At 43.5% G+C, this 130,431-nt stretch overlaps 2 protein-coding genes across 7 annotated transcripts in view; both read right to left on the bottom strand.

The window, feature by feature from the left end:
- Positions 1 to 4,478, bottom strand: part of NKX3-2 (NK3 homeobox 2) — a 4,548-nt gene extending 70 nt beyond the window's left edge. Inside the window, exons 1-2 of one of the 2 annotated variants that reach the window (XM_019477992.2) lie at positions 1,847 to 4,478; positions 1 to 1,349 (exon numbers count right to left, since the gene is read on the bottom strand). The exon at positions 1 to 1,349 is cut by the window's left edge and continues 70 nt beyond it. In XM_019477992.2, the coding sequence (XP_019333537.2) occupies positions 871 to 1,349; positions 1,847 to 2,258 (891 nt within the window). In that variant the 5' untranslated portion in view covers positions 2,259 to 4,478 and the 3' untranslated portion in view covers positions 1 to 870. Of the gene's footprint in view, positions 1,353 to 1,846 lie in introns of both variants that reach the window. The other variant, XM_019477989.2, reaches the window with a different exon arrangement.
- A 52,528-nt stretch (positions 4,479 to 57,006) lies between these two features.
- On the bottom strand, positions 57,007 to 116,524 carry BOD1L1 (biorientation of chromosomes in cell division 1 like 1). 5 transcript variants are annotated; one of them, XM_059721584.1, is made up of 27 exons: positions 116,030 to 116,524; positions 115,616 to 115,740; positions 113,867 to 114,057; positions 111,009 to 111,620; positions 110,160 to 110,309; positions 107,588 to 107,757; positions 106,392 to 106,515; positions 105,927 to 106,071; positions 104,226 to 104,292; positions 96,824 to 103,025; positions 91,698 to 91,750; positions 90,714 to 90,783; positions 86,160 to 86,203; positions 82,635 to 82,719; positions 78,862 to 78,932; positions 78,272 to 78,341; positions 76,101 to 76,177; positions 75,519 to 75,603; positions 72,774 to 72,847; positions 67,747 to 67,819; positions 67,630 to 67,664; positions 64,686 to 64,725; positions 63,318 to 63,352; positions 63,121 to 63,205; positions 62,520 to 62,676; positions 59,492 to 59,635; positions 57,007 to 58,374 (listed from the first exon to the last, which is right to left on the bottom strand). In XM_059721584.1, exons 1-27 carry the CDS (start codon positions 116,231 to 116,233, stop codon positions 58,266 to 58,268), a joined length of 9,297 nt encoding a protein of 3,098 aa, XP_059577567.1. In that variant the 5' UTR covers positions 116,234 to 116,524; the 3' UTR covers positions 57,007 to 58,265. The 5 variants fall into 5 exon arrangements, 3 of the variants coding, with proteins under 3 accessions (XP_059577567.1, XP_059577566.1, XP_019333229.2); XM_059721583.1 differs by having other exon boundaries at positions 91,683 to 91,750; XM_019477684.2 differs by having other exon boundaries at positions 91,674 to 91,750.
- Positions 116,525 to 130,431: the final 13,907 nt, after the last annotated feature.

A 130,431-nucleotide genomic window follows, 5' to 3' on the forward strand; every position in this document is an offset into this window, starting at 1 on the left:
TCATCTGCAGTAAATAACCGGGTCGAGTGCACAGTGCCATCGAGAGAGAGAGAGAGGAAAGCCACGAGTTACCTAGAAAGAAAGAGGCTCTTGTGACACGACTGAGCTGGGACACCAACACAGCCCGCGAGGAGAGGTTTGCTGAGGAAAAGGCACTGAATGGTACTAAAAAACCCCAAAAACAAAAACAAAAAAACTCCCCGTGACATCGATTTTGTTTTTTTGTTTTGTTTTGTTTTTTAGAAAAAGCCTGACTAGAAATATTCACATTGAATAGAAAAACAACGACTTTAATACAACTGGAAAGTGCGAAAAGTTCTTACCTCCTCCCTCCCCCCCTCTCCAAACAAGGACAGATCTGCGGAGGGGGGAAAAAAACACGTCTGGCTTTTCGGTCTGGGGTCGAGGTGTCGGCCCCCCGCGCCCCTCGGCCGCATGGAGCGGGGCCCCGCGGGGCCGGGAGCCGCCAAGGAGCCGGCCGTACATTCAGCACCATACAAGGCCCGCGCGGCTCGCGACGAGGCGGAAGAGGAGCAGGGAAGAAAATGTCAGCTCCCAGCCGCGGCGGGAGTCCGTGCTCGGCCCTGCCCGCCCGGGGCTCCGGCACTCCGGCCCCGCAGCCGCAGCCACCGCCACGCGAGGCGGGAACTCGCCGGTCCACGCATCGTCTGGGCAACACGGATCCCGCGGGCGGCGTGGCCAGTCCTCGGCTTGGGGGAGGGGGGTGGCTTGCAAACTCGGCAGGAGGGCGCGGGAGAAGGGAGACAAACAACCCGCCCCAATAATAATAATAATAATAATAATAATAAAAATAGTCGTAATAAAATAATCATAATAAATACTGTCCGAGGCGCGTAGTCCGAGAGCGGGTCACTGGGTGCCGGCCGCGGCCGCGCAGGTGGAGAGCGCCCAGCCGGGCAGGCAGTAGTAAGGGTAGTAGTAGGAGGGCTGCAGCGAGAGCAGCGAGGGCGGCCGCAGCACCTCCCCCGGGTGATACTGTCTCTGATCGTCCCGCACCAGCACCTTCACCGCCACTTTCTTGGCGGCGGGGGCCGAGGCCAGCAGGTCTGCGGCCATCTGGCGCCGCTTGGTCTTGTAGCGCCGGTTCTGGAACCAGATCTTCACCTGCGTCTCGGTGAGCTTGAGCGAGGCGGCCAGGTCGGCCCGCTCCGGGCCCGACAGGTAGCGCTGGTGGTTGAAGCGCCGCTCCAGCTCGAAGACCTGCGCGTGGGAGAAGGCGGCGCGGGAGCGCTTCTTCCGCGGCTTGGGGGCCGCCGCCTCCTCCTCCCCGGCCGACAGCAGCTTCTCGCACTTGCCGCCGCCGTCCTCCTCCTCGCGCGGGCTGCGATCTGCTGGGGAGAGCCAGAGCAGCCGCGTCACGGCCCGCGGCACTCCCCGGCCCGCACCCCCGGGGCGGCTCGGGAGGAAAGGACCCCTCGGCCGGGGAAGGTCCCCTGCCCGCAAAGCCGGCCCGGGGCAGCGCGCTGGGCGGTCCCCGCAGGGGACGGCTCTGGGCTCCGAGGCCCCCATCGTCGCTCGCCAGTTGCCTTGAGAGAGCCGGGGCTGTCCCCGTCCCCCAGGCACCCGCCCCGCCGCCGGGCCGCCTCCTCCCGCCCGGGAGCAGGGAGCCGGGCGGGCGGCTCCGTGTCACTCGCGCTCGCTCTCTCTCGCCTTTGCCCAGCGCGGACGGACCTCCCTGCACGGCTCCTTCCCGCGGGATGCCCGCAAGCGCCGCCCCGGGAGCGGGCTGTGCCTCCCCCCGCAGGCCTCTCCTCCCCACCCGGGCTCCCGGCGGGTCCCCAGCGGCCCTCGGGGCGGGCTTCCCGCGGGTCTGCCGCCGCCGTACCTGCCACGCCGGCCGACATCTCGCTGTCACTGAGGCCCGGGGGCTCCTCCTCCCGCTCCGGGGGCGCGGCGTCGGGCGCGGGCCGGCCCCGGCGCGGAGCCTCCCTGGGCCGGGCGCTGCCGCCGGGCGGCCCCCGCTGCGCGCCCTCGTCTTCCTCCGAGCGCCGCTCGCCCTCGTGGTCGTCGCTGAGCGCCTCGTCCGAGTCCCAGCCCGCCGGGCCCCGCCGCCGCGCCTCGTCCGCCGCCGCCAGCCCCGCGCCGCCGAAGAGCCGCCAGCAGCCCGCGGGCGCCGCGCCCCCTGCCGGCGGCAGCCGCCCGCCCGCGCGCCCTGCGCGCTCCTCCTTCTTGTTGAGGATGGCCTGGATGGAGAAGGGCGTCGGGGCGCTGCCGCCGCCGCCGCCGCGCACAGCCATGGGCCCCGGCGGCGGGGGGCCGCGCCGCAGGGCGGGGACAGTCACTGCAGCCCGAGCGCCGGCCCCGCACGTCCGGCTCCTTCAGCTGGGGGAGCTCATCGTCCGCCTAGGCGGCGGCGGCGGCAGCCCCGGCCCCGTCTCCCGCGCTCCGAGCAGCTGCAGGGACTCGGCTGTGCTGCTCGCACGCAGCGCTCCCATAGGAGCCGGCCCTGCCCGGCGGCAGCTGCAGCAGCTGGATCCCCGGCGGCGCGGGCGCGGGCGCGGGCGCGGAGCGGGACCCTCCCCGGCGCTGTCTGTTTCTTTCCTCTTCCCTTCTCCTCCTTTTTCTCCCAGCCCCGGTGTCATTCCTCACCTATGAGTGACAGCCCCTGGCCGGCGCCTTCCCATTGGGCAGGACCTGGCGCAGGGAGGCCGCTGATTGGCTCCGCGCAGCTGGCAGATGTTGCTCTTGAGACCGAGTGGGGCAAGTTGCAGGGAGTGGGAGGCGGGCGGGTTAACCCCCTCCGGCCCGGCCCGACCGGGCCCGCCGCTGCCCCGCGCCGCTCCCCTGGCTGGCGGGTGCCTCGTGGCCCGGCCCCCAGCGGCTCCTCCGGCTTTTCCTTTGCAGACTTAAACAGCGCTTCCAGCCCCGCTCCGCGGATCGCTCCTAGAGTCACTCGCGTGTGTGTTGTGGTTTGGGGAAAAGTGACTCATCCCTTCATGACAAAAAACAACCCCCAGAGCCGAGCGCGGGGCACGAGCGCTGGCTGGGAGTTTGCGGGGCGGGGGGGTTGCCTAAAGGAAGAGCCCAAAGCTCTCGCGCCGGCTGTGAGCAGGGTCCCACGGAAGGGAGACGCATTAGACAAAGCTGGGCCGAGGCTCGGAAGCGGGGACATTTCCCAGCTGCCTTATTTTCACAAGAGTCTTTAGAAAGGGCCCGACCCATCGCCTGGCTCAGGACGGGGTCAGACGTCGCCCGGGTCCGAGGCGGCGCTGGCGGGCCCGGGCCCCGCACGGTGTTGCCGTGGGCGCCGTCTCGGGTCGGGTCTTTCCCGGCCCTGCCCGTGTCCGCATGGTCCGACGGGATTCCCAGAGCCCGTTTCTGGCCCTTCAGGGCGGGTCTTGTTCCCAGCCCGCCGCGGCGCTGAACGGAAGCACCCGGGGAGACATGCCGGAGGCGATTGCACCCCCGTGCATGTGCGAGCAGTGCTTCTTACAGGGTCTTCTTCTCGTTTCCCTTCAGCCACGGCAGAACCCCCCCGACGGGCGTTTGCGGCTTCAAAGCTAAAAACGAGCCCTCGGTCCCTGACTGTCACCCTGGGCTCTGAAGGCGGGAGGAGCCGGGCAGGTTCCCTCGGGCTTGCCCCTTGCTTCTCCCGGGCGCCGGGCCCGGCCGGGAGAGCCCCGCAGCCCCCGCCCTTTGCCAGGGTCCCGCGGAGCCCCGCAGGGCAGAGCGGAGCCCTGACGGCCTCTTCAGCCCTGCTCGTGGGGCTCCTTTGCCGCCCCGACGGGAAGAGGAGCCCCGAGGGGAGGAGAGGAGAGCTGCCCAGCGGAGCAGCCCGTGCCAATGCCAAGAGCTGGGCTCATTTTTCCTCGTGCTTCGCGTGTCCCACTAGCTGCTAGGCGATGGCTGCCCCTGTGCGGGGGCGGGCGCGGGTGAGACGGGCACCTCGGGGGACCTGCGGCGGGCGCCCCCGGGCACAGAGCCGTGCGTGTGGGAGGCGCTCGGGGCTCTCCAGGTGGCCGGGCCAGGCCGAGCCCGCGAGGCTCCGCTCCCCGGCCGAGCCCGGGCACTCGCACATGCTTGCGGTGAGTTTCCAATAGCTGCGCCTCTGCTGGCTTGGCCGCCCCCACGGAGCCCCCTGCGGCCGGGGCCACGGCGGTGCCCTCTTCCAGGAGAGAAAAACAATCCTCTGGCGGAGGAAATGCCTGCGGAGGAGGCCGGGCAGCGAGAGGGGTGAGGAGCACGCAGTGCCGGGGGTGCGGGCCGGGCGGGCTGGGTGGTCCGAGCGGGGCCAGGCGCGGAGCTGGAAGAGCTGGTGCCCGTCGGGCCCGGCGCGGGGCATCCCCGGCTGCACAGGGCCTCGCTCGTAGCCCGGAGCCGGGCCGGCTCCCGGCGTCGTCTGCCAAAGCCCCGTGTGCAGCAGGGCGGCGTCCCCGCAGCCGGCCCCACGCGGCGCTGCCGCCGCGCTCCGTGCAGCGCTCGCCTCCCGCCGGCCGCGCGGCGCAGGGCCGGGCCGGGCCGGGCAGGGCCGGGCCGCGCGGCTCTCCTCCGCCGCGCGCTGCCTTTCCCTCGCAGAGATCAATTGCTTCCTCTGCCTCCCCCCGCCTCTGACACCAGCTGCTCGCGCCGGCCCCGGGTGCTCCCAAGCCCGCGCTCTCCGACAGCCCCGGGGGAGCGCGGCAGCACGAGCTGGAAGGAGGGGAAGGCAATAAAGAGAGATTTACAGGGCGCGGCGGCGGAGAGGTCAGGGGCTAGAGTACGGATGCCCGGGAAGTGGCCGTTTCCCCAGCTCCCCAATCCATCAGCGAGCCCCCTCTCCCCCCATTTCACCACGGCAAACGAGTGCTTCGTTCCCCTCCAGGTGGCTTGCAGATAAAAACCCATCCATCAGCCGTGCTTCTAGCCCAGGTTTTGTTCAGCTTTGGGATAGCCGCGATTCTCGATTCCTTTTCACACTCCCCCCCACCCCTTAGGTATTTTTTAAATTCATTTTTATGATTATTCCCCGCGGCAAGGCACACTTTTAAGCCAAACCTGCGCGATCCCTTCTTTAAAGCTCGCGCCAAGAGCTAGGCGAGACGGGCTTTGCAATTTTGCGGCGCTGGGAGCACGCGGGCGGGAGCGACAGACGGGCCCCGGGCCCCACCTAGAGGCACGTCGGGGGCACTGCCTCGCTCCCTCCTGGCTGGGGTGCTGCTCTTGAAACAGCTCCTCTGAAAACCATCTTGAGCCCGAGCATTAATTTAAACACGACTGTAGTTCAGGAAGACGACAGCAATGGACAGCGAAGTCTGAGCACTAGCTGAGGTAGTGTTAGCGCTTTTGAAATCGGTTTTGAACGGTGGTAGACAGTTGGGGTATTGAATTTAGTGCCTGGCAGACTGGAGGTAACAAGTGTAGGACTCAAAGTGCTGTAGGGACAAACTATTGGTGTTCAAATTCGAGGTAGGCCAGGGGCCTGGGAAAGAGCATTTTTTTTCCCAGTTAGTTCTTTTATTCCATTAATCTTAAAGGCTTTTAAACAGCTTCCTTCTGGGTCCTTATTTCAGGTGACTAGACCCTGTCTTATGCTGTGGTTCACCCTACTGGGGCAGGGGAAGAAAACAAGCAGTCTCAGAATAGGCAAGCTACCCTCTGTTTTGGGCGAAAGGACAGGAGGAGATGCAGGATGGCACCGGGCAAAGTATATAACTCTCCAACCGCAATGCAAGTAATGCAAAAAGTATCTGGCTAAATGTTAGCATGTTAGGATGAATGAGCCATCTGGGTAAAGTGTGGGGTTGCCCAATTTACATGCATGCATTTGAGGAGCTCTCAGTCACCTCTATTGGGAAGTGCACCTATTGCCGAATAGGGAAAATATCAACAACAGAGCAGCAGGGCTTGGAGCCAGACAGTTGGCTTGTGAATATTCTAGGCTCCACAAAGATACTCATCTGCCAACCAGGGACCTATGTGTGTATTCACCGCTGTGCCCCACTCCTGTTCTGCATTGCTTTCTTTTATATAGCAGATACTGTGATACTTATATCTAAGGGAATGTCTCATTATATGTTTGTACAGCACCTAATGCTGACAAAACAGCTTTTGGCTTCAGTGGAGGTAGGGTGGGGTCCTTCATATTAAGAGAGGTGTTTGTGTAGCTTTTTAAAATGGGACTGAAACTTTTTTTTTCCTTTTTAAACTTAAAAGAATCCTTGTATGTTGGAAAACCCATCAGGCATCAGCATGAGAAGATGTACCTGAAAATGACCTGCCTGTTTTCATTGTGTAAGCTGAGTGAAATGTAACACATAAAAAAGAAACATATATTAGATTTTTAATATTCTATTGAAAAACAATACGATGCTATGGGTATCACAGGGAAAATTACTTTATTTATAAGTGGCGCTAGATCATCCGTTCTGTGGGAATAGGGTCCTCTGTGTAGGGTAATAAAAACCATTGTAGAGTTTCTAGGCATTGCTCCCTTGGGGAACAGAATTTCCCTACCTGGGGTTCCCTAACTTTAGTTTTTTTCCTAAGATCTGTGCAGTTTTCAGGAGTGCCACAAGTCAGGCCGTTCTTTGGGTTTTACTCCAACTTCTGTACTATTGCTCTGTCCCCCTGAAGTGCTTTCCCAGTTCCTGCCGAAGCATAACTGCAACTGAAATGTGCTGCCAACTGCTTTCCCTCTAGTTGAGGCTCTGTTGGTAGCACTTTCAAAGTGTGGAGAGGGACTCAAGTAATGTGCTCTCAGGAAATAGTCATTTTGGTAAGATTTCTGCTGGACATTAACTGTCCTCCAAAACTTTGACCCTGATTGGCCCATGGTACAAATAATCCCTATATAAGGCTTTTTCATCCCCTGTGATAAGGGATGATTTCACCCATGGTTCTCATCTGGGCTATGCTTCTGTAAGGTTCTGCAACATGTGCAATTTAAAGGATTTTGGACACAGTGCTAAGTTTTCAAGAAAGCAGCTGTCAACTTCTTCTGAATATTACTTGACTACTCTAAAAAAACCCATTTGATTAAGTGAGCTTGGGCTCATGGAAGCTTGTGCTGTATGCTTCTGTATACATACATACTTTGGTTAGTCTACAAGGTGGAAATCAACCAACTACTATCTGCATTCTACTTTTTGAAAATCATGTTTTTAATTGAAAATTAGGCAAAAAGGCATGGGGATTGTAGTATGTGCATTTTAGGGAATTTGCACCAAAGTTTTCTTGCTTGTATTTGAGTTGGTCTACTCATGTAAATAAAGACCTCAATATTGGGGTTCCAATATTATTTTTACAAAACCTAGGACTGTATGTTACTGCCATTGATGTTAACATTAAAGAGTTTATTTACCTCAGCCAGGCCCCTTACAGAAAGATTCGTATGCGTCTTAGAAAAAATTTAAATGAAGCAAGTATTTTATTTTATTATTAAGCCTAGAAAATACATAAGTATGATATTGAAATTAGAAGTTTAAACTTATCAACTGCTGAAAATACACCCACTAAATTAATGTTGGAAGGTTTTAATAGCACAAGAGTGATCTGGTTCTCTTCTCATTTCCCTTATATGGGGAAAAAGCCCATGTTCCTTTAAGACTGGGAGACTCAAATACAAACATTCCTATAGAAGTTTACAACCATACTGAAAGAAATGCCTGAATCTTGCTGTTTGTGTGCAGGGTGACACTCTTTGGCCTGTTTAAATGCTCAAAGCCACTGCTGCTGGAAAATAAAATAAAACTCATTTTTGTAACCTCATCTTTGGAGTAAAAAGTGGAGTCGTGGCATTCAAAACATTAAGAAAAATAAAAACTTACAGTGTCAGTGCTTTTCAAATGGCATCACAGTAAATCTCCCTTAATACCCCTCCTACTGCAAGTCCTTAAAGAGAGGCAGACAAAGAAAAAAATATCTGAATAACTCAGAAAAAATAGAGATGAACATTTATTTCTATAATGCAGTCAGTGCCAGAAGAATGCGACTGGGTATGTACACACATAGGGTCCTATTCTGCAACCCATGCTCAAGGAAAACTCTTATTTCAAGTCAGTCTGTTCCTTGTGTTTCCTGACTTATTGCTCGATTCCTCAATGCTGGACTGAATTAATTTATCTTCTGATATACTTGCCTATTATACTTGGGCACTGCAGGTGCAGACAGAACAATTTTTGCCTGATCTGGCCATAGAAAGCAGTTTATAGCCATAACCAAACAAAAGTGCATGGGTGCAGGCAGCTTAAAAAATGGTTAGTTGTGTGAAAATCTGACCCCTCATGGTACGAGTTATCAGATGAAGACATTTCAAAACGTAATGTCTTCTGTAACTTGTGTATGCAAAGCTCCCAGCCTGTGCCTGTTTCTGGAATGGGAGGGGGGTAAGGGAGCAGAGGGAGTTCAGACAGGTTTTTTCAGCCCCCACCCCCAAAGGGTGGGGCAGGTGTATTAGAGTGCACCCCGAGGTGGGAGGGCTCCAATCCACCCACCGCACCCTTCAGCACTAGATGGGGAGCCCCAAGAATGAGCTCCTTCAGCTGTCTTTCTCCCCCTCTCAGTCTGAAAATAGCCACCACTGGCAGAGAGCCTGGCCATTGCTATGGGAACCTTGCTGCAGGCTCTCAGCCCACAACTAGATTCCCCTTCTCCCTGAAACTAACAGTGAACTTCTGTTTGGTCTGGGATAATGTAACTCAAAACGCTTTTCAGAAATCATCTGGAGTTACAGTTGGGAGCTGCACTTCTGTCTGCACCATACTTATACATGTTTTAGATATTTGGCTATAATTGCTAGTAAGAACAGTAAAGTACATTTTATGCAAAGGCTCAGGAACACCCAATAAATACGAATTAAGCTTTATAGACTTTATGTGAATAACATGTTACAATACTTAGTTCCTATACTTAACTTTTCATCCATAAGTCTGCAGCTGCTTTAAAGAATGGGTTAGTATAATGATTTCCACTTTATTGTTAGAGAAACCATGACACAAACAGGCTAAACAACTTGTACCCAAGTCACACATCAAGCAGATTGGTGTACCAAGGCCAGGCTGGCTTTCAGTGATGGGTCTGCTCATTAAATATGTCTCTCTCACATAATTTATTAGAACATTCCATTTTTAAGTAGACAGAACTCTTTGGGAAGAGGTGGTGTTTTTTATTAGACCAATTAAAATAGGTGCAATTTTGTTTCTATTTGCAAGGTTTTGGGCCTAAATGCCCTTCTTCAGGCAAAGGAGAATTCAGAGATTGAAAAATTTATCCCAGGCAGAAATGAAACTTCATCTTGCACAGGGTAACTGAGAGATGGTAGAGTTCCCCTGGGTGCAAAAGTCCATTTGTAAAAAGCTGCTCTGTGAGTGTGCAAATTTAGCTAAGACAAAGCTGAAGCAGGCTGATTAGCTGAAGGTATCAGATGACAAGCAGGGTGTTGAATTTAGTTTCTTCCTTGTTCAGTTGTGAAGTTTTCATTTCAAAATGGCTAATGACCATATCTTCCATGTTTCAGGGATATATTTCCATGTTTTAATTCTTAATGCATACACAGTATGTTAAAGGGAATAAATCAGTCACCTGCAAGGGTCCTATGCTATCCAAAATATTCATAGTAGAGCCTCATCCTCCAGTCTTTAATTGAGTATTAGGTAGTAGTATCTTTCACCTGTAACAGTGGTGGTTGGGTTAGCTATGTCACTGGGAGTTTAGTAGGGTGAACATATGTTCCAGTTTGGCCAGGACAATCTTGGATTTTAGAGGCCGTCCCAACATCCTGGCTGGTTGGTGAAAATAAAAGCAGAAGACCCAGATTGGTGCCACCCTGCCCACACTGCCTGGCCCAGCTGCTCCTCAACAGTGGCTAGAGGCAGGGGGCAGGCTGGGCTGGGCATTGTTCCTCTTGCCTGGGGCAGGGCGGGGGCAGAGGGGGAGAGTGCTTAGGCTGCTCATATTTGTGCATGCATGCATGCATGAGTGTGTGTGTGTGTGTGTGTGGTGCCCTGGGTGAACTTGTATTTTGGTGCCCTCCTGAGCAGTGGGTGGAGGCAGTGGGAGTGGGCTGGGTTGAACACCACTGCTCTTACCTGGGATGGGGATTGGCCAGGGTGGGGGGGCACAGTGTCTTCAATTTTCTTAAAAATAATATGGTCACCCTAGAGTTTAATCCCATGGGATAATGACTTAACTGGTCCTTACTTTATTTTACTCCATATATAACAAGTGTCATAATACTGGACTGGTATTCCACTATGGTGCCTAAGGTTAGCTGCTACAAAGTTCAGTGTTATGGTGCCTAAAACTTCCATGCTGGGCTTGAAGAGCAATGCATTGGATTTAGTTAATGAGGAAATGTGTCTGTCTGACCAATAAAGTAAGGTACTACACTGCGCACAACATAGGCTCCTATATGGCTACCATCTTCATCACCTCTGTGGGAAATCAGTTCTTGGAGTCCTGAGAGACATGGGACAGGGAAACCTCAGGGACCTGATGTGGGGCACTGGGGAAGATCTGGAGGGCCCAGTAAGGGCTGGTCATGCCTCTTACCTCTCAGCAGGAACTTTGGCAGCAGCGGGGGAGCAGCAAAAGCAGCAGACATGCTTTAGATTGTGTGCTTGCTGCACATAGTTGAACACACCGCAGCTTCTGGTATAACCGGAAGCTCAGCACTGGCTGGTGGAAAAAGGCTGGTGCAGCAGGGACAGCCAGCAGCAGGAACAGGGCTGCAGGGTTACTATGAGCCCAGCATCCTGTGGGCAGTCCCTGCGCTGGAGGGAGAGCACACTTGAAACCGGGGCACTCGGAGGAGTACCCGGCAGAAGGTGCCCAGAGTTTTGGACAGGTGACGGGGACTCACCATGACCAGGAGTGGACAAGAGATGGACTGAAGGTAGAGGATTGGAGCTCAAATCTAAGTTAAGGGACCAGAAGGTCCAAGCGTTTTATGTTTTTAATTGTTGCTTCTTTATCAATTTGGCCGGACTATTTGACAATGGGGAAAGCCCTGTCTGGGGTGGATTTACTTATTGTCTAAATGTGAGTTAAGGACCGTGTAAGAATTGGCAGAAGGGCCAAAGTAAACCTGACAGAGAGTCAAGCCCTGAGACTCTAAAACCTTACTTGGATATTTTGACAACCCTGACTAGTGTCAGGTGTACGGAATGTATTTCTTTTACTTTCTCTTGTTTTACAATCAGTTTTTCACTTTGGAAACACCTGGTTGGTGTATGGATGGGGTGAAGGGGAGACAGGAGCCCTGTGAGAGAAATCCATGGACCCACTAGAGTAGCACCAGTGACATTGGGAGCCTTCTACTTATCCAATAAGATCAAGACATGGCAGGAAAGAAGAGAAGAGTGGCTTGCAGATGTGGGTACATGTTCTGGCCAAGCTGTCTTCACGTAAGACCAAGTACTAAAGAGCTCTGGCTCGTGCCCCTGATAGTATCGAATGCACTTGCAGCGTTGGATACAACCTTCAATTGGAGAGGAGTAATTGGAGCTGTTGGAGTGTCATGCCATATTGCCCGGCAATGTCAACAGATGGAGTATCAGCACTTCATGGCCATTCATATTAAAAAGGTGCTGAAAAGTCAAGTTATCTGAACTGGAAACATTTTTACAGCAGTTACTACTTGGAGCCAATGTTTGGGTTTTATAGTTTGTCTAATTTACTAGGTTCTATATATGTAGTGGCTGTTTATTTCCTTTAACTACACATCTTTTTGTTTGACCCATGAGATAGTAAGCATTTATTCAATCTTCACAAATTAATTGGTGTCTCTCCTCTACTCAGATCATGTGCCAGAGTTACTGTAACTGTCTTCGAATATTAACAACCACAAGGCAAGTTGTCTACAGAGATTATGGATATTGTTCATCTCTTTCTTTTAAAAAGAGACAGAAAAAAAAAGATTTTAAGTATGCAAATGATGCATGACTACACATCCAAACAGTCACTTCTTACAACAACGTCTATTCTTGTATTCTTTCCTAAATTACCTGTATTTGTTACCCTCATTGAATTTTGTTTTACTCTGTATGATAAAGAAGCCTACTCATGGCTGGTCACTGTGGCAGGCCAGTAGCGGGTGCTCCTGCATTGAGCCACCCACCTCACTGCGCCCAACCACCTTCCAGGCTCTGAGTGCCTCCCTGGGGGTGCCTCACATCTGGCTGACCCCCTTCCTGGAGCACACCCACTAGCCTGGGGTAAAAACTGCCACCACCCAGGGCTGGGCTTGATTCTGGCTCTGTGCACCCTGGGAAACACAGGCCTAGTAGCCCCAGAGGGTACTTGACTCACTTCAAGCACTTGGGGGTGTTTCTCTCAGTCAGAAGCACAAGTAATGGTCTCCCTTAGTCAGCCAAACCAAGGGGACCCCAAGGCATAATCTAGACCCACACCCAGTAAGTTTCCCATGCTAGGTACAAAGGAGAACTTTATTGGTTACAAGGGGTAGGGTTAGAATAGGGTACAGGGTAGAGCAATATCAGAGAAATCCCATAGAGCAAACTGGCATGGCTGGTAGCCTTTGATCATGCCTCTGAGTTACTGCAAGCTGTATATCTAGTTAGATCTCAGGTAGCTTACTCACAAGTATCATCCAGAGGCAGGTGGAGATTCCCCTCTGTCTGGTTCCTTGATCATAAGTTTTGAGAGAGACAGCATGTTTCAGATGGTTCAGCTCTTCTCTCTCTCTGAGTCTTCCTCATAGCTGCTGCCTCCTCCTCCTGGGCAGTCTTTAACTTATATAGCCCTTATGACTTCATTTACCTGGTCCAACGGAGGCCAGCACCTGTTGGCTGTCAGCCAACCAATTTGAAATGCATTACTAGTTGCTGGGCAGACTGGTAGTTTCTAGCAGACTAGTGGTTTCTAGGGTCACACTCAACCCACCCTGCTGCATGAACAGCCTTAGGTGAGCCATCAGGCTTGCCTACTTACACTCTGGGCAATCCCACGCAGTCCTTCTAGTGCCTCATGCACCCACTCTATGTGGCAATGGTCCTTACACCTAACACTAGGTTGACTAGCCACTAGACCCTCTCCAGGCAACTGGCTCTTACTAATGCTTTTTTTGGCTGGCTCATGTGCAGCTCTTCAGGCCCACCTCAGCTGATCCTACTCTGCATGCCCTGATGCAGTCCTTCAGACTTGCTTCAGCAAGCCCCATTCTACACCTGTTACACATAGCCCTTCAGGCCCACCTTGGTGAACCCTACTCTGTGCAGGCCTCTCTACATATTCCTGCTCCCCTTCCTGGGGCCACTCTCTACCCCTCACTGGGGCCAACTCTATGCCCCCTTCTTGGGACTTGGGGTCTTATAACTTCAGGGGCTCAGGTTCCTCTCCGTAGGCAGGCCTGGCCCCATTGTTTGTTCTATAACCACTGAGTAGTGTGGCTGGGGTTATAAGGCACCCCTACCTGCCTTTCACTGGGGAGGCAACTGGCCTGGTATTTCTGGGGAGCTGCTCCGCCATAGGCAGCCCCACCAAGCCATCCTTCCCCAGCAGGGTGCAGTTTCAAGTCATACCCAGGGCCAGGAGCCTCCTGCCATCCCCGTAGCTCCTGCCCTTACCTGTAAGGTGTTCCTGTGCAGCTGCTCTGCCAGGTAGTGCCTTTCTAGCTGCCAGCAGCAGACTACTGGCTCGGGCCTGAGCTAACATGGAGTCTGCTCAGCCCTCCCCTCCAATCAGCTGGCTCTCCTGTGGTCATGTGATCCCCTCATCAGGCCTGGCCTGCATCTGCAAGATGTCTTACTGCCTGCTCTGGCCCTTAAGGTGACAGGCACCAAAGGTGCTCTGTCACACCCTGGATTTAAAGTTTTTTGGATAAGGGTACTCTTCTATTATTTTTTTTATGGTGACCAGTGGAGCCCATACTTAACTGGGTTCTCTGGTCACAACTGAAATAAAAATAATAATGATCTATGTAATTTTTAACCTGGAGGAGGATTCTCTTGGCCACTTTGAGGCAGGCCACATTCACTTCACTTACTTTGCCAGACCCTCTGTCCACTGACCAAATTGCATTACTCATTTCCTTGGTCTACTTGTGCTCTGCTGGCACTAAGCTTGCTCTCTGCACAGCTCCTGGCTCTACAGGCCTTAATCACCTTAAGGCACTAAATTGTGGCCCTCTTGGACTTAATTATGCCTTAAGGGCTCTAATCATGGTCTCCATTGTCCCCCATAGCTGCACCCTTGCCTCCAACTCTGTCTGGCTTTGTGGGCATTGACCAGTCTCTGCCCCCTCTGCTTGCTGTCCACCCTCTAGGCCCCTGCCCTTCCAAGGCGCAAACACAAAGTCCTACTTAGGCACACCCTCCCTATGATTTCCACACCATCCATACAGCCACAATCCAGTTCTCCTGTTACTTATACACAAAATACAAACATAAACCATCAGTCTCTAATATGACTGATGTCTCTACATGCTGCAAGCCACTCCGGTGGCCACATGCTCCAGTCTCTACATGCTGCAAGCCACTCTCTAAGCTTTCAGCTTCCCTGAAGCTACTCCTGCAGGTAGGAGATCCTCACCATCAAGGGATCAGAGCCTGACTGGGTTGAGCTTTTATCTCCGTGAGCACCTCCCCTTTCAGGTATCTCCCTTGAGCTAAGTGAGCTGCCTGATTCTCTCTGCTGCAGCTTGCACAGATGAGCTGCCTATTCAGTTGCTGGCCTAAGCTCAGCCTCCCCCCATCAAAATGCAGCTCTCAACTGTTACTCTCCCATCTTAAAGTAACAAGGGCCTTGGCGCCTTGTTATACTAGGCATACGCTAAAAAAGAGAGGTCTTGACTCTTCAGGACAATTGGACCATTCTAATAATGCTGGAATGACTAGTCATACAGGTGGACACAAGGTTTGCTATGGTTGCCTGGGAAAAAATAAGCTCTCGATGTCTGTCCTGGAAGACTCAAGCAAAAAAAAAACTCACAGCAAGATACATGTATGTGGTTAGGACAGAAGACGACAGAGGAACCTAACTAGATTAACAGTTCATCTGAAGTAGTTCCAGATGGGAGTTTTATGACTTTCTGAGTTATGGATTTTTGTGGTACAGATTAGGGAAGTGGGAAATGCTGTGTGCCAGTTGAATGGCCTTGTTTTCATAAAGCTGATTTAAAAAATAACTATTTTTCTGTTTCAGTCTCAATTTGAGATTTGACTTTTGGTCTAAAACAGTGACATTTTATATTGTGGTATGTAGATAGCTGGTCTTCTGCCAGTAAGTACTGCAACCAACTATCCTTTCATATTTCTGGAGGGTTCTTGAAGTAACTATATTTCTTTCATACAGTATCCACTTTCTACAACATACTTGTTTCAAAGGAATGCCTTTTGAGAAAAAATAAGCAGTAGGATGCGTTAACACAATCCCAGTGATCTTCTGCCATTGATATGCTCCATTATCAGAGGATATGAATCTTGGCAAAATAGAAGTTTTATCCTTAACAGCTCCAAGCCATTGACTGCAATGTGGTCTTCCTTTGGATACAGAACAAACTTTTGCCTGGCCTCACCTCTTGTACTATCTTTATGATTACCTCAATGAAAACAACCTGTGTATATGGTTACATTCATTCAGAGTAGATAATACTCCATACATACTAGTTGACTGACTATATCAATACCAGTTTTTTACACATTTTCGCATGTTATTATAGAAAAGTGTGGTAGAATCTAGTAGCATAACTAGAGGTGGGAGATTGGGGCACTAGCTCATGGTGTTGACCTAGAGGGTCCCCTCCACCTTGTTCTGGCCCAACCCCCTGCTGTGTGCTCTCTCTTGTTTGTGCTGCTTTTCTTGCCACTAAATTCACAGCTTGCAGCAGTTGGGAATCAGTGGCTGGGGTCAAGCTTGCAAGTTTCCTGTTGCTGCCCCAGCCCTTTCTACTCCCTCCTTCCCTCTTGCCTCTGATTTTGCTGCTTGTGGCAGTTGGTGGTGATAGGAAATGACAACAAGGATAAAGGGTGGCAGTTGCTGTAGGGTGAGTGAGAGCAAGAAAGCAGCCCTTGGTACAGAGCAGGGAGGGTTCGAGAAGATGGCTTGGGTGTTACAGAGAAACAATTCAAGGGGAAAAGGAGCAGAGTAGAAAAGGGGGGTTGCTAGCTTAGGGTACAAACTGTACTAGTTACACTACTGATGCTATGTGGTATAAAATGAATCATTTAAGCATTACTAGCATGTGGTGTAGAGACAGTTGAACTAAGCTTAGTTATTGCAAGCTTCATTGTATTACTGGTTTCTTTTACTACTGTTTCAAACATATTGTTCGTGACACGATTTTTAGTTTAGTTGTTACAGTGATATTATAATGTACTACTTTTTCAGTATTTTAATGGCTGAAACTAGTAACTAGACACAGAAAAGCCTAAATGCTATGACATATTTGTGCATGGAATAGTAAATGCACTAAATATTCAAGAGTATTAAAGAGCCTTCTCCTGTTTTAGAATCATAAACAAAGCTATTTATATGAGATTTTTCCCCTAACTGTTGGCCTTGACAACTATCTCTAGATTCCAGTAATCAAGCAGGGTATTTTATCACCAATTGGAAAGGTTCATCAGATTAAATTATGTCTTGCAGTTGTGCTTATATAACCCTATTGTTTATATATTATGCCCTCATTGAAATCATGTATCTTCATTAGTCTTCTGTTAAAGTGAGTGAGTGCTTGCAGGATCTGAGTCCTAATTTGTGCTGAAATTATAAACCAATTCAATTTCACATATCTGTCTGCCTATTCATTTACAGCTTCCTAATGCATAATATCTGAGTGACTTCATCTGAGTTCTTGAAACTTCCAAGTGACCTTAGTATGAACTGAATCAGACATTTACTGTGATTCTATGTGCAAATGGACAGTTAGATGCATTGTACTGAATTGTATATAGTAATTATAGTTGTTAAAATTCTGGAGATATTTAAGTATACTATTAATAATTATGATATAATATTTCTAATGTTAAATCAATATAATAATATGTTCTGTTTTTGAAGAGTGGATAATAGATTGTTCTGAATGCACTGATATAATAACAGTAGTACTGCATATTTATTAGCTTATAGAACGGTGATAAAGCACAAAATGACATAAAAAAGCTTTTTAAAAATATTTTTTCCTTGCATTTAATTTAACTTTAAAATGGGATGAATAATGGGAAAAATTCTGTTTCACCTGTGACTTTTTCTGCATGTCAGATAGTTTTCATTATGGGCATGTCACATCTCTGTGGCAGCTGGAAGCATACCAGGTCTTCACTTTAAACTTGGAATTAGGATTGTCTGCTTGAGAGGTATAGTTTTGAAGAGTTCTTCCTAAACTGAAAAATAATACCTAATTAAAAATTTAAACTCAAACCATCTGCAACAGAGCCTTGACTTGAACTTTACGATTTTCCTGGAGAAATAAATACACTATTGTTTTTCAAACTCCTTACCAAACAAACAATAACCGGAGAAAACAGCAACAACTACAAACCAAGAAATAATGGGGTCCTTGAAGGGAGGTTTACGCTGTCTGACAGAGAGGCTTTTACAAAGAAAATGAGATGGTAAAGTTAGACAGAATTTTCACTGTTTTCTTGGTTCCCTTCAAAGCAGACAGTCTATGAAGTGGCATGTAGTAAGTAGTAAATTGTCCCTAGGAAGAAGATTGAATTTATCCATGTAAAATTGAAAAGTAACTTAAAGGCTACTGGAGCACACTGTGCCATAACACCCTTTTACTAAATGTTGCATTAACAGGAATATAGAGTTGAGACACAGAGACAGCATGGATGGAATACCTTGTTTTAACTAACAGACTTCCTTATAGATGTGTATCTTCTTTTGCAAAATGGCTGATTTTATCAGAGTGCATAGTAATGAAGTGAGTTGGATTTAAGGCTTTGAATGTCTCGGCTGTACTCATTTTTTCCTCTATGGGTTCTGCCCAGATCTAACATCCACTTCTACTTCCTTAGGATTTTTGGAATCAACCAGTAGGTCAACTAGTTGCCATTTCCTAACATATGAGGAAGATGCGTGGTTTTAAAGATGGAGGCCTGTTTATAGAACTACCATGTTTTACATAATGCTTTTTAGAAATTGTGTCAAGATTCAAATCATCCTTTGATAGGTGGTGAGAAAATACTTTTAGTTGGGAAAGGAAGAGTCCTATCAGTTGTGAAGCAGATAGATGGTTCTGTTAGGACTTGTCCATAAATCTAGGTCACGACATAAGGAGAAAGCATTTATCACCATTATTGCAGAAAATGACATACTTCTCAAATAGAGAGAAATGAATATGGCTCCTCCAGCAAACAGATACATATTTAGTAAATTATCTAGCAATTTTTGCTTGTAAGGCTGAAACGATCAGAGCTAAACATCCTTTACTGTTTATATGACCAATAAACTTTATCACTATATTTGTTTTTTACTGTATTAATTGTGAACCTATGCACCACATTTGTATAGATTCATGATCTGATTTAGCACTATATTTGTATTTGATTATGTTAAGGAATAATGTTTTTATAATGGTTGGCTCTATTTTATTATTATATTTGCATTTCTGTTATTTTTGTTTAAATTTATATTATGGTTGTATATCTGTTATGTTGTTTTTGGGAGCATGGCTTTCAGCCAGAATCCTTAATAGATAAAGGATTGAATTGAAATCTAGGTCAGGATAGGAACCTGCATATTTCCAGAGGACTCATAAGACTAGTAATCTTAGGAATCTATCATAAATGTCTTACTGCGTACAAATGTCTTCCTGCATTTGGTGAGTTGCCTTTTCAAAAAGAGTTGACCTTGAGCCCCATGATTAAGCTATCTTGTAAACCTACTAGATTGTCATCTGCTTTCACTGACTTTACCATGATATGTCTTTGTAATTAGTGTCTCAAACTAAAGTTATACTAAGACATCACCTATACGTTTCCTCAGGGGTGCTAGGAGGGTTTCTGTTATTTTCTTAGGACTGATTGTAATTTAATAGATTGCATTGACATTGGGGCTGGAAGGGACCTTGCAAGATTCATAGATTCATAGATGTTAGGGTCGGAAGGGACCTCAATAGATCATCAAGTCCGACCCCCTGCATAAGCAGGAAAGAGTGCTGGGTCTAAATGACCCCAGCTAGATACTCGTCTAACCTCCTCTTGAAGACCCCCAGGGTAGGGGAGAGCACCACCTCCCTTGGGAGCCCGTTCCAGACCTTGGCCACTCGAACTGTGAAGAAGTTCTTCCTAATGTCCAGTCTAAATCTGCTCTCTGCTAGCTTGTGGCCATTGTTTCTTGTAACCCCCGGGGGCGCTTTGGTGAATAAATCCTCACCAATTCCCTTCTGTGCCCCCGTGATGAACTTATAGGCAGCCACAAGGTCGCCTCTCAACCTTCTCTTGTGGAGGCTGAAAAGGTCCAGTTTCTCTAGTCTCTCCTCGTAGGGCTTGGTCTGCAGGCCCTTGACCATACGAGTTGCCCTTCGCTGTACCCTCTCCAGGTTATCCGCATCCTTCTTGAAGTGTGGCGCCCAGAATTGCATGCAGTACTCCAACTGCGGTCTGACCAACGCCCTATAGAGGGGAAGTATCACCTCCCTGGACCTATTTGTCATGCATCTGCTGATGCACGATAAAGTGCCATTGGCTTTTCTGATGGCTTCGTCACACTGCCGGCTCATGTTCAACTTGGAGTCCACTAGGACTCCAAGATCCCTTTCCACCTCTGTGCCACCCAGCAGGTCATTCCCTAGGCTGTAGGTGTGCTGGACATTTTTCCTCCCTAGGTGCAGCACTTTGCATTTCTCCTTGTTGAACTAGATCATCTGGTCCAGCCCCCTGCCCAAAGGGCAGGAAGTCAACTGGGGTCAGATGACCCTAGCAAGATAATCATTCAAATGCATCTTGAACGTGTCCAGAGTAGGTGCTTGCACCACTTCTGGGGAGAGTCTGTTCCAGACTCTGGAGACTCGGGCGGTAAAGAGGTTTTCCTTATGTCTAGTCTAAAATGGTCTTCCAGCAGTTTGTGACCATTGGACCTTGTGTTCCCTTGGGGTGTCCTGGTAAACAGATATTCTCCCAGATCCTAATGTACACCTCTAATATACTTATAGGTTGCCACCAAGTTCCCCCTGAGCTTACACTTTTCCAATCTGAAGAGTCCCATGCCTCTTAGCGTCTCCTCATAAGGCCTGCTCTCTTGACCTCTGACTGTGTGCGTAGCTCTCCTCTAGACCCTCTCGAGCTTCTCCACATCCTTTTAAAAGTGTGGAGCCCAGTACTGGATGCAGTACTCCAGCTGTGGCGTCACCAAGGCTGAGTAAAGTGGAAGGATGACATCTTGGGTCTTGCTTGAGACGCATCAGTAGATACACATCAGGATTTTATTTGCTGTTCCAGCTGTGGCATTGCATTGGTGGCTTATATTCATCTTGTGGTCAATCACAATCCCCAAGTCTCTTTTGGTCCTGGTGCTAGTGAGTGGAGCACTACCGAGCCTATCGGTATGATATGGGTGCTTTCTCCTGAGGTGGAGCACCTTGTATTTCTCTATGGGGAACGTCATCAGGTTTTGATCCTCCCACCTTGCAAGCCTATCCAGGTTGGCCTGAATCCCCAACCTATCCTCCAGTGTAACCAGGCTTCCCCATACTTTGGTGTCATCTGCAAACTTAGCCAGTCCACTTCTGACACCCAAATCCAGATCATTAATAAATATATTAAAGAGTACTGGTCTGAGTACTGAACCCTGAGGGACGCCACTGGTCACCATACAGCATCCTGAGTCGGTTCCATTGACTATCAATCTCTGGGTCTGACTACGGAGCCAATTTCCCAGCCATCGGAAGATAAGATTGTTGAGGCTGCAGTTCGCCAATTTTGCCATGAAGACATAACGGGAGACCAAATCAAAGGCTTTTTTGAAATCCAGGTAAATGACATCAACTTCCCCCCCATCCAAGTGGCATGCCACCTGGTCATAGAAGGAGATGAGATTGGTCAGGCACAACCTACCTGTAACAAAGCTGCATTGGCTGTCTCTCAGAAAGGCGCCTTCTGTCAGCCTGTTGTTGATGGATTCTTTGATAATTTTTTCCAAGATCTTCCCAGGGATTGAGGTCAAACTGATAGGCCGGTAGTTCCCTGGATCTTCCTTCCTTTCTTGAAGATAGGCACCACATTGGCCCTTTTTCAGTCTTCAGAAACCTCTCCTGAGAGCCAACAGTTCTTAGATATCTGTGCCAATGGTTGAGCTATGATGTCTGCCAACTCTTCTATCAATCTTGGGTGCTTTCCATCAGGGGCCACTGACTTATGGGTGTCCAGCCTCTCAAGGCTTAGAAAGTCCTCACTAAATGTTGGCTTATGGTTACCTGTACCCTCGTAGTCCTTTGTCCTGCCAGCCAGGTTGATCCTTTTGGGCTGGTGAGAAACCGATGAAAAGTAATCAATGAGGAGATTAGTTTTTTCCTGGATCTCAGTTATCAGCTGCCCCATTTGATTCAGCGGGGGTCCAGTGTTGCTCTTGTTTTTCTTTCGACTTCCTACGTATCTGAAGAAGGACTTTTTATTGGCCTTGATTCCCATAGCTAGCTTGAGCTCGGTTTCGGCCTTGGCTTTTCTGGTCTGCTCCCTACAGGTGTGGGCCAGTGATGCATAATCCTCCTTAGAGGTATTTCCTGCCTTCCAACCCCTATAGGCTTCTCTTTTAAGATTAAGGAAGTCCATGAGCTCTCTATTTAGCCAAGTGGGTTTCCTGGCCCTTTTATTACCTTTCCTGTGGGCCAAAATGGACTTCCCTTGTGCTTTTAGGATTGTGTTCTTAAGGAGCGGCCACTCATCCTGGACTCCCTTCCCTGTCAGATCATGGTCTTTCAGGGCCTCAACAACTAACCTCCTGAGCTTGTGAAAGTCAGCTTTCCTAAAGTCAAGAATTTGTGGATTGCTAACTGATTTGCCAGTTTTGCAATGGATTAGGAAGGTGATCAACTCGTGATCACTGTCACTGAGCTTCCCTTCAATCCTCAGGTTGCTCACTAGATCATCCCCTTTGGCCAGACCAGATCTAGCAGCACCTCACCTCGTGTCAGCCCATGAACTTCGTGAGTCAGTCAGAGATCATCAATGCAGTTGAGGAAGCTACGTGACTGATCAGATTTGGCTGAATGCTCCTCCCATGAGATGTCAGGGTGGTTGAAATCACCCATGACAACCATGCACTGAGAGTGTGCAGCTTCTGTTAGTTCCCTAGAGAATTCATGGTCAAGCTCTTCCTCCTGGTTAGGAGGTCTGTACTAGACTCCTACAGTAATATCCCCTTCACCACATTCTCCCCGTATTCTAACCTAGAGGGTTTCAAGTCACCCTCCTTGAGTGCCAATGTCAGCTAGTAGGGAAGCGTACTGCTGCTTGACAGAAAGCTACACACCCACTTTGTTTATTCTCCATGTTCCTGGCATTAGTGTACAGGCAGCTGAGCCTGCCATTGGAAGCCCTAGGCTTCTTTGTACACTTAGGAGAGTCTCGTCCATGGGCTGGGTAGAAGTAAGTTTGATTGTATTTCCTGACCTGCTGATTATGTTCTTATCTCTTCCTGGGCTTGTTCCAATGGTTGTTCGCTTGTCCCTCAGTGATCTTAGTTCAAAGCTCTGTTGAGCAGGTCAGCCAATTCAGTTGAAAAAATCTTTGCCATTGGGATGAGGTGGATGGAGGCCATCTCTTCCCAGCAGACAATTCCTTCTTCTTTGCTTCCTAACTGATAGATTAGGCTGCAATGGACAGTGGCTCAGGATAGATCACAAATCCATTGTGCTTTGTGTGTATTGGGAGTCTGAGAGGAGTTTCCAGTTACATCAAAATCAGGTATGAGAACTAGGGGTTAATAATCTTTAATAAGATCTTTAATAAGATAATCAATGTGGCTTTTTTCCATCGTAGTCTTTTTTACCATCTTTATTCTCAGGGCCTGAGGAAAGTAGGCATACAGAAGGTTTAGTTTACTTCTGAAACAAATGGACCACAGACTACTTTTGGGTACTTAATCCTTATACAGTACCTTTCTTGGATGCAATTCAGTTCCTCAGTTGGCTTGCAGTGTGGCTTGTGCAATGAAAGACTAGCTGCCCTTGGTTCTGAGTGTGTTTTGCAGGAGAAGCTGTCCCTAATATTTTTCTTGGTTAGAACCCTGAGGGCTTATGCTTTGGACTTAAGGCTACTTCTCCAAGCAACGCTGATGGTTTTTTGCCATCTGAGTGTTTATATACACACTATATTTCTGAAGAATCACCTGTTAAAGAGAGGAGTGAGCTTGATGATCCATAGATGGAGACCAGTTATATAGCATCTATCCACTCTGGGCCATATCCTCATTCAGGTGGCACGTGTGCATCCAGACATATTCTCCACCTACACGGAGTCTGGTATCTGAACTGATGACCAGCTTCTTCATTAACTTTGCTGGCTGTTTAATAATATTAACCAAAAACTGCTAATACTTCATCTTGATCAACATCTTTACGTACTGACGTGCAGCAATTGCTGGCAGCAAGCAAAGCAAGAAGTATGTGCGGTATCCACACATGAGAGCAATTAGCTTAGCAGTTGAGTCAGATTTTATCTTAGGAGAAATATGCTAATGTTTGGAATAATACACTATCTTCTTCAGTCCCTCTTCTGAAATAAAGATTGTCTAGGATGATAACTTAAAGGCTGGATTTTTGTGAGGATTGTAATTGGCCCTTTAACTTGTTTGCTCAAAGCCATGTGTCCAGAGGCTTTTAGAGACTGCTGTTAGTCCCTGTGTAAAATGATGAAAGGTTGCCTAGAGACAATGGTAGACAATGTATCCCTTTCACTTAAAAGAAGGTATGTTATTGCCTTTGGTAGAAGTTAGAAGTTAGTTAAGTGTCCAGAAAATGAGTATTCTCTGTTGAAAATGCTTCTTATAATAGAAGCTAAAGTATCTCTGCACTGATATTCTCTTATCCAAAGCCTCAGTGACTTTTATATTTCCACACAACTCAAAATGCTCAGGAATAAAATATTTGGAAGGATATGAATTTAGTTTTCAATTCTTTAAGTGGAACCATGAACCTATATAAATTGCTTCAATGGCTAATTACCCTACCTATTAAAATTTGCACCTTATTCCTAATCTAATTTTGTCTGGCTTTAACTTCCAGCCTGCTCAAATAAGGAAACCCTATTATCAAAATTCTAGTCTACACTTTCTAGTCCACCTCTGTAGATGAGCTAGGCGAGAGGCTCTGTCACAAAAGGTTTTAACTATGCACTGCTCATTTAGAAGCTGATTGTGAGTAATATCCTTCATCAATCACTGGGCTAAACCCCTAAGAGAAAGAAACAGTGGCATGGAAGTATGGCTTCCATGGAGAGGCAGAGAGAAAGAGGGAGAGGCAGCGTGAGTAAGAGAGACTATGTCGCCTGGGAGACAGAAAGGACAGTCTATAGACATATGTTCTGCTTATCTCCTTCAGGAAAATATTTATCTTTTTGGGACCTCTTGTGGGACTTCTGTAGGCTGGGAGGGCAGAAGAGGTCTGTAGCTCAAGGAAGTGCCTTTGAATGACTTTACCATGTTGCTAGGTCTGGGGTGAGTGGGACTGACTGCGCAAGCTGCGTGTATCTATGTGTGCAATTAACATGTAGCCAGGGCTGTCCCTAGGGGGGAGCAAATCAGAGTGACCACCCCAGGCCCCACGGTTTGGGGGGCCCTGTGGAGCCAGGTGAAACAGCGGTGACAACTACTTGGTCTGCTCCGCAGTAACGCATACATGTAGATGCACCCACTGAGTAGTAAGCCAGAGCCATTGGTGGGGCAAATGACTCCTTGGTATCAAAAGAATTGCAGGAGCACCTTTCATCATAGCTGAAGCCCTGCAGGTAAAACAGCTGGTGGGAAACAGGATCCTTTGAGGCCTTCTTAACAATCTCAGTGGCTGTGTATACATGATATGCTGACTTCATAGTTGTTACTGCATAGTCATTTAGTACTTGTATAACCAAGTACTAAATGACTGTGTAGTAACCAGCATTTCTGCACAGCAGCACAGTAGCTCATTACCACCGTGCAGTAGCATCACATCATGGTTCATACCCGGCGACACTGCTGCGCAGTAGTAACAAGCCACTGCACATCTTGTGTAGATGCGGCCCCTATGGACCTTTCTTTTAGGCTGACTGAGAGTAGGAATTTCTTCTTCTGACCTTCTACAGGGGTAATGTATCTCTCAGTGAGATTCAGAAGCTCTACTGATTTCTTTATGCTTGCTTTGCAAGTTGTGGGGATAGAGGGTGGAACTGTGACAAATTCAGCCCTACTTCCATGCCATTCATTCTGACTTGGTTTCAGTAAAGAGAACTTCCAGGTGACTAGCTCAGTTGTCTTGGTAGACTCTCACCTATATACCAGATATTTCTTATGCCTTGAGGGTTCTTCAGTAGCCTACCCAATTGTCTCAACATGGACCTGTGTCTGGGTCATGAACGACGCATGCCCCCGGTGGCTGGGGGGGCACAGCAGTGGCGGGAGCGCAGCAGTGTGGCAGCAATAAACGGTGATCTCCCACAGAGGTCAGGGTGGTGAGCTCTGACCAGGGGTCAGCGACCACCTGCAGATGCCTCCGACAGTGTCAACAGTGGCCAGTGACAATTGCTGACTGCCTGCAGAAGCCACCAGAGGTGTCAGCGGCGGGGAGGCGTGGCTAGTGGTGACTGCCCGCAGGCACTGCTGACACTGTCAGTGTCACCTTTTTGTAGGGGGTGCACCGCCACGCTCAGGGGGTGCATGTGCACCCCCTGCACATCACCAGTGGCCTGGGTTTTACTGTAGCCTGTTTTACAGTATGAGAGTGGACCTCATGCCAACTTCCATGTGGCTTTCATGTGGCATTATCACCTGTCTCAGCATGTTCTTCACCTATGTGCCATCTGGGAGCTGGGTTTTGCTACAGCCTGCTAACTATCTCAGCCTAGAACTCATCCGCAGTCTGTTGGGGATCTGGTTTCTGTGTGGCATGATCAACAGTCTTCGTATAGACCTAGCCTACACACTAGCTGGGAGCACAATATCTGTGACCTGTTGTCCTTGGCTATGGATGGACATTACACATAAACTGGTTTAAGTGATCAGAAGCTGATTTAAACCTGTAACAGAACAGATGTTCAATGCACATAAACCAGTTTGAAAAAGGCTGAAACTGGGTTGAGATAAACCTGGTTGAATATAGTATCAGATTTACCTGATTTGGGTCAAACCAGTTTATGCAATGTCTATCCCAGACCCCGTGCTGGTTTAAGTTAAAAAGGACTCCCCCAGCATTCTGGCATGCTCTCTGGACAGGGTGGGACTCTCTGCTCCATGGCAGAGCTGGCCCTTCCCCTCTGCTCCCTTGCTAGGGCTCTGGCAGAGACTGCAGGTGTGTGCCTGGCTTCTCTCTGCTAAGCAGGGATTATTCCCTCCCACCCCTCTGCTTGCACAGACACCTCTCAGCATTAGCTAGCAGACCACAGGCTGGATACAGTCCATACTGTGGGAGACAACAAAGGCAGGCAGGCTTTTTGAAGCTAATCAACAGGTAGTTGGTAATGTCTTTCTTTGGAAAAGCTGTTTAAGAAGAGCTTGAACTAATGGAGAGAGGCTTTGTATTCTTAATCAGTTGATAAAAACTGAGTTGCGGTGATAAAGATTCCCTGCTGGGCTGCTCGGGAGGGAGGGAGGGAGGGGAACCCCTCTCTAATGAAAGCATCACGCCGGGGCCTGGCCATGCCCCCACTTAGCTTGGCACTGTAAAAGGGATGGAAGGGCTGCTCTAGCACCCCTTGGTTTCTAGTCTGAGCCACTGCAAGCATGTGCCTGTGTTTCCTTAGTCCAGAGGGGCTCTCTGAATGGTTACAAACCAGTTTAGCCTAGCTCGGTTAGACTAATCTGCAAAGATTAAATCAATTCAGGCTTAGGCTTTTTGAATGTCTGTCCCTATCCCTTATCTTCCATTTCTAAGTGGGAAAGTAAAGAAACATGTTGCCCTTCAAACCCTTTCAGAAAGAAAAAATATTTTTGAGTTTAGCAGTTTTCAGAAATAAAACCTCCAGGCCAATGAAGAAACTACAATATTTAGTTTAAGATAGTTCTAGAAACCATAGTAATGCTCTGTGGGAGACCTGGAGTCTGCCATGTATGCTAACTGGAGGTTGAAAATCCTGTGTGGCAGTATTATGTCCAGACTCAAAGCAAAGATCTGGCGTATCTCCAGTCAGATACTGAGAAAGCTAGCATGGTGGGCCTGAAAACAGGTGACTACTCTGTGGTGTTTGATAATACTAATTCTATTATTATAGCTAAGGTAGCCCAGCACTGCCAATTGCCTTCCTTTCTTTAGCTTATATTTTTGCCATACTCTTAACAGTTTGAGATGAAATTGTTCATGATAGGTGTCTTCCTCTCACTCATTCTTTTCGTTTCTTTTCCTTTGGGACATTTCAGCCAGAACAATCCAATGGTTTCTGAAAAACAGGCTAAGGAAAATATTTTTTGTGGATGATCCTGGTGACCTTTTCTTTATACAGCTATAGGGCCAAATCCTATTTCATTTTATGCATCTAAGTGGCATATATACAGCTACAGAATTGCAAGGTTTGGCACTTGCATGCAGTATGGGATTTTATTTCCACCAAAATAGATTACCCTATGCCCATGCCTACCAAAAGTAGAGCAGGGATGATATCCCTCCCACATTTTATCCCAGCAACCCAATGGTTACATCATGACCCTAAGGAGCAGACAGCCCAGGTTCTAGGGCCACTGTCACTGTGGGGTGGGGGTTAAGCTTCCTGGAAAATCATTCCAACCACAGAGCCATTATCGAGTCCTCCTTCTGAGGCTGACCCACTGCACCTGGCATACACTATTGATTGAATAAACAGAATTGTGAAGGTTTCTGCCCAATTAGGAGGATAGTTCCAGGGTATAAACCAGTACGTGTTCTCTTCCAGGGCAGTATCTATCCCAGTGACTCACATACCCTCTGACTTATTTAGCTTTTCTTGGCCCTTCATATCAATCTCTTGCCCATTAGACCAGCTTCAAAGGAAGAACTGGAAAGCACTGTACATAATAGCTAGCCAGTAGCCTGGTAGTTAGAGCATTTTACTGGACAAGAAGGATCCTGTTCCCTCAGCAAGACACTTAACCACTAAGCTGTTGGGTTAAAAGGTGGGAGGACCCTCTTCCTATGGCATCTAAGATCTACTAGATTTTTTTTGCATCAGTAGTTTCAGGATTTACCCTGCCTTATACCTGTACCTGGGTAATTCTGTTTTGTTGCCAAGCTGGATCACAGTGCTGGCAATGCTTAATTGGAAACCATGTGTAAGTGCTAAAAAGTGTAGCTGTTCAGCTGCTTCTGTTCTATTTAGGCATGGTAAATGAATTTGGACTTGGCCAAAAGCATTGCTGGGATAACACTTTGAACTAGGAACTTGAAATTAGGCAGATAAATAGTCTTTGTGTCAACTAGGTCTAAGCCCTCTTACCATATTCCAAAAGCACAATAAACGCATTATTCCTTGTGCAATACTTCTCCCAAGCCCCCATATATACACCTATAGGCACATAATATATAGGTATGTATTTTTGTTTATGTGTGTGTGTATTGTTTCTGCTACTTGGAAGAAACAAATTGCCATCTAGTGGTCACTGAAAAACTGATGTTTAGAAAAACTGATGTTTAGTTTTGCACCAACCACCAATATAGAAAATATTTTAATGAAATATATTTGTTTTACACATAGAATATAAATAAATAGTAAGTAGTGCAACTGCAAACTATATGCAAATAAAGAAGATGATATATATAACAATGCATATTCTTCATTTTCATAACATGGACCAGATCCGATTATAATTTGTCTCATGGATTCCAAGACTTCACAAAGGTCCCCTCCCTTTCCTTGCATGATATGGAAGTAGTAAATATAGCAATTGATTATATGGAAAAATTATACTAGATGTGTCCATAGGATTTTTAATGTTCTATGTCCAGTTCAATTCAGCATCTGGAAGCAAGGGGGAGAACCAACAGCCAGGTCAGGTGGCTTTCTACATATCAGAAAAAAGTTCTCCCCAGACATCTGGTGATACAATTCAGGATGGGGGAGATTTATTGGAGCTGCTGAAGTTAGGATCAGGAGAGTGGTGTTTGTCAGCTCCTAGGCTATAGATATTGATGGTTATCAGAGTAATGGGGGCAGCATGTAAAGACGGAGAAGACTTTGCAAGTAGCAGGAGGTAGACCAGGATTCAGTAGATGAGGGACAAAGGCAGGTTGAGTTATATTTCATGCAGTTTCATGTATTCTGGAAAGCTAAGAGGAGGAGCCAGAGGTGCATGTGATTCCCCCCCCCCCCCCCCCAGGGGGTTTTGGAGAAGGAAGATGCAAGTGGGGAAGGTAGAAACAAGGGCTGGGAGAAGCAGCTTTTGCCCAGGAACTTAGTGCATGTCATCAGTTCCACAGTATCTGTTCATCTGCTTACTTTTACCTGCAATAAGTGAGAGCTAACCTGTGGTAATTCAGCTTCATTTCATTCAGAGCTGAGTTGCCCAGGCTTAGCTTTCCCTAACTATCAGTTATGAGTGAGCTGGCATTAGTTATTTAGTGGTAAGTACCTGGGCCCTTTTAACTTGCTGTGGTTTGCTTGTTTGCTTTATCTGTAAATATCCCTAGTGACTGAAAGTAAGGCCTTTGACATATTAGCTTATCAGCTATGTTAAGGGATATGAATAAATCATACCTCTTTGATGAAATAGTGGTCTTGCTGAAGTCAGCAGTTCTCCCATTAACTTCAGTATGGCCAGGAAGTTCACTTCAGGTGCGTCTACATGTGCCCCCCCCCCCCCCCCCCCCCCCCCCCATGGTGCAGTTAGTATGTCTTTAGGAAGTAGTAAATAACGGCACAGTAACAGCCATTACTGCTCTGTCCTGGCAGTGCATGATTATTTTTAGCAGCTACGTCACTGTGGTGACATGCTAAAGCAAGGTAGCTCATAGCCATGGTGACGTAGTATTGTCGTCAAGGTTTGTGCCTGCCAATGTTACTTCACTGTAGTGATGAGCTACATCACCATAGTGTGTTGCTATGGCAATGCAGAGTCACATGTAGATGCTTCCAGTATGAATCAAATGGGCTATTAACAATTAACACATAGGCTATTAGCAATTGTGTCATGTAACTTTTACATTGTTTTAACACATAAAGGGCTCAACCAGGATGCCCAGTTTGCTAGGTGTTCCAAAAACTAAAATAAATGACATTTTTCACCCGCAAAATCTTGCTATTTAAACATGCATTATATTCTGACAGTGTATCATCCTCCACCAACTTGTGAATTTGGTGGGGAATTTGGTTGTGGCAAGATTATGTTTGAATCCAACATCCATGAGAAAAAAGGAATGCTGGCAATCAATTTTACTCTTTTTCTTTCCCTACTGTATAAGTTTGGATTACATATGCACAAGGGATTTTCCGTCAGCATTTTTATGGTTGAGAACTAATATGAAGAAGTGAATAAATACTTGAGAAAAAGATTCTATTCTTTTTGTAGTTGAATTGGCAAAAGAGAGAATCAAAGTTAAGAATGCCATTTGAGAAAGGAGTAGAGAGAGAATAAGAGAACACACTGGACTGGAATCTATTAACCTTAGAATAGGGTATTCTTTATAAAAGCATACATCTAACACAGGGGACATGTCTATATGTGCAGTTAATGTGCCTGAATTTTTTGTGCAGAAAATTCAGGTTCATTAAAATACTCCCCAGAGCATGTCTACACATGCACCCCCATCAGGAACAAACTGAGCCTGACAAGAGCAGGCCTGCTTCTGCCCTGCTCTCCCCACCTGCAGCAGCCAGGGGGAACTCCAGGCTCCCTGGGCTGGCAGGAGACATGGGAGTTTAGACCCAGGCTCTGGAGGTGGGTAAGCTGTCCCAGCTAGGTGGGCAGTTCTGTCCTAGCTGGGGGGTGGGGTGGAAAGGGGAGAGGGAGGAGGTGAAATCAGGCTGGCTCCAAGTTGAAGTGAACTGTCCTGGCTTGGTGGGTAAGTGCCTCCCAGCCACTTAGAGATCAGGCCTGGTCCTGATCTCCAAGTGGCTGGCAGGCAGCATCCCACCAAGCCCAGATAGCTCTCACAGCCCTCCGTGGTCCCCTACTACCTAGGCTGATTGGGAGCAATTTGCTCCTGGTCAGTGTCTACACATGCGGTACGGTGCATTACTTAATGTGCTGTTTTTCTAGTACCTACAAATACTAGGAAATGGTGGATTAGACTAATAAACAGCACAGTAATTGCTTGCACATGTAGACAGTGACACTTTACTGCACATTAATCTAATGCACAGTAAGGTATCTTGTGTAGATGTACCCATTGTTTCTCTAACTGGGGTACATGTATATCTCGGGTTATGCAGTAGACTTCTGGAGGAAGGAATAGGAAAGCAGAAGAAAGAAAAAGAAAAATATATATAAAAGAAAAGAAAGAAAAATGATATATGAAGAACAACTCTATAATACCTTTTTGACAAAAGGTGTGGTTGTAATGTCATAAATTAGTACTATTTTATTATTTATAGCACAGAATCATTAAGGAACACAGAGACAGAACAAACCTAAAAGGGGATATGCAACTCAGAAAAGTTCGAGAACCAGTGAATATTTTTAAATGAATGATCTAATTACCAGGGATCCTGGTTTTCAATTCCCCATGGAAAAACATGGAAAAATTCAGATTTTCTCGTTTAAGGGAGAAAAATGTGGGAACCCATGGTTTCTGCCCTTGCAGGCTGGCAGATTTCCAACCTGTAAGGGACTGTTTGGGGCTGTGGGGAGCAGGAGGAAGGTGATCACAGGCAGGAGGGGCCACATGCATGTGCATGCACACACATGCACATGGCAACCAGGCAGCAAGATGCAGAGAAGCTCCCATAGCTCCCCACAGGTAAGTCTATAGGTGGAGGGGCACAGGTGATGTGGGAGACAGGGGGCATAGGTGACATCGGGGTGTGGGGGGGCATAAGGGGTAGGGGTGGGGGGCATAGGTGACGTCAGAGGGGCATGGGTCAGGCACGTGCCACCCCAGATTTTTGTGCACACAGTGGGCATGGGGCTGCAGCCTATCTGGACCAGTGTGGGCAGGAGACCCTTCTGTAGCCCAGTGGGCAGGACCCAGTGCAAGAGGGAAGAGCAGGGCAGCGAGACTCATTGCCACCACCACTACTGGGACCCCTGTGCCAGCCACACCACCAGTGGCACAAGGAGTAACAGACTAGGGGGTGAACTGCCCTCATATCCTCCTACCACTAGCTACTCTCATGCCAGGTTGCTGCTCTAACCTGCTGCAATGGCTCAGCCTTGACCACCACTTCCGCTAGTCTTAGGCCACAGCTCTACCCCAGAGGGGACATGGGGTGGGGGCCAGCGCAAGTGGTTTGAGGGGAGGTGGTGGCAGTCAGGCCAGGGGGGTGAAGTGATCTGAGGCTCAGTATGCGAGTGGCTGGCAGTAGGAGGAGGTGTGGGCAGCATGCCTCCTCCCTGGGTTCGTTACTCCTCACACTGCTGGCTGGTGCAGGGGTCCTGGCGGCAGTGACAATGAGTCTTGCCACCCCGCTTCAGTGAATCTGTGATTTTTAAACAGAAAACCAGGATCCCTGCTAATTACCCAAGGAGATCAACCTAATAAACTATGGGCACATCTACATGTTGCCCAACAGTGATATAGCAATTTGCTATGTCACCATACAGTGTGCTACAGTGATGTGGTGATTATGTGGGCCTACACATGATCGGCAGCTACATTGCCTTAGCAGTGTTCTCCCTTGTTTTAGTGTGCTGCTATGGTGATGTAGTGGTGAAATCTAACCATGCACTGCACGCACAGTGCAGTATGGGCGGTTACTGCACCATGCTTTAGTACTTCCAAGAGGAAGTACTAAAGCACAGCGCTGTAGCAATGTTCCTGTACAGAGACGTGTAGACACACCCCATGAGAAAGAGCTCTGTAAGCTGACACTGAAAACCCTAAGGTAAAATTCCAAGAGAAATGTGCCTTACTTTTCCCTTAGAAAGGGAACGCACAAAGGGCGATTGGGTCCTGCCACCCTCTACGCGATGTCTACAATGCACAGTGGGAAACACTGAGGGAAATAAAAAATTACTAATTGAGGTGTTTGTGATAAGACAACAGATCAGTGATTGTATTTTTTGTCCCCCTCAACAGGTTTAGGCTCTGTTTATTTTAACTGGATTTTTGTGGATCTTCAACCCTTCTGAAAGGCTACTTTTACTTGGGTACCTAACTATGGATGGAGATACCCCGTTTTCGGTCACCTTTCTCAAACTCCTAGAATTAGTGTTTACTGGATGGATGCTCATTTTGAATACATTAGCATTCAGAGTCTGGTGTTCATTTTGTTTCTTCTTTCATTCTCTCTTTTTGTTATCATTTGAATTCTCAGCTTACAAGTACAGCTGGGCCTATTTTCAACCTCCAAATCCAAACATCTTTGTGTACTGGGCAATACCAGGGAAATCATTTTATTCACCTCTGAGACCTTCTAAATTGTTGAATAATTTCACAAAGGAAATGTTAGAATTTGTCTGTTTAGGTTTTATACCACAGACATCACAGTAGTAATCTGAATAGTTAGATGATTTGTTATCCTGGACATCTGAGAATAAAAGGGACCAAGCTCTAGAAAATATACTATAGATGACTTAATGTGTCTTTCATAACTCTAACCATAAAAGGACATAATCCCATTAATGTTGTAATGTAGAATGACAGACGTTAAATTTCTTACTGAACCTAGACAGTACATTTTATAGGGAAGGAAATGTCTGTACAGTGTCCAGCCTCAAGGGGCTTTGATCCATGATTGGAGTTCATAGCCACTGTTCTAAAGAAAAGAATAATAAATATTCTATTCCTTCCTTTCTGTTTTCCTCTTTTTCTTTTTGGTAGTGATTTCCATTAAAAATATGAGAATGGAGGCTGAAAGGGACCTTGCAAGATCATCAGGTACAGCCCCTGGCCCAAGGCGCTGGAAGTCACCTGGGGTCAAATGATCCCAGCAAGATAGGCATCCAAATGTTCCTTGGAAGTGTCCAGAGTAGATGCTTGCACCACCTCTGGAGGGAGTCTATTCCAGGCTCTAGGGACTTGGACAGTAAAGAAGTTTTTCCTTATGTCCAGTCTAAAACGATGAAGTTTGTGACCGTTGGACCTAGTCTTCCCTTTGGGTACCCTGGTAAACAGACATTCTCCCAGTTGCTGATGCACACTCCTTATGCACATCCCTGAGCCTGTTTTTCCAGGCTGAAGAGCCTCATGGCTCTCAGCTTCTCCTCATAAGGCCTGCACTCTTGTCCTCTGATCATGCATGTGGCTCTCCTCTGGACGCTTTCAAGCTTTTCCACATCCTTTCTGAATTGCGGAGCCCAGAACTGGATCCAGTATTCCAGCTGTGGACTCATCAAGGCTGTGTAAAGTGGGAGGATGACTTCCCAGGTCTTGCTTGAGATGCATTGGAAGATGCAAGCCAGAGTTTTATTTGCTTTGCAGGCTGCAGCATTGCATTGGTGGCTCATGTTTGTCTTGTGGTCAATCATGACCCCCAAGTCTCTTTCAGCTGTGGTCCTAATGAGTGTAGCACTGACGAGCCTGTAAGTCTGATGCGGGTTTTTTCTCCCAAGATGGAGCACCTTGCATTTCTCTGTGTTGAATGATATCAGGTTTTGATTTGCCCACCTTGTGAGCATGTCGAGGTCGGCCTGGATCGCCAGCCTATTCTCTAGTGTGACCACACTTCCCCATAGTTTGGTGTCATCAGTGAACTTAGCCAGTTTGCTTCTGAGGCCAGAGTCCAGATAATTTATAAATACATTAAAGAGCACAGGTCCGAGAATGGAGCCCTGGGTGATGTCACTGGTCACCACGCACCATTCAGTTCCATCAACTATCATTCTCTGTGTCCGACCACAAAGCCAGTTCCCCAGCCATCAGACCATAAGGTTGTTGAGGCTGTGGTTCCCCAATTTTACCATGAGGACATCATGGGACACCAGGTCAAAGGCTTTTTTGAAGTCCAAATATATGATATCCACCTCTTTTCCTTTGTTCAGGTGATGTGTTACCTGGTCATAGAAGGAAATGAGATTGGTCAGGCAAAATCTACCCACAAAGAAACCGTGTTGGTTATTTCTCAGACTGTTACCTTCTGTTAGCCTGTTGGTAATGGTTTCTTGGATGATTTTTTCCAAGATCCTTCCAGGGATTGAGGTCACACTGATTGGCCTGTAGTTTCTTGAAGATAGGCACCACATTGGCTCTCTTCCAATTTTCAGGTACCTCACCTGTGTGCCACGAGTTTTTGAATATCCTCGACAATGGCCGCACTATGATGTTAGCCAGTTCCTTTAGCATTCTTGGGTGCATTCCATCTGGGCCAGCTGATTTGTGAATGTCCAGCCTCTCAAGGTGTTCCCTCACAAGATTTATGCCAATGATGGGCGTATGCTCACCCTTACTCTGGTAATCCTGCATCTTGTCAGGCAGGGTGATCCCCTTGGGCTGGTGGAAGACCGAGGCAAAGTAGTTGTAGAGGAGATTGGCTTTTTCCTGGGTGTTATTTATCAGCTGCCCCATTTGGTTTAGCAAGGGTCCAATGTTGCCTTTGTTGGGTTTTTTCCCCAACTTCCCACATATCTGAAGAAGGACTTCTTGCTGTCCTTGATTCCTGTAGCCAGTTGAGTTCAGTTTCAGCCTTGGCTTTCCTAGTTCATCCCTACAGGTGCAGGCCAGTGCTGAATACTCCTCCTTAGTGGTGTTTCCAGATTTCCACACTTTATAAGCTTCTCTTTTTAGGTACAGTGGGTCCATGACTTCCCTATTGAGCCAAGGGGGTTGCCCAGCCCTTTTGCTTTGATGTTCTAGTTTTTTTGTTTATTGGAAAAATAGTTGTAAAAATAAAGCTAAAAAAGAAATGATCAACAGGAAACTAGATAAAATTCTGTTATATTAGGGTAGCAACAGATGTTGCCTTCCATTGCTTTTGTGCCAGAGGTGTCTTTCACAGGATGTGATACATCCTGGCACAGTTGATCTCCTTCTTTTGGTGATGTCTATTTCTACCCTTAATTTTAGTCTCAAATTTGATGGTGCATTGCAAAACACTACTCAGTCAGCAACACTATTCCATTAGCAAATAGAGAAATACTCATTTTGATTTAAAATATATTTCCTGCTTAGCGCATGAAAAAAAAAAATGATTTCCAGAACATCTGTACTAGATTCCATCGTGACTCATGGTAGGTCACATTCCACTGACATCCCATGGAGCAATGTGACACCCAGCTCATTGCCCCCTTGTGGGTGGTGGTTTAGCCTAGGCCTAGGCCAGAACTTGTCTCCACTGCCTGAGAGCCAAGCTGGCGCTGGCCCCAGGCTGTCACTGACAAACATCAGCGAAACCTCATTCCCAGGCCTGCCCATGTCCTCCTTCTGGGTAGCATAGATCTATCCACACCAAAAACGTTGCTTATTGCTGAATTTATCTTATTGCATACTGTCATGGGTGCAGGTGAGCAAGTACTGTATGTGGGTCTGCTGCTATTTTGCCTCTGCTCACAGTTAACCTGTCTTAAGAACTGATTCATTTGCACTGATTTCTGGCAATGGGCAAGTTCCCTAATGGAAGTGAAGAAATGTACTTAAACACGCCCAAAATGTACATCACCACACCTATGCATACTAATATGTAGCATTACTGCTTTCCAACTTGTCTGGGGAAACTGAATGCATGTATAAAAAGTAGATTGTGAGAAGCACTTACACTGCCTGTGCTCAATGCAGGATGCAGGACCAGAAACCCATGAGTCCATCTCACAGACACAGAGCTCCAGAAATCTTGGATGCTTTCAATAGCTCTGGAACGGGCTCCCAAGGGAGGTGGTGCTCTCCGCTACCCTGGGGGTCTTCAAGAGGAGGTTAGATAGGCATCTGGCTGGGGTCATCTGAACCCAGAACTCTTCCCTGCCTATGCAGGGGGGTGGACTTGATGATCTATTGAGGTCCCTTCCGACCCTATGAATCTATTCTATGAGTCCCTTCCGACCCTATGAACATCTATGAATCTATTCTTAGAGTAACCTCCTGCCCCCCATTTAAAACAAAAACCCCTTTGGGATAGAGTGTCTATGATGTTCCCTTTAGGAAACACCTCATATTCTTCAATGGGAAGAGAGGAACACCTCTTTCCCTGCCTTCCCAATCTGCAAAAGAAGCAGTCATTTGATTTTCTCTTCTAAACCCAGTAGATTCCCTAAAATCTATACAGAATTTTGGAAGCCAAGAAATAAACAGGGTCACCCTCTTGAAGCCTTAGTGAGTGGAGGCAGTCAGGTTGTCCCATTTACTGGGTCACGCCTCAGAAAGGACAATTTAGGATCACCAGATATTTGGTACTTTTTCAATATGCAATCAGTTCTTTTTAATTCCCTAATTAGTTGGTGCCCTAACATCACCAGCCAATTGGAGAAATTGTCTGTCTGCAGGACAGACAGTGGAGACACAACCTGCAGGGCCTGGACATTACACTGTTTACCAAGAAAGTGTTGGAAGGTTTTAAAAGGCATTGGTTGTTTGCACCAGGATAAAAATACTCCCATTGTGGTTTTTTTTTAAAGTGACTTCTTGGATAGTGCGGTGAACTTGGAGGGTAAGGGGGTTAAGTTAATCAAACAGTCCTTCGGGGTGGGGGGGTAGTGAGCAGCCAGGTGTAGAGTGTCACAACCAAATTAAGTAGTGTCCATGTCACAAACAAGTAATAACCATTTAAAACAGTTTTTTTTGTACTAGGTTAACTAAGGGTTAACAATAATGATAGTAACCGCTTTTGTCTGCGCATGTCAAAAAGAAATTTATTGCTGCGCCACTAACAGAGATAAAAACTTTTGCCTTCTTTGCTTTATATAAATCATTATAATTGGTCAAAGAAAACGAGGAATAACCCTGTAAAAATAACACCCTAGCAAAGACCACTAGATAATTGGCGATTCTAATTAGATTTATGACGTGGCGAAAAACAATTGGCTATCATACAAACAAAACCCGCTTACATTTTTTGCAAAGTTGAAGACAACTCTGCCCACACCTTGGAGTAAATCTGACAAATTGATCAGTTGTCAGCGTCTTCCTGCCGCGACCTCCCTGGCGTACCCTTGCCCCGCATGCCCGATAAGCCGACCGCTGGCCCGTATATATATATCTGCAAAATAACTAAACGACGATCTCTAAGCTGTAACTAAGTATCTCTGACCTCCGTCTTACACCACCTTGACGTGAGTAAACAATCTTGCTTTGCAACCGATAAGCGTCCGCCTAATTAATTCCACTCCAAGCGTCACAAGTACCCGCCTGACGGCCTTCTACAGCCCCAAACCCTTATCTGCCCGGGTGGGAGTCAGGGAGAGCTGCTGGACGGCTGCCCTGGGTCCCGACATGGCGTCACGAACAGGATCAAGGGGAAATATGATAAAATAAAAATTAATTAATAACTGCCCCTGGTATAGTGGGGGGCACCACATAAATAACGCAGATAAATTATGGGCCCTCATCGCTTATCACCAAGTGAGCGGAGCGGAGACAGGGTGCGTCAGTGACTACTTCTCGCTGAGAAAAAAAAAAAGAGTTGGAAAGGAGTGGGCAAGCTCTGAGTGGGACAAAAAAAAAAATGATTAACATAGTGTCACTCCTACTGCGTAAAAATACAAACTTAAAAACCCAGTTAGCTACAGTCAGCAAAGCTGCTGCGGAGATGACAGCGTGCCAAAACCCTCCGTTACCATCAAAAAATAACACCAAAAAAAATATGAGCTGCCCAAAAAACCTAAAAAAGAAGGGCGGAGCCACAGAAGAACAGGTGGAACTCCACCCAGCTACCCCGCCCCCTAAGATGACGTTGCTCCCAATGGCCCCACCTCCGTCCCACAGGGAGGGGGCAACAAACAAAAATCCGATCCTCCCATCAGACACAATAACAACTACAGCTACCGCTCATCCTATAACAATAACCAAACAAATAACCAACCCAGAGGGTACAACCACCACCACCACCCTTAATGTCATCAAAACATACATAAGGATTTATAAAAAAAAAAATACCATCAACCTTCGCCTTCTCCTCAACCTGCTCGTTACTCAGTCAACAAAAAATCTTTTAAGTCAACTTCCACGACTACAAGCCCTTATAAAGTCAACAACCACAAACTCAGCCGTTGCCCTAAGCTATCTTACTACATATCCAGTCAAACATCAAAAGCCAAGACATTCCCAATTCAACTTACAAAAAAAATCAAAACTACCACCCCAAAAGACACCAGAGGAAAGAGCCATGTTTAGGTTCCTCCTTAACCACTTCACGCTTACCAAACAACGGCTACACGTCCTAGGAGATGCGGAACAACAACAACTAACACATATACTAAGCTACCAATCTCAACCGATCCCGCCAACCGGTCCGAGCCCCGGAGACATCCATGCCTAACAGCGCACTCCGGATAACACCACAGCCTGCCCCAACAAACAACTACTTGAAGGGGGCATCTATAAACTAGCGCTTCAAAAGCCCCAACCATAAAAGCCGAAGCTCACACCTAAACACCACACCATCGTCAACCACATCCACAAATACACAAAAAAATCATCTACAAACCCGAACAATATCCTGGCTCCTACTCTGTGCTCCTAAAAGACAGTCAAACCTGGTCGCTCATCATAGCTCATTACAACTGGCTAACTCGCCGCCATGCTGTTCACCAAGTATAGCCACCCTTTTTTTGTTTGTTTGTCTGTTCGTCTGTTTTGTCCCCTTACAGGCCCAACGAAGACAAAACAACAATCTATAACTGCCTAATCACAAAAATCACCAAGCACCAACCTGCAACACACCCGGGTCGATGCCACAATGGCTGCCTGCTCATATGTCACAAACAAAATCGTTGCTCTATTCCTGCAGTTACCAACAGATTTCTCGGCGAACAGAGCTGACTTCAAAACCTCCAACTCGGTCCTAAACCTTCTGTCATTATAAGCCAAAAACACAACTAACGATTCATTTTATGGTTTTCTTTTCCTATTAATAATCTTATACATATTTGTTTTGTTTTGTTTTAAAGCCTATTCAAAACTTTACACAATAAAGCCAAGTCATAATGTTTTAAATAAAAAGCTCTAAATTATTAAAAAAACCCAACATTGATAATCTAAAGGTTTGGGGGATATCACAAAAAGGTCGACTATAGACAAAAGCATTAAATAAAAAAAAAAAATTTGCCTTTTTAATTTAATTTCTTAACTAAAACACAAAAAACACAAAAAACAAATATAAAGGCTTATTATATATCATAGATAGAGGACAAAAAATATCAAATCATTAAAAAAAACCCAAATAATAATACATAACAAGGTTAATACATTTCAACAGTCTTAAACACAAAAATAAAAAAAATTACAAAAAAAAAAATTACAAAAAACGCCAAACCGACTCTCAGATATAGGCCAAGGTTAGCTATCAAACCTCTTCCGTTAGTTTAAATAAAACACGTGATCATAGTTCCTCAACTTATTAATACCCTTCATTATGCTTTTGTTATCAATTACTATGTTTGTGTGTTTTGGTTATTAAATTTTACAATATCTCAAAACAAAGTTAACCACGCTTTTTGCTTTTATATACACCCGCTTACCAAACACTAACAATAATAAACAAAATGGTCTATACATAAACATAATATTACTTACTGTGCCATAAACAAAGAGACATGTCACAACCAAATTAAGTAGTGCCCATGTCACAAACAAGTAATAACCATTTAAAACAGTTTTTTCTGCACTAGGTTAACTAAGGGTTAACAATAATGATAGTAACTGCTTTTGTCTGCGCATGTCAAAAAGAAATTTATTGCTGCGCCACTAACAGAGATAAAAACTTTTGCCTTCTTTGCTTTATATAAATCATTATAATTGGTCAAAGAAAATGAGGAATAACCCTGTAAAAATAACAACCTAGCAAAGACCGCTAGATAATTGGCGATTCTAATTAGATTTATGACGTGGCGAAAAACAATTGGCTATCAAACAAACAAAACCCGCTTACATTTTTCGCAAAGTTGAAGACAACTCTGCCCACACCTTGGAGTAAATCTGACAAATTGATCAGTTGTCAGCGTCTTCCTGCCGCAACCTCCCTGGCGTACCCTTGCCCCGCATGCCCAATAAGCCGACCGCTGGCCCGTATATATATATCTACAAAATAACTAAACGACGATCTCTAAGCTATAACTAACTAAATATCTCTGACCTCTGTCTTACACCACCTTAACATAAATAAACAATCTTGCTTTACAACCGATAAGCGTCTGCCTAATTAATTCCACTCCACGCGTCACAAATACCCGCCTAACGGCCTTCTAAGACCCCGGACCCTTATCTGCCCGGGTGGGAGTCAGGGAGAGCTGCTGGCCGGCTGCCCTGGGTCCCGACATAGAGCAGGGGCATGGTGAGCGGTGGAGTGGCGGCCATGCAGCATCTGTATGACCCTGCTCTCACCTTGCCCTGGCCCTGTTCCTGTGAGCCAGTGGCAGGCGGTGGCAGCGCTCTAACCCCACCTGCCTCCACGTGCACCCTGGGACCTTTCAAAGTACTCCCAGGGTAGTACCCCCGGTTGACAACCCCTGAACTAGATAGTTCAGTGTGGGGGGGGATATGGTCGAGGGGGGGCTAGTGCTGGATTATGACATGCTAAGGCCCTAAGCTATGTCCAGTATAAGAGGCTCCATACAATAAAAATAATCCATGAAATCCACAAAAATGTATTTTCATAAAATTTTAAGATGAATTATTGTTATTTCAGCACAAATTTATGAACTCAATATGAATAATAAGTGTGGAGCCATATATATGTATATATTTTTCATATTACAGTGAAAATGTCAGGGTTTTTTTTTTTCCTTATTTAGAGGTCCCTCATATTGCGAGGACCTAAGCTGTAGTTTAAGTAGTTTAAGCCTAAATCTGGCACTGGGTTGGGGGAGGCACTGAACTTCAAGGCTGGGGGGGGCAGACAAATGCTTCATGAGCCTAAGGCACCACGTGGGTCATAGACACTTGAATTTTACAGCCTGAGTGGGCCATAGGGCATTGTTAGACTCATGGGGTGTCAGCTGAAAGCCCCTGGTCAAGTCAAGGTTCTGGAGGTGAGCTGAACAGCTGAGTCCAAGTGAAGCAGGAGCAGGTGGGTGACCATAATGTCCCCACCAGCCAGTTGGGGTGGCTTGGCTGTTTGGCTCTAATCAGGAGCCTTTGGCAGCTCATGAAGCTTGCAGGGCATGTTGGGATGTGTGCAAGAGCCCCCTTACCTGCTGGGCTTGGGTTGTGCTGGCGGGCTCAGAGCCTCCCCCACAACTGCTCACGTGTATTCTTCTTCCTCCTGACTTAACCTTGGGTGCTTAGAGTAAAGCTAAAAAATTAGAGGACTTCTGCTGCGAGCTTCTTGAATGCCTGCACTTAGCCTTAGATTTGAGTTCATATGTTTCCAGGTGGCAGTCTCCGAGACAGATGCGTTGTTGGGTGAAGTTACTTTACACTTCTAATTTAGACTGGACTCTTTTCATTCATCTCTTTTGAGTGATTGCTGCTAGTCACTTACCTGCAGTAGGATCTCTATGGATGAATGCTGGAAGAAGAAAGGGAGGTTAATCATTTGAGATTGTTCTTTGAGATGTTTTTGTTTACACTGATCCTGTGAACTACCTTCCACACCCTGACCTTGACTTTTTGTATTAGTGAAAGAGGTGAGTGACAACTAGGGTTCCTCCATTCTTTATACCCTCACTATTAAGAGCATGATGGTAGGTAAGGTACATTACTGACTACAACATTTTGGGGCTGTGTGCACAGAGTGCACTCAGTGACAGTGGAATCTGTATGGCGAACAAAGGCATCTTGAAGTCCTCCAGTTACTATCAATGATCGTTTTTTCCAGATGCTGGTGCTTTTTCAAAGCTCTTTACAAGAGCCAGTGTGAAATATGACTGCTAAACTCCCCAAGCCAGTAACCTCCGGCTTAATTGCGAAAGAAAGTATAATTTTTCACTTGACTGAGCCTGAATATGAAAATAATCTACTTCTGCCCTCTGGGAGGATTCTCATCTACATCCCAGGCAGTGTTGACTTCCTGTCTACTGGAGGCTTCTAGCTCTCTGGAGCAGACCTGCTAAGGTCAGGTTCAGTTGGACTATCAGGGCTGTAGAGAAAATCCCTTTAAAGGATTCCCTTTAAAGGCTAAGTCTCTTCCAAACAATGCCAGGTGAATCACAAATCTCTTTGCCAGGTAGACTTACATCCTGACTGGCAGAACACCCAGTGCTTAGTATAACCTATATCTAGGCTTTTCACTGATGAACAGGAGTGGGTCTTGAAGGCATAAAAATAGAGGATTTAGATATGGATGGGGGATGTCTCTGTATTTCAATATACTGAAGTGTGATACCATGTTATGTGGTAAGATGCTAGGCTAAAGCATGCACAGCAAACAGCAAAAGGTAGTGCATGTAATAGGCCAAATATGGAAGTGAGTGGGGCTACTAGAGAACAGAGCATGAAGGAATAGTGCTTCCAAACACTTTATTTGGGCCCTGGCAATTGTGGTGAGTCATTGGTGTCTAGATATCCCTCAGATATCCTCTCTTTTGCTTTCTCTTTAGATCTTTGCTTCTCTTGTCCAAAGCTGGCTATGATTCAGGAAGGGGACTGGCTCTTCACCATGGAGTGCTTCCAGGAATGCAAGATCCTAATTTTACTTTGATTAAAGTCTTCAATAAAGAGCGTTTCCTAAATATACAAAATTGAGGACAGAATAGAGTTCTAAAGTTCACGATCAGTTGAAAGAAGTTTTATCACCAGTTTAATGGATTCTTTTAAAAGATGGCCTTATGTTACTTTTTTACTTAGCCTAAAATCCTGGCAGAATAGAGTTAAATAAGCAATCTGTTACTGAGCAATGCTCAGCTTTTGTTTATATTAAGAGAGTAGAGTGAGGCTATCATTGTCTCAAAAGAAAATTGCATTCCAAATCTTTGCTTGCTTTGGGCGTTGAACCAGGACCAAGCGTTTAATTTTAAGAATTTTAAGTTTATACACTGGAGATGGTGATCAATCAGAGGCAGGCAATTTTTTTGCCCACAGGCCACATAGGCAGTTCTGGGGATCTGTGGCAGGCTGGTCAGCACCTCTTCCCTCCCCCACCCCTCACAATAGCCTGGAGCCCACATGCCACTGCCAACAGCACACAGCCTCCAGCCTGCTCTTGCCCCAGCTCTGCAGTACTGGCAGGGACCCACATGCACAGATACAACCTGGCCTGTCCTGGACTCGGCCCTACAGAGCAGACCAGCTCCAGACCAGCCAGAAGCTGTGCGCACAGTCCCAACCCACCCCACATCTGCTCCGGACTCAGCCCGGTGGAGCGGATGAGCTCTGGACCTGTGTGCGCGGCCCCTACCCTCCCCACCCCTTCTCCGGACTCGCCTGCCCATGCTGAGCAGTGGCAGTAGCAGCAGCAGTTGGGCAGAAACTGCTGCTTGGTGCAGGGGAAAGCAGCTCCTCACCCTTGTCGCTTCTTGCTGCAGCTGCTGTGCCTGGGCTGCCCTGCCCTACCCTGCTGCTGCCCAGTGGGACAGCAGTGGCAGCACAGAGGAGCAGTAGGGCAGCCTGGGCACAGGCACCAGGCAGCTGCAGCAAGAAGTGCCCAACAACAGTGAGGGGGAGGGACCATTTTTCCCCTGTGCTGAGCAGCAACTTCTGCCTGGCTGCCGCCGCCACTGCCCCTGCTCAGCAGGGGCAGGTGGTCTGGAGCAGGTGCGGGGGGGGGGGCCGGATTGGAGCTCTGCGCACGGGTTCCAGCCGCTCCAGAACTGGTCCGCTCCACCGGGCTGAGTCCAGGGCAGATGCGGGGTGGGTTGGGGCTGTGTGCACAGCTTTTGACTGGTCTGGAGCTGGTCTGCTCTGCCAGGCCGAGTCTGGAGCGGGCGCGGAGCAGGCCAGGGTCAAGGCTGTGTGCGTGGGTCTCTACCAGTACCATGGCAGCCAGGTTATGCCAGGAGTCAGGGCCAGACACAGGAAACAAAAAAACCAAAGACCTAATAAGGGAAAGGAGGGAAGCTTACAAGGTCAGGAACCAGTACCTCAATCATTTTCCAGACAGTACTGCAGGCTGGGCCTAGCCATTCAGGGCTGGAGTGGGTGGGGCCTGTTATCTGTGACCTTGGGAGATTGGCTGCCCTGGTTGCCCCATTAGGTTTAGTTGGGGCCAGAGCACTGATCCAGGCTCATTGCAAGTGGTGCCTGTTTCCCTGCAGCCTCAGGGGATGAATTGTCCTGATACTCTGATTGGGACCAGCTGGGCTCGGAGCTCTGAACTGGCCTCATTACTGTGTCTCGCTAACGGGTTGCAAAATATTGACATTTTTATTGCAGTTATAAAGCACATAAAGTTTTCTTCCCCTGATGCTGGTACATCTATACCTGATTTTTTGCTCAGCCTCTCAAAATATACATATACATAAATGGCATGGGTTTCATTATCATCATATTTTTACTCTTATTTTTATAAGCAGTGCAAGGGAGTTGCAACAGTTTTTTGTTTTTGTTTTTACTTAGAACAATTATGTCATTAACTGGAAAAACTGAGAAACACTGAGCCAAAGCACCTTGCTTAGAAAGATGCCAGAGTAAAATATGCATAAGGCCCTGACCTGGAAAGAATTAGGAGTCAAATTCACAAGCAGGAATTAGGTTTAGCATTATACTAGCTAGCTTTTAGGTACCCAGTTCCCAAGAGTAATTCACAACCTGAAGTCATGCACTTGGTCTTCCTATACACTGCATGGGTAGACTGAGTGACCTGAGAATGTATTTTACAAAAGGAAGCAAGCTGAATAGGAACTGCTTAAACTAATCAAGCAATGCCTCTAGGAGAGTTAGGCATTCTCCTTCCTCCAGGCTAGAAGGAGGCACCTATCTTTGCTCAAGATTCACAGCTAGGGATGTCCTCCTAAGAGCTAAATGTCTAAAGTAGTTCAATCCTTTTATCTCACATGACACCGGAAGAGGAGGAGAGGATGGTGTCATCCACTACCTTTTTCCTAAAAGCCTGGGCGTTAGAACATTCTCCTGGAATGTGGATTTTTGTCTATGATAGTATGGGATTTTATACAAGTGGAATCATTTTAACAGGGGAGAATGATGATTGAAATTACCCTCAGATGACTGACTAGCTTAATGGTTAGGGCATGCTTAGGAAAGATGTAGTTACAAGTTACCTTATGCACAGTGGGGTTCAAGAACCTTGGTTTTCCACATGCAAGGTAAATGCTGTGACCATCAGATAAAAGAGAGATGACCCCTCTTTCACCGATGTCTGTGAGAAGAAGGGACCAGTGTGGTTTAGGCTAGGAAAGGATTCGTGTCTGTTAATCCCAAGGAGAGATTGGGTTTGTTGATTCCACGAGGCAGCAGGTTGCCTCGACATAAATTGTCACAAGATTGAGTTTAAACCCTTATAAAGCTAGCTCCTAGGTACCTCCCACTTTTGGAAACGGGACTTACACTTGCAAAGCACTTTTTAAAAGGTAACCCAGAATCTTAATTTAAAGACTCCAATTGATGGAGAATCCCCTAGATTCCTATGTTAATTGTCCATTGAGTAATTGCCCACATTGATAAAAAAAAGTCTGTTTTGGCCTGAATTTATCTACTTTCAGTTTTCACCCTTGGGTTATTGCTATCATGCTTGTGATGTTTAGCTATATTAGAAAGCTGACCTGATAAGTGTCTAGGTCCTATTGCAATATAACTGTTAAATGCTAATAACAAATCTGAGAAATTATATAGGTGTCTGTCTATTTGCATATATGATTACTGATTAAAGTTGCTATAATGGTTTATGAAAGCAATATGTACACGGTTTTAAAGAGTTATTCCTTCATTGCTAAGTCATTGTCATTTTAAACCATATTTTTGTTTCATGGTTGTTTGGCACAACCGTTATGTTCCCCCAGTTTCTGGCTTTTTTAATACAGCTATCAAGGGACCTACATAAAGACATTTATTTTTTATCATGTTTTTCTTTTCGACTTTTTTCACAGCAAGGGAGAGAGCTAAGATGCTGAGATCGTTGAAAGTGGGTTTAAATTAGGAAATGCCTTTGGGAAAAATGTATTTGACACTAGAAGTTGGCAACTGAGAAAAGGAGTTCAGCTGGGGTCCCTAGGTGTCTGAACCCCTGACGGCCCACAAGCAGATAGAAGGGAGAGGGGCACAGAAATGCCACAGGATCTGATGGAATTAATCGGATGTCAAGAGCCCAAATGAGGTGCAGCTACTCTGGAAATTGTTAGTGGAAGGAAGCACAATGACTTCAAGAAGGTCTCAAAGGCTGCAGAAAGCCAGGTTAAATGATGGGGCCATTTCCTGTTAACTTAAACTACAAGCTGGTGGAAGGATTTCAGGATCCTGAGAAGTTAAGACAATTGTCTGAAATGCCTAGGTAGCCAATTTTTAACCAATGAAAATACATCCACTTCTGAGACACTGAGAGCTTGGAAGAGAAGCCCAGAACACGCAGGTTCAACAATCTCACTTTTTGTGCCTACATCCTCCAGTATAGGTATTTTACCTGGTAGTTACCTTGGTTGGAGTCCCCTTTGTTTCAGTGGCAGACTCCTTGTCTGCCACACAAGAGACCTGGCTTCAATTCCTGGATGCTTATATAAATACAGCCATGGAGGCACCAAATGTCTGTGTCACAACCCAAGGGTGTGATTTTTGTTTGTGTGCGCTTCAGCACTGCTAAATTATTTCCCGCCACTTGTAGCTTTCTTTGCAGGGTGCATTTCTTCGTTGCAACATAGAAATGCACATTGCAAGGAGTTCCCGCCATTTGTATTCAGATTCGTGCCCCACTATTGGCCAGTTCTAAATTATTCCTACATGGCGGCTGGCGATTGGCTTGCTAGCCGTATAAGAGGCTTGAGTGGTTTCCACCCAAGTTGGAGAACTCCACGACTATCAGGAGGAGGAGACTTCATGTCTTGTGAAGATCTCTAAGCACTGTGGAGCCTATCAGACCCAGCGTGTATATCAAGAAGGCTACAGGGGTCTGATCAGCCTCTCGCCTCTCCCCGTCACCGCCTGATCCCTCGACGTACCCTTCCCTGTGCGCAAGTTCCACGGAGCCTAGCAAACTTCATGTGAGTGAATCCAGAGCTCTACCCGGGGTTCGAGTCCTGCAGTTTTTTTCTTCCCGTCGCCGAAACCCCCATTGCGACGTACTCTCGAGGTTTTTGTTCATCTCCCGTCGCCGAAACCCCATTGCGATGTACCCTTATGTTCTGCAGGTTTGAGTTTTTTGTTTTGTTTTGTAACCGCAACTCAAGCAAGTTTTCCTGCCTGCACTGCGACCATCTTCGGTGTAAGTAAAATAATCTTAAATCAACCACTAAGCATCTGTGCCTAATTCTAGCATGCCGCCTGCCTTCCCTGACCCGGTGTGTCCGGGCTGCTGGCCACAGCCTGCTGCGTGAGAAAAACCCCCTGAGGGCCTCGGACCGCTCCCGGCCCACACATGGCGACGAGGATGGGATCAGGGGAAGGCACGCTGGAGCTAGAATTAGTTAAGAACTGCCCTTGGCGCAGTGGAAAACGCCAAGTAGAAAGCTTTATGGAACTGGAGGCGCATATCGCTTACCACCAGGTGGGCGGAACGGGTGAGAGATTTATCAGCGGATGCCTTTCACTGAAGGGAGAAGAGGGAGCTTCCGAAGACGGAGCCCCGAGAGAGAGGGAAGTGTATTTGCACCCCGCGGCATTCGGGTGTATAATGGGTGATGAGCGGGTCCTGTTCAGGTCCCTCGACACTGTGTCCCTCGCCAGAGTCAACCCGGTGGGCGAAGTGAACCCGACCCTCACCCGGGAGTGTGCCCGTTGCCTAAGATGTGCTCGGGAGAGTGAAGAACCGGTACTGATCAACCGGTTCGCCCCCTTTATGCTGGTGTCTAGATTAAGGGGTCGTGAGCTTCCATCCGAGCTCCGCGAAGATCTGGAGATGGAGGAACGTGCCGCGGATGAGAGGGTGGCCCCACAATACGACAAGGGGGGAGTGTTAAGTGCAACTTTTTGTACAATAACTGATTTAATGCACAAGAATTTAAGTTTGAAAGCCCAGCTGTGTATGGCCGTTCAAGCGGTCAAAAAAGCGGCTGCGAAAGAGAATCCTGAAACGCCATGCCAGGTTGGCGCCGAGCAAGAGGGAGACCACGTGGAAGAACCGGAAGAGAAGGGTGGAGCTTTGGAGGAATCCGTGAGAGTTCGGTCAGCGACTCCGCCCACCGACACAGCGTCGTTTCCGGCGACCCTGCCCACCGATGCAGCGTCGCTTCCGACGACCACACCTTTATGCCGACGAAAGGGAGAATCGAGTGGAGGAGTGCATCCGCCCCTCGTGCCTGAAGCAATAACAGCAGCAGTGACTCCCGCAGCAGTAGTTCAGCCTGTAACAACAACCAGCCTAGTTGCTACTGCCTACTATGCTCACACCAGAACTGAACTACAGGAGTTGTGTAGAGAATCAAGAATCCAACCTGAAGAAACTCTAGCTGTGTGGTTGGGACGTTTGGTCGTGGAACTTGGATCTGACCTGCTGAACCAGAAAGAAGCAAGCTTTAAGGCGCCCCCGGGGGTTACAAGAAATAATGGCCACAAGCTAGCAGAGAGCAGATTTAGATTGGACATTAGGAAGAACTTCTTCACAGTTCGAGTGGCCAAGGTCTGGAACGGGCTCCCAAGGGAGGTGGTGCTCTCCCCTACCCTGGGGGTCTTCAAGAGGAGGTTAGATGAGCATCTAGCTGGGGTCATCTAGACCCAGCACTCTTTCCTGCCTATGCAGGGGGTCAGACTCGATGATCTATTGAGGTCCCTTCCGACCCTAACATCTATGAATCTATGAATCTTGGTCAGACAAGCTTCATGGAGTAGAGGACATGTCACTGACATCGACATGGTAGTGGTTAACATTTGCTGGCCTATTCCACTGCCAGCGCTTGTTGCAGGACTGATCGGTCAGAAAGCCCACGCATGGCATGACGGACGGCCAGAACATACCAGCGCAGAACATCTCATGCTAGCAATCATCGGAGTCTCGTACTGTGCCTGGAACCCCAGAGCATGTGCGCTGGGACTGACATCACTCCAGCAAATAAGACTATGGCCTCATCATCATCTACGAGATCCTGGAACCATTCCAGTGACCGTTCACAGCATAGATAGTTGTCTTGAGGTTTATGGGCGAAAGAACGTTGTCGTCCTCCGGATTCAGCTTAACCCAATGGTGAACCAACCTGTGAGTAACCTCCTTCGTCAGTTGTCCCGACTGCGTATCCTGATGGAGCCAAGATTGTCTAGTGATCGGGAACGTCGACACCCAACCGAGATTCAAGGCACAAGACACCATGAATCTGATCTATCATTGCCACAGAGAACACCAGAGGAGCGATACATGTTTGGATTTCTCCTACAGCGTTCTGGACTCAATAAGCGGCAGCTTCGGATTTTAGGGGACGCAGGCCAATGGCAACTGGCCTATGAGTTAGGTTTCCGTTACCTAGAAGAATTAGACAACGGCTCCTCGACGATTTCATCTAGTTGTGTGTGCAAGAAAGGGTAGTTCAAAGTAGCAAACACCTGTATTATATGTTTTAGAATTGATAGTGTAGTTCCATGGAAATTTTGTAAATATTTTGTTATACGTTAACTTATTTTTTGAGAGTTTTGTTTACAGATCCGGAATTCAGAGTGCGTGGTGAAGAGAAGCCCCAAGAAGGATAACATCATCGGAAGAAGTGAGGGCCTGATGCGCGACTTCGCCATGACGCCCACTGAAGCCCTGATCATGCAGTTCTTCGTTATGAATCTGGTCATGTGTGTATGTATTTGTGTTGGTTATTGTTTGGTTCGATCCCTCGAGGACGAACTTCTTATGTTGGCCAATTTTATGTTTGCTCATTTAGTTCAACGGCCCGTGGTGGGAGCTCTTGATAACCCGAGTGACGAGCGTGCAGCATAATTTAGCTGTGCCTTCAGCAAGGGGAGATGTCACAACCCAAGGGTGTGATTTTTGTTTGTGTGTGCTTCGGCACTGCTAAATTATTTCCCGCCACTTGTAGCTTTCTTTGCAGGGTGCATTTCTTCATTGCAACATAGAAATGCACGTTGCAAGGAGTTCCCACCATTTGTATTCAGATTCGTGCCCCACTATTGGCCAGTTCTAAATTATTCCTACGTGGCGGCTGGCGATTGGCTTGCTAGCCGTATAAGAGGCTTGAGTGGTTTCCGCCCAAGTTGGAGAACTCCACGACTATCAGGAGGAGGAGAACTTCACGTCTCGTGAAGATCTCTAAGTGCTGCGGAGCCTATTGGACCCAGCGTGTATATCAAGAAGGCTACAGGGGTCTGATCAGCCTCTCGCCTCTCCCCGTCACCGCCTGATCCCTCGACGTACCCTTCCCTGCGCGCAAGTTCCACGGAGCCTAGCAAACTTCGTGTGAGTGAATCCAGAGCTCTACCTGGGGTTCGAGTCCTGCAGTTTTTTTCTTCCCGTCGCCGAAACCCCCATTGCGATGTACTCTCGAGGTTTTTGTTCATCTCCCGTCACCGAAACCCCATTGCAACGTACCCTTATGTTCTGCAGGTTTGAGTTTTTTGTTTTGTTTTGTAACTGCAACTCAAGCAAGTTTTCCTGCCTGTACCGCGACCATCTTCGGTGTAAGTAAACAATCTTAAATCAACCACTAAGTGTCCGTGCCTCATTCTAGCGTGCCGCCTGTCTTCCCTGACCCGGCGTGTCCGGGCTGCTGGCCACAGCCCACTGCGCGAGAAAAAACCCCTGAGGGCCTCGGACCGCTCCCGGCCCGCACAGTCTGGACCCTGTCTGACCTTTGGATTCTGTCTCAGTGACCTAAAGCGGGGATAGAAGGTCTGGGCAGCCTCCACTACTCCAAAAAACCCCTCTTGCCTAGACATATACATTAAAGGTCTGGTTGTCCTTTCATGCATACACCATGATCCAGAAGGATCAATGGTTGCCAAACATTTACCTTGGTTAGTCCTTATTCCTAATAATACATTTCAAAATAAGATTGGCTTTGCTTAATTTGCCAAGCATGAAACAGCTCCCAAACAGAAGTGTGCTGGGCCAGATTCTGAACTTCATCACCCATGTCACACATGTATGGATGAGGTTGTTAACACTGAGGTGGGAGTATACACTTAGCTTCTCAATCTGTTATGTATATACTCTGCTGGTCCCAAGAAAAATTACAGACCCATAAAAATGCTTTATTAAAAAAATGTTAAGATTAGTTTTGGCCAAACGTATTGAGATCTGATTCAGCTTTTCATATCTGAATCCAAATCGTTGATGAATATATTGAAAAGCAATGGTCTGAGTACTGAACCCTGAGGGACGCCCCTGGTCATCCTTCGGCATGACGACTCAGTTCTGTCAAGCAATACTCTCTAGGTACTACCACAGAGCCAGTTTCCTAGCCATTGGACAATAAGTCATTAAGGCCTCATTTTCCCAATTTTTTTTCATGAGGACTTCATGGGAGACCAGATCAAAGGCCTTTTAGAAGTCCATGTATATGACATCAACCTCATTTTCCCCATCTAGGTGGTGAGTAACCTGATCATAGAAGGAAATGAGGTTGGTCTGGCATGACCTGCCCATAACAAAACCATGGTGGATATCCTTCAGAATAATGCCTTGTGCTAGCCTGCCTGTAATGGTTTCTTTGATAATTTTTTTCCAGGATTTTACCAGGGCTTGAGGTCAAACTGATTGGTCTAATTTCCCAGGTCCTACTTTCTCCCATTCTTAAAGATAGGCACCACATTGGGCTTTTTCCAATCTTCTGGGACCTCTCCTGAGTGCCACAAGTCTTCAAATAACTTTGCCATCGGTCATGTGATGACATCGGCCAGTTCTTTCAGTATCCTTGGGTGCAACTCGTTTGATCCTGCTGGCCACTCTCTGCTGCTACCTACAAATATGAGAGGCAGCAGTTTAACTTGCTGCGTGAGGACATTCTGTAGTCTACATGCAAACAGAAATAAAAGCATGAGAGAGAGAGAGAGTGTGTGTGTGTGTGTGTGTTTGGTGTTGCATAGACAGGGGGAACAGAGATCAGGAGTAGATAAAATGATGGAAATAAGGAAGATTGGGAGGGGACTAGGGGCAATGGCAGTGAAGGTAGAAACAGAAATGCAGTATGGAATGAATATGGCAACACAGAGGCAGGAGGGAATGAGGCATAATAGTCATTATGGAAGCAAGGGAACCCTAGAGCAAGAAGTAGGAATGGGGAGATGCTGTGTAGAGCTTGTCAGCAGGAAATAAGCAGAAGGGGGCATCTGAAATCCTGCTCTTTGAAGCTCAGGGCCCTGCCCTTGGGGGCCAGAACCCAGAATCCTTTCCTAAGGATTAGTGTTTACAGCTGCTCTTTGAAAGAATGAACCTCTTACCCTTTTCTTTCATCACACAGCTGGAGGACATGCTGGTGCTGCCCACCCTTTACAGAGAGATTAGAACTCATTCAGGAAGTGAGTCCCACTTCCCTCCTCATCCTAAAAGATTTCAAATTTACCTCTCCCACTCGCAGGCAAATACCTAAAGCAACAGTCCGTAGCACGTGGTAAGGAAGGGAGCCCTCTTTACCCCTCCTAGTGAAGTCATGCTAGGGCAGAAATAAATGCCATTCAGTGAGGCCAAAGGAAAGCAAGGATGAAAGAGGGGTGAGCCTGTAGGCCCAGTGGCAGGGCACTGTCCAGGTGAGGGGAGTTCTAGGTTCAGTCGGTGCTTGGAAGCCACCATCCCCTGCTGAGTGATAGTCAGCCTCCCTAGTGTGCTTTCTTCCTAGCCCCATGAAGCTTCAAGACGTACAAAAAACTAGAACTCTTGGTTCCAACATGATACCTTTTATTAGACCAACTGGAAAATGGCAAGGAAATTGTCCTTTTCTGCAAGCTTTTGGGATCAAAGTCCCTTCATCAGGCGTTAGGAAAAGTGTAGATGGTATAAGATAGTAAAAATCCCCATAGATAGGAAAAAAACTTCATTTTTGCATAGAGGGAGCTGAAGATGGAAAGCTATCTCCCTCTAGGTCCATGAGTGTCTGTGGGAGCTGTGCTGAATAGCTCTTTGATGTGTAGTTTTTTTGTATGTCTTTTTGTCTCAGACCCACACGGCTACCAAGTACACCCATTAAGCTTCATTTCTTTTTGCACGTGGTACAGCTTCAACAGCAAAATCCCCCCCCCACCTAGCATGAGCGCTCCTCTGGGAAGTGGCAAATGTGGGTTTGAACTCCTGCAGCTAAGGGGGTAATCCAACCCAGATCTCCAACTTCCTGGGTAAGTACTTGGAACATGAAGTTACAAGGACAATGGCAGCAATTCTTCCTTCTCCTCAGCAGGCTGTTAAAGAATAAGCAGCCAAAGATGCAGCTTGTGGAGGGCCCAATCTTGTCAGTGTGTGAGGGGAGCTTAAAGCAGAGTTGCTGAGAGCTTAAGTACAATTGCTGGGTCAGACCCCGGAAGGTACTTGGAAACCACAGAACCTAGAGCCCAGTGGGGCTTAAGTAGAAGCTAAGCACTTTAGTACTCCAAACAAAGCAGGTGCCACACGCACACCTCTAGTTGCTTCTGCTTCTGTCAGTTCAGAGAAATGTTTACAGCGTGGGATAAACTTAGATCAGTTTTGGACTTAAGTACTAGGGCTGTGTAAAGCTTCAGTCTCTGGTTCGATTTGGAGGAGATTTAGCCCAATTCGGTGGCGGAATCTCCGAATGTGAATCGAATCAGGAGACCCTTTAATTTCTCCAAATCAATTTGGAGAAATTCAGAAAGATTTGGCAATTCAGGCAGACACAGCTTTAAATATATATATATATTTTTTTACATGCCTCAAGGTACCAGGCAGCTCATGAATGCTGCGATGGTCGGGCGGATGCAGCATCCCACAGGAGTGGGGGCGGCGGTCCCCAGCGTGCTCAGCAGCAGACCCAGAAGTGGACCTGGAAGTGAACTAGGAATGCTTCTGGTCTGCCAGGGAATGCACTGCTCCCCCCGCCCCCAGCAACTGGTGCCTCCTGGGTCTGGGGAGGCACCTGAGGTCCCCCTGTGGCCAATTGCTGAGCTTGGGTCACAAGGGAGCCCCCCCCACATGCTCAGGGGTGAACCCAAAAGTGGACTGGAAGTATTTCTGGTCTACTTCCAGGTTCACCACCAAGCACACAGGGACACGCCTGTGGGACACTCCATCTGCCCCAGCATTGCAGCATTCACAAGCCGTGCCTGGTACCTTAAGTTCTGTAGCAAAAACATTTAAAGCTGTGCCTGTGGCCGAATTGCCGATTCTCCGAGTCATCCGAATCTAAAGATTCAATGCTTCGGTCAAATCGTGTTGGGGACAGTAATCCAGATCAATGAATCAAAACACTGTCCCTGATTCGGGCCAAATCCAAATCAAATACGGCTTATTTCGCACGACCCTGTTGAGTACCCAGTCTACTTTTATTCTGGTTTAGGTATCAGATTTGTTTTTTTATATCTGGCCTAGAGGCTCTAACAGAGCAAACAGAGGAAGGAATGGAGGATTGTCATGCTCTGGAGGAGGAAATAGGAGAACGTGGAGCCTTTGGCATCATAGGAGTGAGGAAGTTGTAGAAAGTCTCTCAGACTACAGAAAGTATGACATGTTCAGCACCCTACTTATGTTTCAGTATACCAAATCTCTGTAAAACCAGCTGGCTAAGCACATTCTATTTTCATTTGAATTATTGGTAAACTATTAGGAAATATACTTAGAGTAAGATGTAGATTTCTGTGGTGATGCAGAAAACCCCAAAACCAGTAATTGGGGCTAGTGCATTTGACCCATCAGGAAGTCCTCTTTTCTGTATTGCCATGGGTCATTCTTACCTTTGGACCCTTCTTGTTCTGCTGCTGTGCCACAGCATGTATATGTCAACCTTTAGGGCATTATGGCCCTGCAGTCAGCCTCCAGTTAAATGTGATACTTCAGGCACAAGCTTAAATGCTTTGCTGAACTGGACCCTAAATAAGGCTATGAAAAAGATTCAACTGGTTTAATTTTAATATAATCAGTTCCCATTGGAAGACTGCTTTTGGAATCTCAGGACATGGGTTTTGAGCGAGCCCTCTAGAAGTATTATCTTTACCAATTTTAGTGAACATAACAGGAAAAAACAACCTAGAGTAAAAAAAAAACACACAGAAGAAAGGTAGCAAAATAGGGTTATTGGAGTAGTATTGGAATCTGTTGTTAGTGCCTAAATACGATTGAGGAACTGGACCCTTTAGCAACTAATAAGTATTTCTGCTCAAAGATGTAAGTTCATCACCTGGAAATGGTCAAGAATATAAGGGTCTGGGTGTATTAATGGATGACCACAAGCCACCGACTTGATGCAGCTATGAAAAATGAGATCCCAGGATGGATCGAGCAAAGTATTTCCAGCATAGATTGAAAAATATTAATGCCATGATACAAGACGTTGTACCATGATAAAAGATGAGGCCTCATCTGAAACACTGCACACGTCTGGTCATTCATGTTCATGACCTACGAACAAAAATTGGAACAGCTGCAGAGAAAGGCTACTAGCATCATCAGGGGGCTGAAGAGCCTATCATTTATATGAGAAGCTCTTATGTTCCCATATATAGTGCCAGGGTAACATGGTAGAAGTTGATGAAAAGGAACCGATTACTTACGTGACTAAATCCGAGCAAGTGAATGTGTAAATGCAATTTTTTTGGTAATACAATTTAAGTTAAAGATACCACAAATACTCCACTCGGGTTTTGGGAAACATTTTATATTTTTCATATAAAAATCTCAGTAAGAAACAAAGTATAATATCTGACAGATGTATCTGCCTTACAACAAGTCAAAAAAAAGAACAAAAGAAAAAAATCCCTCAAAGCACAGAATGCCGATTTTAATTATAAAACATAATATGAACAAAACACTTAAAATAATCTCAGATTATTTGGCAACTCACATCATTACAAGACAAATTTGATCATAAGAAAAAGTTTAATTTTATGTACAACTTAACTTGAACATTTGCTCTTAAGGGCATTAAATATGTTAAAAAAAAGATTCTGGCAATAATACCAGGTTCTATTTTTAATACCTGTGTATAAAATGTAACATAAAATGCTGAAGCTCTATACTTGCTAGAAGTGACATTAAACTTCACTGGGTCCCTCTTTATGGAAAAAGACAAAAAACACTGAAAGAACAGTTGTTAAAGTTGTAAATAAAACAGTTTACTTCAGAGCAGTTTTGGCTGAAGTAGTCCGAGTAAACCTAAATTAGTACTATTTACTTCTTTGAGGTTGGTTGTAAAAATCACAGATGAGAATATAATCTAAAAAGATTACATTTTTAAGTTTTATATGCAGTCACAACTGTGAACAGAAAGGAACAGGAGTCCCCTTCATTACACTAATCTACTTTAGTACATGCGAGAGAATACTTTGCTAACTGTCTGAGCATATTTCAGAGAATTTCAGGTTTTAGACAGCCCTGAAAAAAAGTTCTTACTCATGGCTGCATAGGCTTTAAAATATATAATTAGAAAAACCTACCGTATATACTAAAAGTTTACAGATCAGTCCTCTCCATACAATAAATAAGATGTTCATCATTGATTAGATTCATACACAGAGTAAAATACAACCTATTTTTACAAGTTTATTTACAAAGAACATTAGTAGGCTCCTTGGTGCCTGGTGGTTGGAAGCATCTGTATTAGCACATCATATTGGGAACCCCCAACTTTCCAAGTCAGTGTTAAAATATATAACTACTTTGTTTTTCATTCAGATACAAAGTAAACTTATTTTTATATCTGAAATAAATGTACATAATATTCTGTATAAACAATAGTTTATAAAGCTGTTTAAAATGTAACTTAAAAAGTTCCACATCTATTAACTTAGACCTCTGAAACAAGCACATGCAAATCCCTTTGCTTAAATAAAAATAGAAGCAGAGATCTCTTTCTTTTCTTGCAATTTTTCCATGAATGGCATTGGCTGGTAATGATTATCGCTTTGTTTTTTTAAGTGGCGTTTCATCAGGTTTCTGCTGGCCTTTTCTGCGTACCACTGTTGGACTGGCTTCCCTTTTACGCTTGGTAGACTGCATCTTTAACCTTAAATAACAAAACAAAACACAATCATGTTTACGCTAAGCTCAGAATTTTTGTAGTTTCAAAGGAGTTTTGCGTTTAGTCTTGTTCTGAGAGTAAACTGCAGCTGTCCCATCCAAGGGCAGACTGGGAAACATGATGTCACAGACGTCATCACTATACAATATGTTCCAGTTTTGCTAGTTAGTACAGCAAATGTAGGGTTGGTCTCTCCTCTCCGTTATTTTGGGGGTAATTTGTTCCCAGAACAGAGTACAAAATAGGAACCACCTGAGAGTGTGCAAAAAAGTAACCCGGGCTTGAATTTCTTGTACTAAAAGAAAAAAGGGAAGGCACTTCACTTCATACCTCATCGCCATTTGCCAACCCACACAAGCTAACCATGATCCAGCCCTAAACACATGGCCACAACTCAAACTCTTGGTCTTTCACACAACAGTAAGCAAATAACATCTACTGAAATACAATTCCCAGCAGTTGATTGCTGCTTTAAGTTTTTTTGTTTTTTTTTTAAGTGGTAGATGTTGCTCAATGCCCAGTTATGATTACTAGCCAAATATGGGTCTCTATGGAAGATGAGTATTTCTGTGGCTAAACTACACCACCACACAACAATTATGTCCCACCTTATTACTGTCATGATTTCTGAAGATGGTTTCACATTTAAAAAAAAGATGACATGTTTTTCTATACTCCTCTCCCACTGCTTTCTTTTCTTAAAATTCAGTATGTGGGGATTCTCAAGCCTTACTTCCCTCTTTCTATCAGATGATCTTGAAGCACCTCAGCAGTGATGTCAGTTGCCACTCTCCTTGCCCCTGCTAAGAATGTAATCTTTTCACCCCAGGAAGAATTTGAATGCAGATTAAAGCCTTGCGACATCACTGTTCAGATTCACCCAAAAGCAAGTTATGATCGAATACTTCAAATGCAAAAATAGGAACAGAAAAAAAAATGTAGAGAAGAATCCTTTGCATCCTTTCTTGATCCATCAGAAAAGCAAGGAAGGCCAAAACTAAATTGCCTTTTAGCTTTCACATAGTGTGTTCCATGCACAGAAGAAAGCTCAACCTAATGATATCTAAAATAAATAATAAAATAGCTTAATTTTCATACTTACTGTGTTGATGGAGGAGATTTGCTAACTTTTATATCACTAGGTGACCTTTTTTTGGCTGCCAACTTCTGGTGTTTGCTAGGAGAAACTGGACTTGGGCTGTTGCCTTTAAAAGTTGCACGTGTAGTTGGCTTGCTAGGCTGTTTTCTGCAAAGTTATCAGGAAACATTATAATAAAATTGAAACCATAAAAAGTGCTTTTATTCGGGTCATCTTCAGCATACATACAAAACGTGGGAGGACAGGAGTATAGTGTGTGTGACAATGGAATAAATAGTGTCACTAAACAACATGGTAGAGTCGCAAGGGAAAGTTGGAAGTAATACAAATGTATTTAAAACTCTAAAGCAAAAGTCGTGCTTTTAACATGAAAAGATAATAACCATAAAAATATTGTTGATCATTTCGCTATTCAATAAAAAGCTGGATTTTTTAACTAGCGGAGGGATGTCTAACTTGGGGGCTAGAGACCATGGACCCTGGGATGCCACCCCCCACCCCCACCCCACTGTGCTGCACACACAGGTTCCCACTTGCAACACTATGCACCCCTGCCCCCATTCCACTGGGCCCCTGCCTCCCCAGCGCACCTTGCTCTATCTGCCCCCTCTCCCCTGTGCCACTGCTCCCAGGCACATCCCCTGCTGCTGTTCCCCACACCCCTCTGCTGCAACATAAACCCAGGTGCCCAGACTCATCCTTTCTTTACTGGCTGCAAGCTCCCCTGCTACACCATGCCACTCAGACACCCTGAGCGGTGAGTTCCCTAAGCGCTGGAGGCTGTGCTGTGTTGCACCACTCCCCTGGCCCGGCCCTGCCCTGCCCCGTGGGGGCAGGAAGGGGAAGCCAGCGGGAATGGAAGCCTCTTCTAGTCAGAGCAGTTCATGAACGTTAATAGCAATTCCTCCAATTTTAAATTAATGTCCGCCAAGGTTCCAATTCTATCTTTGAAGGCAACAAAGCTGAGTCAAAAGTTCCCCTAACTGGATTTTTTGGTTCTTTGGGAATTTTATATTTCAATATAACCATAAGTGTAACTAATGAGGTATGTATTTGGCTGCAAAGAGGATGCTTTTTCATTCCCACTGCTATATCAGATCCACCATCACATACTTTTTCAAAGATGGGTAAGACCCATGAGAGGAAGGGAAACTGAACTCTTGGAGAATGTGTACAAATGTGATCTTTAGCACTAAGAAACGACATCCCTCTAAAGTAAAAAACCATTATTTCAGCACTACAGATCACAGCTGTGTTCATAACAGATTTACTTTAACAATATTTAGGAGAGAGAAATTAAATGTTGAGACTTGTAGTTCTGACTCATTTTTTCTCTTGGTACAAAAGAGATACACTGCCCTCCCCCAGAGGACTGCATGCTACTGGACCTCATTAGAAGCCCTTTCTTCCTTACTAGATTGTCCACACTTTGTAGGCCCTGAAGTTTGGAAAAAAACCCCAAAAAACAAGACACCTAAATCAGGATTGTGAAAAAAGACATTTGAGTATTTATACAGTTTCAGCGCTCTCTGATTGGGGAAGACGCCCTTCAAGCTTGCTCAAGAATATCAGTAGTCTGAATCCGAGCTCTTTAGGAAAGAATATTAGGACTTTTCCAATTCTGGACAGGACCTCCTATCTTCAGGACTTTTACAGACAGTTAGATCAAGATCTCCTGAGTTATCATGGAACCTGCATTTGGAACAGCCTGAAAAACTAGCTGGAGTGCTTTGGCAGGGTTTTTCAAATGAAAATTTGCCCATGCACTGCCATTAAGGTAGAGACTCCTGAAACCAGCCTTCCTGTCATCTCTGGTGTCCTGAACTTTTGAAGGGTAAAATAAGCCTTACATATTACAGTCAAATGATCCTTGGAAATTAAAATAGCATTCTGTATCCATGAACCCTAACTGCAACACCCCAATACTGGAATGAAGAGATCCTGTGGTTCTCTCAATTGACCAGTCATTTGGACAAGAGAAAATCTTGAACTCTCATTCTTGTGTAGCTGTATTTCTATGGCCATGGAACATTTCAAGGACAAGTACAGTATGTGTTTAGTCCAAAACAACTCACTGGTACTGCCAATTCCCAATTAAAAAAAATCCAAATCCAAGACATATCAGAGAGGTAGGATGTAGTCATATTACAAATGAACTGCTGATTAGTGCCTACATGCCCTCAAGAAGATGGAATACTGAATTTATGATGGCTGAATCTGTATTTCATGGAAATATCCTGTTAGACTTGAAACTATTTATTGAAGATATCTTAAAATACTCCAATATTGGAAAGGCTACAGCACACATAGTACAGGATGTAGAAAGCCACACTCACTCTTCCATTAAATTGAGAAATAAGTATCTACTACAGAGCAAAAAATATAGCATAGTATAGAAAAACAAACAAAAAATACCCTGCAGCTCAGTTTCCAGCTTCATAGAAGAAACCACTCATACTATGATAACAATTTATAAAAACCTAATTAAAGCCAGCTTTCAAGTTTCTTGTAGATGCAACAACTTTACAGGATACCAGATATGTGACTACAACATGAGATGCAATGTTTGAGGGGGTACAAACTTAGCTCCTATACAATCACCAACACACACACACAACCAACCCACCCCCATCTCCCAGGACTGAGCAGTTTTACAAAACACATAAATATATTAAAATGTCAGCTTCTGACACTATTTAACAGCCACATACTGTTAAACAGGCTCTCTCATTCCATCATTCTCCTTCCCTGCTTCATTTTTATATATTGGAAAACATGCCCATTTTCAGGTAAATGGAGGGATGGATTGAAGAGTCTGATTGCAGGAAACAAAAGCCATTACCTTGAGTTGTTAGCTACAGGTCAACCTGCTGAACAGCCTGCTTTTTGGCAATACTGTTACTGTTCTGAATAATTGATAAAATATTTTTAATAATAGGAGTTTTTAAAGTACTTAAGAGGGAAAGGTTAGTAAATATTGAGTGTTTTTTAAAAAAAGCTGGCGGCAACTATATTGGCTAACAAATATTACCTTTGAGCCTCTAGTCTTGTGGCTGATCTAGTTGTGGCTCCGGAATGTGCTTCATCATCTTCATCACCATCTTCATCTTCATCTTCCTCCTGATCTTTTGTTTCCTCTTCAGTAGTAGATGCTGACTTCCGACGTTTTCTTTCTGGCTCCAGTGTTTCTGTCCATGCAAAATTGTACATATGTGCTATAATTTCCGAAAAGGCCCTCCAAAAGGATATAGACACTTAGTTTAGAAAAGGAATTAAAAATGGAAGTTGAGAGTAGAATAAGTAATTTTCCATTTCCTTCATGCTTCAACACTTCTAATTCACACTTGTTTGACTTAATCTCTCAAACATATTCGCAATAGTTTACTTGTGCAGTTCACAGCCAGATTTCATAGAGAAATCACGTGGGTTTATAAAAGCATCTGGGATGTACCAATTCTGACATGAGATTACAGCAATTTACACATATTTACATAACATTTACATTTGCTGCAACTCAATGATTTTCTCTAAGAATGAAAAATACAATAAAGTTGATCCTGTTACAATTTAATGTACATCCAGGTAGTGAAATCTTTTCGATCTGTTAAGAGAAGTACCATTTCAGGTCTTACCAGTTTCCTCTGCCGGAATCAGAGAACGTTTGGGCTTTCTTCCTCTTCGACGCACCATCACCTCTATTTTACCTGCTTCCTCCTCCTATGAGAATAAATGAAAGCAAACAAACCTAGACTGATGACATTTTCATGGAAGGCAGCCTTTTTCCATTATATATTCCTTACAAGCTTGCAGTAAACATGCTTACACTTACATTTGCAGTTTCTTTCTGAATTGACAAGTCCTTGGCTAAAAAAAGAAGGAACAAAGTAAGAACTCTGCACAAATGAAACCTAAACTTTACATTCCTTTAGCAATCAAATGGTATAAGAGGGGGTTGTTTTAAACTGTTTTCTTTGCAAAAAAATATCCAGAGCAGTTTGAAATATATTTAACATTTCTCTATAAATTGAAGAAAGCTTTTCATAGACAGAAATCCTTCATAATAGGAGTAAGGGCTCCTGGTAAAAACAACTTCTTGTGTTGTTTTGTTTTGCCTCAGAATAGCTGCCTGAAAGCCAAGTTTTCTGTTTGCTTATGACACCTTGTGTACAGAAGGACCACTCTTAATTCAAATTACCAGAATTTATGAGAAGACAGATAAATCAGTAAGTATTACTAAAGTACTAAAGTAGTAAGTATTTCAACTTAATGCCAACAGACTTAAAAAAAAATAACAATGCAAAAAACCCAAAAACCGTAGATTTAATAAAATCTTGAATTTGGAGTAAATTAAATCTATTTAAAAAAGAAAAAAAAAATCACCTCTTAAACTTTAATAGAAATGCAATATAGGGAATTCTAGACCTATGAACTTTTCCAAACAAAGTGTTTTTAAATAATACTGTTACTGTTCTGTTTTGCATATGTGTTAAAATATTTTTAATATCACGATTTTTAAGTACTTATAAGGGAAAGGTTAGTTAACATGGAGTGTCTTTAAGGCAACCCTCCAACAATTAGAATCAAGACATAGAATCTTAAAACAAATTTAAAGTTTTCCAAGTCTATAATCTAATAATTGGGTGGGGGTCATCTTCAACTTTGAAATCATCTTAGATTCAAGTAAATATGGTAATTCATTAATAAGCACTTTCCAGTAACAACCACTAGTTGAAGTTAAGGAGTTTTAGCTATAAATCCACAGTCACTTAACAAAAACTTTGTGAAAATTCAAGTAGGGGAAAGTTTTCATACTTAATATCTTACTAAATTTCCTAGAAGATGTCACTAAAAAACAAGGGCTGTTTTTATTTCCCTGTATACTATTTCTGTGAATTTCTGTCTGTATTTGCTCTCCAGCACTTACAATTTGCATGTTCCACACAATCATATGTTCTGTCATGTATTGCTCCCTAAAAATTCAGAGCAGTACTGCTCTACTAAGTTGGGTTTTTTTTCCTTTTTCACTTCATTGTAGACTCCATGTCTTCTCCAGTACTTTTATTTACATTATATTGAGGGGAAATGATTAGGAAGCTTAGGAAGGACACCAAAGATTCTGCAGTGTAAGCCCTTATGAATTTCCTGCCTTCCCTTCCCTTATATTCTACTTTAATAGAACAATGATTTGTTTGCTTACCTGTTTGAGGAGTGTTTTCTTCAAGTGCAGAAGTTGGAGACTGTGTCCAAAATTAAAAACAAGAGAGATAAAATGCATTCATAAAAATAAACAGAACTAGAAAAAATTAATGTCGAGTTCATAAGCATTAAAAGTTATATTAAGATAAAAGCAAGTTTCCAAATTTGGAAACGAAAAAATCTGACTGATACACAGAATACATCATCGTTATGATTTCTATGTATTTAGAAGTAGGGCTGAAAGGGACCTCCAGAGGTCATCTAGTTCAGTGGTTCTCAAACTTTTTTTTTTTCGCGGACCACTTGAAAATCGCTGAGGGTCTTGGCGGACCACTTAATTTCTGTCATCAGAAAAAATAAATCAACTGCAGGGCCAAGTACAGATATTCTCAATTGTTCCGCAACCTTTCTGCGTACTACCTGAATGGAGCTCGCGGACCACAGTTTGAGAAACTCTGATCTAGTCTAACCCCCGCCTGCCTTAGGCAGGATCATTCCTATCCAGATCATCCAACACAATACACAATCTAAACTCTTTGTAAAACTACTGTCAACTCTGACACAACACGAGGCATAAGACCCTAACTTGAGGCATAAGACCCTAACTTGCTAACACTTATTTCATATCCTCAAAGTTATTAGGGTGTTGCATACAGGACTGAAAACAACCCATATTAAATCAGTTTTTAGAAAACCAACTGCATTGCCAGTTTTTATAGGCTAAAATCCATTGCTTAGCTTCTGAGAAAACAGGTTGTAACCACAAAAGCTAATGCCTCTCTGAATGAGTTATACTATAAAGGTACCAGCCTGCCCTGCCTTCAGCCTAAATTCAGCCTAACATGGCTAACTCCCTCTCTCTATTCAAAGACAATATAAGAACATAATGTCTAAGGTGGGGTCTCCAACCTTTTTAAGTAGCTCACTTGAATTAAAAAGCAACCCAAGATCTACTGTGTGCCATCCCTTCCCGCCCCCTCACTGCAGGTCAGTCTGTGTTGTGGGGAGGGAAGGGGAGGAGCAGATTGAAGAAGAGGGAGAAAGTGATTTGGGGGTGCACCCTAGGCCTCTGCTTGTGCCACACTCCCCCCAGCTCCTGCTCTTGCCTGTGCCCCACTCCCTCCCTCATCGCTGGGGCCTCATGCCCAGCGGTGAGGGAATGGGGCTGGGGCAGGGGCAGGCCATGCCTAGCCAGGGCGGAGCGTGGGACAGCCGCGAGTGGCTTGCCTGGAAGGCATGGGGAGCAGTGGCATGCAGCCTTGGGGGGCATAGGGGGCATGTGCCCCCAGACCTGCCTGCAGGGTGGGCCAGGCTGTGCTTGGGCTAGTTGGTGGTGGCGGTGCTGGGAGCAGGGCTACAGGGGTCACCCAAAAATTCGCTGTAGCCCTCCCAACCCCCCTCCCAGCACTGCCATTGCATGCCACAAGAGCAGTGCAGTCCAGCCCTGCAGCGCTAGGAAAAGCCTGGCACAGCCCTCTCAGCCCCAGCCTGCAATAGCAGTCCACCCTCCTCCCCTGCGCAGATCCTGGGCACATGGCCCCTATGCCCTCGGGGAGGGGGGAAGGCAGGCAGGCTCTTTCTGGTAGGAAGGCTGGGCCATGTTGCACTCAGGACAGGTGGCAGCAGCACTGGGGGGGGGAGGAGGGGGTGCGCTATGGCAAATTTTGGGGTGCCTGCAGCCCCCCTCCCTGCTCCAAGTGCTGCCCCTGGCCCAGGCAGAGCCTGGCCCAACACCCCTGCTGGGAAGAGTGGCCCCAGTCCCCCAACGCTGCCCCGCATCTGTGCTTGCTGGAGGCAGCTGCCATTGCAGACTAGGCTTTGTGCCCCGAGCCCTGTTGTAGCTGCCCCAGGAGTGGCCCAACGCCATGTGCCCCTGCCACTGAGCTGAGCCTCACCCCCTGCCCACCCAGCAGCAGGTGCACATGGCATGGGGCTGCTCCGGAGCCAGCTGCAGCAGGGACTGGGGCATAGAGGCCAGCCCACAATGGCAGCTGCCTCCTTGAGCTGCCCGGGCTCAATCCTCCCACCACCTACCCAGCCAGGACCCTACTCACTTTATCTTTGTTCCTGCCTCTGCTGCACTCTGTCCCTCACTGCGGGGGCCTTGATCTGGCCTTTGCCCTTTCCCTCCCTGGTGGACTGACCTGTTGGGCTGGGAGGTGGCATGCGCACACATGCACACACACGCTCAGCCCCCCCCCCCACAGCCTCAGATCAACTGCAAGAGGCTCTGCGATCAACTGGCTAGTGACCACTGGTCTAAGGCCATAGAAAAAGAACATGCAGTGCTGTAATTTCACATGAATTTTAAAAATGGACATGCACAAAATTACCACAACCACAATACATTATTTACTTTTGATGGAAAAAAGCTGTGTGGAATAATTTGCTATAGCAACAGTAATAAAAAAAAATGTCATCGTTACTCAAGTTGAGAGCCCATACTAAGGGGTCTAAAGCTCCATTTGAAGCATGCATGTTGTTGGGAACAAGTGGGACAGGAAGGCTGGCAGACAAAACTGGTCTTAGTCACTTTACCTCATGTTTAATTATTAGACCACAGTAAATTCTGAGAGCGCATGTGTGCATACACACACTTTAAATCTGTGTACAAATGCACCTAGAGAATGTCTGACATTTTCATGGTAGCCTCAACCTTTGAATTTATATCTAGTGTGATGAACTGAATATAGCATTATTAGGCTGCTTGACATTGTCGATTAGTTCCTAGCATTTAGAATGCTTTGTTTCTTACCCATTTGACTGCTGTATTGAAAGATTCTCCAGACATTGTTTTTAGGCTTATACAGCTTAATTTTCTAGTTTATTAGTTTTTGCTCCACGCTGCACAGGTTCACTCAGACTCTAAAATGTTACCCAGGAAAATATGTTTTTTTAAAACAGTCAGTACAAATGTGCTTGTCCAAATAAAATATGATACTTACATTCCCAATGCTTTTATCAACTTTTAAATTTGCATCTGAAAGAATAGAAAACAACTCAGAACGTCACTGTTAACATTGTCATGTTTTCCCTTCAAAGTTTCCCCTAGTATTCACTACCTGGCTGTACTGCTTCAAGAGGGTATTTACGAGGCCTTCCTCTTTTCCGTTTAACTATTGCAGGTTGATTTTGCTTTAAACAAACAAACAAACAAAAAGATGTTGTTACTGTCACTGAGTCAGCACAGGTATCTGCTCAAACAACAGGATAAAGACTGCCTGTACTGCCACAATCATTTGTAGGGACCACCTAATGCTTGGTGGCTGCTTCCCAATTTCATAGGCAGCCATTTTTCAGGTGGAGCATGGCAGGCCCCCTCCCACACCTCTGATAGGCGAAGGGGCCCCGGTGGCCTCACCCCTGACTGCTAATTGGCTGTGAGGGCTGTTGTCATGCAGCTTTACTTCTCACTGACTGGTGGGGGGCAGGATCATGTGACAAACAGCCCTTGCAGCCAATCAGTGGCAAAGGGTAGGGGTGGCAGCCATCTTGCTGGCAGCCCTCTGCCCTCGGTAAGTCCCCCCCCCCCCGCAGATTTTGTGGATTTCACGGGCAATGCTGGATTTCACAGAATTCATGAAATCGTGAATTCGGTAGATTCCTAAATCATATGAAAAATGTGAGTAGTCCAAGACCAGTATTTTTTTGACATACAGTTCAGCCTACATGTTATATAAAAAAAACCCAACTCTGCAGTCAACGAGCTGAAACATTCATATTAGATAACCTATTACTGCATCAGAACTGACTACTATTTTAGATCAATGTGCTTAAGAGCAGAAATACAACTGTTGGGAGGAAATAGTGAAAAAATCTCTGAGAATGTTTTAAAAAATGAGGTTGCTTGCATCTGTTAACATCTACTGATTTTATGAGTAGCCTAATTAGGGACATATTAGTACGGAGAGTAGAAAAGAAAGTAGTTATACTTATATATTAAAAAGCAATAGCTTTGAAGGTCACATATCAAGCACCAGCAGATACATGCAAGTCATCGGTGCATATGCCCTGACTGAATGCAGATGACAAAACAGTTGAGTTTAAAATAGAATTCTTTTAAGTCCCCTTATCTGCTCCCAAAGATAAGATGATTCTTGGCACACAAGAAGCCATCCCTTCTGAGGTCCAAAGTTGGAACAACACTCTTATAAGACAGCTCTGCCATCAACACAGTGGAAGGAACACACTGAAGAGCTCCTGACCCAGGATTCTAGTGTTGAAAATGAAACCACTAAAGCCATTCCACAACACACCCCATTAAGCCTTCCTAATTTATCAAGAAGCTTTGAAAGCCATTAAGCAGATGAAGAACAACAAAGCATGTGGTTCTTATGGAATACCAGGTAAAAGTTATAAAGGTGGAAAAAAAACCTCTCTCACCAACTGCACCTGATTATTATGAAAATCTGGAAACATGAACAGATTTGCAGCAACTTGAGGGATGCCAGAATTATTAGCATACTCAAGAAAGGAGACATCAGATGGCAGCAATTATTGCAGTATTGTACTCCTTGTCCATAGCTGGGAAGATTTTTGCCTTCATTTTCCTCACTGAGAAGCTTCACCTGAGTCCCAATGTCTTTTCAGACTACTTAGGTAAAATAGATACGATCTTTAGTGCTAGACGGCTGCTGGGAAAGTGCCCTGAGCTACACCAAGATCTTCACATGGCCTTCACTGACCTGACTAAAGTCTCTGATTAAGTCAACAAAGAGACCTTGTGGAACACCCTGAAGAGATCTGGATGACTGACAAAATTTGTTACTACTATTAGACTTTGCCATGATGATAAGACAGTAACTATCTTAAGTAATGGCTTGGAAATGGACCCCTTCACTGGAGTCAACCAAGGTTGCATGGATTGCACCAACACCCATTTCCATTTATATCAAAGCTACTTCACATCTCATTACTGACAGACTTCCATCTGGAGTCAGCTTCCAGTATGACTAGACTTGGCAGAATTCAATTTTTATTTTAAATTCCAACAGGTAAAAATCAATGTTTACTTTTAAGCAATTAGTTTGATTTTTATCAATTGACATCTTTAGGACTGTACATTATAGGTGATTTTTGATTTTTTTTACTGATTTATCGCATGTACACACACACACATGTGCATGCATAGCAGCCGCTGCAGGAGTTGGGGGCTGTGCCAGGAGTGGGGGATGTTGGATGGTAGTGTCCAGGAGCTTGGTGCCACTGGCCACACGCTCTTCCTAAATCCCAGATGGAGCAAGGGCCAAACTCCTACACAGCCCAGCCCAGCCAGGCCACTATGGGAGTTGGGCTCCTGCCCTGATCATGCAGGTGTCGGGTCAGGCTCCACAGAAATTTGGCCCCTGCCCCAGCTGGGACCTGGGCAGAGTGAATGGCTGGCAGCACCAAGCTCCCTGCTACTAACCCTCACACCTCAACAGCCTTACTGACATGGCCCCAAGCTCCTGCAGTGGTGTGTATATGTGCATATAGTGTTCCCTACAGATTTTTTTTCTTGTTTATGTCTCTTTTATGTAAATTTCAATGATTACTAGCAGAAATATTTTTCTGTTGGTTTGTGAGTCAGGTGAAATCGATGTCTATCGATAAAAATCAAATCCTGCCAAACTTTTAACATCAACCATTTACATTCCAAATCCAAGTTAACCAACACCTCCATTACTGGTTTTCAATATATCATGCGTCACGTGTGCCCACTCATCTAAAGAGCTCCAGATCACTCTTGACTGCTTCTGTGAAGCACATGGAATGCTTGAACTCACCATCAACTTCATGAAAACTAAAATACTTTACCAATCCACCCAAAACAACCAGCTGCTCCTCCATACATTACAATTACAAGTGGAGGTACACCAATACATCGGTTCATATCGAATCAGCGCTGACACAAGACAAACTGATATTAAGATCAGCAATTGGCTTTTTCAGCTGATGTGGCTGAAAAATGTCACCGATAAATGCCACGTGCATGCACATCTGCAGTATGCATGTGGCCAGCCCAGCAGCTTGAAGAGCAGCGTTCAGCTGGTAAGTCTGTTAGGGTGGGGAAGGGGGAGGCAAGGGTGGGGAGGTGATCGAGGCCCCTGTGGTGAGGGAAGTGGGGGGCTGGGACGGAGTCATGACCAGCTCATCTGGGGGCATGGGGGGGGAGGGGGGAAGAAGAGGCAGCTCCCATTGCTGCACGCACCCCTGGGGGAGCTATGGAGGGCATGTAACCCCTGAATCTGAACAGTGCAAGGGCAGGCTGCCACTGTGAGCTGGGACCAGGGGGGGCTCTTCCTGGCAACAGGGCTTGGCCAGGGCTCTGCTCTGGGTGGGTGGCAGTGGTGGCCGTCCATGGCTGCCCTGGAGATGTGTGCAGTGGCAGGAGCCACGCTCCCCTGGGATGAGCTGCTCGTGGCTCCATCCCGTGCCCAGCCCCACTCCTTCCCTCACCGCAGGGGCCTTGATCTACACCCCAACCTTCTTCTTCCCCTCCCTCCCACAACAGACTTACCAGCTGGATGCTGATTTCCAAGCTGCTGGGCTGCATATCAGCAACTGGATTGTTATTGGCCCCAAAAGTCTTTAATCAGTGTACCCCTAATTACAGGGCAATCTTTGGAGAATGTTGAACATTTTCCTTACCTGGGTAGCTACCTTTAACAAAAGGCAAACATATACAATGATATTCAACACCAGACAATCTGCCAGCGCTGCCTTTGGGCATTTCCAAAATTGTGTCTTTGATGATCATGACATCAGGACTCAAACCAAAAAACTCTCATCTACCAGGCTACTGTTATCCCTACCCTATTGTATAGATGTGAAATTTGGACAACATATAGGAAACAACTGAAATTTTTGGAACCTTATAATTAACGATGTCTTCAGAAAATCCTCCATGTAATTGGAAGGACAGAAGAATAAGTGCAAGTGGTTCAAGCAAATACTACTGCTATTGAAGACATGGTTGTGGCACCAGCTCCACTGGACAGGACACCTCATAAGGATGCCTGACAACTGGCTGCTAAAACAGGTCCTATATACCCAATTTACTGATGGTTATCACTTTTCAAGGTGGGCAAAAGAAGACTTCAAAAATAACCTGAAGGCCTGTCTGAAGAAATGTAACATGAACATCAATATCTAGGAGATTCAATCACTACATCATCCCCAGGGGCACTGTGAGATGCAAGGCTTTGAACATTTTGAGTAAACTCGCCTCATTACGGAGGTAGATAAACTAAAACAAAGGGAATCACCAGGATCTACTCCTTCCTCCTTGCACTATTTGCCACATCTGCAGTTGAACATGAGGATTTTGGATCAGCCTTCTCAGTCAACTACAGATGCACCAAGGATATCCCTATCCACTAAAATACTGTCGTCCTCATTGAAGGACTGCTCATGATCAGAAGATGCAATGTGTGTTTGCATCTTCTGTTAATTTTAATCTTAAAAAAAGAAGAAAAAGTGCACAGGAAATACTTGACTGATGACTCGCCATTCATTTTCTGTAGCCTGAAATGGATAATTAACAATGTTGTACATTTAGGCTCCTGGCGCACATTCATTTAATGGAACAATGGGAGCTGATCCCAGCAACTGAACAATTTGGGGTTCAGGAATCGGGTCCCAAAAGTACCATTACTACTTGTGGTACAAGGGGAACCCAGGCAGTTCCAGATGATTTTCAGTTCCAGCCCCAGGACTACACCAGAGTCTTGAGGCAGCTTTGGTTACCCTGCCACATGTTCAAATTTAAAGGTGTGATAGAAACCAGCCTCAAAAATGTTACGCATCTTATGAAATATTTTTGTGACTGATTTCTTGTTTTATTGTGCTATTAATTCCTTGAATGTGTGGCAGGGTTACTATTTATGGCATTAATAAACCATTAAATTGCATCTGAATTGCAATGTCTGCCAGGGTTGTTAGTTGGAATACAATGCTCCTTCCTGAACAAGTCATTGTTTTCTTTTATGACTGTTCCCACAGCTAGTGAAATCACTATTTTTATTGATGCTAAATAAAAGACAAACTTCTCTCTCAAAACTAAAAATCTTTCACATGGCAATGAATTTAAATGGATAAGACTACTTGCCTCTACTGAATTTATATTAGATTCCGAAATCTGGTCTGCCTTTTCATAAATCTCTTGTTTGCTGGTAAATTCATCTGCACAAAAACAAAATTTAAAAGAAAATTTCACTATCTCTTCTTCAGAAAATTGGCAAAATATATTGGCTGCTATCTCCGCACTTTTCAAAAGCACTTTTAAATACAACGGGGGCTTATAAATTCAACTTTAGTAAAAATAACTCAAGATTGGGTATGTCCTATTTTTTGCTGTATTATGTTGCCTAGGTTACACTTCCTTAGACAAGAAAAAATTACTGTATTAGATTTCATAATAAAGGTAATATAATTGCAAAAACCTGAGATGGCTCATACTATAAACACAGTCATTTGTTACTATTACAATTTTCCCACATCCACAAATCAGAAAGCTGGGAAGATGAGCAGATCAGGTGGTTAGCTGCAAGACAAACCAAGATATGGAAGCAAGCTTGTTGAAGCTAAGATACAGAGCCATTAAACAGATCAAATGCACAGTAGCATATAGAACCCACCTATCCAAAGGAAGCTAGACATCTACATTGATTCACAGAGGCAAGGATTTCTTAGGGAGGTATTTTTTAGTGGATCAACTGCATAATTGGGATAAAGTTAAACAAGCTTTCAAATGCAAGACATTCTTCATCAAGTCTGACTACTACAAACCAGTCACAGCAAAATAAAAAAAATATATGTATAGGAAGGAGAACAAAGCAACTGTCAGGGATAGCACACAAACAATTAGCTGATTACTGGGAGATTACTGGGCTCTCAAAAGAGGGTCATTCTCACCTTTCATGTATGAAAAGAATTCAAGAGGTAGGTACTACACTACACTTGACCTGAGCCCACAGGAGGCTGAGAAGCGATAATGTGCCATAAAACAATATCAGTGTTAAGTCCTTACTTCTTATTGTCTGGCCTGAGTATGAATTTTTGTTCCCAAGTTCACCTTTTAAAAGGCATTGGGTAGATTTTCTGTCAGTACAAGGATGGTAAGATCAGAGGGAGTTGTTACTCTGTGAGCAATGTGCTCCTAATGATGTGTGTGTGTTTGCTCTTTATATATTTTTTCTGCAGGAGTTCATTCTGGTGAATCTGTTTATTTTTACCCATATAGTTGCCATGAGGGCATCCAATACACCAAATACCTTGCATTCAAAAGCCTGTATAGCTCTCTCTCAACTATGCAGTTGGTCCAATAAAAATATCACCCTAAGAAAACCCTGCCTTTCAATTTCTGGACCATCATGGCTACAATATCACTCTAATACTACTAGAGATTCAAAGGCATTTTACTTCAGTTTTTCCTTTTAATGCCATGGTTAAATTAACAACATTGAACCATCCATGTTAGGGCAACATAATTTCCCTTTCTTCTGCAGCACAGGCATGTTGGAAAGTGTGTGTGGGGGAGGGGGGAGAGGGGGGAAGGAGATGGACACAGAGTCCTCTCAGGGACAGCATGTTGTGCTTCTATGAAGGGTGCCTTTAAATTTACAACCCTAGGGCACTTTTACACGTGCTCTGAGAGTTGGGGGGGCCAGGGTGAAGCTTTACATTAGAGCAACTCAGAGTGGCTCATTATGTGGGAAGCATTTTAATTAGAGCAGCTCATTCGACTAGCTTTATTTCAAGCGCCCCTGCCGCTATTTTTAAGCATAGGGACACTGATACACGAGATGCAGGAGGTTGCTAGAGCACAGTAATTGCCATACTCCAAACTCAATTGGAATTCCAGTGTGTTGGAGCAGCCTCCACGCTCATATATAGGTGCATCTAATTGCTAAGACCCTACTAGCAAGGTGTATGGATCTGGCCACATCCCCAGCCAACTGTCCAATTTTTGACTTCAGGATGCCCAATGAAGGAAACTGGTTAATGTCAATATCAATTTGGCATGCCTTCTACTAGCAGGGATGCCAGATTCACTCACTGAGAGTTTAAGAAATTAATCACAATGCATCATTCAGTAGTTATGTGCAGCCAGAATGCTGTTACTGTAGAACACAAGCAAATACTTAATGATGAAATTACTATATTTACTTGATTCCAAGATGATTTTTTTTCCTTATTCAGCATGGGGGAAAAAAGTCTCTGAACTTTCACTGGAGTACAAGGCTGGGGAAGGGAAGGAGGTGGCAGGGTAAGGTAGCTGCTTCAGGTCTGGCTCCAGTCCTGACCTAGACAGAACCTCAGTCATTGCCCACTCTTTGCCCCTGTCAAAGAGTGGGCAATGACTCTGGTTCCAGCCTTGGCTCTAGAGCTGCTAAAACATTGAGCAGGGACTGGAGGCACCATGTGCTCCATGGCCCAGGCCAGAGGGGATTGGAGCTTGAGCCAAAGCTTGGACTAAGGGTAAGAAGAAAGGAGAGGGGGCAGACACCATGAAAAGGCAGTAGCCAGAGGGTGCAGGCAGAGCTAGGGGGTGGGGAGTGGAGAAAGAGGTGGGGCAGTAAGTGGTGGGGCTCAAGCTGCTTAACTCCCCCGCTGCTTGAGGGCTCCCTCCACCCTACCCCTCCTGCTGCTTTCTTCACTGTGGTTGGAGAAACTCACAACTCTCCAGTAATTAGATGCAATATACAGAAAATTACAATATTTAAAAAAAATTTCCATGTCTTGAATCTAACTACTGGGAGGGCTGTCTTTATTTCAAAGTAATCTTGGATTCAGATAAACACAGCAAGATTCTCACATATATTCAGATTACATTAACATATATTTTCATTACCTATTTCTTCCCCACTGCTTGAAAGAGATGAGCGTTTCTTGCTGATTACTTTGGATACTTCTGCTGTATCTCCAGAATTAGTTTCCTAAATCATTTAAAAAAAAACCCACAAAAAAACAGTACAAATTAGAGGCTGCTGTCAGCTATTCGCTTTTTTTTAAATGTAATTTTCATTCTTATTGGTCCATAATCTCCAACTTTAGGTGCAGATGATTCTGTCTTAGAAATGGGGGGTGGACAAGATAAACTCTGGGTCCCTTTCAGCCCTATTTTTTATGATGTTACAATCAAAACTTTAAGCTGCAATTTTGCTATTTTGTATAAATAAGAACAGTAGCCAAGTGTGTAAACATCACACAGACGTATGATATTTAGCAGCCTTGTAATTTTGGAGGTGATGAAAACTGAGGCTTGAACTGTTTGACCAAATCTTTTAAGCCTTTAAAGATTTTTGTAATAAATTTAGTTGAGAGAGTTACTTCCCTCCCCAAAACTGTCACCACAAATATCAAAATTAAAATTAAGCAACAATATTCCCTCATGTAGTGTTTACGTCTTGCCAATAAAAATGGATAAAAATACCTCAACAGACTTCGATTTGGTTTTGGAGCACTGACTCTGTTCATCTTTTTCCCAATCCTGAGTAACTGAACAGTCATCTGCAAAAGACAGTTGAAATGTTTAACTAAAATGCTCTTTTCAGTTATTTCTCAGGGCCTGGTCTTCTTCTCTCACCAATGCTGCATCAGTGTAATTGACTTGTTATCAGTGCAGCTGCACTTGATTTACAAAAATGCGAGAGGAAAACCATGGCACTTCTTGTCTTGGAAAGATCAAATACAAGAAAGCATAGAAGAGGTCTTCAAATTTTCTTTTTCCAGGTTTGAAAAGTGCAAACAATCAAAATTTGACACTTGTAACATAAACAAACTATGGATTACAACTGCACTGCAGCCAGATGATGCTATAATACTATTTTATTTTACTATTTTGCTATTTATTTACACTATATTATTTATATTTATAATTAATCAATTTGACAAATTCAATATTCTCTGAAGAAAAGCAGTCATCATTAATCCAAAATCATTCTCATCTCTTTATTCTTCTAATGTAATCTTCATGGAACACAGTCCCTCTCACAACTAGTCATATATTAATTTCTTATTAGAATATCCTCAGTGCCAAATGATACAGTGAGGAAGGTTGATTAATCTGACCAAGGAAGATGACCATTCTTGGATGGATAGTTCCATGAAGACACTGAAAACAAGCACTCTTATTGCATAGGTATGCCCAGAAACAGTTGGGGATGGGGAGGTGCTAGAGTGCAGTTCATTTCCTCTCTCATGACTAAGTCAAATCAAGGCCGACTCCTTCCCCTGCTAGAGCTCAAACTGAAACAAAACCCAATATTCTATTATTCGCCCCAGCTCTTCCCAATTCAGATGCTGTCAATTTTAGTCACCAATGGAAAGCCCCACTTTCAGCAGTAGGTAAGTGGGGAAGGCAAGTGGTGGCATCCCTTGGGCTCCACAAGCAAGCTGGTGCAGCAGCTTTGACAGCTGTGGCAAAAAGTCCTGCAGGCCACATCCCACACATGCAGGTGGGTCACTTAGCCTGCAAGAAGCTGGCCTTCAGGCTGACTCTTTAATACCCCACCTACTGGTACTTATATTCTATGCCAGACTTTGTAAAAGGGGCTCATTGTAGATGAGAACTACATACCCTCCTGGGCAATATTCCTACCTCTCCACTCTGGTTCAACTGGTCAGATTAAGCGGGGGAAAAAAGATATGAGCATACCACTCCTTTCATTCACTCAAACACCAAAAAGAAATACCAATCACAATGGACTGTGCAGATCGCCTTGCACACTCTGCTTTCTTATATGCTTTTCTTAGTGGTGGAATAATGTTGGCATTAACACTTCCCATGACTGGGCATCTGAGTTAGCAGGCCATGAAGATGAACGGGAGGCATATACATCACTCGGAGCTACTGTTTTTGACTTTATGTACACTCAAACAAAATATTACTGCACTGATCACATTATTTTCACGGTTATTTTTCAAAGTCATCCGGAATAGTGACTGTTTAAATGAAAACTGAGCTATTGGAGAAAAAGATGGCATCCAATAATAAACAAATAAATAAAATAAAGAAAAATAAATGTTAGTCTAGTCCAGCATGGCCTAAATTGGGCTTTTCCTTCCATTCCCGTTCACATACCTATATCCTTCTATAGTTTTCTTCAGCTATATGAGAGCTACAAACAAGGATCTGAAAAAATATTGGATGTCCAAAGTTTTTACCATCTCTGACTTTAGGTTGTATATAACATTTAATGTTATGTTCCTCCCCATAACATTTCTACATGGTTAGATATGCACATGGCACTTTATAGATGAATAAAAAAAAAAAAAAAAGAGGAAAAACAGTGGATGGATTCCTACCCTGAGAATAGAATAAGGGTCTCTAACTTGATAGCATTATTCCATAAGACAGCATTGACTGATGAAACAGATACTCCTACAAATTTTTGAGAACTAAATCGTGATAGCATCTGCAATCTTCAAGGCTAATGACAAGGATGGACAGTAAACCCAAGTATAATATATAGCTTTGCCAAGCAATACCATTAAATTATCTCATTGGCCCATGGGCCACAGTATTACAAACAATTTTTCATAAAACAATAGTCAGACCTCAAAGTTTATTAAAATAGATGTGTTTTCAATTATGCCAACTACCTGTTTCACCCTCTTGTTTTTTTCTCATTGCTGACATTCTGATTCCTTTTTCCTGATCAGGCATTTCTACCTGTAATTAAAAATAGAAACTATGTCAGACTTACCACAGAAGAGGCAATCTTAATCAAAGATACAGTAGAACCTAGATACTTTGCAGGGTTAGGTTTCTTATACCCTGAGGAAGATGAGGGTTTGCAAATTAGATGGGTATATAAATAAAGCTACACAGGACTATTGAGGTGCTCCATCTGTTTGCTTCAGCTTTTACTGCAAAGGGTGCCACTTCTCTGAACAGCTATGTGGCTTTACTCCACCTGGGTGGAAAAACAGTGCCTTCTGAAGTAAGAGCTCAGAAAACAGCTGAGAGATTTATTCTTAATTCAGCAAACAACTGCAAACTAACCCAGCTGTTAAAACACCCGGATACAAATGATCTGGGTTCTACTATATTGGCTCTTCATGAGTACCTATGTTTGTAGTAACCGATGTTGCATTTAGAAAGCTGGATCAAGAAACTTAGGATATTGAAGTAAATGGTTATCTATTTTCTGGTTATGTTTGTAAGGAGTGAATATAACAAGCATGCTTACCACTTGTGATTTTTTTTTAGTCTGGATTTTTATCATTTCCATCATGACCATAGAATTTGAAGATTCCTGTACTGAAATATAAAAGAACAAATGTATAAAAGTTACCCAGTCACTAGGATATTCTAAATACTTTCAACGCAAACTGCTCAAAGTTATAATCATTACAGTCCTGGAAAGGCTACTGTATCTTGCCTGCAACTGGACAGAGTTACAGAAGTGGATTCAACATTTAAAACTTGATTCTAATGAAAATTCTAGAAGTTGTTCCTCTAAGTTCTGCAATTCTGGAGAAGCCTGACACTGCAGTTACATGTAACGTGCTTGTTTTGCAACTACAAAAAGACTTTGAGGATATCAACAGAGTACAATTTGTGATCACAGATATCTGCATACAGGAATAAAAATAAAAGGTTACATGACAACTGATTTTTGTTCTTTTATTCTAAGAGCAGGAAATACCTTTGTCTAACAGCAAGTCTGGAAGAAGGCTAAGATTGAAGTCTGAGCATGAGAAAGCTTTCTGTGTATATACTTTTTCTGGATTTTGTAAAAAAGGCAAAAGGATGCAAACCTTATTTTAAGACAAAAATGTGCTTATTCAATTATGATCACTCTAGTGTCAACTGTACACTAGTGTTGCATGTGATACTCCTTACTGGTCTTTATTGCAGTGTAGCAAATTCCAGGAAATTCTACCTGCAGGAATAGCTGCATGGACCTGAAATCATTTTGTTCCCAGGACCAAAGGTTAGTAGTCACTAGTACCACTAAATTCTTCATGGAAGAGAACTAAAAAGATGGAGGAAGAGGGTTAGCACTGGCATATTTGTCGTGTATGGAATCCTAATTGCTTATTCAGCCAGCAGCACCAGAAGGGATAAACCCAAGGGTACTGAAGGAATTGGTTGATGTAATTTCAGAGCCACTGGCTATAGTCTTTGAGAACTCGTGGAGGTTAGGTGAGATCCTAATTGGAAGAGGGCAAATAAGTACCCATCCCTAAGAAAGGAATGAGGAGGACCTGGGGAATTACAAATCAGCCAGCCTGACCTCAATACCTGAAAAGATCATGGAGCAGACACACAAGGAATCTACTGTGAAGCATCTAAAGGAGAACAATGTGACCAGGAATAGCTAGCATGGATTCATCAAGAGCAAATCATGCTTAACCAATCTGATTTCCTTCCATGATGAGGTGACAGGCTCTGTGGATGCGATATACCTTGACTGTAGCAAGGTTTCTGACACCATCTTCCATAACAGTCTCATTAACAAGCTAAGAAAATATAGACTAAATGGAAATACTATAATATAAGTGCCTGGCTCATCAATGGCTCAATGTCTAATTGGGAGAAAGTACCAAGTGGGGTTTGCTAGGTTCTGTTTTGGATTTAGTGTTATTCAAGATTTTCATTATTAATCAAAATGATGGGATTGAGTACATTCATAGCAAATTTGTTGATGACACCAAGTTTGGTGGAGTTTCAGACCCACTGCAGGGCAGGGCTAAGATCCATAATCTAGATAAACTGGAGAAATGGCCTGCAATCAATCAGATGAGATACAATAAGGAAAGTCTAAAGTCTTGCACTTGGGACAGAATAAATTGCATGCAGAAATACAGACTGAGGAATGAGTGGGTAAGACGCAGTATGGCAGAGAAGGCTCTGGATGGGATTCCCATGAGACTAGTGGTTTTCAACCGTTTTTCATTTGCAGGCGCCTAAAACATTTCAAAAGGTCTGGACTTCTTTGAATGGTAAGTGTGGGTGGGTATTCACATACTTTTGATTGATCACAGTCATCTTTAACAGACCCCTTAGACAGTCTGTAAACCCTCAAGAGTCCATGGACCACAGGTTGAAAACCACTGCACTACATCATAAGCTGAATAGAAGCCAACAGTGTTCTCTAGCTGCAATAGAGCCAACATCATCCTGGGCTATATTAACAGGAGTGTCACTTACAAATCAAGAGAAGTGATTCCTCTGCTCAAAATCAGCACTGGTGAGTACCGTCTCACCTGGAGTACTGCATCCTGTTTTGAGCCCTACACTTTCACAAAGGTCACAGACAGACTGGAAAGAGTTCAGTGCAGGGCAACAAAAATGATCAGACAAGATTTATGAGGAAAGGCTGAAGAAACTAGGGCGCATGCAAAAGTTAAATTTGTTGTGCAATTGGGCTTGTGGAAATGCTCTACTGCCATGCCGTGACATACATGCATGGCTGCAGGGTGCTTTAAAAGTGGTCAAAAGCACAACAAATTAACCTTCATCTAATGAGGGATAAGATGAAGGTGCTCAAAAGTGGAGTGCTTTAGGGAACTTCTGTTCCCTAGGGTCAATCCTTCACACAATTGCATCAGCCCAGTCTCCACCCCACCCTCCTCCTCAAGCTGTCTGCAGGAAGAGAAGAGGGAGAAGGCAGGGGGAGCAACCTGTGGGCTAGGATTTGCCTGGCCTGAGCTAGAGGGAGGGGCAAGTGGATTGGATTGGAGCCCCCCAGGCCCCTCCCTCCTCCCCTTCAGCTCAGGCCAGGCAAACCCCAGCCCGAAGCTCGCTCCCCCTCCCGTCCTGCAGACAGCTCCAGAGCTGGGGGGAAAGGGGAAAACTAGTTTAGAAGAGACAGGCTGCAGGCAGACTCCTCTGCTTGATCAGTTCTGAAGTGAAGCTGTTTTCTCCACCTCCCACATGAGTTAGAACAGGGGCCTAGAGTTATTTAGCTTGGAGAAGAGAAGACTGAGGGGGAATTTTGTAACAGTTTTTCAAGCATCTTGAAGGGCAATTATAAAGGAGAAGGAGATAGGCTTCTCTCTGTGACTACAGAGAGACAGAACTAGAAGCAATGGTTTCAAGCTGCAACAAAGGAAGTTTAAGTTGGAGATTAGGAGGAATCTTCTATGAGGGTGGTCAAGCACTGGAACAGGTTACTTAGAGAAGTTTTGGTATCTCCATCCCTGGAAAATATTTAAGAGCAGGCTAGACAGACACCTAGCTGGGATGGTTCTGTCAGGGACAATCCAGTCTTGAGCAGACGATGGACTAGATAACCTTGTGAGGTCTCCTCCAGCCCTACTTTCCTATAATCTTATGAATGTTCACTGTAATGAACAAGTTTCAATGCATCACTTGGGCATGAAAACATACAAGAACCTACTCTCTTTATTATGTACATTACTCTTTGTAGATAAGAGTTTGATTTTGAACTATTTGGGAAAGTAGATAAACCAAAACTTTAATATTAAGAATCAAAACAAAGTTCTACTATCCAAGACAATCCAAACATAAGAGATATTCTTTTATGAAAAGGGAGTTTTAGACAGCACATTAGGCTTAGTAATGCAGTTACCTGTGAGAAAAGTTATTTCATCTACCAAAGAACTTCATTTTAAGATTTAGCTAGGTGTGCGAACAGCAGATTGGTGCAGAAAGAATAAATTCAGTTTTATGAAGGATTCTGACTTTTGATTTTCTTCTAAAAATTAAATCTGAAAATTGAGAAAATCTCCCTAAAAACAAAATTCTGAAAAAGTAACAGGTTTTAGGCTGATCAAAATATTTAATTTCAAATTAGATATTTTTATTGTATATGTAAATATAAAATTCAAAATAAGAAGCGACTTAAAAAAAGAAAAAATATTTAAGTAATTCTTTCTGCTGGTTTTAAAAAATGACATTTTGACACTGTTAGAAATTCTATATCATTTTTTCTCTAAAGGAAAATTGACATAAATGTTGCTAGAACTGCTTTCTTACAGTATTTGTACCTACCACTTTCTTTATCAGTGGTTTCCAAAAGCTTAGATATTTTTTCTTTGTAGCTGTATTCAGCTGTTTGCATACCAGAGTTTTCCACCTAATTTTGAAATAAAATGCAAAATAAGTTTTGTATTTATTTTTATTTATGAAAGTAAAAAAGAATTGTTAATGGCTAGTCACATAATACAATAAGCAATAGAAAGAATAAATAAAATCAACCCACAAATTCACGCGTTTCTAAACCTCTAATAACAATACTACCTAAAGCATCATGATGAAAAACCACTTTAGGTCTACAGTTTAACTATTAGTATTTTCAGGATGTCCACTGAGCATATTATCTTTAAGGTAATAAAGGAACAGTTAATATACAGCCTTTTCAAAGCCCATAGCAATAACTTATATTAACTACTTTGTATGAAAGGGACAAATGTGCATGGGTAAAAATTAAAAGTTTCCATTCTAGTAGAACCAGAAATGTAGTAAATAATCATGTTATATAATAGAGAATTCTTGCAAAAAAGTCAAAGTGGTAAACTGATAAACAAAATGTCAAATGACTCCAAAAGTTGAAACTAGGTAAATGTATAGATGTTAATCTTCTTCCTTTAATTTACATTATCTGGGTTTGTTACTTTGTTATATAACAAGCATTGGCTATTACAGAGAGTGTAGACAGTAACAGCATAAAAATCATATCTGAAAGGAAAACTACCATATAGTCCCTGCACACAGAAATTCTGTATTTGAATAAAAAGAATATAATATTATGATTGTACTACTGACCACCTGATAAGGAAGTGAAGGCAATTATGAAATGCTGAAGGAGATTAGAGAAGCCGCTAAAATGGGACAAAAGCCATGGGACTTCAACTATCCTCACAGAGACTGGGTAAACAACTCATCAGGGCAAGATGCGGAGATAAAATTTCTGGATGTGATATTGACTGCTTCCTAGAACAACTCAGCTTGGAACTCACAAGAGAAGAAGCAATTGTAGACCTAATCCCATGCAACACACAGGACCTAGCTCAAGAGGTGTCTGTTGGTGAGCCACTCTGCAATAGCAACCATAATCAAATCACATTCAACATCCTAGTGAGAGGGAATAAGCCAAAAAAATCCATCACACCAATATGCAACTTTAGGAAGGAAAAGTACACAAAAGTGCCAAAGTTGGTAAGAAAAAAAAATTAAAAGGAGCAGTCAAAAACATTAATGGCTTGTAGGCATCTTAGAATCTGTTTAAAAATAACATATTAAGAGACCCAGAAAAAGTGTATACAACAAATCAAAAAGGGTACCAAGTGATCCAATAAAATCCCTACAAGGTTTAATAGCAGAGTTAGGAAGGCCATTCAAGGCAAAAAAGGCATCCTTCAAAAATAATGGAAGGTATACCTAAATAAGGAAAACATGAAAGAGCTCACAAATTCTGGCAGGTCAAGAGTAAAATCAAATTAAGGCAAGCCAAAAAAGACTGAGGGGCATCTAGCAAAAGATCCTAAAGTCAGTAACATTTTTTTTAAATGCATTAGAAGCAGGAAGCCTGTGCGAGAATCAGTGGAACTACCAGATGACCAAGGTGTTAAAAAATGCACGCAGACATAAGGACATAGCAGAGAAGCTAAATTAATTATTTGTGTTGGTTTTCCCCATGAAAGACACTGGAGAAATTTCCATGACAGATCAATCCTTCCTAGCAGATAGGTCTGAGGAGCTGGACCACATTGAAGTGGCAACAGAAGAAGTTTTAGAACAAATTGATAAATTAAATACTACTAAGTCACCAAAACCAGATGGCATTCAACTAAGAGTTCTGAAGGAACTCTAAGGTGAAATTACAGAACTGCAGGCAATAGTGTGTAACCTACTGCTATACATGGCCTCTGTGCCAGAGGAATGGCAGGTTGTCAACATAACACCCATCTTCTAAAAGGGCTCTAAAAGGTGATCCTGGGAACTAGACCAGTGAATCTCACTTCCATCCCTGGCAAGTTGGTAGAATCTATAATAGAGAATAAAATCAGTCACATGTACAAATATGATTGATTGGGGGAAGAATTAGCACAGGTCTTTTAAAATGAAGTCCTGCCAGTCTGCTGGAGTTCTCTGAGGGTGTTAACAAGCATGTGGACAAAGTTAATATGTCTAGTTGACATATAATATATCATATTTGGACTTTCCAAAAGGTTTTGACAAGGTCTCTTACCAAAGGCTTAAAAAAACAAAAATAAAACCAAAACAAACTGTATGGCTATGGGACTGGAGGGAAATTTCTTTCATGGATTGAGAGCTGATTAAAAAGATAGGAAGGAAAGGGTAGGAGTAAATGGTCACTTTTCAGGATGGCCAGAAGTCAAAAGTGGGGTCCCACAGGGATCTGTGCTGGGCCTAGTTTTATTCAACATTTTCATCAATGATCTGAAAATGGGGGTGCACAGTGAAATTTCTCAAGTTTGCAAATGATAGCAAATTATTCCAGGTAGTCAAATCCCAAGCTGACTGACAGAAACTGCAGAAAGATCTCACCAAACTAAGTCAGGTAAGCAAAAAATGGAAGGATGTCAACTTCAGCATCAACAAGTACAAGGTAATGCACCCGGGGAAAGATAACCTCAAATATAGGTACTCAGTGCTGGGTTCTGAACTAGCTATTATGACTTAGGAAAGAGACTTTGGAGTCATTTTAGATAGCTTTCTAAAAACATCAGCTCTGTTTGCAGTGGCAACTAAAAAAAGCCAACAAAATGTTGGGCATCATTAAGAAGGGAAATTGAAAATAAAACACAGAACATCATCATGCTGTTATACAAAATCTAGGATGCACTCGCATATTGTGTGCAGTTCTCATCTTCAAACTCAAAAAGGATGCAGCAGAATTGGAAAAGGTACAGAGAAAGGCAACCAAAATGATCAGGGATATGGAGCAGTTGCCATATCAGGACAACTAGAAAGCCTAGAACGTTTTAGTTTGGAAAGGAAAGGGTTGAGCAGGGTATAATAGAAGTCTATAAAATCATCAAGAGTATAGACAGAGTGAACAGGGAACCGTTACTCACCAAGTCCCAGAATACTAAAACTATGAAATTAATACAAATACAGATTTAAAACTAACAAGAAAAAGTCCTTTTTTATGCAGTGTATCGTTAACTCATGGAATTCCTTGCCATGGGAAGTGGTAAAGGCAGATGGGACAGCCAGATTCAAAAACAGACTAGAAAAATTCAAGTTAGAGAGCAGTGTACTCTTACGGAAGGTAGAGTGTGCTTGCATCTAGTGCTCAATACCCACTGGATTGAGGAGAAAGACTCAGAAGACAAAAGCAAAACTCTAGGTCAATGAAGACATAAAAGCCAAGTTACTGTGAAGGACAGTTAGTCTGTAAAGTTGAAGAAGATTTTGCATGAACTTGCACGGTGTATTATATCTCCTTATACAGATGTTCTACATGCAGTAAAAATAAAATTTCCCTTCAACCAAGTGCTTAATATAAAATTAAGAACAAGAAAACAGAGAAAATAAGTAAAATCTTACATCTTTAGAATCTTTCTCCAAAGCAGCATTATCTTGTAGCAGATCTGTTAAAAACAGAGAAATGAACCCATCAAATGCAAATCAAAAAGCTCAATGGGAGTTTAGTGCCATCTCCCCAAGAGGACCTGAAGTTACTTTATCATCTATGTGCAACTTTGTGCATTAGAAGTAGCTGAACAATTTACTCTTAAGATATTAAACAAAACATGATTTGTGCTTCTAAAGAGGTAGGGTAGTTTAGAATCATTTTATGGTTACAGATAAGTTAGATATTCATAGGTACAATTGAGGCCCCTTGAAGTCCCCTTGCAGTTTACTTGAATGGGAATCGAATCAGGGGGAGGAGGGGTGGCTGAGGGCTGTGAGCACAGTGGTCAGGTTTTTAGCCAATTTGTTTAAAATCAAAAAGCCTGATCATGGGATAAGAGTCCACCATTAGGTTCAGTAAGACTTCAGCTCATATGATCCCAGAACATATTTCAAATACATTATTCACATTATGTACTAAGGATAGAAAAACAGCCTAGCACTTGGAGCACATGACTAGGGGTTTGTACCTCAGCACCACCACTAGGGATGTGGCAGGGCTTTGCTGGCCACAGTAGCAGTGACACAGTTGTGCTTGCCTGGCTCCACTGATCAACTGATTGAAGAAGGAGCTGGGCAGGCATGCAGCCACTGTGGCCAGAGCCAAAGCAATACTGTGACAGGCTGCCCCTGTGGAAATAGCTGCTGCTGATTTAAGAGCCCTGGAAAGAGCCAGGGTTCTTGAAGTGGTGGCAGGAGTAGCATCAGGGTCTCAGTAGGGCTCCCTGACAGCTTGCTGCTACCAAGAAGTCAGCCGCTCTCCCTCAATCAGCATAGCTACACATAGTGCTACAAAACTGAGAAATTCCTTTATAAAAGAGGTACTATTTTGAATGGCTCTATACTCGCTTGTTCCGGCACTACAAGGACACATGCAATACTATGAATGTAATGCTTAAGATATGGCCTAGAAGTGAATACCCAAGTTACACAATGGCTCAAAGTTAATTTTGTGCTTTCGTTCCCCCTCCAAAACGTATAAAAGGGGAAAAAAAAAAAACAAAAAACATATACTGCTGGGTCTTCAACACCTTTGATTGTTCCATTATCCAATATAGGTATCTAAAAGAATAAGTTGTTCCAACCTGTGGCTGCTGCGCCCTTTTGAAAATCTGGTCCACAAAGCTGCAATTTTTTACTTTCACATTAAAAGTTTTCAACTAAAATCACTCCCAGTAATTAAAGTTTCCTACTCTGCATTTATAATTAAATAAAGCTAGAGTTCAGTTTCAATTAATTATCTGTGGCAGCATGGTTATTCTGTTTTTAAAAAATTACAGATTCTGAAACCTATGTAAACTCTTTCAATGTGGCAGCACTATGCTGCAAAACAGTGTCTTTCAATTGTTAAAAGACTGTCAACTGAACAGTTAGATCCTGGCCACTGAAACAATGTGTTTACATTCTCTTGACTTTTGTACTACTAAATTATTGCATCTGCTGTTCATACTTTGTGACAGAACACCAATTTGTCTTTTAAACAGCTGCCTTTTATGCATGTTTATGAGACTAAACACTGTAAAGGGATTTGGGGGTAGGGAAAAAACTTCTATTCAGAGCAACACAGAATTAGATTTTTGAATGCATGTCAAATCTAACATGATTTACAGGACAAAAGGATTCTTTTGTTAAACATTTTATAAAAGATTTCTTTGGCAATTAAATCCACTAGTTTTAATCTTTAAGTATTATATCTGGATGGCTGGGGTCTGGCCTGATTGCAGTTTTGGACTCACTGTGCTGAAGAAAACAGGCTTGCAGGGCATGATCAAGGTTTACAAACTTTTTTGGTAAATATGTATTTATGCATTGCTTATTTATTTCCTTATTTGCCATCATCAAGTTAGTTAGAAATTTTACATCTTTAAGAGTGACTATTGGATTTGATGCTCTTAGAAATAAATCTAAAATTATATCCCTATATTATGCATGAGGGGCACAATCTACAGATCCCATAATCTAGAACTTTAGAAGTACACCTAACCTTTAAGTGTTTCATAAAATGTAATCATCCATTAGAATAGCAGTGACTCTCCCATCTCACTTGAGGAAAAAGCATAACTTTTGGTCAACACTACTCTGTATCGCTATGAAAATTATACGTCAATATTAACCAATACCACGCAGTTAGACCTTTGGAAGCGTCTCCAAAGAGTAGCAGGTCTGCAATGACAATGATATAGCCCTTATAGGAATTGGGAACGATAGTCCCACTCCATATCAACAATTTCATTTTTTTTTTTTTAAACATTTTGCAAAAAACAAACAAAAAAAGAAAAGCAGAAAAAAAGTCAAAGTAATCAAACCATTCTTTTAAGGGTTTAGCAAAGACTGTCACATTACTTAACATATTGAAAGCAGAGATTAGTTATTATTAGTTACCATCCAGAAAAAGATTCCCCAATTCTAGTTAAAATTTCACAATAATATGAAAAAAATAAAAATTAATCAGATCTTCTGCCAAGAGCTTTTTTTCCTAAGTTCAATGGAAGCATATGTATTTTGCTCAGTATACAAGTTTTTCCTGCCACAATAAAGACAATTCAAACCCTCATTCTGTATTTCTAAATATTGCAAAATTGCCTTGCAAGAACAGCTGCCTTTAACATGGACTGTCTCCTATCATATGCCTTATGCTTTCATTTCCTTCTAGATACTCACTTCCTTTTACTAGGTCTTTAACAATGACCTTCATCCCCTTCTCTGAAAAATCTAACTAAGTTTCTTTACAACTGACTTACCCAATTTTTTGAAGTTTAGTATTACTGAGCTTTTAAAGGAAGGAATTAATTAAGCAGAGAAACATTTTGATTAAGAGAGATTTCCAGTGGGTTAGGGAGTCCTAAAAATAACTCAACCTTTAGTGCCAGGGATGGTAATTTAACTTAGAAATGTTCTTCAAGCTATGATGGAAAGGTAAATTTCATCATCCTCTGACTAGCAGAAAAGATAAATGAAATCTTCCTGTGAAGCCAGTATTAGCAAGGCCCTGTAATTCAGCCAAGTTAGAAATATAGCTATTTATGACATCCCTGGAAAGGACCTGCTACAACACTAGGAAAAAAATTAAGTTTAAGGATGTAAGTACCAATCTATCAGAAAGTTTCTGTTTTTTATGCAATTGCCATTAAATATTATAATAATCCTTTGTTGACTTTAATGAGAACTTAAAACAGTTTTTTAAATTGCAAGCGGATTGCAATCTTTTTTCATGAGACAAAAATTAGAAAAGGGAATGGAGACAAGGGATAGCTGCCTCAAGCTATTTCAGAGGCATCTGTGCCAACTCTGAAACAAATTTCAAGTGTACAACTATCTGCATTTTTGTGATGCAGTAAAATCCCTGTTATCTGGGATTTTACTAACTGCATTTCTAGTAACCAGAATTTCCAGCCGGCTGGACTTGGGGAAGCTCGCATACAGCTGCCACCACCCACCATGCTGTGCTGCCACCCACCTGACCCCTGCTCTGTGGGCAGCCACCATCACCCCTCTACCCCGCATCCGGGTGGAAACCCTGTGCCCTCAGGTAGCCTTCCTTCTAGGATTTGAACCTTAATCCCGACTACCTTCGCTGGCTTGCTAGTATCCTGACTCTACCCCCAGTATTCTGGTTCCTGTTCACTACAGCACAGATTCTGCACCCAACTTGCACAGACACAAATGGGAGTTAGGCACCTAAACACCCTTAAAAGTTTTGTTCTATAGCAGCAGACAGTCAAGGCAGAAATTAGGGCAGGGTGGTAGTTCACAGACACTAAACAGTTCAGAGACGCATGAGCTTTCACAGGCAACAATCTATTTTATTAGACACTATAATGGAACTGACAAAAAAAGAAAAGATTATATAAAGGGAAAAGCAGTCAACATGTCCCATCTTTATAGCAGGCTCTGTAGTGTCCTACAGACATTGATCACCTGCTTTCTGCAGAGGGCAGGGCCTTAATTATTTACAAGCTCTGTTCACTGAATTATGCTATTTCTTCAGGGGGAAATGCTGTTACTTGGGCTTTACTCTTTGCACCTTATGCATAATCTACATTAAAGCATTGGTGGGGATTTCTGTAAATCATGCTAGAAGTGCCCCCCCACAGGGGCTCCTTTAATGTTTTTCATTTCACCACTTGTGCCCCCTGTCCCTGAATGAAGAAGGGGACACACTGCCTGGGTTGTTTGCTGCTGATAGCCAGGGAAGCGAAAACAGAGGCATAAAATTGTGGGAATTTTCACTTCCCTGGTGATCAGCAGTAAATGGTGGGCCGCTCCACCAATCAAGGTGGGGAGAGGGGAGGGTGGAACAAGCAGCAAAATGAAAAACATAAAAGAACCTGCTGAGGTGGGGAGGAGGGGGGCACTTCCAAAGCAATTTACAGAGATCCCTAAGCACTGGATGTGTGAAGAAACTGAGGGATAGTAGTCAAATTTTACAAAATAAAATAAAAAAAATGCTGTCATTATAAAAATAACCTTTTTGACACCCTTTAGCAAGTGGCTCCTCATATGGGTCTTCTCTTGTTGGACCTTTAAACTCCTTTGCCTAAAACAGTCAGAAGAAACAAAAATACTTCAAGCTAACATAAAAGAACACTTTACATACAAAGTAACAAGCTTTGCCTCATCCTCAGCAAAACTTTCATGTAAGATTTTAAAGCTTCCAATTCAATCAGCAGCCCAATCAAATACTGATATAGCATATGTGCAGTATTAGCTCTTAATACCATAGTCAAGACTTCATTGTTAAATCAAAATAGATTAATGCATCATGAAGATCCCAAAAGAAATTCCAAAGCCCAATGCAGCTTCTAAGGCTTATTCTAAGTAAAGGTATCTGAAGGGATTGTATCATACACCTCAACTCTTTCTCTTTAATCTATAATAAGATTTCTAAAGTAGTTATCAGAATGTGACTTGCTGCAGCATATAGAGTCCTTTTCTCTGCCTTTAAAGCTAAAGTGGATTCATTCAATTTTCCCTTAATCTTCTCCTACAACAGGTGATTTTGCAGATCAGAATAAAAAGGTGGTGTTGCAGAGAAAATAAGCATCAACTGCCTGTGGCTAATATATCAAAATAATGAATGAATGTTAGGGACTGTACATTTTATATATGCAAAAATATTTTCACAAAACTATTTACCAAATCAGCATATTTATAATATAACTCCAAAATTAGGAAAAAGAAAGATAAACTTGAACCATAACCAGTTGTGAGGGAGTTACATTATTGAAACAGGTGATAGGTTTTGCAGCTGCAACATGGAAAGCACAAGAGTTCAGTCATGGAAAAAGCTGCAATTAAATACTTTTGTAGTGTCCCTCAAAAAATTGGGAAGATTCAAATGCTATTTTGTGAAAATAGGTCATAAGAACCCCCCCCCCCAATCATGCCCAACTCCATAAAAATAATATTCTCAATTTTTCAAAGTACCAGAAATACCTCTTCAGTTTTCACCTCAGTTTTGAATTTCAGTTCTTCAGACGAATTTGATACAGGTGTTTTATTGCCTAATGAAACACATGAAACAAATACATTTTAAGTTACTGTTACATTACATTAATCTAGTCTTACCGTACAACTACTATTCCCTTAAGTACATTACAGAAATGTTATGCATCTGAGTAAGCTATTCCAGTGAATGATACATTTAGTAAATGGATTCATTTTAAAATCCATTGCAGTAAATCCTTTAGATTAAAGTTAATTTACTCAGCTTTTCCTTAATCCTCTTCTTTTACAACACATAATTTTGCAAATCAGCATAACAATGTGTTGCAGGAAAAATGAGAATCAATTGCAGGTATCTATTATTTCAATATAATTAATATAAATGAAATGAAAATAAGCTTTCCTCTGAAATATGGTTCTGCCCTCAACCCACTCTTATATTTTGATGAAGTATTTGGAATGTGGACCGCACTGAGTTTTGAGTTATTAACAGTTAAGTTAGGTCTTTTGATTTTGAAACTTATAGGCAATATTTAAATGTTGATACAACTACTGCAAACTATTTTTAATAGGCTTCATTAAGGACAGCTCCAAATAGGTTATTAAAATTGTACAAGTCATATTAAGGAATGCAAAAAATGGAAGCATAAAATTGGGAGTCAAAGTCCAAAACTTGGTCCCCCAAATGAATTATCTGATTTTCAGAGGCTGAGCACTCAAATAACTACCACCAAGGTCAAATGATTATTTCACAAGATCTTGAAATCTTTTAACATCTATCTTTATATCTTCAAATATGATTTGCTGGTTACTCAGAACATCTGGAAATCTATATATAGATTTTTTATAATATCTTTAGGAAACTGCCTTCCCTCCCCACCTCAAGCAGTACTGGTGTCACCTGGAACAATGGGGGCAAGGGACCAAATAAAGTATGAAACTGAACTATCCAGTGTCCTCCTGTAAATTAGGGAAGGAAAGATTTGCAACCAGTATTAGAAATGTGTGCTGTCACAGTCCATTGGGGTCAGGGCAGGGTGGGGCAGGGGGAATTTAGAGGATATATTTTTTTTTTTCCTAATCCTTTTTTTTTTTTTTTTTTTAAATCCTGGATTATCAATTTAGCATTTTTCCTGGTGATCAAAACCTACAATCACAAAATATTAAAGGGACCCAACCCTATTTTAGGTACTATATTTCTACTGAAACCAGGGGTGTTTAAGCATTCAATTACTTGCATGGATTTGACCTCAGTTCTTCTTTTAGTCCATTTCTTCTATTTATTAACACTACTGAGAAAACAAGAAAACTTCTTAAAAGGGTACCTGACCAGTTCTGTTCTCTTTGCCATTAAGGAAGACAGAGCTGAATTCCATTTGATTGACTGCTTACAGACATTTAAAAACAAACAAACAACAAAACCCCAACCCCCCAAAACCAACAGCAAAAAAAAAAAAAAAGCTTTACCAGCAGAAGCAGTGTGTTAGTTCCAAACAGACTTTAGATCAAAATGCCAGAAAAGTCCTGCTCAAGTGCCTGATCTACAGACAGTGGGAGGTCCAACTAACACACTGCCTCTTCTGGGCATGCACAGGGGTGCACAGTGTTTAAAGCACCGTATTTTTTTTTGAATGTCTGTAAGCAGCCTATGCATCTAAATGGCAAGTAGACAACTGGAGAGCTACAGTTTTTTCACACTAGATAGAGCTTGGGATTCTATTTGTGCTCTGGGGCAACAGAAATGCCCCACCTGTGTATGTATCAGAAGTGGTGGTGCTGAATGCCGCCACATTTTAGCCCCATAGCTTATTAGTTAGGGCACTTGCCCAGGCAGGAAACCAAAGTCCTAAATCCCCTTCACCCAGAGGGGGTTAAAACCCACATCTCCTGCTTCCCAGTATCCTAATCACCAGATCAGAAACCAGATACTGCCCATGCCCTTCTCTAGCCCTCCTCTTTGGTCTGGCCTACTGATGCTTGGTATTTGATATTCACTGGATAAAGTAAATACAGTGGGGAAGTTTCTATCCCATTAGGAACACAAAACTCTCCCCCATCCACAGCAGCAGCACTGGATTGAGCCACCCATGCTTTAGTTTGGTCTCTTCCTCCTGTCTCCATATACATCTTTCTCTATTTATTTCCCAATGAGCCAGCTTCAAGAAGAGGGCAGAAGGGTTTGGGCAATACCTCCCCCTGTGGGCTGGTGGTTATGGCATTTATTGAGAAGCAGGAGATACAGATTATAACCCCCTGTGGGCAAGGGAACCTAAAACACAGGTCTCCTTTTCCCTGGACAAGGATCTTAACCATTATACCATTAGGCTCCAATGCAAAAGACCTCTTCCTCATTCCCCCCACAATCCCTCACTAGATGTGGAGTTTTTTGGCTACTAAAAATATCTGAATGTACCCAGTTTTAAGTGCATACTGGGTGATCCTATTTCACTGGAGTAGCTGTCTGGACAGAGCATGGCCCTACTGAACATACAGGCTCATGACCCAGAGATGAACTGCAAACTGTGCGTGAATACTAAAAAAACTGCAGTTATGTGGCTGCAGTATGTGCTATGTAAGCCTATAAAGGGAAATAAGATTTAATCTACAGTGTGTTCACGATGATCTTTATGGAAATCATTTTACAAACTTGGTGTTTTTAATTACTTACAAGTCACTGAACCCTTTCATAGCACTTCTTTTGCCACTGTGTGAGCGATGTGGCCAGGCAACCCAGCTAGGCAACAGCGATGCACTGCCTCCTGCCCGCCCTGCCATTACCTCCAATCTCTCTGCAGGGCCCCTGCTGACCTACTGTGGAATCCCAGGGTTCTGATGAATAAAAGTCTGAAAACCACCAACTTAGGAAAAGCAAAGTGGAGAAACCTTGATGGAGATATATGTTTGTTACCAGATTTTTAGGGACAAATTTGCAAGAGCTTTTTACATTTTATTTTGTAAAACACAGCTCTAGAAGATACTGTATACTAAATATTGCATACATTATAATAATTTAGGCTCTATCTTAAAACAAACAAACAAACAATCAATTTGTTTTTTACCTCAAATATTAAATGTATTTGGGTCACGGTCCAATACTGTTATTGACAACAGGCACCACCCTATTCACAGTACTCCTAAAGTAGTGGTTCTCAACTATTTTTTTTTCCAAGATTCAAAGCACCTTGTGTCAGACTCAAGACACCCTCCATATATTTGTGAATTGAGGAGCACTCCATTTTAAGAACTAATTTATTTATTACAGGGGTTAACCCTCCTTGCAGAGGGGGCAGGTGGTGGTGGGGGGGTGAAATCGAGGAGCAAGTAGGTAGGGAGAGCCTGAGTCTGCCTGTAACAGGTTAAGCTACTAAGGACTGCTGTGATGCCCCCTATAGGCTACTTCATCCCTGCCAGGCTCTCTCTGTCCTGTCTTGCAAGGTCTCACCTGCCATGTCTTGATGGAAGCTTCATGAATAGGAGGCTGCCCTCAGAGACTGATGAGCCTAATGTGCTCCCTCTTCCTCAATGGTTGACTCTCCTGATCTTGCTGGCCTTATAGGCTTAAGTCATGATCTCCAGCCACCCCCGTAGTCACACCCATGCCTCACAGATGCTGTGTAGCATCACTCGGTTGGGACCCTTGTTCCTCAAAGCCACCAGGCCACCTCGGGCCTTCACTCTTGCTGGGGTCTCAGCCTTCCCAATTTCCACCCCTCTACTCTAGCTGGTCCCTTAGCCAAAGCCCAGTTGTGGATCTGGTTTCCGGGCTCCAGCCCCTTATCTTGCCCTCTGCGCCCTTTATCTGTCTTGCTTGGGCTCCGGGCCCTCTGGCCCCAAGCTCTACCCCTCTCTGGGCTACTGCTGCTCCTTTTCAGGCTCCAGCCTCGCCTCGGCTCATCTGTGCCTTCAGCCTAACCGCTGGCAGGGCTCAAGGCAATCAAGTACCACTCTGGCACTAATGGGACCTCCAAGCCACTCCTTTCTAGTCCACCCAAATCACCAAATAAATTTAAGCCTTCTGGCAGCAGAGCAAACATCCAGCCCACCAACTACCTACCACACTTCTTCCAGGCCCTAAATCAGGTCCCTTGGGTTACACTCTCCTAGGAAGCTCCATGACAAGGAAATCATCAGTAGCAGTGATCTCTCACTGCAAGGCCTTACTCTGCTACTTTCCAAGTCTAACTCCCTACTCTGGCTCTGACTTGTATGCTACTAAATCCCTGCCTCTGTCTGCTCATGCGATTGCCTGGTCAGCTGACTTGACCACAGGGCTGTTCCTTTACCCTGCCCTTCTGGTTGTCTGTACCTGTCCTACAAACACCCTGCCTTTAAAGAGGCCATGGCACTTTCCAGTAACAGGGCAAGGGGTCCCAGTAGTCCTTAGCTGCTCATCTCCTCACACCTGAAGCTGGAGCCCTGCCTTTATCTGCTTATCTTCTCATGCTTCCTGCAGCACCCTTCAATAACTACTGTGGTACTTCATAATGCCCTGGCACCCTGGGTGAGAACTGTTGTCCTAAAGTGATGCTTACTAATCCTTATTTTCAAGGGAATTGTTACTAAACCTTGTAATCCCTATTGTACTTAGTTCATTTCTATTATCATTTACCTTATGTTTCAACAAAGATATATTTTCATACCTTATTAAAATTTATTTGAATGTGTATTAGATACATCTCAATGTATCCTTTTTTTTTTTTTTCCCCAAAGCTGTCCAAAGTTACTGCTATACCAACAGTGTAACTTATGCAAGTACTCCCTTTGGCATCAATTAACAATTAAAATATTAACAAATGGTACTTTCAAATATATATAAATTCCATTGCATATCTGAAAGCATCTTTTCTTAATATTTTAATTGTGAATTGATGCCAAAAGGAGTATTTGGATAAGTTACTTTGTTGGTAATATCTAAGATCATATATATATATATATATATATATATATATATACACACACGTAACATTTTATTTATTTAGCAAATGCAAGTCTGTGAAAGCCAATATTTTTAGCATAAAGATCATATACAAATTAAATGCATAAAAATAAGCCTAATTTCATTAACTGAAAAGTGATCTTAGTTTTTTTGGTTTTTGCTTTTTTTATAAATCAGAAAGAAAAAAAAAACTCACCTGAATTAAAGGTTGTATTTTTTTTTAAAGAAACTTCAAATCCAAGGTCATCATTTACTTTGACAGCGTTTCTTTTATCACCACTCACAAACTGTTCATCCACATACAAAGGCAAGTCATTCTTTCTCCCCAGTTTTGCCGCTAAAGATAATTCATCATGGCTGGTATTTACAGTCAATGTACTTCCAAATTCAGACAGTAATGAAAGTGTTTGTTCCCTATATGGTGGAGTCCTTATTTCTGAAAAGTCACTTTCTGACAGCAAATTAGTATTAACCTTGTAGTCTACATTACCCACTGCAGCTTCTGAAGACATACAAGAAAGTTCTGATGTAACATCTACATACGGCAAATCATCTTCAGTTCTTTCACTGTCTGTACTCACCTCTGCAGATGGACTAACACAGGCTGTGGTTTCTGTAATCTCCACGCAAAGGGTTTTACCTATACTCAGGAGTTTCACTGTATTCTCAGCAGTTCCTAGTACTTCAGTAACTACTGTACTCTTAGATGTTGTTGATTCTCCCATCACAGGAGTGTCATGATTCTCCTTTTTCTCACTATGGACACTTTCATCTTCTCCTTCACTAGCCAGAGGCAGAGAACCATCACTTTTATCCGAGTCTGTAGATGATAGGATATAATCAATCTGGGCGGTACTCTTAAAAGTCACATCATTTTTGTCTTTTATTTCTGTGCTCGCAGCATCAAGCTGACTTTCTTCTATGACAGCAAAGGTAAAAAGACTGTCACATTCTTCTACTGCACTCAGAGTGATTACAGCATTTTCTTCTGTATTCTCTGCACATGAAGCAGTGTTTGAATCCTCATTGTTGCTGGCAACAGCAATCATAGGAGCCCCACATTCCTCTACATTTCCAACAAAGATCACAGAACCTTCACTTTTTTCTCCTGGGTCTAAAGTAGCTAGTTCAAACTGTTCATCTGTTGTTGTACTGGTCTCGACAATTTTAGATTCCTCTGGTGCATTTGGAGATATAATGGTAGTCTCATGTTTTTGTTCTGCTCTTGTTACAATAAGAGGATTTTTAGGTTGTCTGGCTGTGCTGATCAGAACTATCTCACATTCTTCTGTCATACTAGTAGTGATCATGGCAGTTTCATACCTTTCTTCTGCTCCTGAAGCAGTGAATTGATCCTCATCTTGTGCGACTGCACTGGACACATGAGATTTGAAACATTCTGCTGAACTTGTGGGGATCATTACTGTTTCATTTTTTGCTTCTCCACCTGAGGCAACATGTTCAACTCTATCTTCTGTGACTTCACTGGATATGAGAATCACTTGTTCTTCTACTATGCTTGTTGAAATCATAGCACACTCATCTTTTTCTTCTTTGCCACTACCAGTTGGGTGACTAGTATAATCATCTTCAGCACTGGATGCGCTGGGCATGGGGACTTCATATAGTTCCATATCAATAGAAACTACATTACTTTCATTCATTTCTTCTGTCCTTGCAGCAGTGCATTCTCTAGCTGCGCTGGGCATGGGAGCCTCAAATTCTTCTACTATACTTGTGGAAATCATAGTACACTCATCTTTTTCTTGCCTACAGCTAGCAGTGTGTAAACTCCCTTTAAAATCTATGGCTGTACTGGGCATTGGTGCTTCTGTTTCTTCAGTGTCTATTAGGGTCAAAGAGCTCTCATCATTTCCATCTGTTCTTGCAGCAGAAAGTGGGCCCTTCTCAACTTCTGTGACTGAACACTGTAAGGTAGCATCACCTTCTTCCACTGTACTTGTAGAATGGATGTCATCTTTAGATTTTTCTTCTTTGTCAGTATAAATAAGCACAGGATTCTCATCTTCCTTTGCAACCAAGGTAGTCATGGGACCCTCAAAATCACTATTGCCTACACAAATCATTGCATTCTCCTCCTTTCCTTTAGCAGGAGCAAACTGCTCCTTATCTTTCTCTGTCACTGCACTAGTCATGGGGCCCTCAGATCCTTCAGTATCCAAGACTACGGCTTCCTTACCTTTTTCTGTGTTTGGAGTCATGACATCTTCGTCTACTGTGCCTGCACTTGTTACACTACTCTCAACTATTCCTTTTACATTTTTGCAGGTCAAGCCACCATTAGCTTCTTTCTCTGCACCAGTCAAGCTGTCAACACCAACTTTATTTACATTTGTGGCAGCTACACCTGATTCAGCTTCTACGTGTTCTGCAACTATGCAGATAATAGAGCTTTCCCCTTCTTCTGCACTGATACAAATAAGTGCACTTTCATCTTCCATTCCTGTACATGTTGAAGCATGCTCAATTTCTTCGTTTCCCCTTCCCGTACTGGTCACAGTATCCTCACCTTCTTCATCATCTTCTTTTGAGCCTGTGCTAGTCACAAAGCCTTCATCATCACATGAGCCTATACTGATCATAGTGATGTTATCTTCTTTTGCTCCTGTGCTGCCCATGGCACTTTCACATTTTTCTGCACGTAAACAAACTGCAAAACCTTCACTGCTATCTCCCAGTCCTGTGCAGACTACTGCAATGTCAGCATCATCTTCTGCTGTTATGCCTGTGCTGGTTACTGCACTTTCACCATTTACAGTATCTTCACATTTGTTGGGCCTTGTTCCAATTTTGGTATTGTTATTTGTGACCATTTCAACACATGCACCAGTTACAGTACTTTCTTCCTGGGCATCAGCATCAGTCACTGAGCAAATTATGAAGTTATGACCTCTTTCTTCTGCACCTGTACAAGTCACAGCACCTTCAGTTTCTTTCATCTGGTCAACTTTAGCCATGTTGCTTTGAAATCCATCTGAATTTTCACTGCTCCTGGATCCTTCACCTGCTTCTGTGCCTGCACTGGTTACAGCACCATCACTTTCTATTTCACCAATACAGGTAACAGAACCTTCAAACTTGCCTGTACCTACACAAGTTGAAGCCTTGCGTTTTTCTTCAGAGCCTGCACTAGTTACAGCATCATCCTTTTCTTCTGTCCCAGCACTATTCACATGGTCCTCAATTTCTACTCCACTTGCATTAACTGAGCCTTTACCACTTTCTTCTGCATCAGTCATGGTGCACTCACCACTTTCTTCCTCCTTTGTACTGGTCAGGACACTTTCACTTTCTGCAAATCCTTCTGTGACACCACCACCATCTTCTTCAGCTGTGGCAACAGTACACTCACCCACATCTGCTTCTGAATCTTCACTGCTTTTTACCCATATGCCTGTTGTAAAGCCTTCATCTGCTTCTATGCTTGTGCAAATTACAGTAACCTCACTTTCTTTTTCTGAGCATGTAGTTGTGGCATCACCTTCCTTTTCAGAATGTACAATATGACCACCTTTACCCTGCTTTTCTCCTGTACTAGTAGCCATTATAGTATGTTCAATGGTCTTCTCTGTGCTGGTTCCTATTGCAGTGGCTTCAGTTGTCTCTAGCCTGTTACACGCCATACTGTGTTCACTATTTCCTGCACTGGTGCCTACTGCATTGCTTTCACTTTTACCTTCATCATCATCTATTAGGCCATCACCTTCTTCTGTTCCACTGGCTGTAATAGAATCTTTAAATTCATCTTCTGGATCTCTTGTAACATTGGCAGGCACTAATACAGAAGAAGATTCTATCACAGCACCCCCATCATGTTCCTCATTCTTTTTTACAACATCCGTGGCAAGTTCTTTTTCTTCTTTTGCAGCGCAGCCTGTATGTAAGCTCTTTCTTTCTTTCTTTTCTGGATTCACTACAAGTTCTTTTGTTGTTATACCTCCATGATCGGCAGCTTTGTCAGTGAAACTTTCATCAGTTTTTAGATCAGTTATTTTACATTTATTTCTTCCTTGCACTCCATCTTGCTTAGTTACTTGAGCATAATCTTCTTGAATACCCATTAAACCACTTTTGTCCTCTCCTGATTGTTCACTAATTAGGGGACTCTCTTCCTTTTTTTCTATCTTGTCTGTCATAGTGACCTCACCTTCTTTCATGAGAAAACTTAGCACAGTACCACCACCTTTTCCCGTGTATTCTGTTGCTGCATTATCTAAAATGAAGGTGTCTCTATTTAAAGTAGGTCTATCTAAATTAGGAGATTCATTTTTACATGTGCTATCCAAGGAACCAGTAAAACTTGGTAAGTACTTATTTACTGATTTTGTATGGGAAGCATCTTCTGATCTGGAAGAGGTACTCACTAAAGAAACATTTTCTTCATTAGGACTGACCATGTTTTTTAAATTCTTTGGTTTTTTGACATTCTCTGAAGTTAGCTCTTTACCTGGAGCATTAAGTAAAATTGTACCACTTTTTTCATAAACAACATTTATTTGATAAGCTCCCTGTTGAATGGGGCCTTGATCTTGAGATGCTTGTTTGGACACTTTATCTAGGGCGTCATCTACTTTAGTAAAGGTGCAGGTGTTTTCACGTTCATTTGTTTCTTCAGAATTTCGATTAGCTGTACCTGGAAGTTCTGATGCACATGCTTCAAAGTCTACAGACTTTTTTCTTAACTCATTCTTTGAAATGTGAACAGACATATTTTCTTTTAAAACATTTTCAAAGCCTTTGTCTTGTGAATTATTGCTTTTTTCTTCTATTTTAGAGGCTGCATGTACTTTTGTTTGTTCTGAATCAAGCTCCATTGGGACTTCACATTGCTCAGAATATGAGTCATCATTAGTCCTACCTGATGATTGAGTGGCTGGAATAGGGCTGGTTACAAATACGTCTGTTGCTTGTTTTTCTTCTTTTGTTGTGACTTCTTGCATTAAGAAGTTTCCTTTCTTGTTCTCACTTAAAAATCTCTTGCTTGACTTTTTATCCATACCCACTGTGGTCCCTAGTATTCTTTCATGACTACTGTCAATTTCTTTAATGTCTTTGTCCTCCAATTTAGAACTCTCTTCCTTCTTCATTTCTTTATTGCTATGCTTTAAGCTTTTGCTTTTGTGACCTTCCATTGAGAACTTTCTTTCTAATTTGGTGCAACTCAAGTCTTTATCACTTCTGGCTTTCTCTTTTACAGCTATTTTTTCAGATGGTTGTAATTTAACTTTATGACTAGATTCTTTTTGTGAATTATAAATTGTGTGCGCACCACTTTCAAGTTCAGGCTGGATACTGCTTTCCTCAAAAACTTTATCTTCATTTTTGGATTTGCGTTGCTTCTCTGCATCATTTTCGTCTATATTCTTATCTTTGTCTGGTTTCTGACTGCTGTCTTGTTTTGTGAAACTCTCTTGCAAGTCTGTTTCAAGTATTTTAGACTGTTTACTGTGACTTTTAGATTTAGACTTTAACAAAAACTTGTCTTCTACAAGACTCTTGGACCTCCGTCTTTCTCTATGAATATTATCTTCTTGTTTTAAATTACTGTCAGAATTGGCTGATTCCACTTCATGTTTATCTTCTGAACAGCTTTCACTCCTTCTCTGTGATGCAGAAGCAGGTTGCCTTGAAGTACTTTGAGAATCCTTCTGTGGTCTAGAATCACTTGATGATCTTTTGGACTTGTATTCTAATTTTGGTTTTTCTGTAGAAATGTGTCTGTCTTTTTTGTTATTTTCTTTACGCAAACTTTCATCATTCTTAAAGGTGTGTTCAGAAGCATTTTTTCCTTCTTTGCTAGCTGCTGACATTTTCCTTTCACTTCTGTGTTTACTTTTTCTTTCCGATTTATCATCTGAAGAAACCTTTGTTAGTTGATTATGTTTCTGCACACTATCCTCTCCTTTCAAGCTCTTCTCCAAAGAATGAAGATCAGTATCATCGTTCGCTTTATGTATGCTGTCTCCTTTATATTTATGTTTTACTGACAACTTATCTTCTGAAAGAGTTCTCTCCTTTTCATTTTTATCTCGGTTTGACTTTACCTCTTTCTTAGTAATACTTTTCAAATTTTGAGTTTCTGCATCATCTTTTTTAACATATTTTTCATTTTTAAATATGCATTTCTGCTTCTGAACTTCTTCGGCACTAGTATCTGTTCTATCCAGCTGCTTTTTAGGGTCCCTTGTTTCATTTTCCTGCTGCATGCCTTCCATGTGAACAGAGGTAGATATTTTTCTCTTATGTTCTTTTTCCACTTTGGAATCATTTTTGCTTTCCTCAGTAGAATGAACCGACTCTGAAAGTCTTCTGACAGGCTTAGTTGCTTCACTTTTACCATGATTATGTTTCATCTCCTTTGAGATTTTTTCACATACCTAAAACACAAAATAAAAGATATGAACAAAGAAAGAGAAGTAGAATTACTTAGAGAGCTAAATTAAAAGGGTAAACCACTCAATTCAGTGTAAAAGTGAAAGTTGTTTTCTTAATGAATTCATGTAAGCTACTGAACGGAGAATTGAATTAAATACCATGTCAAGAACCTGAAATTTAAAATGTTTCTCACCAAGTAGGTAAGTATTTGAAACAATCATAACCAGCAGACTTGCCTGAAATAATTCCTATTTGAACTAGAACATGTCTTTTAGAGAAACTATTCATCTTGACTTTAAGATTCAGGGATGCATAATAAAATATAACTAGGTAAATTATGCCAATGACAAGTTACTTTCAGTGTTAAAAAATTACTTTGAATTTGTCAAACTTCAGATTCCAGCCATAAAATGTTGTCTGCTACACTGAGCAGTTTCTATCAAACGTCTGTTCCCCATATAATTAATTACTTATAGACTGTGCTGAAGTCACCCTTTAAATTTTCTCTTTGGTAGATTATATAGATTGAGCTCAGTGGGCATGTCCAGATGATCATGGAGTGCTGTATGTGGTGCTGCAGGCTCACCTGCAGCGCCAAATACCGCACATGTAGGCATTCCACACCAAAAGGAAGTGGAGTGGCACACACGATGGCAGCATGTACCGCCTAAAACTGGAGCTGGGCTGGCCAGAGCCATGTTCCAGCTGCCAGCCAGGCTTCTTGCTACAGGCATGCTGCAGCTGCAGCTCCCGCTCCCTGAAACCCCCAAGAACCTAGGTAAGGCTGCTGGGGCCAGCACAGTTGCTGGCCCCAGCTTCCCCTACCCCACCCAGGGTAACCTGCTGTGCTTCTGCTACTTGTCCCCTGCGAAACACAAGTTACTGCTCATCTGGACACTCCAACTGAGTCTTTCAGCTGGTATTTTTTCTAACTGTGGTTCTTGTAAGCATAAATGAGTTATCTACATTAGCTCTTCCAAAAAAATTTACAAAGCAGCACTGTTAAAACAAGATTAGAAAACAATATGAATGGAAAGAATGAGAGAAAACTAATTAATGAATATTAATCTGATAATAGAAAAATGTACTGTTTATAAGTAACATCAACCCTTTGTACAATTAAAAACAGAATAGAACATTCCCTCATTTCTCCATAGTTAAAAAACAGTTTTGAAATAAATTTAAAAATACATGACACCTACCTCATTTGTCTTTTGTGTTTCTTTGGGATCATCTTCACACTGTTTTTTCAAACTATTTTCCACATACCTTAAATAAAGAATCAAAGACAGACTGAAAAACATGGTAAAAATTCATACCAATGCATTAACAATTGCAAACTAATCAATTTTTGATTTAGACAATTTTGTATTAAAATATCAAGTAGCATTCTGTGCAACCCTTTAAAATGCATTTAACTACTTAAGTTTCTGTTTCCTCAACTACAAAGAGGGTCAGTATTTACCAACTACGAATATGTGGAGTTAACCTTAAAAGTATATTCAGTGCTGTGAGGAAAAAGCCTGATAACTATTAGTATTATAATTAATAAAGATTGCAGGAATAATTGGGATAAGTAAAACTCATCGCATAGGGGAGAACAAATTTTCCTCCTTAACACAAGCATAAAATGGACAGCTGTCTACGCAATGCACAGATCAGGGGCAGTGGCTGGTGGTTCGCTGCGGCATGGGGAGACATGCCCTTCATTTGTTGGCCAACATGTTGAGAGGCCATTTAAGTACTAGCTTGCAGGAGCAAAAACAAAGAAAAGAAAGAAGCAAAAAGGTTAACTCTCAGGCACCTTCCTTCCTGACCCCCAGCATCCTGTTTCTGCCAGCTGCTGTGCTTGCACGATTCACTGCTGTCAGCCAGGCACTACTGTCGCCAGCTGCTGGAATTACAGCTGCTCCAGGGTGCGGGGGAAGGTAGGGATGGAACATAAGCAACAGAAGGGCAAGACAAGACACCTCCCACACTTGCATTCTGGTACCCTTCCCTTAGGCAGGGGCCCATGCTCCTTTCACCCATCCATTGTTATACTACCAATTTTTATTCTACAGAACATACCTTTAAAAATGTAAACTTAATCTTCTACAAATTTTGCTTGTTTTGTAAGCTGGATTTAAAAACACAATAAAAACAACTTAAGTTTTCAGACTAGCTGAACTTCGCTGGTACCCTTTATAAGGAGGGATAGATAACAAATTCCAGTTTGAACTGCACACTGTATTGTATTAATTGATATTTCTGAACTATTAACCCAAAGCCATTATGCCTAGCTCAAAGTCCTTATTTCTCAAGGTATATTTTTGTCATGGACCATTTTATATTGGGAACTTTACATGCATATTTTTAGCTTTTCAAAGCGAGGCCATGAAGTTGTTTGGCTGTAATATTAATTAAAATGACAGTGTAACAATTCATTTTAGTTTGCTTTCTTGTTAAATTCACTCTTCTTAAGACTGATCTGCTTACAGGCACTGAGAAAGAGAGCATAAAGCCAAAAAAGAAACAGGAGGAAATTAGGGGGAAAAAAATAGTGCTAGGGGAAAAAAGTTTTCAGATGAACAAAAGGTTTTCAGAGCTGTTCGTAACATACAGTTTAATGATGTTGTAGACTAGTAAGACCTTAAGCTGAGGATGCTATCAAGACCATACAACTAGGAGTGTAAAACAGAAACAGATTATCTCACGATAAATTAAGCATCACAGTTTTGTTTCTAAAAATTTTAGTTTATAAACTCAATTTTCCTGAAATATTGTTCACACATATTAAGTGTAAATTATTATTGGAATAGATAAGTGGTAACTGCAAAAATAAAGAGGTTTTTTTAAAAAAAAAAAAAAAAAAAAAAGGTGTATGAGTTAATATGTATTAATCTATCTGTAAAAAGAAATACCTTGAATCTCTTTTTCTTTTCCTGCTCAGAGCTACCTTTTTCTCTAAAAACTTCTGTTCTTTAAGCACATCTTTAATGCTGGTGCCAGTAGCTTTTATTTCAATACCTCTGACTGAAGACTCTTCTGAGTTCAAGCCACTTTTGCCTAAAATGACAATATACAAATACAGTGCTTGAAAAGCATATCCTTTATGATTACTTTCAGTTTCTTACAATGCTGTATACAAGTTTGGAAACTACTAAACTGGGCTTTTGTTGTTTCAGCTGTGCACACATTGTGTGCACATTTCACATTGTGGACAACGTGAAACTGGAATTTTGCCTACTTTGCTTTAGGAAGTGTTCATTTGTAATAACAGGTGAACTTGACCCCTGAAGTAAATGGCAAAACTCCTATTGACTTCAATAGTCAAGACTTCACCTTATTTGTTTTAAAAACAAAGGCTGTTGTTGCTATTTTAACACCTTTAGCATCTTGACTCCCAGTTTTCAGTGATTTGGTTTTTTCTGCAGCTTTTTGTTTACGTTTCTCTTCAAGTCTCTCTCTGTTAATCTGCCTTCTTAAGAGTCTCTCTTCTTTTTCTCTGGCCTGAAGAAAAAAAAAAGAAAGGGGGGATTTTTTTTTTTTTTTATCAACAGGCCAAATAGACAATGATGATCGTTATGAACAGCACAAAATGCTCTACAAAAGGCAATTGCTATAATTCTGCAGAAATCAGAAAGTTTCGCCTTGAAACCAAATAACCAATAATCTTTTAAACATCACTGTACAAACAATAATTAAACCGCATACTACTTTCACAGAGGTCACGAGTCTTGAAGGCATGTAGTCCATGAGTGTGTGGAATCTTGTCTCTGGCTCCATGCTCCAATTTCAAGTTCTGCCCTTTCACAAACTTTGCAATGTTTTCTTTTTTCCCCTCAGACCAAGGCTGTTTGGGTAAATCTGGTATCTTTTACTAGACCAACTAAATAGTTGGAAAAAATTTTCTTAGCAAGCTTTTGGATTTAAAAACCCTTTGTCAGGCTGAGTAAGTACCTGCAGTTGGTGTGCGCTCTTTCTGGATGGCACACACCAACTTCTTCTTTCTTTCTCAACTTTTATACATAAGATTACCTGGGCAACTGCAGAGTTCAATTTTACCCAGTAGCTCTGTGAGGTATACACCTGGATATGAAGTGCACAAGCCAGTATATCATGTGAAGGTTATGAAATAAGAAACCCAACATTTTTTCTAATAAATCCTTCACACAGCCCAGCATGTAGCCGTAAACTTCTCTCCCCCTTTCTGCTGGTATAAAGCAGCAGATTACTGCAAGAACAGTAGCAACTGCATTGTAGAAGACTACTACTCTGGACCAAGCAGGCTTGGGTTCTGGCATAAGTTACTCTGCAGGTAGATCCAGCCTTCCTTTCTTCTCTAAGCTAGAGTTTTGCTCAGCTGCATAAGCCAATAGTTATCCATGTATGACCAAAAGATTCTTTCCACGAAGAGTTGACAAGTCATATAATACTAGAGAAGGTTTGAAGAAGCAAAGTTGCCACTATGAAGTCAACTGCCAAATGAAAAGCAGAATTTTTGTATTGCAAAAAACAAAAACAAAAAAATCCCCAAAACAAAACCTGAGAGAAATAGAACTATTCACTTAACTAAACTTACAATAGACTGGCGGCGTTGCTCTACAGTCCGCTCATCATCAGAATCACTGTAATACTTGGAATACAAAAAAGGCTTGTGAATATAAGCATGACGAACTGGCTTGGTTTTTCCATCACTTGGCTCATTAGTCTGAGTTTTTGTCTTACTCCGATTGTTCTTCTCTTCTTCATCTAAAAAGTAATAATAACCCCCCCCCAGTAAAACATGAACGTAAATTGGTAAGTTAGAGAAAGGCATCAATATACACTTATTTATTTTTATAATATATACATTTTCTGGTAAATTTTACAAAAAAACTAGCAGCAAAAAAAGGTTCAAAAATCCAATTCACAGTTTACAGAGTGTTCCTAGAGTATGAGAACCTGAAAATGACACTAAACTTAGCTGTTGCCACTGTTCTGAGAAAAAAGTAAATAAATAAAATAATACATACTAATAGAAGGCATTTAATTTTTTTAAAACACTTTTAATTTTAGGGGTGTATTTAATACACTGTACTTGCTTAAATCTAAGATGAGGCGTCTCCCCCAAACAGTATGTGGGGGAAAAGCCCTTCATCTTGGATTCACATACAAATTGGGGGATAGTGGTGGGCGGGCAGCTACTGCAGCTCTGACTCTGGCCCTGAGCCTGGGTCTGGGCCAGAGTCAGACCCACAGCAGTCTCCTGCCCCCCTCCTCACTTTTTCTCCACCCCCCTACCACTACCCTGCTTGCTCTCTGCAGCTTCTGCCTCCTTCTGTCCCCTTTTACCTCCTTTACTGTCAGGGGGACTCCCTCCTGGGAACAGAATACAGGGCAACTCTGTACAGGTCAGCAGCGCTGCTGCTGCACAGCCTGGCACAGGATGCACTTCCACGTGCTGAGCTCCATGACCCATCAGGGAACAGAGCCCAAGCAGGATCTAATAGCAAAGCTATCGGGGGGGGGGGGGGGGGAAGGAGAGACTGTGGGGAGCTGGGGGAGGGTGTAAAAGTGGTAAGGAGGCAGGAGGCAAAGGTGGGGGAAGGGGGGTGTCACTTGACCAACCCTCCACCTGGTCACTGCTTTCTCTGCTGTAGTTGGACACACGTACACACACACACCAACAAATTTAAGACAACCCTGCAATAATTAGATTCTATACCTGGAATAGAAGAAATGTATACATTTTCTATATATAGAATCTAATTTTTTGGGGGTCATCTTAAATTCCAGGTCATTTTAGAATTGGGTAGACATGGTAGATAAAAACATAAATATTAGTCTGTTTCACCTGTATGTCATATAATAAGTTGCAAGATAAATGTTCTTGCCCATTCAAAAGTAAAAAGCAACCATCTTCCACATACCAAAAAAAACTGAACGGAAATTTTTTGATTTAGAAAAATCACAGATGATTTCTTTTCTTCCCCTTAAAGCATCCAAATGATTTGTGTATCCCTTTACATTAGTCAATGGCTGGAGAGTATTCTAGTTAGCACAAGCATATCAACTTTATTTTGGGAGGGTTATTCAACACGAACATATAAACACCAGCGTTTAGGTTCTATACAATACAACGTATCTGCATCCCCAAAACATGAGGCTTGTCTTCACTTCATATTTCATCAGAACTGATAAAATGTTGAACATGATTTGTTCTATATTATATTAACACCAACATCAAACAATTTCAAGTTAGTAACTCAATTCTTTCTGATCATTTTTAGTCAAATATTACAGGTCAAACCCACCATGTGCAGATTCAGTGTCAATACTATTCTAAAGCAATCTATTCTATCAATGAGAAAATCCAGTTGCCTACAGACCAACCAACCTCCCCCCACCCCCGGCCAAACCTCCTGAAACCTCAAAACGTACCAAAAAGTTAGAATTGCCCAAGATTAGGAATGGACAGAAATGAAACAGAAAGAACAACGATTTCTTCTTCTGCTATCCCTACACACGGACTCATCCAAGTCCTCTCCACTAAGGACATGTCAGTCAAAGATCCACCCAAACACAGCAGCTCAGCTTGAAAACCAGTTCTCTAGCCTAATGCACATAAGGACACAATGTGGCTAGCATGACATGCTACCAGTTTCGACTCCACAGCCCAAATGATCAGATACCCACTTACAGCTTGATGGAGTGGGAACAGCCTTTGGCACAAGTCCAGAGAAAGGCTTGTAGCCTCTGGAGCCACAGTGATGCTTTACCAACTCCTCAATTCCAAAACAGCCTGCCCACAAGACACCTGAACTCAAGTTAGAACTAGAGTCAAAAACATAAAAAAGGTAGGGGAAGAAGGGGAATAGAGAGCAGAAGGCATTTTTATGAAGCATTCCCATACCATCCTGAAATTCTTCACACAAATAGAGTGACTGCAAAATAACAAAATAATCATGAACTAATATTTCAATATGATGAAATATCTATTATTGCTGATAAGATTTGTGAGGAGAGGAATTTTTGCTAACAAAAGATGCTTTTCCTCCCCTCAAAACTCTCATGCACATGTATATTTTGAATTATATTTTAGAGAGATTAAGTCATACTATAATACTATTCATTTAAGTGACAAGAGAATTATTTTTTAAAATAATGTTTACCATCAGATGTGATCTCTCCTTCTTCAGTGGTATCAGAAACTACCACTTCTTCTTCGCTTTCTTCTTCAAAGGAAGAGAGGTCACTTGTATGGACAGAGCTTACAGTGATATCACTAAGTACCTCCATATCTGAATCTTCCATAGCATATTCTGAAAAATTAAAACAACATATCAAATCTGCATCTCAAACCTGTTTTCATAAGGCAACTGCAATATATTTTAACTGTTATAGAAATTCCCTGATTTAGAGATACACAACAGCAATTCCTTCAACCACAGTAATTTCATTAATTTAAGTGAAACAACTCAGGTTGTAGAAATAAACAAAATTAGGAGCTCTCCTGTAAATCTAACCTGTAGGCCAGGGGTTGGCAATACTTTTGCAGCAGAGGGTGCCAATTTAACTGAGCTTAGGTCCAAGCAGGGATCCAAAAATCAGCCTATGCCTCCGAAGCTGCAGTTATCACTCCCTCTAACCCGGCTGCTATCCCTCCTGCCCACAATGCTATGATTACTGCTTCTCTCTGCTGCCTGGCCTTGTGTGAACAGAGCCCCACCACTGCTGAAATGCCAGAGAGGGCCCCTCTCTACAAAGGAGATCCAGCCTGCAGACTGCCAACCCCTTTTCTAAGAGGTGGTCTGTGGCCTCAGGTAAAGCTTGTTATAATAAAGACAGTAGTAGTTCAAAACTTATAGTTAAACGACTACACTTGCCAGCATCATTAGCACCTCATCTTTTTCAAGTTCACCTTTGAAAAACTCCATATCAAAAAACTATACTGCCAAAAATTTCCCAAAACCCGTGCCTACTAGTACATTTAAAAAACAAACAGTTTTCTCCTCCTGTACCTTCTTTTGTGCTTTCTGCTGCCCTGTGTTTATTGCTGTTCTTTTCTGGAACCAATTGTTTTACTGATTCTACCTCTTTCACATGTTTTTCTTCCTTTGATTTTAGGTTATCATCATTCTTCTTTGTGTAGTCAGACTTCTTGTCAGCCTTTTCTTTTTTGTCCTTCTTTCTTTCCCCTCTCTCAGTGCCGTCTTGTTTCTTGTCACCTTTTTCTGTTAGTTTGCTTTTCTGGTCTTCACTTTCTTGTAGAATTTCTTTGCTTGCATGAACCAAGTTGTTAGCATCTTTTATTACATTTTTGACCTCCTCACTTTGACACGGGAGCTCAATTAAATCTTCACACTTAGCAACTGTTTCAATTCCTTCTCCTTCAGGATCACAAATAGCTCGCTCTCTGTCTGGCAAGTCCTCCGAATTTCGCTCTCTTTCTGTGCTACCGTCAATACTCTGTTGAGACAGGAGTCTTTTTGAAGGCCTGTCATTATTCTTGGAATTTGTATTGTCTGTTGAAGCTCTGGCAGCACTTGCTTCCTGGTTAAGAGAAGTAATTGTTTCCAAAATGGACATGGCATCACTAGCTACACTAGCACTGGGAGCAGCAGTAGAAACACCTTAAAAAAAGAGAGAGAAAGGAAAAAGAAAACATTTTAGCTTGCCAAGATTTCTTTAGCTTTTGCTAAAAGAAAACAGGTATTGTTATATTGACTGATTGTTTTTGAGGGAGAAGCGTTTTCCAAATAAATCTATAATCTCAGGAGTTTACTGGAGGAGGAGAAGGAGGAAGAGGAGGAGGAGGAGGAGAAGACTTTACCTTTCAAGAGAAACTAAATTATTGGGAGTTTTGCTTTATTTTGAACAGTGTTTATTTATTTATTAATTTTTTTACCCAATAACAAGATGCCGGTCTACTAAATCAATTGAGATTTGATAGGTTTGCTCTTTGCAACATTTTGCTGCTGCCAAGATAAGCAGACGTAGTCCACAAAGGGCCTGATTCCATTCCTTTGAAGTTCAGTGTAGCCTCAGAATTTGAAAGAAATGTTCTGGTGATGATTACAGGAAAAATGCTAGGTATTGTTTCCTCTAATAATTTTTAAAATGATCTTGTCACATTATTAAAACAGATTAACTGTAATTGTAGTGGATATTATATTGTGCAGAACGACAAACAAGGAAGACTCAATGCAACAGATGGGCATGTTTTGCACCATGACTACCCTCTTAGACCATGTCCATATGAGTGTAGACATTTGTTTCCCAGGGATAAGCAGCAGCACACCTTGTACCACAACTACTTGTCCCTGGGGAATACCTGTGCCACATGCCCTCTGGTACAAAGCAGGTTACTCCGAGTGGGGTAGGGGAGGTTGGGGCCAGTACAGTTGCAGCCTTACCTGGGGTCCTGGGGGAGCTGCAGCCATGGTGATCATGCTGTTTGGAGCCTGGTGGTCAGCTGAAGCGTGGCTCTGGCCAGCCAGGCTCCGATTCTGGGTGGCGCACACTGTTGCCGAGTGCACTGCCCCCTGCACACTTCTGACCCCAGGATCTCCCCGTGTCAACCCCCCCCCCACCGCAGCGTGTGGCGCTGCAGACAGGTCTGCAGCACCACATACCACATGGCCGTGCTTGTCTGGATATGGTGTTAGCAGTTACTCTGAAAGTGGGCAAGGAGGAATTAAATGAATTAGTGCTTACCCACTGCTATAGTTGATTTAAGCGACCTGATTAACTTACTAGATTTAAAGGAAGTACAGCCCACAGAAAAAAAATGCTGGTATTTAAAATAAGTGTGCTGATTGGGAGAATCTGTACCCAAGACCAAATCTGTGGAGAAGACTCAGTTGCACGGTTCACTGAGAAAGTTTGTTAGCTAAAAAACATGAGCAACCAAAAATCTGAAAACTAGCAACCATTTAAGCAATGTAGTTTTGCTAAACAGATCAGAACCCAAATGCTTCTTTGTACTGCTCAAATCTTGAGAGTAATGCAAATACTTGAGTCTTTCTATGCATCATTACATTAGAACATTTACAGTTTTTCAATATATCTTACATAAACAAGTAGTCTAAAAGAAAGGTAAGAGTTTTTCTTCCACAGAGTTACTGTTGGTCCTCCAAGGCAAGTCATAGGCTGCATTCAGATGTGCAGGGGCATGTACTTGCAGCAGCACAAATAGTGGTGGCACAAATTTGTGCCGCAGCACACGTCCCCGCATATGTGCTTTGGTGAGGAACAAATTGTCCTGCATTGGGCGAACTGCCTTTTGTCCAAACCACCTAGCTCCCAGCATGCTAGAGCAACTGGAGCAAAAATGAAATAGTAGAGACACTCTGGCCACCAGCCAGAGTAGCTCCCTGAAGGGCTGAAACTCCTTTTGTTCCAGAGCAATAGTGTGCACCACATCACTTTTTTTCTTTCAGTATTTTTTTTTGTTTTGTTTTTGCTACTGGGAAATCCCAGTGGCAAATCTGCAGCAATGGGGCACATTTTAACATTATGGCATGCAGTTTTCAGTAGTGCAAAGAGATTTTCAGGGCCATAAACCACATGTACCTGCATGTCTGGATGCAGCGACAGTGTTGGAGTTTTGGACCACCACTTAGGGTAAATTCATTTCCTGGACTTTTTTTTTTTTTTTTTTTACAGAACGAGTGATGCTGTTAAAAATCATTAACTTCTTTTTCCTCTTTTCTTCTCCCCCTCCACACAAGACAGCAGTAAATGATTATCACGAATTACTCTTTAGAGATCCTACTGATGCCAAGATTTACTGTTTAGTGCTAAAAGTAGTAGTCAGGGTTGTTTTTGCTAGGCAGTGCAGGTAGCAAACAGACAATATAGTCTAAAGGCAAAATACCTTGTACAACGATAGAAGTGTCTGCTTTTTCTTCGCTTGGAGATGTACTGGGACCAGCCTCCTCCTTGTGATTTAAAGTGGCTAAAAACTCATGGACAGCTTTTTCCACCTGAGGTCTGAATGTATGATTGATCTTTGGATCCACAACCTGAGAAATAATTCTGTCAATTCCAGATTCCAACATTCCAGACCTGAAACAAAGTTACATTAATACTTAACTATAAGGTGAATGGTTTCCAGGAGTTAAATTAATAGTTGCACTCACCTAAAACATGTTATAGCAGAGCTTCTAAAAAAAAAAAAAGCATTAAAAAGTATTTGGAAAAGTTGCTTCAAAAACATTACTAGCTAATTATTTTAATTTTATTAGTATTCAAAATGTACTACCAAAACACACAGGAAGAAACAATTCCACCAGCCTGGAAAAGCTTGCAGCACACTGAAAGGTATAAATAAAAATATCCCAACTAAAATGAATCCAATAACTCAAATATATCAATAGCTTTTTCATCATGCTACTAATAAAGTAGCACCTTCAAGATATTGCAATAAAACTGGTGTTTAGCATCTATGTATTTCATAGTGTGTGATGGTATAATAAGCACAATATCAACTGTCATCTCAACAACTCCAATGATGTAACAATTACAAAGTAGAAGGGTTTAAATAAAAAATTAACTGTATTAAAAAGAAAGAGTGAACATTGAAACTGTTACAGCGTCAAATGGTTTGCCTTTAATATGCCAGCAAGCTGTAGATTGTCCTGGTGACATCTCACTTGAGATTTAGTCTCCACTGAGTATGAACTCTAACAAGAAGAATGTTTGCTCATCATCAGTTGTTGATTCCCACAACTAAACTCTGGGAAAATTGAATATGGGAAAATGAGAACATATATACTTAAGGACTATGAATAATGAACCTTTCAGGTTCCTCATGGGTCACAGAAATGGACAGGACAGGATGCCTAATCTAGCGTTTCCCAACTCGTGTGCCACAGCACAAAAGCGTGTCATCAGAAACGAACAGGTGTGCTGAGGAATTTAGCCATAGCAATGAGCTACAGTAAGTATGAGGATTGGGAATGCCTTAACAGGTGTGCCACGGAAAATTTTTATTAATGTAAGTGTGCCTTGGTCTGGAAAAGGTTGGGAAACACTGCCCTAATCCATACAAGCTAGCTTGGAGCAATGACTATTTATCCTTGTCTTAACACAGACAGAAAAAAAACAGGTGACCAAGTCTATAGCATGATATAGGCACCGGAAATGCTCATTCCAAGTTATTTTGTCATAACTTTACCAATAATTCTTTAAAAACAAGAAAACAAAAAAAAAACCAAAAACAAAACAAAACAAAAAATCAAGTAGTCAAATCAGTGTGGATTTTGCTTTGGGAACACATTTGAACACTTCACTCCCTTTGATTTGTTCATTTCTGACCCTTAACTTATAAGATTTAAATGGCAAAAGAGAAAGTAGGCTAGGAGCTCTGTGTGACACAACTGAAGCACTCACACTCTAAAGGAACCCAATGGCTCTTAAGTATCCAAAGTGGCGATACGGAACCAGGGACCATTATCACTAACTCTTGATGATGACAGATTGGCAAATCAGTAATTCTTCATATGGTTTCAGTGCACCTTCTTGAGCTCCTTTACAAAATCCTAAGGAGAAACAAACCACCGGAGCCCAAATTTCTCTGGGGTCTGAGTGGCTCATGGAAGTAACTCTGTGTCCTGAGACTTACTTGAGAACCTGCTGCCTGATGTTGTTCCTCAGCTGGTTCTTGTTAAGGTGAGGACTCCAGGTATGAGTTGCCAGGTGGTTGGACACGAAGTTGTCCACGCGCTGTCTCAGGTTCTGGTAGGCGGGCTGCAGGAGACAGCGTGCAACCACACACGCATACACAGAGGCACCAGTCAGGGGACTGAGTCATGACAGACAGTCAAGTCCAGCACCCACCTTGCCACCCCAGCTGCTCTAACCCCTTCCCTTCACACAGCCCCTGCCCCAGCGCAACAGCAACCCGACTCCGCTGAAAGCCTCGGCCGGAGCGCTTCCAGCCAAGGGAAAGCCGCCTACGAGCTCCCTCCCGTCGGGCCCGCAGCGCCCTTGTCTGCCCGCAGGGCGACGCCGGCGGGCCCCCCGGCCCGGCCCACACCTTGGTGTCCACGTCGGCCAGGCAGTCGCGGCGGAACTGGTCGAACAGCCCCTGGCTCTTGAGGTGACTGACGATGCGCGACACAAGCTCGGGCTCCGCCGCGCCGGCCCCCGCGGCCGCCCCGGCGCCGGGCAGCGGCGGCTGCTGCTCGGGGGGTGGCGGTGGAGGCGGCGGCGGAGGCGGGGGCTGCGGGTTGCTGGCCATGGGGAGGCGGCGCGGCGCGGCCTGCACGGAGCGCGGCGGCCGGCGGGCCGGGCCGGGTCCCGAGGCAGCGGCTGGGTCCCGAGCAGCGGCCGCCGCGGCTCTGACCCCGGAAGTGAAAGGGAACGGAGGGAGGGAGCGCGAGGCGACGACACGGGAAGCGATGCCATGGGCGCGCGCGGGGATTGGCTGGCGTGGGGGAGCGGCGCTGCGGGCCCTTTAAGAGCGCGATGGGGGGAGGGGGAAGAGCCGTTGGAGGGCCGCTGCACCCCCCTCTCCCCCCCCCCCCCGTTCCGCTTCGGGCCTGAGAGAGCAGCTGCAGGGCCTCGCCCCGGTGCTGTCTCCCTGGCAGACGGCAGGTCGCCCTCCGCTAGCCCCAGCAGCCTCCCGACGAGGCGGAGCCGCGCTGTTGCGCTCTTCCCGGCAGTGCCCGCCAAAGCCCCGCCCCTTCCTGCCCTCAGCACCATAGTGCCGGGGCAGAGCGAGCGTGAGGGCGGGGCCAGTTTTAGCCCCGCCCCGGAGCGTGACTAGGGACCGCCCCCTTTCCTGCCGGCTTCAGCTGCGGGAGCGCATGCGCAGGTGGCTCACACGGGGTCTTAGTCCAACGTTCGACCTGGGCCGCTTGCGAACGCGCGGTGTGCCGGGCGTACAGAGGATCTCGCTTTGTGATCATCAGTACTAAAGTATTTAAAACGTACAATACTTTTTGAGGCAGCTGATTGCTGCAGCATGTGCAAAACCCAACTCACTCTCAGGGAGCCTAAAGTGATTTTTGAGGGAGGTTTTTTTTTAATATAGTATATTTCGGGTTCCAGATCAAAAGAGCCAAATCATATGGTAGGAATTCTGCTCAATCGATAGGAGTTGGAACAGGTTCAGCTAATTTGGCTCCGAAACCCATATCTGTTGAGAGCTCACTTGTTCTAAGCACCATGAATGGGGCTAGAACCCGCGAGCATCCTCCACCCCCGACTGCGCACCCTGGGATTCAGATATTCCCAGTCCTGTTGGCAGGTACTCTGTGTGCAGGACCCAGCCCAGAGGTCTTGGGGTTTGGATGCCCCCAGATTTAACTTATGTTAAGAATAAAAATGACAAAGCTATAAGTGTGCCCAAGCAAGGGGCTAACATAAGGGGGATGGGGGTGAGGAGAGGAACGCAACTAGGTTATATAATTAAAAAGTTAGCCATCTAAACCCAGGGGGTGTGGGGGCTGGGGTGGGGGTATGGGAGGGAGGTGGTGGCAACACAGAGAGAAAGAAGATAGGTAAAAAGGACCTACTAACAGAAGTCTGCAATGGTGGAGGGGGTAGGTTGAACAAAGGAAGTTAACTCAGTCCATAGTCCTATTGCGGGGGTCCTTGTCAGGTAGAGTGGAGTGGTCTGTGGTTTGAGAAATAGCTCTCAGAGTCCATTAGGTGCAGAGGGGGGTTCAGATGGTCCCCTCTGGGTCTTGTCCGGTGGCGGTCAGTCTGGTGAGGTTGGTGTACTGGCACTGGCCCGTGATTTGCTTGATGTAAATGTTGCAGGACCAGCGGATGGTGTCAGACCAGCAGATGGCATCAGCTTGGCGTAATGATGGGAGACGCAGCAGGCACGCAGCACACTCTTGTTGCTGGGGTCCCAGGCTCCGAGTGCTCCCACAATGAGCACATCCACCATCATGCCGTAGCCACGGTTTCTCAAGATGTCGGCCAGTGGGACATACTTCTCCCGCTTGCAAGCCCGGGCATTGGTGAAGGCTTGGCACCAGTTCTCAAAGGGGATGGTTACATCCACGATAATGATCTTGGCCTCCTTGTTGGTGATGACGAGGTCGGGGTGCATCTGGCTCTTGCAGCCCGGGATGACGTAGTTCACAGAGATCTCTCCCGCTGTGGCTGGGATGGCCTTCACCAGCTGGTCCCGGACTGTTGTGGCAGAGCTGCCAGTCTCTGGCATGCAACTTGCAGGTGCACAGCACTTGTGGGAGGGTCTCCATCTTGTAGCCACACTGTTGGCACCTCTTGTCCTGGCGGCCATAGGAGACAGCCTCATTCAGAGGCAGGTAGTTAAGGCAGGCACAGTGGAGGAAGCGCCAGTCTGCAAAGCTACCGCTGGGCATGAAGTGGTTGTTGGAGTCCAACCTTGAGGTGATGTCGAAGACCTTGCCCTGGTTCAGGTTTGGCCTTCAGGTTGCCGGCATACTTGTTGTGGATGGTGTCCTTCAGGAACCATTCCAGGAAGGTCCTCATGTGGGGCATCATGGTAACACAGTTGGCATGTGGGGCTGGCATCAGCAAGACTCCCAGCACTCCTCAATCCAGGTCCAGGCACAGCTGATGCATTTCCCAAGGCGGCACATGGCGTTGCAGGCTCAGCTCTCCAACAAGGAGAAGCTCCCACTGTCTCTGACGAACTCACCCTCTAGCGAGCCGCTGAGGAAGGTGGTTAGGTCAAGTCCGGTGGGTTGCCTTGTGATCCTCTTGTGGGCAGTCTTCTTGGGGGTGCTGGTGGCAATGATACCGTTGGGTCTAAGCAGGTTAGGAGGCAGTACATGTGGGTGATGACTGCAACGTCACACAGGCACACATCCTCCATCCTGGACTCTTTAGTCCAGGGCTTCTGATGCTCCCTACACTGAACCTTAGCTGGCAAGAGGCTGAGAAAGCTATTCACACTTTCTTATGACTGTTTGCCTCAAAATAAATGCTTCAACTTTGATGACCCAGTTTTCACTCACTCACTGGTGAGTTATAGTGAGCAATATAAAGTAAATAAGAATGAGACTTACTTGTATGTTATTTTGTATATTTATTCCCATACTTGTTTGCATATTTTTCAGTGTACGGTAGTTTTTCAGCAAATAAAATAATTCTGAGCTTCCAAAACAATAATTTCATATTTAAGATCTGGCAGACCTAGTGGGGAGGGAGAGGGCATATGGGGCTAGTGGGTACTGTGACTGGGGCTGTGGCTGAATGCTTTCACATCAGCAGGGCCCAGGAAGTTAGTGGCATTTTCCTGCTAAAACAGGACCCTCGAGCCTCTTGCCTGTCGCTGTGGCTGTCTGCCATTTACTGCATCAGACCAGAGGTGCATCTTGCCCAGGCTCCAGATCTGGCCGCGGCAAAAGGGCCAAGGGCCTGGGGAAAGGAGGCCACCAGCTGCTCTGAGACAACATCCAGGGCATCACCAAGTCAGCCATCCACGGTGGTGTGAAATGCACCTCCAGCCTGATCTATGAGAAGACCCATAAGGTGTTGAAGGTCATCCTGGAGAACATGATCTGCAACACTCACCTACACCAAGCACAGCAAGCCCTTGACCATGAAGTGTCAGGGTCACACCTTGTACAGACTTAATGGCTAAACTCTCAGTACCAAAACACTCAGTGTCACATAGTGGCTGACAGACGGGCTGAAAGGGAGAGTGTACAGGCTATGACAAGGGTTTTTCCCTACTGTTTCTCTCCCACTTGCAACCTCCAGCATTTACCGCCTAGGACATTCTTGATTCAGAGGCCCAATCTCAGTAGCTATTGATGTACTCTTCCTCCAAGAATTTGTCCAATCTTTTTTTGGAAAAATTGAAATTAACTGACTTGCATAATAGTAACTGGGAAAAAAACAAAACAGCAGGAGTTACAGCATTCTAGCACCTTTTTATAATTCTTATAACCCAAGTTAATAGGAACACAAAGAATGCATTAATTTGTGTTTTAGAGTGAGGAAGATCAGGTTAATTCAGTTGAAATCTCATTTGGCCTTGTTCACTTGCCAAGTTTTCTTGGCCTGAACCCATTTAGCATGGTTCAGCAAGATCACTTTTGTTGAAGTATAGATAGGATAATAGAAACAAAATAAAAAAGGAAGTGAAAAAAGAAAATGGATGGTAAAAAAAAAAAAAAGGAAACCGATGGAGAAAAATAAAAATAGAACAAATAGAAGGAAAAAACAAAAAGTTGGCCAGAATGGTTTTGATGAAGAGTTTGTGCCGAATTGTATAAAGTGTTTGTTTAATGGCAATGGCAGACTTAAATGGAAGAAGTTTCTTGTCATAGTTAAAGCTATAGTTCTCTGAAAAAGCCAATATATAATGGCTAGATATAGATAGCAGTACAACATAACAGTAAAAGACAGTTACAGATAATACTGTAGCCTCCTTTCCACCTTGGCTAAAGTCACTGCCTTAACAAGCAAAGCAAGGATGAAAGTAAGCTTACATATCGAATGACAAAAGCATGAGTAACTCATTTTTAACAAAAGAAAAAGGACTTAGCTGTAATTGTGCAATTACACAAAATTTGGGGTGTAATGAATGGAGATCCTGTTTTGCTTCAAATGTTGAAAACTGCTATCTGCAGCAGCAGGAATGATCAAAGATCTTTTGATCATAAGAGCAGGGGTCACAAGGCTGCTACAGCAGATTTTAAAAAGCAGGCCAAAAATCCAAGTCTTGGCTGCAGTTTCTCCTTCATGCAATAAAAACTTAGAGGCTATTTAAAACTGAATATTAGGGATGGGGGGAGAGGGCAGTTTTTCAAAGCTATTCAGACATCTATCTAAATTTCAAAAACTTCAACATTTTTCAATAATGGGACTTCTTATAGTCTTCTGTCTACATTTTTGGTGCTTATTTTTTTCTTTTTAATCTGAACTAACTTGTTAGGTCTTCAGAGTTTATATTAGGGGTATGCGAAGTAGGCTGTATTTGATTTGGATTCAGATTCAGCCTATTTCGGGGGACAGTGATTCGATTAGCTGATTTGGATCACTGTCCTGATTTGATTTGACTGAATTTGAATCTGAAGATTTGATTCTGATTCGGAGAATCAGCGATTCAGCCATAGACACAGCTTTATATGTTTTTTCTACATACCTCAAGGTACCAGGCGCAGCTTGTGAACGCTGAGATGGTGGGGCGGATGGAGCATCCCACAGGAGCACGGGGGGCTCCCCACATGCTTGGTGGTGGACTGCCTCCCCCCACATCCCCCTAGCTTGGCAATTGACTGCAGGGGGACCCCAGGTGCCTCCCCCCCAGACCTAGGAGGCACCAGCCGCCAAGCCGGGGGGTGCATGAGGGTCCCCCGCATGCTTCGCAGTGGACCTGGAAGTGGACAGAAGTGCTTCTGGTCTACTTCCAGGTCTGCCGCCAAACACGCTGGGGACCCCCCCAGTAGTCCTGTGGGATGCTCCATCTGCCCAACCATCTCAGTGTTCACAAGCCACCTGGTACCTTGAAGTATGTAGAAAAAACATACAAAGGTGTGTCTTTGGTCGAATTGTCGAATCTCTTTGAATCTCTCCAAATTGAATCAGAGGCTTCTGATTCAATTCAGAGAGATCAATGGGTCTCCTCATTTGATTTGGATTCTGAGATTCAGCTGCTGAATTGAGCTGAATCTCTTCCAAATGGAATCAGCGACCAAAGCTTTGCACAGCCCCAGTTTCTATATGCCTGTTGAATTGCAGCCGTTGAAAGATTGTCAGGGAAGGGATAGACAGTAAACTTAAGCAATGTGACAGATGATATAATAGCATGTAGAGATGAAAGTAAAGAAAGTAAATGAACTACATTTTGGGCTTAATGTAATCAGGAAGTTATGAAGAATAGTGCAGTAAACTTAAACTTTATTAGTAAACTTCATAATGCACGTAGTGAATTAGCACACCATACAGAATACCAAACAAAGTAGTGAAACTTGCTTTTGTTATTTCTCTGTTGTCAAAATGTAGCAAGTCGAAGTGTTGCTAGCCTATGGTCTGTAAAATTGCTGTGCAAAAACTATGCTGTTCATAATTAGTTTTTCATTTTGTGTCTGGTCCTTTGTGTCTTTATGTATATTAAGACAACTGAAATTAGAAAAATGTCTGTATCTTGAGTAAAAACTACAATAAAGGACTGTTTGCAACTTGGATTTGCAGTTTTAGGGGTAGACTGTTGGTTGGTGAAAATGTTATAGATCTGTGGTGTTATGACACATTGCCATTGCCATACAGCGATGTTATTATTGAGTCGTGCTTTAGGACTTCTTTATGGAAGTCCTAAAACACGGTGCACTATGGGTGGACACTGCACCGTGTGCATGGCTCATGGGTAAATTTCACTGCTATGTCACTGTAGTGGTGTGCTATACCCTGGGAGCGTGCCACTACGGCAACATAGCTTGTGGTCATATGTAGACAGATGTGATTGCTACGTTGCCATAGCCCATCTTAGAGTGACGTAGCGCATCGCTACATCTCTGTAGGGCAATATGTAAACACACCCCTTGGTGTGGGTCAGTCCCTAAGTGTCTGATCTGTCTTGGCAACTACAAAAGCAAATCTTAATTTTCCCTAAGACCTAATTGTGGTAACAGTTTACTATGCAGGTGGTAACTCAAGGTCAGTTTTCAAATGGCAAGTGAAGAGTGATGCTGCCAATTCACAACTTAATTTGCACCAAAAAATCAAACTGCAGGAGATGAATGTACTTTAACCTTAATAGGGTTGGCATTGGTCTACTAGAAGGGAAGACCATCATCTTTACAAAAGATTGTCACAGTTGTTCAACGTGGCCTTGGTTGCAACCTACTTCAGTGGGCATGCTATATAGGAAACTAGATTCATGAAAGCAAGAATCCATTAATGGGATTAGGGAATTTAAGGCTAATCAAAGATCAGTTGTTCCCACTGATCTGAAACAACTGCAACTAACAGTCCATACTCTAATTGTTTCAACAGATGAATGTGAAGGACTGTTTTGTGCCATGAAATATGTAATATCCCATGCTGCTTGTAACTCGCTAAGGGTTCCAGACTTGTCAAAGCAATTCTTTATCAACATTCAAGTCTGCTGCTTTAGAACTTTAATCCAAAAGACTGTCTGAAAGTGGTTTATCTGTTGTCTGGGACTAATCGCACATTTTTATATTGGCAGAAAAGTGGAAGAAATTGGAGACTTCCTGAAATGAACCAAATGGTATCATAAATAACTTGACTTCAGTTAAAATTATGGAATAACATTATTTGTTTATAAACCATCTAATATAATTTTGTCAATTATAATACTAATACATTGTATACTATGGCTTGTATTAAATGTCTGTATTGTAGTTGTATATACAAGTAATTAGGAATGCATGACAAGTATTTTGTAGCTTGTAGTTACTAGTTAGTCCAGGGGCGGGCAATTATTTCAGGCGGAGGGCCGCTTACTGAGGTTTGGCAAGCCATTGAGGGCCACATGACAGGCAGCCAGGGGCAGATAAATATTAATTTTCTAAATTTTTAGGGCCCCCACGGGACGGATAGAATGGCCTGGTGGGCCGCATCTGGTCTGTGGGCCGCATTTTGCCCTCTCCTGAGTTAGTCCATCTAATAGTGCTGCCACTGCATTTTTTTTAACTCACCATGATATCCAGAGTTGGGTAGTGGAGATGCACCATCTCTCCTGGGTGTTTATTTAAAGTATTGAATTGGACTTGGCATTCATTTTCACTCTAGTCTGATAACTAGGAGTGGCAGTTCAGCCTGGAACATTAAGGCACAGATTAAAGACTAACTTGTATATGCAGAGGATTTGCCTTTCAATCTTTTGCAACTTTGTGTGCTTATTAAATCTAGTAATCTCTTTGCTCACCTTAAAAATCCCAGATAGTCTCATCCTACATTTTTGTTCTCACACATTGGATTTTCATTTATTTTATGTTCTCTTCTGTGCTTGGAACAGTCCATCTAGTAGTCCATCAAGTCTGTTCTTACCACTTCTTCCGTATTCATCCTACCTCATCCATTCACATCTTGGTATGTGCAACATCTGGTGTTTGTTTGCCTTATGTCTCGTACTGTAAATTCTTCAGTGCTAAGAACATACATCTACGTTTTTATAAAGCACCTTGTAAATTTATAACATTACGTGCATAATCACGTAGGTCATGTCCATATGTGCGTGAACGTTTGGTTCTCCGGGGACAACTAGCAGCAGAGCACCTTGTGCCTCTGCTGGTTGTCCCTGGGGAATGACTGTGCCATGCACACCCTGGCATGCAGCAGATTACCCCAGGTGGGGTAGGGGAGGCTGGAGCCAGCACTGTGCTGGCCCCAGCAGTCTTGCTTGGGGTCCTGGGGGCCTCCCGAGGCTCCAGCAGTGGTGATCCTGCCATTGCGGAGCCTGGCTGGCAGCTGGAGTGTGGCTCTGGCTAGCCAGGCTCCAGTTTTAGGTGGCGCACACTGCAATTACATGTGCAGCTCCACCTTTTTTTCCACAGGTTTTTTTGATCTATGGATATCCAGGGGTCACCCCCTGTGCTGCTCCATTGCAGTGCAGAGAACAACTGAATGTGCAGTATGTGAAGCTGCAGACGTGTTTGTGGTGCCACATACTGCATGGCTGTTCTCATCTGGATGCAGCCTTAGCGTGAGAAATTGCAGTCTTTTTTTAACTGGATTTTTCTTCAAAAGCTGCGGTTTAGTTTGTTTAGGAACTTGCCAGGACTGTTGTGCTACACAGGGTAGGACTGGCCTACTGCAGGTACAAGAACAGATTCTTGCCTGCCTCAGTTTTTAGGTCAATTAGAGAAAGGTGATATCTAACTTCAGCAAAGGATGTACGCCAAAAAATCCACATTGCAGGAAATAAAAAAAAAAAAATCTCCCTTGTTGACCAGGACCTTTCCAGCAGGGGCAAATTGTCATGATTGATAGCAACACCAGCCAACATACTCTGGTCCATCCTTCTTTCTGGTTTTTAGTAGGGAAATGGGGCCAATATGTTTTTGTTTTTTTTTACATTGACCTTAGCCAATGAGGAGCTTCAGCTGGACAGTAGCACGAAAGGCATGGCCAAGGTAGCCAGCAAATAGTTTAAGTAGGCCCTGGACTTTTAATTAGGGAGAGATCAAATAGTTCAAAATTCAGAGCTCTGTGTTTTAAAGGTCTAATTCTGAAATGACTGCCTTGATGGGTAGAGGTCTTTGACAGATTGCTAAGGGCTGAGGTTGTGATTGCATAATCATTTCTTTATAAAGGAAAAGCATTTGTGTATGTTTTTAATAAATCATGCTTGGAATGCTCCTGGCTTCAGGACTCTAACAGTCTTGCTCCCCAAGTTCTTGCCAGTGTCTCTTGGTTCAAGCACCAAATCTTTTATTTTTGTCTTGCCTGGCACTAGCAAATAGACCCTGTAAAAGATGAAGCTTTTTTATTTTCCCTAGAGGGAGGACAAATGCAATTTGAGTCAGTGGGAGACTGGAGCTTTCCTAAGTGTTTCTCAAAAGCAAACCTTTGGCAAGCTAAATACTTGGCACAGATCAAAATGGTGACTGGACAACAGGTTTCAAAGCACTGAAAGGAAAGCTTTTATTCCAGCTAGCATGCAATGACCTTGGTGCTGACACCTCTAATGCTTTTCAGACACTTTTAAAGTGATTCCTAGAACAAAACTAAAATTACTGGGAGATCCTGGTTCTCACACAGAAATTAAACAGAGCTGCCCTTGTCACTGACAATTTGCTTCAGCGGAAGCTACTCACTATAGCTCTTCAAAGTGGCAAGTCAAGCATAGTTTCTTCCTTCATATTTTTTTCTCTTTTTATTCAGCTAAAAAGGAATTCTTTTTGGATATTTCTAATGGGAGAACTAACTGTTTAAACTTAATTTTGGCAAGAGATAACCAACAAAATTCAGTCACACCTGTCACTCTGCATAGATGCAGGGTGCTGACAAACATGGAGAAAACCCCCCAAATGGTGCTTTTCTGGAAGAGGAGCCATGTCAGTTTGACCTGGCTCACCCCGTGTCTGTATAGATTGCGCACTTCAGTGGGGCTTTTTGGTGCTTTTATACAGGTGTGCTGGGCAAACCAGATCAAACCGACGTGGTCCCTCTTCTGGGCATGTGCTGTACTTGGTGCGGGGACACAGTGAGCTGAAAATGAAGTGCAATTTTTATTTTTTTCCACGTTTCTCAGTGGCCACAAACTCTTTATTTGCCATTTCTAAGGAGGAAGAATAACTTAAACATTCTCTGAGTTGAGTTTTGCTCAGATCTGACTTTTCCATTTTAAGGGCTCTTTCAGCACTTAAGGCAACTATACACATGCCCAATGCCTGGTCTGACACATTCTAATTATAACGGTCCAGCAGCCTCAGCATCACATGTATTCAGCATCCCCACATTTCAAAATAGCAGCAGGGATGATTTAAGTAAAGCTCGTCGAATGAGCTTTAGTTTAGGTACTGCCACCACCATTCTGAAGCATGGGACACGAAAAGCATGAGATGCAGTGGCCATTTTAATTAGAGTGGCTCCTGAGAGCTGCTCTAATTAAAACACCCTTTCCCCCCACCTCATCCTGGAGCACGTGTAGAGATGCCCTTAGTGCCCTTAGGCTTCACTTTGCTGTCAACACTCAATTCCCATTATGTAGCTGTTAGCTCTCCCTCTCAAGGGCAACAATCGAATACCAGGCAGTGCCAGGAATAGTTTTTTAGTGTTCCATGCCCTAGTCTTGTGATTAATGAACAGATGATGTTCAAAGGGACTAAAAGCACTTTGGAGGACTAAAAGTAATTGTCTTAGTAAATAACTGACTTCAACCCACAACAATTTTGTAATATAGCTAAAATTGACCAATTCCCAAGCTCCATAGACGTGTAGCTCCTCAGCACTTCTATACACACTCATGGGCTAGTCCATGATCCCAATGTATTTTTTATAAATATAGGATCCTATTTACTGTAGGAGCAGCTAGCAGAAGATACCACTTTTTAAATTTAGATGCTAAGTGTTAGAATGAGCCACTGTATTTTCTGGAAGCCTTTTAATTTTGATTCTTCTTTTTAGACTAGCAATATATTTGGTTTTGCTATTTGTGTAGAGCAGAAGAGAGATAACTTAATGGAAGCTTGTTCTCACAGGCCATGTCTACACATGCACTTTATTGTGGAGTAGACTAATTAGCTGCGGAGTAAAGCATCACCATCTGCATGTGTGACAGCAACCTAATTGATGCTGATGTAAAATAGTACTGGCAGTATTATCTTACACCGGGGTAATTTACTGCAGTTAAGCACATGTGTAGATGCTGACTGCAGGTGTAAATTGCACCTGTGGTGAGTCCAGCCAGCCTGGGGCCTGACTTTTGCCTGCTGCCTAACCACATGGCCCTGCACTTTCAGCACCCTCATGCCTCAGCCAGTCCTTCTGTTACCCGGAGCCTAGGGCTGACCCTTGCCACCCCTGCCCCATGCTCCCTGCTTGCCTGGGCCTGATCCACCCTGGCTTGAATTGCTGCTGTTTTGGGCACTGTAACAGGGGGCCTACTTGGGGCCATTCTCAGAGGGGCCTACCCACCTATTCCTGGGCCAACCGCCTGCCTTCTCGCCCGCCATGCCTTGTTGGTATATTTAATTAATAGATATTAATTAAGCAGGAGGCTGCCCATTTCCTGCCCCGATGCCAGGGGGGCACTATCTGCAGCTCCTTTCCTCCTCTACACCACAGCCCAAGCTGTGCAGATGGCATCTAGATGTTCTCGTCGTCATCGGCCCCACAGTGGGCCCCAGAATCATCCTATTGAACCCCACCGGGATTCCTTCCCTCAGGCAGCCTCTTCCGCTGTCATACTGGGCACCATAGCTCCCTGAACTGATCCCCCTTTGGGTATGATCCCCCCACTGGGACCTTCAGCTCTCTAGCCCTGGCCCACCTCCAGGCCAGTCGAAACCCCTGGCCCTCAGCTCTTGGGCCTTCCTCGTGGTGGGCCCCCGGCCCTTCGACCCTTCCGGTCCTGGCCCCAGCATGGGCCAGTCAGGGGAAATTCAGACAGGCCTAAGTCTATGGCCCTTATTCCTTCTCTCTGAGGGCCCACCATCCATGCCCTCCAAACAAGGGGTAACCCACCTGGTTGTGGGGGCTAGTGGTTAACTCACCCTGACCTGCCTTTCACTGGGGTGGTAACTGGCCTGGCATTTCCTGGGGGCTCCCGTGCCACTGGGAGCCCCACCAGGCCACCCACTCCTGGCACCGTGCAGTTTTAGGTCATGCCCAGGACCAGGAGCCTCCTATCCATCCCCTACAGCTCCTCCCTTACCTCCAAATGATATCAGCAGCCCTCCGACCAGGCAATGTTGTGGCCTGCGCTCCAGCATCAGAACTGCCCTGTTTATATGGGCAGCCCTGAATCTAAAGTAGCTGCCCTAATCAGGCACCTGCTGGCTGCTGCCTTCTGGCCCTTAAAGTGGCAGGCACAAACAGTGCCCTGCCACTGGCATGCATGTAGTTGTTGAGCCCAGGAGTAGTTTACTCGAGCTCAAACTGCTCCAGAGTTTATTGTTTTGCATTAATTGCACGTGTAGATGCATCCACAAAGGACACAAAAGATGATATACTCTTTCACTCTTGCAGACATGCATTCTTATTGGGGCTGCAAAAAGGTGCTCCTAAACATATGAAAGCAACAGGAGTAGATTCACAAAAGCAAGGTAACTATGATGTCAATGTTCTTAACTGAATCCTAGTAAAATGAAGTTACTGGCTCATAGTTTCTATTTTAGGCTATGTTTAAAGCAAACTTTAAATTTACCATAGCCCCTTAAAATTGCCAAGGGCAAAGTTTTCCCCCTAAATTATAAAACATCCAAACTTATTGAATGTCCACATCTTCTTACTGCTATTACTCCTGCAATAGAGGCTGTAATTCCATAGTGGAAATTGGATAGAATTACTGATACTAGGAAAAATGCACTTTTCATGTAAAATGTGAATTTAAAGAAATGTTTAGAATATTTTAATGGATTTTTTTTTTAAAGAAACCAAAACCTCTTATTTGAGTTTTTTTCTGACTCCCTTCCCTCTCCCTTTTGTGTATACCCATCTGTACATGCATGTGCATATTGGGTGCAAAGAACAAAACCAAAAACTTCAGATTCAAAAGGAAATGCAAAACTTTTACCAAAAAGATTGATGTTTTTTTCATTTCGATCAGCTATACTGTACTTCCTTCACCATACAGCTGGATAATTAAGAAAGCTGCAGCATCATCAGCATCTAGAGGAGGATTTGTAGAAACTATTAGCATAAAAGATTTTGTAAAAAATCAAACAAGACGCTGGACATTGGTTAGTTAGATGCTACATATATGTGGTAAAGTGCAAATTTGATGACTTGATCTCTTAAAAAAGGTTTGGGAGATTGAATTTGTTGACTGGATTGTTGATTAGATTTTAGAGCTAAGAAATCTGGTTGTGGAAGCAGCATGAAATTACTTTAAAGAAAAATATAAATATTATTGGGAGATTGTATCTCCAGCAAAAGAAAAAAATGGTAGGAAAGGGATACAGGTCTGCATGGGTGAACCAGAATCTCAAGCCAGCAATTATGAATAAGCAGAAGCTCTAGAAGCAATGGAAAATTGGACTATTATGTAAAGAGAAGAATCTCTGGTCAAATAATGCAGGAATATAGAAAGGCAGGCCAATGGCTTGGGTGAGTGTGACCTTCTAAGGAATATTAAAATCAGTAGCAAAAGCTTCTTTGGTCACATACATAAAAGGATCTGGAATGGAGGAAGTGATGCCAGTATACACTAAAGACGAGGTAAACATGAAGGACAACCCTAGCCATGGCCCAAGACCTGAGCAAATACTTTGCCTCAGTCTTCAGTTAGGATACAGAATAACTGAATATTGGTGGCATACCACATGGCAATAGGAACATGAATGTAAGAATGACTATATCTGAGATGGAAGCAAAAATTTTACCGACTATCATAAAATACGGTGACCCAATTAATTTCCAAACTAAACTACAACAGTTATTGGTCCATCAAATTGCAGCTCTTTCAGCACAGATCTTTATGGAGTCTGTCAACTCGGGGCTAGTACCCTCTGACTGGGAAGTAACAGATTGTAGTGCCAGTTTTCAAATAAAAAGACAAATTATGGACCCGTTGGCTTAACTTCAACAGTAGAAAACAGATAGGGAAGAAAATAATAGTTTAAAGAGTTAGAAAGAAATGGAGAAAAATTCTATATGAGTATATAACAAGGAACCCCTGCCCCTCTTACTAGGAGGACTCCATTAAATAAAAAAACAGGGGTAAGGCAGCTAATAAGGTAATTAGCTACACCTGGCCCTAGGGGAGAGGGACAGAAGGGCCAACTACGTGACCAGAGGGAGGCAGGGCAGGGCAGGGCAGGGCAGGGCAGGGCAGCCCCAGTCTGCACCAGAGAG

This window comes from Alligator mississippiensis, chromosome 2, assembly GCF_030867095.1.
Source record: "Alligator mississippiensis isolate rAllMis1 chromosome 2, rAllMis1, whole genome shotgun sequence".
Taxonomy (NCBI): Eukaryota; Metazoa; Chordata; order Crocodylia; family Alligatoridae; genus Alligator; species Alligator mississippiensis.

Coding starts and splice junctions, on each gene's coding strand:
- BOD1L1 (XM_019477684.2), bottom strand. CDS start 116,233: ATGGCCAGCAACCCGCAGCCCCCGCCTCCGCCGCCGCCTCCACCGCCA. Junction 114,058..115,615: donor ATCAGGCAGCAGGTTCTCAA/GTAAGTCTCAGG, acceptor ACTTTGTTTCAG/GTCTGGAATGTTGGAATCTG. Junction 90,784..91,673: donor AAACTGAAGAGGTATTTCTG/GTACTTTGAAAA, acceptor TGACTGTTTTAG/GCAAAGGAGTTTAAAGGTCC.